Source organism: Eumetopias jubatus, unplaced genomic scaffold, assembly GCF_037043125.1.
Source record: "Eumetopias jubatus isolate StellerSeaLion01/CBP00866 unplaced genomic scaffold, mEumJub1_p1.0 scaffold_10, whole genome shotgun sequence".
NCBI lineage: Eukaryota > Metazoa > Chordata > Mammalia > Carnivora > Otariidae > Eumetopias > Eumetopias jubatus.
In genome coordinates this window covers 115813880-115958058 of record NW_028274816.1, presented here as the reverse complement: position 1 = coordinate 115958058, position 144179 = coordinate 115813880, and the positions used below count along the sequence as shown (strand labels likewise).

General features: G+C 43.7%; 1 protein-coding gene, 1 non-coding gene and 1 pseudogene across 4 annotated transcripts; 1 reads left to right on the top strand and 2 right to left on the bottom strand.

Moving 5' to 3' along the window:
- LOC114213882 (homeobox protein NANOG pseudogene) overlaps positions 1 to 2746 on the bottom strand; it is a 16428-nt pseudogene extending 13682 nt beyond the window's left edge.
- A 34380-nt stretch (positions 2747 to 37126) lies between these two features.
- Positions 37127 to 37233, top strand: LOC114214038 (U6 spliceosomal RNA). The gene has a single exon (XR_003610313.1). It is a non-coding gene; the product is annotated as a U6 spliceosomal RNA (small nuclear RNA).
- Positions 37234 to 79193: 41960 nt separating this feature from the next.
- On the bottom strand, positions 79194 to 140667 carry YPEL2 (yippee like 2). Of its 3 annotated transcripts, none has more exons than XM_028109108.2 (4): positions 120718 to 120941; positions 88695 to 88738; positions 87584 to 87692; positions 79194 to 83920 (listed from the first exon to the last, which is right to left on the bottom strand). In XM_028109108.2, exons 1-4 carry the CDS (start codon positions 120832 to 120834, stop codon positions 83831 to 83833), a joined length of 360 nt encoding a protein of 119 aa, XP_027964909.1. In that variant the 5' UTR covers positions 120835 to 120941; the 3' UTR covers positions 79194 to 83830. The 3 variants fall into 3 exon arrangements, 2 of the variants coding, with proteins under 2 accessions (XP_027964909.1, XP_027964908.1); XR_015769357.1 differs by lacking the exon at positions 79194 to 83920 and adding an exon at positions 140470 to 140667 and having other exon boundaries at positions 87652 to 87692; positions 120718 to 121031; XM_028109107.2 differs by lacking the exon at positions 79194 to 83920 and having other exon boundaries at positions 86375 to 87692.
- Positions 140668 to 144179: the final 3512 nt, after the last annotated feature.

Genomic DNA, 144179 nt, shown 5'->3' with positions numbered 1-144179 from the left:
ACCCTCTACTTCTAAAAAAAAAACACGGGAATTATAGGAAGGAGTATTCAATTCGCCTAGGTTGGCCCAGCTTGGATCAGGGCTACTTGCTATCTGAGGAGACTGTATCCAGTGGAGAAGAGGTTATTGCTATTAGAGCCAGATTTCTGGAGTTTCTTATTAGCTTTACCACATATTTAGCTGGGCAACATTGGTAATTTATTAATCTGTCTGTGGTTCAGTTTGCACATTTTTAAAATAGGGATAAGAATAGTATTAATCTCTTAGGGTTGTCTACTGAATTAGCAAATTAATACACATGAAACTCTGAAAATAGGGCATCACACATAGAAAGCTTATGATAAATGTTTACTTTGGTTATATACAAAGTTAAGTATAAATGGATATATTAATTATCAATGTAATAAAAAGAAAAGGCAAAACTGGTTTATTTGCTTCTTTCTTTTTCTGTACCTCTCAAAAACTTTTAGGCTTTTTGATCAGAATAAAAATATGCCTCAGGAATGCAACAATACAGAGGGAACATTGATCTTATTAATACTTTTCCATTTGTATCAGTGGTTTTTATTTATAATAATTTTGCTTTCTCTGACCTTGCAAAGATTTTCATCTGGGCCCCAACACTGAGAGAAGTGGTGAGCTTTTCAGTGATTAAAAAAAAAAAAATCTAATGCCAGTAGGAACAGGAAGATATGAAAAATGGAACTGTCTCTAGTGGTCATATTGTAAGGGGCTCTGTGCTAAAAACTAAAATGGTTCCTATGCATTCCTTTAAGCTAGTCTGGGAAATGTATTTTCCAGGACTGAAGCTTTGACAAGTTACAAAAGCTTCAACTTCGATTTATTTAGGAAAACATTAAAAAGGATATGCATGACTCTGTTACATTAAATGTAGTTGTAGGTCCTAGCTCTAAAAATCTCATTGGTTGAAATTAATTGGGGGTACTCAATAAGTAAAATTTACTCATTAAAAATTTAGGAATTAAAAGATTTAATAAAGGAAAACAGTTTATTATATAAAAGTCTCATTATAGTAGATAAGATAGATCTATTCATAATTAGCAGCATTTCTTACATGCTCCTAACTACAATGAGTTATTTAGAGAACCAGAAAAATGAACATATTTGTTCTTCTAATCTAAGTAGTTTATTTTTTTTAAGATTTATTTATTTATTTGAGGGGGGAGGGACAGAGGGAGGGGGACAGAGAGTGTCCAACATGGGCTGATATCACGACCTGAGCTAAAACCAAGAGTCTGACGCTTAACCAACTGTGCCACCCAGGCATCCCTAATCTAAGTAGTATAAATATCGTCCTTCCAACATCATTTTCTTTAAGGACTGTTGAAGAGTATTATCCCAGCCTAGGCGAAGTGATCATAAATTATGAAAAGGGGGGGGGATTTAGTTTTCAAGATTGTTACCTACGTCAGGAGACGACAAACCATTTTCATCTAGAAGGTCAGCCCCTGGATGTCAGTTGTAGCTACCTGGAGTGCCGCGTAAAGCAGCATTTTGAAGTCCCGCGCAAAGCAGCATTTTGAAGTCCCGCGCATAGTCAAAGGGAAAGAAGCCATAATCTAGTAGTGATTTTCCAAGCGAGGCAGGAGGAAGCGGCGCCATTTCTGAGAAGCTGCTATCCATTTGAGAGCACAGACCCTCACATTACAACTTACAGAGGGAAAAATGGAATAAAAGAAGTGAAAATATGTGCGTGAACCAAGAAAAACGAAAAGAGTACAAAGTGAAGAGAAATGGAGAGAAAACTGACACAAAGAGAAAGAGTACAATACTTCATTTTGATGTGTAAGCCAAGGAGAAAATTATAGGGGTTTTCGAAGTTTCCCTACCAATGGAGTAGTGGGCAAATGAGTTCTATTATTTTAAAGGTATAATTCTTTCCTTTATTATAAAAAGTATTCCATGTTCGTTGCAAAGTTTTCAGAAAATACAAAAAAAATTTTTTCTTCACCTAAAACCCAGTCATTCTGCAGGCATCAATTTCTATGAGAATGTTTTTAAGAGGAAGGGGGATGAAGGCAATGCGAAGCAGAGCGGTCACCATGGCCTGCCAGCCAAAAGCCACAGGCAATACAACTGTTGTCAAATCAACTTGGGTTTATGAGTTTGCTGTAGCAAGGGAGAATGCAACCTTAAACACCTGGGGGTGTCTACATTAAGAACCAGTGGGGAGGGTCTTGTTAGGATTTGGGTTTGTGCTGGTCGATTTGGGGGGAAGCAAGGGTTTGTTCCAGATTGCGTTCTGTCAAGAAGCAGGGACAATTCCATGATTGGGTATCTAAATTTTACCTGCAAGGCTGGCATCACTCATTGCTAGAACAGGGGAGTATTTGCTTCTATTCATGGTTGCTTAATGTCCTCACTCCGTCCATGTTCAGATAGGATTATGGTGTGGTCATGTTATTGTCTTTTTCCACCATAGTCACAGAGTGACCTTGTCTAATTACTGTTACTCTGTGAAAACTGTTTATCTTTAGTAGGGGAACACTCTGGCCAGCTACAGGCTACAGGCTGTCACGGACTTTTGTTTTTACTTTCTCAATCAGTTATTAATCTTGGATTCAGACTTGTGCTCACGTTCCCACACAGGACTCTGTGAAACCCGGGTGACAAAGTTTGACCAAAAGCCTGGAAGAGGAATACTGCCTGTTTCTGTATAGTTGCCTTGCAGCGCTTGGAGAGTTTTCTGGTTTTTTTCCAAATGCTGTGGACCTGATGGCCGCATCCTCGCCAGGGCTCGGGTCAAGGGTGAGAGGGAGCTGCTGCCCTCCAGTGGCTTTCTTAGTAATTACACCAGTGACTATACCCAAGCTCAGAGGGTGACTTCCTGAGGATTTCCAGGAATACCTCAGGCAGGGCAGAAGAGGAGGGCAGATTTGCCTGGGAGCAAAAGGCAGGGAAATTTCAGATATTACTGCTAGTGTGACCCTATCAGTATTCTCAGCTTGGTGAAACCTGGAGAAATATGGACTACATGAATTGCAGGTTTTCAATGAGAACATATTTTATAATCAGAGCAGGCATATGTTTAAGATAGAAGAATAAGAATTTATTTTATTTTATTTTTTAAATATTTTTTTATTATGTTCAGTTGGCCACCATATACATTATATTGGACTGAGAAGAGACCAATGCAGAATAACTACAGATGAGAGAGTTAAAAACATTTTGATATCAAGAATTATATAATAAAGTTTATATAAATAAGATTGAAATTTTACTAAAAGTGGTAAGAATATTGAGAAGATGGAACCCTAGTGTATTGCTGGCAGGAATATAAGATGGTGCAGCTTCTTTGGAAAACAGTATGGCAGTGCCTCAAAAAATTAAACAGAATTACCATATGATCTAGCAATTTCACTTGGGTATATACACAAAAGAATCAAAAGCAGGGACTGGAACAGACATTTGTACATCCACATTCATAGCAGCATTATTTGTAATAGCCCCAAAGAGGAAACAACCCAAATATCCATCCGAAAATGAGTGGATATGGTATATACATATCATGGAATATTAGAAAGGAAGGAAATCCTGACACACACCACAACATGGATGAACTTTGAGGGCATTATGCTAAATGCAATAAACCAGACACAAAGACAAATGCTGTATGATTCCATTTATAGGAGGGATCTAGAACAGACAAATTCATAGATAGAAAGTATAAAGTGGGTTACCAGGGATTAGGGGAGAGTGGAGAATGGAGAGTTATAATTTACTGGGTACAGAATTTGGTTTGGGATGATGAAAAAGTTCTGAAAATAGATAGTGGTGCTGGTTACAGTACGCTGCGATGTACGTATTGCCCCTGAATGATACACTTAAAAATAGTTAAAATGGTAAATTTTATGTCATGTATATTTTATCACTACATAAAATGTATATAAGTAAAATGAATTCATGATTTTATCTTTAGAGAAATATGAAACGTTCCTTTTGTGTGCTTTTTAAAATTGTTTTTTGGACGTTATTGATTGATTTTTATTATACAAAGAATACATTTTAAGGGTATTGCTATTATATGCTTTAGAATAAGGTTATAATTTCATGGCCTTAAGCATACATGCTTTGGATGTGTCCCATGGCCAGATGAAATTAAATTGAAGGCTAGAGGTTTCCCACCCATCTTTTAGAGAAATAGCATTTTAAGGATTTTCTGCTATGTTTTTATTTACCAGGTAGTTCTTGGCATAGAGGGTAAACTTAAAGATACTGTAAGTGAGCTGTTCCTAACTAAATTAATAGTTTGGCTTGACTCATGATTACTATATTTAACTTTGATTATAATTAGAGAAAATAAAGTGATCCTAAATAGAAGCCTACAGAAAAGCATATTAAAAATCAGTTCCCAAAATAGCCCCAGAGTGGAAAATAATATATCTTACTGCTATTGAAATTTGCAGTTGTTTAAACATAAGGGAAAGGGTGTCTTATAGCAGGAGAACTGTGAAGCTGTCCAAAGTGTTCAAATTAGGAGATCTGAGTTCAAGTTTACTCAGCCTTGTGTGAGCCTGACTGTATCCAGCACAGTGTCTGGAACATGGTAGCTGGGCAGTAAATATGTAATGAATAAGTGGATGGTAAGTGAATATCACTTCCTCTCTCTGAACCTCAGTTTTCTCATCTGAATAAGGAGGGAGTTAAACAAGATGAGTAGGTCTCAGCTCTGGACATTAAAATCACCTGTGGAGCTTTGAAAACTTCTGATGCTGGGGCGCCTGGGTGGCTCCTGCTCGGTGGGAGCCTGCTTCCCCCTCTCCCACTCCCCCTGCTTGTGTTCCCTCTCTCACTGTGTCTCTGTCAAATATATAAAATCTTTAAAAATAAATGAAACAAACAAACAAACAAACAAACAAACCTCTGATGCTGGCAGCCTTAAAGAAGAATGCATTCTGACACAAGCTACAACGTGGATGAACCTTGAAGACGTTATGCTAAGTGAAATAAGCCAGTCACACAAAAAAAACCCACAAATACTGTATGATTCCACTTACATGAGGTACCTAGCATAGTCAAATCAATAAAGACAGAAAGTAAGATGGTGATTACCAAGAGCTGGGAGAAGGAGGGAATGGGGAGTTATTTTTTAATAGGTACAATTTCTGTTTGGGAAGATGAAAACTTTCTGCAGGTAGATGGCGGTGATGGCTGCATGACATTATGAATGTACTTAATGCTACTGAACTGTACACTTAAAAATGGTTAAGATGGTGAATTTTGTGTTTTGTATTTTAACACACATGCACAGAAGTACTGACGCTGGGCCCTCACCAGACCCAATTGAGTCAGTGGGAGGGGGTGGGGCAAAGGGATGGACCTGAGGAAGGGCATTTTTTGAAAGCTTCTCAGGTAATTCCAATGCAGAATGAGAGTGGAGAGCTCTTCACCCAGATGATGTTTGAGATTCTTCTGTTTTACTTCAACCACCCATCATTCTAAGTAAGATGACCCAACAGGAGAAAATGAAGCCTGCTCACATTCTGCCCCAATTTCACACGTACAACTAACTGCTTCCTTGGATAAATTGCCTGAATCCAAATTGCTAATGGAGTTACACTATTTTTTTTTCTAAATTATTCTTTTTTCTGTTTAATAATTTTACTTCTTTTCCTAAAATGAATTAATCTTTTCACAAAACTTCACTGGACAGACATACAGTTCTCCACTAAATTAAAATTTGTATAAATAACAATAGATTCTAATATAAATTGTTCTTTTTTTTGAACAGTTTTTTTTTTAAAGATTTTATTTATTTATTTGACAGAGACAGAGACAGCGAGAGCAGGAACACAAGCAGTGGGAGTGGGAGAGGGAGGAGCAGGCTTCCCGCTGAGCAGGGAGCCCGATGTGGGGCTTGATCGGAGGACCCTGGGGTCATGACCTGAGCCCAAGGCAGATGCTTAACAACTGAGCCACCCAGGCACCCCTAATATAAATTGTTCTTATAAAGAACACATATGTCCACATTCAGCAAGATACTGCTTTTCCAAAGCCATTTTTTTCTAAAGCCTCACATTTTCTGTTTTAGTTGCCACAAATATCCAAATAAGTTTTTAATCCAAGGCTTTATCTTAAAGTAATAATTGTAGAATGTTTTTTAGATAAAATTATTTTAAAATAGTACTTTTTTTAAAAGATTTTATTTGTTTATTTGACAGAGAGAAAGAGATAGTGAGAGCAGGAACACAAGCGGGGGAGTGGGAGAGGGAGAAAGCAGGCTTCCTGCGGAGCAAGGAGCCCGATGCGGGGCTCGATCCCAGGATTCTGGGATCATGACCTGAGCCGAAGGCAGACGCTTAACGACTGAGCCACCCAGGCGCCCCTAAAATAGTACATTTTTAAACATTAAAAACAATTAGAAAGTTTTCAACAATGAAAACTTGAAGTGACAGGACAAAAGGAAAACATGGGTTATTTTTCTAGAAACTTAATTGTTTTATAAAAGAAGGATTGTTTTGCAACATTTCATTGTCTTGATGCAATAATCACAGGATATTGGGCCAGACGACAAAATTAGAGCTAAACTAGATGAAAGATGAAGTAGAGAATATTTTTAAATGCTTCCTATTTAAAATAAGAGAATTGCGGTGCCTGGGTGCCTCAGTTGTTGAGTGTTGTACTCTTGATTTCAGCTCAGGTCATGATCTCTGGGTCTTGAGATTGAGCCGTGGTGGGCTCTGCGCTCAGCAGGGAGTCTACTTGAGATTCTCTCTCCCTTTCCCTCCCCCTCCATCTCTTCCTCCTCTAAATAAATAAATAAATAAATAAAATCTTTAAATATATATAGAAAGTTCCTTATACTTTGTGATTAAATACACATTTTTTTCTTCCCTAGAGATTTATTTGTTTTTTTAGAAGGAGAGGAGAAAGGGTATGCGCACATGAGCAGGAGGAGTGGTAGAAGGAAAGGGAGAGAAGCAGACTCCCCCCGGAGCCCAGTGTGAGGCTCAATCTCACGACCTGAGCCGAAATCAAGAGTCAGATACCTAATCGACTGAGCCACCCAAGTACCCCCAAATACACAGTTTTAAAAGCATTTAAAATCTCCTAACATCTAAATTTCTTCACATGGCATTCCAGAATCTTCATAATCTGACCACCAACTTTCTCTCTAGCCTTAGCCTTTGCTACATCCTTTTGCATCTTTTGTGTCCCAGTGGTGTCTAATTGTTATCCTAAATAGGTCAGTGTTGGCTCACACTTTCACACTTTGGAATACGAGGGTCCCCTTGCTGGAGAATGGAATGGCTCCTGTCCCTACACCTCTTATTTAGCTATCCCATCCTCTGTGAAGCCATCCTTAACTCTCCAGCCTGGGTAAACACTCCACCTTTGATCACTAAGAGCATTCGTGCATACACCCAAACTTTTCTGAATATAAGACTCAGCTACGGTGTTTGTTAAAAAGCATATTCCAGGACCGCAGAATTTCCATGGAAGAAGCCTGGTAATCTGTATATTTAGCAAGTCACCCAAGGAATTCTCGTTTTCAGAAAAGTTTTGGGAACATTGCTCTATATTATAGCACTTCCCATATTACCATTGTTTGAATGATCTTTTAATAGCCTGTGAACTCCATTTGTTCATTATTATATTCCCAGTCCCAACATAGTGCCCAACTCATGGAAGGGAGTAAAATATGAATAAATGAAAATTCTAATTTTAAAAGTCTAATCTAATCTATTTCTTTCAAGAGTCCTAAAAACATTAGGAAAGCACTTTTCTGAGTTCTACATCCTCTTATTCCATGATAATGATGCTTTAGCCTTTCTTAAGTTACTCTTAACAGTGTTTGTTCTTCTGAGTCCCTCGCTAGTCACTTATTTCCCACAATCCAGACGCTACACACCACCAAGGTCTTACTGATGCTGGCATTATGCCTCAAGTTTCTCGGAAAGAAGTGAGAATGTTAGTAGTGCCTATATCATAGGTATTTCCATGAGAAGTAAATGGAATAATATATGTAACACTTAGCGTGATATCTAATATGAGGGAAGTGCTAAATAAAAGAGGTAATAAGAATAAAGACCAGTTAGATTTAGTAACTTAGGAGATGTTATTGTCCCTGTGAAATCCAAGTACAGAAGGGGAATCTGCAATGTGATGCTTTGAGCCATTTCCTTGAAGCGTATGCTTCAAAATCCTTTCTGATTCAGCCTCTCTTCCCCTATCACTATAATAATAACCCACATTTCATGGCAAAAGATAATATCATCAAGAGAGCTTGAAGAGTGGCATACTAATACAAAATTTGTCCCTATTTGGAAGTCTGTCCTTGGAGGTTTTCTCTAAATATATGGCTTTCAAGTTCTTAGCATCTTGTACTGTTTGGTACCTAGACATGAGCACTGATTTCCAAAGGATCAGAGCCTCATTCACCATCATGGCATCCCCTCATCCCAAGATGTCCAGTATTAATATATCAATACCAAAATGACATTGATTTTTGGTATCACTAAGGGTAAGGGGATGGCCAAATATTCTGGGTCCAAAAAGACAGCAGGTTATTACCTGTTGCCTGTTTAATGGACAAAGAAAGCAAAATGACAGAAGGCTATGCTGTTACCGAATCCTGGAAAGAAAAGGAGAAGAAATATTAACCCAAGAGATTTGGCTTCATGCCCAGGGTGCTTAAGTGATAATCCAGAATAATTCTCCACTCCAACTAGTTATCCCATCCCCTTTTAAACCTTCTCACTCAGCACATTTTTCCACCACTAAAGATCAATCTCCTTTAAAATATGCAGTCTTACAAGATCCTTGAGGAACTTCCTAGTTAACCTTCTGAGGTTAACACTTTGATCCCAACAAATCTGCAGTTTTTCCAAGCCTTGGTATTTGCTCCACTGAACTCTGGTGCCTTCTTTAAGATTCAGATCAGGGTGATCTAGGGGAAGGTGTAGGTCTAGGGAAAGTGGTCTCACCAAAGTCTACCCATCTTAGACCTAGAAGGTATTATGTTAAGTGAAATAAGTCAGACTGAAAAAGACAAATATAATATGATTTCATTTATATGTGGAATCTAAAAAATAAAATTAATAACCAAACAAGAAGCAGAATCAGACCTATAAATACAGAGAACAAACTGATGGTTGCCAGAGGGGAGGGAGGTGGGGGAATTGTCAAAATGAAGGGGAGTAGAAAATATGTGCTTGAGTTACAGGATGAATAAGTCACAGGAATAGAAGGTACCACATAGGGGATTCAGTCACTGGTTTGTTAATAGTGTTGCATGATGACAAGCTAGATTTGTGGTGAGCACAGCATAATGTATAGAGGTTTGTTGTTGTCGTTTTTTTTTTAATTCCGGTATAGTTAACATACAGTGTCATATTAGTTTCGGGTGTACAATATGAAGATTCAACAATTCCATACATCACCCAGTGCTCATCATGACAAGTGTACTCCTTAATCTCCCTCACCTCGTTCATCCATCCCCTACCCACCTTCCCTCTCATAACCATCAGTTTGTTCTCTAGAGTTAACAATCTGTTTCTTGGTTTGTCTCTGTCTCTTTTTTCTTTTGCTCATTTGTTTCGTTTCTTAAATTCCACATATAAGTGAAATCATATGGTATTTGTCTTTCTCTGACTTAGAATTATACTCACTAGCTCCATCCATGTCATTACAAATGGCAAGATTTCATTTTTTATGGTTGAATAATATTCCATTACCTATATATGTGATATATTTACATCACATCTTTATCTGTTCAATAAATGGGCACTTGGGCTGCTTCCATAAGTTGGCCATTGTCAACAATGTATAAAGTTGTTGAATCACTATGTTGCACACCTGAAACTAATATAACATTGTATGTCAACTATACTCAAATGAAAAAAAAAACAACTACTTTTTTTTTTTTTTTTTTTTACTAGAGAGGGAGGAGGGAAGGGCATAGGGAGAGGGAGAGATAATCTTGAGCAGGCTGCAGGCTCAGCACAAAGCCTGACACGGGGCTCAATCTCATGATCCTGAGATCATGATGTGAGTCCCACATCAGGCTCCTTGCTCCTGCTTCTACCTCTCCCTCTGCCTGCAGACATGTTGGAATAGATATTTTATGGGAGGCCAGGCGACCGACCAAAGAATTATATTACATATGTGTATATAACATACATCCAGACTATGCTTCATGTGTCAGAGCTATCAGAAATACGCTAGTGAGAGAAGCACCAGCATCAGTAAGAATTTCAGTGGTGGCTAGGGCTGCCAGTAGGAGAGACTGTGGCAGGGCTTAGCTCACTGACAGAAATGGGCCTGCTGGGGCCCTGAAGCAATAGAGACCAGGGGGCAGCACTTAACTACCATAAGCTGAGGCTGGGGGTGGGTGGGAATTCCACAATTATTGTAATGACCAGCAAAGTAAAATGGCAGCCAAGGGGGCTTGACTCAAAGAGAGTTGTGGAGATGGTTAATAAAATATGGCATACCAAGAAGCAAAATAGATAGGCAGCCAATGTGGGTATGGCTTAACATACATCATCCAAAGAAAGCAAGGATGGAGAGCAAGGAGGCTGAGAGCAGTTGCCCTAATAAAAATTCAGGATTAGGGAACAAGCAAGAGCTCCACTTGAACTACAAGCTATGGCTACTGCCTGGGCACTTTCAATCCCTATGTCCATGGATGAGCAAGCAAGAAGACTCACCATCTTGGCAGAAGTGATTGACTGTTGTTACAAAATGGGAGCAAGGAGGAGTATGTATGGAAACCGGGCATTCCACTTGGGTGCTTTTATGGTATCCCCTTGCCCAACTAAGAAGGTAGATGGACAAGTGCAGCAACCAAAGCCAAGAAAGGTATGGTCACCAGTGGCTCAGACCCCTCAGAAATGAAGGTTGTGTTCCACCACCAGGTAAGTCACTGAGACCAGTAGAGATGATAGCTAAGGGCCAGTTAAATTTAGAATGGACAGTGGGGAAGGGAGAGGGTGAGTACCACTGTGGCCCCAAGACCAACTGCAGTGACGAGGACTATAGTTCATCTTACTAAGCTCCTTCTTCTAAGTTTCTCTGCAAGAAGAAAGATCCACTGGAATCGTAGAGGAGCTGATCCCCAAATGTGAATGAAATAGTGGATCTGGATCGTGAAAACGTGGACTTGTGACAGTTAGGAAGATGCATTACTTGGATCTCTCTTCAAGAAAGAACTTCCACCCAGCTGCAAGGAAAGCAATTAGCTGATGATCTCCAGCGGCAACATCTTCAGACTCTACCTCAATTTCTGAGCTGAAGCCATGCTCTTCCTGAATAGCCCCTAGACAATAACTGAACATGGTGGGAGAATAGGGCCTCTTTCTGCCCAACACAGATCTCCTCTAATTGTCAACCTTTGCTCCAGCACTTCCAAATGAGTTGGCCAAAACTTGTGTTCCAATCCTTGTTCCATCCTGTTTCCTCCCTATTTTTCTTTCACAACTGGCAGATCCACATCGGCGTTCAGAGGCTTTCCCCACCCATTCCTACCTCCTCCCCCTTTTTTCTATCACAGGCATTTCACCAAAATCAACTCCTTACACTCTTAACTCCATCTCAGTGTCTGCTTCCTGAAAGACACAAGGGACACAGAGGGTTACAAGAGATGGCTTCCTCCCCGTGTGACTTTGGGCAAGCCACTCAATCTCCCTAAGCTTCAGTTTTCTCAGTATAAATGAGGATATTATTACCTATCTCATTGGGTTGTTGGGGGGCTTACATATAATATTTAAGATTTTTATGAGAATTAATGTAAATTTTATGAGAATGCATGTAAAATGTTTAGCAGACAGCCTTGCACATTTGATAAGTGTTAGCTGTAATGCTAATGCAAGAGAGAGAGAAGGCAGACTATGAAGAGAATTCTTCAGCTTTCTTCCATCCTAGCGGATATGTTCATTTGCCTAGAGGTGGAGAATTGTTATTTTCCAAGTATGATGAACACCTTCACCTGCAGTGAGAAAAGAAGTATTGGTTATGCCAAACCAAGAAGGTAAAAATAGACCCCCAAGGACAAGTAATTATAATTGTTTCTAGAGATGTGATTTTTTTATTGATATAATAATGACAATCGAGATTGAGATGGAAATAGAATTGTGATTTTGTAACAATGTAAATCTACATGTTAAAACATGAAGAACAATATACATTTTCCATATCTAAAAACCCTATTACAAGGGTGAGTAATTTATCCTCCTGCAATGAATTTTGATGTAGTTGCACAGGTCTATTACCATGATACATTTCAGTTTTCAATAATATGTGGTGTCCTTTTTAAATCAAAACTTTTCATTTAATCTCATTCTCATGTATAAACATGTACACATCTATTTTGGCTAAAGTTTTCACAAAGGTAGGAAGAGGAATACCAATAGGAACTTTATCCAAAAGGTTAGAAGAGTCTAACTCAGCAAAAAAAAAAAAAAAAAAATTATCAGTCCAGTGGCTAAAAGTGCCTACGATGAGGTTTGAGCTGACTTTAAGTCACATCTGAACTAAATTTATGGTGGAAGGCATTTATTAAAGTACTTATCACTTCCTCTGGTGAGTCCTTCAGCTAGTGGAATTTTAAAAGACAACCTGAAGGATTTACTTAATGATATTCTGCATTTGATTTTAATGGGGAAACAATCATTACAGTGCACTAAGCCATGAGGTAGAAATAGTCATCCTTTAGAAGAGAAGCTGACACTCTTTTATGTTTAATTTGGTAATTTTTGACCACCATGCCATTTTTAGCATCTGTTGCTGTTTAAATAAATTTTGAAGCAATTTCCTTACTGTAGATGGACAGTGTGAGGATGAAAAATTCTCACCCCATGGAAGCATACTGAGTACTTATTCGACCTTTTCACCAAAAACCCACCTTGTAACTTAGATTAATAAATTCACAAGTCTGAATGTACATGCTCTTTCTGAAAAAATATTTTTTTAAAAAACTCTGCAGGTCCAGTCAATTAGAACAAGAATGATTGCCTTTTCTCTTTCTCATACTATCATCCTAAATTTCTGTTTCAGCCAATGTCCTAACAATCTCCTTGAAGATCAGTTGACTATAAAATCATAAAGATACACCTGGTCCAAAATAACAATTAAACACACTGACCCCTTCTACTTTAAAAAGATATTAAAATGTAACAGTATATAGCCTACATATCCCATACCTAGTCATTAGTTGCTGTTTTGCAAAAATAAAGCCACTGGCATATCATGCAATGTTTCTTCCTGTTTCACTGCTCCTCCCTGCAACTGTTTAGAAGCTCTTTCTATCCCTATATTTGCTTCCAGCATTGCACACATTTCCTTCTCATGCTTAAAAAGAAATGTCAAGTTCCTGATCTTTTGTTAAAGATTCATTGCCAAAGATGGTTTCACAGCAGGAGCCTTCCTCGGGAGAGAGTTGGCTCACATTCCTGCTAAGAACTTAACCTGGGAATGACGGAAAAATAATTATAATCAATGTCAGAGAGCATATGGGTTTCTACCCAGAAGCCCGCCAAATAAGATCCACACTGATCCTTTCCATCTACTATCAGTCAGTTAACTCTAGCAGACAAAATCCTCATATTTGGATAAACGAAAGCCCAAATCTCACACATATTTCTCCCACATCTGAGAGGTTTCTGAAAGAAACCAGTAAATGTCTTGCATTTCTTAAGCTTAGTTTCCATAAATCTCCAGTTATTGTATTTTCGTGTCAATAAATGTGGAAATGCCTTATTTCTACTTCATCCTTTATCCTGGGTGACCCATTAAGGTCAGTCCACAGATAGTGAAAGAAATGAGGCCATTTTAATATACACACTGAAAAAAAGACCCACGTTTGAATAGCATTGCACGTTATGTTGATGTGTGTTTCAGCTGGATACACCCCAACAGTATGTGTCATTTCCAAAAGGGGAATGGTGCTGAGCATCAAAATGGAGGCAGAAACACCTGGTGCATAGCATTATGGAATAAGGTCCTTGGTGATTTAATTAAGATATTTATTGTTAAAGAGTGGCTCTCCATGTATTTTTCCCCTGAGTTTATATTTCTCTTTGCCATCCACCCTGCTTTACTTCCCTCGGGATCTGTGCCATGTAGTATATAGTTTTTTTAGGAGAATTTTCTGTCTGTGGAATCTCAGAAGAGAGGGAAATCACAGGGAGATTTGAATTTTCCTTACAAGCCTCTGTGTTTCAAACATTTAAAAGCCTAGAATAATTTGCCTCTTTTCTACACCGTGGAAAGATACAATCAAGCCTCTCTTAAACTGGCATTCTATTATTTTGTAAATGTAAATAAATCAATAAACACAATAAATATGTTGCATGCTCTCTTGCTACACAGTGCAGAGAGTAACGAAGGGGGGGAAACTCTTATTAAATATTGGTAGTTCTTGTTTCCAATATTTAGAACATTTTAAGCAAAGAGAGAAATGAATTGGAAATGAGGTTTCTGTTTGCTGCTATGGAGCTCCATTCACAGATCTGGCATTTAATTAACAAAGATACAATATATTGGGCAGCTGCTTCTTTGTCCTAAGGCCCCTCCGCTCCTATTGAGATATTCAATACAGCTGTCTGAGCATTCAAGTCATATTCTAAAATAGAGATTCTTAAAAAGGAATTGTATTTTGACATTATGATTCCCGCAGCTATGCAACCCAGCCCCAACTTCCAGGGCTGAAGTTACAAAGATGAAATGACATTTACCCCAAAGCTGCATTGTCAGCTTTTAGGAAGACTTGTATTTCACTTCTTATTTTCTCCCCAACATGGTCTGTAAGACCTTGTGAAAACTCCAAGATAACCAATATCCCTAAAATCAACAGGGTGCAATTCCTATTGTAGACCAAAATGAGCCAGAAATGGACATTCTAACACAGCAACTGTTCAGAGCAGGATGAAAACTGGAACTCAAAGACCTTAAGAATTTCTGACTCAGAAAAAAAAAAAATCTAGCTATATTTTCTCAGTAACTGGTTTGACAGGACCTAGAAATCTAGTTTATGAGGATACTATGTATATCATCAAAATGCCCCATAATTTGACTTATGAGGTGGCCAAGTAAGATTAAAAGAGTTTTCTTTTCTTTTCTTTTCTTTTTTTTGAGCTGGCTGTTTTATGCTTATTAATAATAAAAACACCTCGCCCACTCATTCACTATAAAGGCAGGTGCCATCGCCCTAGTGAATTATGTTCCCAAGTTTATTAGTAAGTTGGTTGTTTAGAAATCCACGTGGTTTTTCCTTAGGCATAATGTTATAAATGGTAGTTAAATTCCAAGCATAAACTCCAAATTCAATTGACCTCTAAGTCATAGGAGCAACACCAGCCTGAGTTCCGGTTGCTAGGAGTCAACGTCTCTGCTGATTATTCTCCATTTATCACCTGCTCTGTGCTTTGAAAGGCTGGGCTACAAATGGATTCATTCACCTGCGTTCCCTTGCCAGCTATTTTTCAGTTGACTTCAGCCAAGGAAGGGCATGGATCACTGAGAAGAGACTAAGAGCAGAGGGACGATGGGTATTTCTTTGGGTATTTCTTCTATTACTGTCCTGCTTAGCTGCTGCCCCTCTGGCAGTCTCTCCAGACTACATCTCTAGCTGGGTGACCCCTCCTCCATAGCTCCAGGTCTTACTGGGCCCTGGGAGCACCATTCATTCGCTCCCCCTTCCTCTCCCCCACCCCCGCCATTTGGGGTATAATGGCTCAATGCTCTTGCTAGTCTTCAGTATCTCCACATCCTGTGTTGGCTCTCATAACCCTGCCCATGTCTCAGTTAATAATTCCTTAATTTCTTCATCTAGGGGCACCTGGGTGGCTCAGGCAGTTAAGCGTCTGCCTTCAGCTCAGGTCATGATCTCAGGGTCCTGGGATTAAGCCCCACATCAGGTTCCCTGCTCAGCAGGGAGCCTGCTTCTCCCTCTCCCTCTGCCTGCCGCTCCCCCTGCTTATGCTCGCTCTTTCTCTCTGTCAAATAAATAAATAAAATCTTTAAACAAAATTCTTCATTTGTATGATCCATCAAGACCCTGACTGAGAGAGCAAAGGAAGAATGGGAAAAAGGTTTCTTATTCCTTTTCTGGCTGCAGAAGTTGCTACTAGAATTTAGGCAGGATCATTCATGTATCTAACTAATTATGCTCTACCTAGGTGCCATTCATTGTGAATAAAACAGATCTAGTCCCTGCCTTCAAGGAGCTGACATTCCTAGTTGGGAAGACAAACTTAGTAAATACACAAACAAGTAAACAAAATGGTTATATGTTCTGGGAAGTATTATGTAGGAAATAAAGAGGATGCACTAACAGAGGATCATTGGTGGGGGAGGGCAATCTTGGATAGGGTGGCCAGGGAAGGGCTTGTGGAGAAGGGGAAATTGAACTGAGACCTCAAGTTTGAGAAGGAAGCAGCCACTGAGAAAAGAACTGGCAAAGGGTGGGGTAGATGCGTTCTAGGCAAAAGGAGCTGAAAGCATAAAGGCTTAGAGTGGGTGAAAGGAGCATGGTGGGAAAACCAGGACCTATGGCAGCTATTTTACTTCAAAGGAAGTCAAAGACAGATATTGCAAGACATATGAGGAGTCGAAGGAAGAAAGGTGTGACTGGAGTAGAGGCCAGGTGGAAAGTGGTACAAGATGAGGCTTGACAGGTTGCTCAGAGAGCTCAGGGCAGGGCCCTATAGGTCAAGGTGAAGAATATGGATTTTATTCCAAGTATCATGGGAAGCCATGAAGAGTTTCAAAGCGCAAAGTGATACAATCCAGTTTATCTTTTTTGAAGCTCACTCCAGCTGCTCTGTGGAAGGAAAGAGCTTCAGAAAAAAACAAGTAGAATCAAGGAGAAGAGTCAGAGTGCTATTACAATCCAAGCAGAAGATGACTACGTTTTGTTCTAAAGAGGTGAGAGTGGAGATGTAGAGAAGTAGATCTCTTCGAGTTTTGTGTTGGAGATAGAGCTGACAGGACCTGATAGGGATCAGGGATGGGGCAAGGCCAGGAAAAGGAAAGACTCAAGGATGATGCCCAGGTTTCTGGCTTGGGCCACTGGCTGAATGGTGGAGCTGTTTATTGAGAGGAGGAAGACTAGGGGAAGAATAGGGATGGAAAGATTGATAAGGTGGAGATGTCTATGAGTCATCCAAAGGGAAATGTCAAGCAGGCAGATGGCTATCAGAGCCGGGGGCTCAGAGGACAGATCTGAGTTGTTTCTTCGTCAAGCAGGTTGCTCAGACCAACCTGGCTTAGGGCAAAAGCCATCTCCACCAAGCCTGGATGCACACACCAGAAAGCAAACTGGGGTTTAGACATAAAGCCACAGTTAATAAGAAGCATGCTATACCTTGCTTTGTCATTAGTGCACATATTTTCTTTGAAGACCTCAAAGAAAGAGATGGCTAGTTGAAAACAAGACTTGAGAGTTCCTAGGTCCCTGATTAAATACCATCATAATCTTGCCTCTAGAGTTCCAATTTCAACATGACTTAATGGTATATTTAAAGAAGAGCCCCCAGAGTCCAGTTTGGCTGATGTACAATAATGTCCTTATGGGGAGGCATGCACCCATAGTAAAAGATAAAGTTCCAAGGTTTTTCATTCTGGTTGTCATGGCAACAGCAGCAAGAGCTCTGGAGGTAGGAAAGAGGAACAGAGAGGAGAGAGGAGAAAGCAGGAGCTGTGGTGGCTGTTAGTCTTGGGACGTTAAAGACATATTGGTAAGGTACATGGAGAACACACCATGTAAATCCAGGAAGTTATAAGTGGACAGTTTGTTCATTTTAAGGACCAGAGATACACATAAAAGATTTATCAGCCCCGGAGGCTAGGAGTACATCATGCATCTGTTCTATCCCTTGCACCCACTGCACTGCCTGGGGCTCCGTGTACTGAATGAATGAGCAGATGAGTTCCCAAAAGAAGAATCACTACTCTACTTATCTTATATGGGTTTTAAGGTGGACAAATCCTTTGGGTAAAGATTCTATTTTACATCAAAACATATTCATACTGGGGCACCTGGGTGGCTCAGTCGTTAAGCGTCTGCCTTCAGCTCAGGTCATGATCCCGGAGTCCTGGGATCAAGCCCCGCATTGGGCTCCCTGCTCAGCGGGAGGCCTGCTTCTCCCTCTCCCGCTCCCCCTGCTTGTGTTCCCTCTCTTGCTGTGTCTCTCTCTGTCAAATAAATAAATAAAATCTTTTAAAAAACACATATTCATATTAACTACAAGTGTTGGCAAGGATGTGGAGAAAAAGGAACCCTTGTGCACTGTTGGTGGGAATGCAAAGTGGTGCAGCCACTGTGGAAAACAGTATGGAGGTTCCTCAAAAAAGTTAAAAGTAGAACTACCATATGATCTAGTAGTTCCACTACTGGGGATTTACCCAAAGGAACTAAAAACACCAATTTGAAAAGACATATGCACCCCTCTATTTATTGCAGCATTATTTACAATAGCCAAGATATGGAAGCAATCCAATTGTCCATGGATAGATGAATGGATAAACCATATGGGGTATACAAGAAGAAGGAGGAAGAGGAGGAAGAAGGAGAAGAAGTGTTATACATATACAATGGAATAGTACTCAGCCATAAAAAAGAATGAGAGCTTGCCATTGGGAACAACATAATGGGACCTAGAGGTTATCATGCTAAGTAAAATAAGTCAGTCAGAGAAAGACAAATAACATGATTTCATTTATATGTGGAATTTAAAAAATAAAATAAACAAAGCAAAAAGGGACAAACCCCCCAAAATTGACTCTTGACTCTAGAGAACAAACTGATGGCTACCAGAGGGGTGGTGGACCAGAGGTTGGGTAAAGTAGGTGAAGGGGATTAAGAGCACACTTATCGTGATGAACATTGAGTAATGCATAGATTGTTGAATCACTATATCGTACACCTGAAACTAACATAGCACTGTATATTATCTATACTGGAACTAAATCTTTTTTAAAAATTTTAAAAAGCCTATTCATAGTATGGTCAGTAATTATAGGGTAACAAGCCTGAAAGGAATACTCACCCCTAAACCAAAAGACCAAGTCAGGAAGTCTCATTCTCTAGGATTGATTCTAACAATCATTCACTGACCATGGATGGGATATTATATAACTATATATTTTCCATGAGGATCCATTATATAGTAGGCTTTGGATTAGATTCTAGAGGTGATTAAATGTTATTTATAAACCAAGGATCCTCAAGATATTGAAAGTTGTGAAAAAAAAGGTGACAGTGTGATAAATAAATAAATAAATAAGCAAACACAAAAATGGACAGGGATTCCTATCAACCCTAGGAAACAAAGAAACTTGGGGAATGAAAACCTGTTCAGGGGAATGTAGTATCTGGGGCTCACAAATGTCCAGACATTCAAAAGGGGAAATCCCCAATGGTATGGACCCATCGCGAGCCTGTGTAAAATGTCTCTCAAGACTTTTCGTTTACCTTTGCTTTAATTCTGCGCTCACCAAACAGCCAATAATGTAATTACTAATTCTGTTTCCTTTAGATGCTGAAGAGAGTGCCCTGGATGAGACACACATATACCTAATAACTGGAAAAGTATAACCCCTTCTTCAAATTGCACTGAAGATAAAATTCAAATACCCCACCAAGATCTCCCAGACCTCACAATCTGGCTGCTACTGATTTCTCTGACCTCAACCCCATCACTGGCCCCATCACTCTAGGCTCTAGTCACACTGGCCTCCTTCTATTTCTGAAACACTCCAAACTTTTTCTTGCCTACCGTCTTTGCCCTTCCGGTTTTAACTGAGAGCAAGACTTGTCCTCAGATCTCCCTATGTGCTGATTACTTCTTACCAATCATGTCTAGCTAAATGTCACCTCCCCACATGGGCCTTCTGTGATCTCTTTGCCTATGGTTGCAAACTTTCCCCTTTTATGTGCCCCCTCCCTAGTCCCTATCTATCCCTTAACCTATATAATATCTTGTTTATTTTTTTTATTATCTTATTCCCAAACTGGAATAAAAGTCCAACACAGCTGCAGCCCCCAGCAATGAGCACAGAGTCAATACTCCATATTTGTTAAATGAGTTGAATGTGGGAGAGAAACAATGTATGAGCTGCTCTAGACTAGAGAGAGGAGATTCAAATAGGGAGCATCATCTGAGGTAAATGGAACCTTCCCTTGTGCCCACAACGTAACTTTTACAAAGCACCATTAAAGTACCAGTCATTGCATGTATCTTATTTTTGTTTTTGTGTGTCCCTTTATCCCCACTCCAGTTTAGACCATGGACAACTTGAGAAGAACCATCTTGTTCATGTTGGTACCCCCAATGTCCAAATAAATGTTCATAGGATCCCTCAATGCCCTGCTGATGGAAATTGGCAGTTCAGAGGAAGAAATAGAGATTTTCTGTTAGATGAACTTTACTTAATTGGCTGGATAAGTGCCTGCCAGAATGAGCAGTTTCCACACACACACACAAACCCCCCCCAACACACACACAAAGATGCATATGGGTCATGGCAGCACAAAAAGATAGCTTTGGGTGAGTCCTTCAGCCCTCCATTTGTAGTCTCCATCAGCACCCTCCAAGTAACCTCCAAAAAGATTCCAGGCAACTCCCCAACCACATGGCTGCCCTGAGCTCTTCCTGCCTAGAAATGCTAGCACCATTTCTATCCACAGCAGTCAGACAGAAACAGCGACCACTTGACAGAAGTCCAGAAACAGACATAACAACAGCCTAGCTGAAAGTAAGGGTGCACAAATGGTGCACAAAGGAAAGTAAGGGTACACAAAGGTGCACCAGTAAGGACCAGCATTCAACAAGGAGTGACTGGAAAGAACTGTTTCATGTTTTAAACATTGCCAAGCTGAGTAACATGAGACCAAACTTGTTATTTAGCTCAACTATATATAGTTTGCATCCTGAAATTCACTCGTACTATATATAGTAGAGTTTTATTCATGCACTCGAACTGATTATGTGTGCTGGACTGGAGTGTTACAGTGGTGCCAGAAATGAAGAGAAAATGGAAATCTTCCACAGATCTATGGGCATGTTCTTTACGCCCATTGCCATTTTCACTAATGCGTGGTGGCGGCAGAAAGCTAATTGAGACCAGCCACGGAATAACAGGGTAGAACCTCCCCTGGAAAGAAAGCCTCCTTTCAGGCTTTTCCTTGAGGAGTATTTATTTATTTAAAGCCTGGCTCTGGTCGTCATTCAGAAATACAAAGAGGGTTTAAAGGCCCAAGTAATTATCCAGCTTTTATAACAAAAGAATAACACAAAAATAATTTATTGTCTTGTCTCTCTCAAGAAAGACAGTTCTACAAACTGCTCATCATTAACTGTTTCATAAAGTTCAGTCTTTGGGATTTAGGTGATTTTTATTTAACTTCTGCTCCTTCTTGACTAAAATGGTCATTTTTCTGACCTGCTTTCAAAAGTAGAATGTTCTCTGGATAGCCTGGTTTAGGGGGGAGAAACTCATTTTAGTTCAGGGAGTCTCAAATCTCTTTGAAAAAGCTACTTTTGGTTGTCTCCCCAAAACTTGAGGTGTCTGGTAGGGGTGAGCACAATGAGTAAAGTCCCTAAAGGATAAGGGAGTCTTTCTGAGAGGGTGGGGTGGTAAACATTTAGTGTTTTTACCGTCCAGCATCTAACATCCCTTCCTGAAATATACCCCAGTTTCACGTTGGAGGATAATATTTCTCCTCTCCACCAACACAATTCACAGGAAGCTGATTTCCCTCCTGCTCTCACAGTGCAGTATGTGACCTCGGCTAAGCTAATGGTAGCATGCTAACTCTCTGGTTACAGTGACCCATTGGGAGATGAGCACATGAATCAAAATAGGCCAATCAAAACCCGTAAGACTCAAGTCTGAGACTTTTTCTGGAGCTCTTGGAGGAAAAGGTGGTCTTTCTTCTGTAATTCATCATCGTGGAATTGATTGTCCGTGGCTGCCAGAGACAACTGGCAGCTACAGAACAGAACTAAGTCAGGAAGTAGAGCTGAGGACTGGATCCCTAAACTAAATTTGTAGTTTAATGCCTGAATTAAGCTGTGCCTGGACTTTTTGGCTTAGCTCACTCAGTAATTTTTTTTTTTTAATTTTTGCTTAGATTAGCATGAATCGGGTTTTCTGACATCTGCATCAAATACAAACAAATAGAGGCTGCAGAAAATCGAGTACTTGAGCAAGATTGGGGGTTCGGTTGGAGATTCCTGGGACTGGTGGAAGCAACTGGCCTGAGGATCCCCCTGGAAAATCCTAAAGATAACTTTATAGATCCTGATCTAGACTGAGGATCCCCATCTTCCAAGAGTGTTTTTTACTTCAACTTAATTTTGTATTTCATGATTTAAAAGTCATAACTCAATAAAATGGTATACACAAATAGATTCCACTCCTTCCCTTGCCCCACTCCAGCTCTTCTACTTAATGGATAACAATTTTTATTGTTTTGGGTTTATTCTTCCATGTGTTTCTTCATGCACATATAATCAAATATGAATATATTTTTTATTCCCCCTTCGTTTCACAAAAGATAATATGCCTGACTCTGTTCTACATGCATTTTATTTCTTCAGTATATGTTCATTCAAGGAGTGCCCTCCTTTGAAATTCTGTCATACCTTTGATTATTCCTGGTTGCTTGCTTTCCACATAATATTTGAAATGGCTCACAGCCTTATTTAGCATATCCTACCACTTGTCTGCTGTTACCCTGGAGACATCTTGATTTAATACTGGAGAATCCTATTTCACCAGAATTAGAGAATTCAAATCAAGGAGCTAAAATGAGGGTCCAACTCTAAACTAAAAAAAAACAAAAAACAAAAAAAACAAATCTAAAAAGTCTTATCTGAATACTAACAGACTGTTGCAGGCAGTGGGGGAAGGATTGAGGGGGATGCCAAGAAGTCTAATTTTTTTAGGCCAAAAAAAAAAAGGATTAGCAGTGACAGGTATATAAGCAGATAACCCAGAAAGAAGAGAATATATTGCCACCAACTGATCCATTATTTTGAATAGATGTCAAATTCAGTCCTCTTGGTTGGGCAAAAATCTCTGATCAAAGTAATAACACTAACCCATGTGATCTTAACATTCACAGCTATTTCACTAACCTTTCAACAGACAGTGGCTTAAACAAGGCTTTGATAGAGGACTGACAGCCTCAGAACACAGACCTTAAAACATGGGATAATTCACTTGGGACAATGTGAAAGACAACATATTCAGACTGAGTCTATAAAGTGGAAGATCCAAAATTAACCTTTCTTTAAAAAATTATATTTAGCCTTCAATATGAGAGAAAATGTCTAAAAGAATATGAATTTCAATGAAACGATGAGTTGAAAATGAAAGGCAATCTACAGATACACTTATCATTTCACCGCAGAGAGTCTCGAAAATTTACCCTATCCCATTAGGCATTTGGCACTTGAATAAACTGAGCACAGTGCTTGGCACACACTAGCTCTGAATGATTTTGTGGGTGAATGAACAAATGAATGTCTTCGTGCAATGTGTTCACCATTGTTTTCCCCTAATACCAAGAGGCAAACCATCATCTGTGGATATTAACTTAATTCATTTGGGTATATAAGCAAAGGTTTCTGAGCTGTATGTCGTAGAGAAAAACTATTTTAAGAAAAGGAAATTACCATTGGATCTTACTATTTTGGTCCCTTTTTCTTTTCTTATATTGCAAAACTCTGTATTGATATATCCAGTGAGAGCCGATATTTTCTCTGGATTGGTTAGATTTCAAATGGGTTACATAAACACATTTCCATTTTTATGGTTTCATGCAGGTCTTATTTAGAAGTAAATGAGCCAGGCATTCTGTTCTTTTATCCTTTAAAAAATTAGCATTTATCATTTACTTTCCTTTTGATCTTCTAAAATTCCAATTGGGGAGTTAGAACTGAGTCATGAATTTTTTTTTTTTTTACTTTTTAGATAAATATATTTGCCATTTGTGTTTTACCAAGCTACAAACCCCAAGGAATGAATAACAATTCGAAGCAGATGCTCACAAAGAAAATAGGCCTTATAACAATATACGGCAGTAGTCTCCTCTCCAACCCCCTAACCCGTGGGGCTATGTTCCAAGACCCCCCAGTGGATGCCTGAAACCGCAGATAGTACTGAACCCTATGTATATTTACCATGTTTTTCCCTGTACCTCGGAGATATTGTGGGTTCAGTTCCAGACCACCACAATAAAGGGAATATCACAATAAAGCAAGTCAAATGAATTTTTTGGTTTCCTAGTGCATATAAAATTTATGTTTACACTATACTGTAGTCTATTAACTGTGCAATAGCATTATGTCTAAAAAAAACCCAATGTATATACTTTACTTTTTTTAAATATTTTATTTATTTGAGAGAGAGAGCAGAAGCCAGGGAGAGAGGCAGAGGGAGAGGGATAAGCAGATTCCCCGCTAAGCAGGGAGCCTGATGCGGGGCTTAGTCCCAGGATCCTGGGATCATGATTCAAGTCGAAGAGCAGATATTTAACCGACTGAACCACCCAGGTGCCCCCCAACATATATACTTTAATTTTAAAATATTGCTTAAAAAATGCTAGCCATCATCTGAGCTTTCAGTGAGGTAATCACAGATCACTGTAACAAATACAATAATTAAAAAGCTTGAAATATTGTGAGAATTAATAAAATGTGACACAGAGACAAAAAAGTGAGCAAATGCTACTGGAAAAATGGAGCCAACAGACTTGCTCCCCACAGGGTTGCTACAAACCTTCAATTTGTAAAAAAACACCGTCTTTCTGAAGTGCAATAAAGTGAAGTGGAATAAAATGAGGAATGCCTATACACACATACCTATGATACAGTTTAATTTACAAATGAGGCACAGTAAGATTAACAACAGACTAATTATAAAATAGAATAATTATAACACTATGCTGTAATAAAAGTTATGTGAATGTGGTTTCTCTCTCTCTCTCTCTCAAAATATTGTACTATATGATGTAGTAAAGATGTTAGGATTTGAAGCCAACTGCCAAGAAAGAATTCTTGACATGTCTTTGGTGCAAAAAGGTGATTTTATTAAAGAATGGGGACAGGCCCCATGGGCAGAAAGAGGTGCACTGAGGTCATGAGGAGTGGCCCACTATATACTTAAAAGTTGGGAGGGGCTTAGGGATAGCGTAAGTCTCAGGAATTTGGAAGCAAGGTTTCCAGGACCTTGAGGGGGCTAGTTACTGTTGGGAAAAGGTCATTTATTACCGTCTAATAAAACCTCAGTCATGAGACCCTTCAGATGTATATCGGTGGGTCATATGCTTGGGGGATGATTGCCAACACGTATCTTGGGGGGGTGGGTAGAGATAAAGGAAGTTTCCAAAGGAATTTTTATATGTTAAAGTAGACTTACAGGATCCTGCGGCGGGGGGGGGGGGGGGGGGGGGGGGGGGCGGGGGTCAAGCTAAGATTGCCTTTTGCCTTTAGAAAAGTGTTAACTTCGAGGCAGTTTATTCCCTAGAGAAATGTCACTCTGCTTGTTTCAAGGACTTGTCAGTGGGCTGTGGGTAGCAAGGAAATTTAATAATTTTTCTTCTGCCTTTGTTTCCCACATCACTATACTTATCCTTCTTCTCCTGATAATGTGAGATAAGATGCCTACGTGATGAGACAAAGCGAGGTGAGCGACGGAGGCGTTGTGTCATAGCGTTAGGCTGCTGTGGACTCTCTGAGAATCCATCAGAAGGACCATTTGCTTCCTGACTGCAGCTGACTGAGGGGAAACTGAAATGGCAGAAAGCAAAACTGCGGATAAAGGGGGACTACTGAATAGTTTCAGTAAAACATAGCCTTCATAATTAAGGGATAAAGTTTCATCTTCTGTGTCCTAAAAATGAAATAGTTGGGGGCGCCTGGGTGGCTCAGTTGTTAAACATCTGCCTTCGGCTCAGGTTGTGATCTCAGGGTCCTGGGATCGAGTCCTGCATGGGGCTCCCTGCTCAGCGGGAAGCCTGCTTCTCACTCTCCCTCTGCTGCTCCCCCTGCTCGTGCTCTCTCTGTGTCTCTCTCTCTGTCAAATAAATAAATAAAATCTTAAAAAAAATAATGAAATAGTTGTTTGCTGGTCAGGTGATGTGAATCCAGATGCCGGGATCTTAGAAAACAATTATTAAACATACTTTACCCTCAAAAATGTGCTATTATTAATTAAGGTATATGTTTTATGCTGTTGTCAAATTTCAGTAATTTTGTTTTGGGTGCAATAAAGTGACCAAAGAACATATATTTTGGAGCTAATGCTGTTTTTCTAAGAAAGCGAATTTTATAAAAGCTAATTCAGCATAAACTTACTCCAGTAATAAATCCATAGACTCAAAATGTGATTTAGCTCCCAGATTTGCACTTGTAAAATAAGCCAGGTTTCAATTAAAAATCACTAGGTTATGCCTAAACATCAATTAATTTTTGCCCCAGGGCACCCACCATTTCTATATTAAGTAGCCTAATAGAAAACACTTTACTTTCAAGGTTTTATTTCTTCACTAACACACCATGTGTGAAAAATACATTCTTGGCATAATATATTATACAATGGAGTTTGGTTACTTACTTACGTATGTTTCTGACATTTACAATACCTGCATTGTCCTCAGAAGGTAATGCAGGGTATATGAGGCTATAGACTGCAAACAACAGAAAAACAAGTTGGTTCACAGTTTGAATAGATTGGAATGTGTAACCAAAGAACAATAGAGACACTCTTTGTGTGTGGCTTTTTTAGAAAAAAAGCCACATTTTGGTTGTTTTAGTAAACAACTGTCTCTCAAGAATGGGTCACCAACCAAAACTTGTAACAGAACAAAATCTTAAGGAAGTTTTGCAGAAGAGAAACTAGCACATGAGATGAGTAATCCAAAGAGAAAAATAAAGGCGAATATGAAATCCACAAGAAGATTTGGCCATAAGAAACCTGGATTTATAGGAGCACCTGGGTGGCTCAGTCATTAAGCGTCTGCCTTCTGCCTTCGGCTCAGGTCATGATCTCAGGGTCCTGGGATAGAGCCCCGCATCAGGCTCTCTGCTCAGCGGGAAGCCAGCTTCTCCCTCTCCCACTCCCCCTGCTTGTGTTCCCTCTCTCGCTGTGTCTCTCTCTATCAAATAAATAAATAAAATCTTAAAAAAAAGAAACCTGGATTTATATACATTTATATAATCCTAAGTGCTTTGATTCTGCTACAATGCTGCGGAGTCCGGAGTCCACCTAAACATCAGTAGAATTAAAAACAAAAAACTGCAACAATTAGTACAACCTTCCTGTTGTTTTTCTGTTCTGTTTTTCTTCTTCTCTTCTAACCGCTAACCACCCCATTATAGAGCTTCCACTTTATCTTTCTTGCTCACCAAGGACCTTTGATTCACTTTTACTCTTTACAAAATTTAATTGACAATGATGCTGTTATAAATATCAAATTACTCTTCATGAAATTATTTCCTTTACAATGACTAAATGTCACCGTTATATTCTAAATCCACTTGCCTTATAAAAATGCCTTTATGGAATGAGTCATTTTTCTTTCAAGGCTTCTCAGAGCTGAGCATGTCTTATCAGTCATAATTTTTAAAAATAGTATCAGGGCACATATCTTCTAGGTTTCAAATCATTTTATTGGGCAGTTGAGGCTAATACATTTGTGACTCTCTTGTATTTGTGTGAGGGCTGGTGTTGGCATTGGACCTGAGGCTTTAAGAAGTAGTCAGTGACGGATTAAATTTAATGTAGGTCAGGCTTTTAGCCATTGGCGATCATAATGATACATTTTCTACTATTTGCATGTTTCTATATATTTCTAGAACATCATGGTTTTGTCATTTACTTTTTAGAAATTTGCAACTCCTTCAATTACCTCAGAGAAGTGTTCTTTGAATCCTTAAAACAAGATTAAATTGCTTACCTTTAAAAAAGAGAATACACATATTTAAAAATAAATATATACATTATGCCACCTTTAGAAAAAGAAGGAACTCCGAACTAAACGCAGGAGATGTGGAAATTTCTTTGCCCTAGATTAATTTACTGAGAACAGAGGGCTCTTTGTCCATGTCTGGTGACAAAAGAGAAGTTCTAAGGATCAATATTCCACAGGATTCTATCCAACAAGCCTGAATTGAGTTTCTTTTCTTTTCTTTTTTTCCTGAATGTTGTTTGCATAGTTTAGGCAAAAAAGGAAATGTCTAGAGAGGAGGGATGGGGGGAAAATCCTATTTCTGCGATGTTAAATTCCTGTATGTGCACTCTAACGATTTAAACATTACTCAACACACGTGCTAGGCAGCTCAAGTTGCTGACTGAAATAGGTCCCAAGAGATTAATAAATGTACCTACCACCTTTGGAGAACTCTAGTTATAGGTCAGCCATTTCCTTTTCCTGTCCCTGCCTCTCAATAAGTAACTTCTGTTTCACATTATCCAAGTGGCATAGTCCAACTTAAGTAAAACATCATGGTTCTTAATGAGAAGTCTCAAATGCATCTTGCCTTCATAGTTAGCTTTCAGTGAACAGCCAGGGCAAAAGAGGTGCTATTAAAAGAACTGTATTTTCTTTATAGCTGGCTCTTGCCCTGAGACTAAAGCATGTTTGGTTAAGGATACTAAGTTGAGACAGGCTCCTTCATAAAAGAAAAACAAAAAAGAAAGAAAGAAAGAAAAGAAAAGAAGAAAGATTAAGAACAGGTCCTGCTATGTTTTTATAATAGTTCAAACTGAAAGCAAATGAATGTTTAACTTTTTAGGCAAAAAAAAAAAAAAAAAAGAGTATATATTTCATTCTATTTATTTTTCAAGTTATTGCCAAGAAAAGTTAGTTCTTTATACAACCCCTTGTGGACTGAGCCTTAGGGGTAAAAAAAATGGATTAAGTATTAGCCTTAAGAAGTTCAATGCTACAGATTCAAGAAGGAAGGATCCAGAGGGATCGACAAAACTCTATTGCTCAGACTTGTGGGGACTGTCCTCGAGTTGAGAGAAGTGATTTTTAGGATATGCAGTTTTTTAAAAATGGTTGTTTTGGTGGTGTTTCTCTTTCATACTTTTCTTCTCTGAAACCCTGTATGACCAAATTCAATTATTATTTTTATTCTCACACTTGAATAGGTATAAGTGCCCACCCCCACCACTTTGCCTTCTCCCCACTTCCCCGAAAACATGACTCCTCTCTTTTGTTCTCCTTATACTACCCACTCTTTGCTGTCTCCCTCCCTTCCTCCTGAAGATTGTATTTACCAAGCCATGTTTATAGGTTGCCTGCCATGTACCAAGCACGTCTCTCACCATAGTGTCAGGCCTTTTCCTTCCATCGACTTGTCATGGGCCAGCCCATGTCAGAACTGCCCAGGCCTGTTATTCTGGAGTCCCTCTTGCCCCATTCATTCTTTCCCTAAAGATAAAGCAAGGAACTCTAATGCTGAGAACATGTCTAACCAGAATGAAAATGAAAACCAGCCAAAGAAAATGTCCCCATTTCCCCTTCCCATGTTTATGAGGAAATATATGATGTGGGTCTACATCTGTGTTATCTCACTTAGTTTATACAGTTCACGAGACAAAGAGATTTGATTCCTGGCTCTACCACTTATTGTCTGGGTGATCTTGGACAAGTTTCTTAACCAGATGCCTAAAATCCTTTCTGGGACAAGGCAATGGTATAAACAAATAAATGATCTTGCTCAAATTTAATTTCCTAATTTAGAGGAAAGATAGTTTAAAGGTTAAAAGCACAGGATCTGCACTTAAATATCCTTGGGTGGGAGTCCGGGACTTTCCACTGACTTGAAATAAGGCCTTAGTTTCCTCATTTATGAAATAGAGCCAATAATAATATCAACCTCATAAGGTTGTGGTGAGCACTGAATGAGATAATGCATAGAAAGCTTTTAACACAGTGCCTGGGACTCCATTAATGTTAACTATTGGGATCACTTATGCTGTTATTTTTAATAAGGTATCATCATGACAAAATCTTGGAGGCTGTATCACAATGTTAAAAGTGAGATACCATTTTATGGAAATAATCTACTGTGAAATAATAAGAAATATATATATTAGTCTCTGCCCTCGGTTCCTGGCACAGAACTCCTAAAACTTTTGTAAATACAGGGTAGGAGAGGAATTTTTTGTTCTAACATGTAGTCTTTGACCCTGGTTCCTGACATAGAGCTCCAAAGATCTTTGTCATTTCCTCGGTGATAAGAATATCTTTTGTTCTAATGAGGTGACTCTTGGTGGGTTTCTGGACGGTCACCAGAAAGACCAAGCCATGACTAGAGGCTTGGAAATTTTAGCCCCTTCTCTCCCCCCGAGTCCCATTCTCCAATCCAGAGAAGATCCATCATGCCTATGTGATGATGCCTCCACAAAAATCCCCAATAATATACGGTTCAGAGAGCTTCTAGGTAATTATTTTCATATATATGTCAAAAAGATAAGATTTTTCTTTTATTTGAGAGACAATGCATGAGTGCTTGTGAGCAGGGGGAGGGGCAAAGGGAGAGGCAGAGAAAAAATCCCAAGCAGACTCTCCACTGAGCGCAGAGCCCAGCTCCAGACAATACCACGACCCTGAGACCAGGACCCAAGCGGAAACCAAGTCTGATGCTTAACCGACTGAGCCACCCAGGCACGCCAAAGATAACAATTTTTTTTAACAATCTGATCAAACCAAATTATTAAGCTTGATCTCTTAATATAATCAAATATTTAGCATTTAAATTTCCAATGTCTCATAAATGTCATAATTTTATTTAATGTGTTTGAATCAGGATCAAAATAAGAACCACAGGGCGCCTGGGTGGCTCAGTTGGTTAAGCGACTGCCTTCGGCTCAGGTCATGATCCTGGAGTCCCGGGATCGAGTCCCACGTCGGGCTCCCTGCTCAGCAGGGAGTCTGCTTCTCCCTCTGACCCTCTTCCCTCTCGTGCTCTCTATCTCTCATTCTCTTCCTGTCAAATAAATAAATAAAATCTTAAAAAAAATCTTTAAAAAAAACAAAAACAAAATAAGGACCACATACTGCAATGTGCCATAATGTCTTTTAAATCTCTTTTAAATTTTAAATTCCCTCACCATCCCATTTTTATATTCTTTGCAATTTATTAGTTGGGTTACTTGGTTGATATTTTATTTCAAAGATGCTTGTATCATTTGTTATCTGGAAGTTTGATAAAGAGAAATTTTCTTTTATCTACCATGTGGTTACCCAAGGTACGGCTAGAATAGAAAAAGCAGAATGGCATAAGAAATGCCTCATTCCTTTCCTTTATTTTCCAGTTTTCAAAACAGTGAGTTATTAGATTACTATTTAAAATTCAAATAGGGATTTATTATGAAAAAGACACTTTAGAATGTATAGTGTATAAGCATCATTGGTTTTTTGTTTGTTTTTTTACACTTCAACGACACGTAAAAATAAAAGGCTAGGAATTTGGAAGATTCTGGGAGAGCTCTGGGAAAACTGTGGAAGTGGCATATGCGAATATTTGGGGCACATTCTTGGTATGTAGATGACAGCGTATTGAAATGTTTGGGAAAAATTGGATGGGTTCATGGACAAATAAGCAAAGAAAAACACATGGCAATTTTTAATATAGGATAAATGAAGATTGTTTAAGAAAGGAGGTGTGGTTGGGAAGGCAACTTGGCTTGTCGGTCAACAGCATTTGCTTGGCCATAATAATGTAAACACTGCCTTTGGTATAACAAAAAGTGTTGATGTGCTTATGCAGGGAACATAGGAAAAAGGGAAATGGGAAAGGTGGTATGGAGAAACAAAATCATCTACCATAGTGGGGAGTCAGTAGATTATATCTAAAATCAGTCAGTCAAGAAGTTAAATATTCTATTTAGAAAGAGGAATAAATATTAGGAAAAAAAACAGCTAAAAGAGTTGAAGTGATTGCCTCTGGGGAGTAGAACTGAGAGGTATAGAGGGATGTGGCAGGGGACTGATTTTTTATAGAAATCTTTAGGCAGGGGAGCATGGGTGGCTCAGTCGTTAAACGGCTGCCTTCAGCTCAGGTCACTGGGATGGAGCCCCGCGTTGGGCTCCCTGCTCAGCGGGGAACCTGCTTCTCCCTCTCCCTGCCGCTCTGCCTATCTGTGCTCGCTCTCTATGTTTCTGTCAAATAAATAAATAAAATCTTTTAAAAAAAAACTTTAGGCAACTTTCATACTATTATATACGTGCATTGCATGTATAAAAATAGAAATGAACCTAAAAATAAAGGGTTAAGTTTTCCGTGCGATAGGCACAATATAGAAAAAAGAGAGCTGCCGGGTGAAGTTTACTCTCAGGTCAGGAAAAGCAACACACAGAAATGTCTCAGCTTGCATTTAATCTGTGGACTTAACAAAGATCTCTTTCACCCACTTGCAGTGATCTTCTACTGCCCAAAAAGACCAAGATCAATGTTTTTTTCCTCTACTTCCAGTACATTTTTAATCATAACCACGAGCTTGTACTTCAGTCCTTCCCATGTTATCCAAAGTCACTTTTATCTTATGATCTTCTGCCTAACCCTAACCTTGATTTCAAGCTAAACCCTCTTCAGGAAACGGCCTATCAACTGCATTGATCTTATAGGCAGTATATGATCAAGCCCCATTAAATAGTCTAAAGTCTTGGGTAAGCTTCCCTTGTTGGCAATGTCATGAGCATTGTTATACATCAAACCAAGAGTCATACTGTCATACATACATGAGTGGTCAGGATTCCATGAACCAAGGCGAAGAGGACCAGAAGCTCTGTTTGGACTCTGCCCTTATGTCTCTTCCTTGACTGATTTTAATTTGTATTCTTTTGTTGTAATAAAACAGTAATCGTAAGTGGGACACCTGGGTGGCTCAGTCGGTTAAGCGACTGCCTTCGGCTCAGGTCATGATCCCAGGGTCCTGGGATCGAGTCCCGCGTCTGGCTTCCTGCTCTGCGGGAAGCCTGCTTCTCCCTCTGCCGGCCGCTCCCCCTACTTGTGCTGTCACTCAAATAAATTAAAAAATCTAAAAAACCAAAAAACAAACCCCAGTAGTCATAAGTATAGTGCTTCCTGAGTTCTGTGTGTCATTCCAGCAAATTATAGAATTGAGGGTGGTCATAGGAATCTCTGAATGTATAGCCAGCTAGTCTGAAATGAGGATGGTCCTGGGAAGCCACAAACGGGTAGCTGGTGTCTGAAGTGAGAGCAGTCTTGTTCACTCCGAATGTAGAGTTAGCTAAACTCATTGTCGTAACTCAACACTAGGGAGCTGCCGGGACAGGAAAGGCCACGCAGGAAGTGAAAGTCCTTGGAGGTGAGTATCAGACCCTGCTTAATTCTCTAGTCTGGGCTGTGGCCCTCTCCCCACACTTCAAACCACCGGACAGCCACCTCAGGTTCAGCACGTCTTCCCACAGCCCCAGATCTCAGAGACCAGTCCTGTCCGTAGGCTGCCGGGGTTTATTATTATTATTTTTTTTTTATTTATTCATGAGAGACAGAGACAGAGAGAGAGAGAGACAGAGGGAGAAGCAGACTCCCTGCTGAGCAGGGAGCCCGATGCGGGACTCGATCCCAGGACCCTGGGACCACGACCCAAGCCGAAGGCAGACGCCCAACCATCTGAGCCACCCAGGCGCCCCGGCTGCCGGGGTTTAAGGAGCACTGGCCCCGCACTCTGGGACTCGACGCTAGCACCTGTCAGACCTGCTGTCGCAGTCAGGGTCTCATCAGGAAGAAGATGATTAGAAAGGAGTTTCCTACAAAAGAGTGGTCCCGGGCAACCACAAGGGATAGAGCAGTAACTGCCAAGAATAGCAGCCCAAGACTCACACACACACAAGGAGAGAGAATGGAAGAGGATTCTAGAAAGGTGGCTGTCCCGGGGCACAGCCAGCCGGAAGCAGCCTCTCCTTTCCTCCCCCTTTACCTGCAGGGCTTTCCAGACTCAGCCGGAGCTAGGGGTGAGGGAGGCTGTGGATGCAGCCCATGCACGTCAGCCTATGGGGTGGAGAAGACCAGAAAGCAGATCTGCAGGGATAGATGGAAGATATTCCGCACCTGGGTTCAAATCCTTTCTCTGACCTACCAGCTGCGTGATCTTTAATACGTCATGTAAACTCAGTTCCTTCTTTGTTAAAACAGAGGGCTTTAGTAACCAAGGACCAAAAGGAAATAATGTACATGAAGTAGGGGGTGTAGCACCTGGGTCATAGCAAGGGCTCTGCATCCGGCAGCCGGCAGTACTTACTGGAGGATTGCTGTTCTGCCTCTGCCTTCATGCCCAGCTCTCATTCCTGGGCTTCTGACTTGCTTCTGAGACGCAGTTGCCCCCAGGACCCCATTTTGATCATTGGATCCAGGTCCTTTTTATTGTGCCAGAGACCCTGTTATTTGCTTTATCCTGCGGCCTCTAAGGAATGACACCTGGCTGCATGCTTGTAGGTAACCATGGAAACCTGCTGCCTTCATCAGGTGACTAAAGGCAAATTGGTAACAGCCTGATGACAGTGAAGGGGAGAGAGGCTGAGAGCAAAGATTATTAGGAGCCAGGTTAAGCAAAAACTGTGCTCCAGACTTGGGGTTGAATATTTCGATCCCCCAGAGAGTTAGCACCTAGCTCCACACTGGGGACCCCCTCCCATTAGCCCCAGTGCATAGAGGACACAATGTCCTCACAGTGCAGAGGCACCCATGGCCTGCTGACTTCCAGTGAGCTCTGCGTACATTGCAAACTCTGCAGGAGCCATTTTGTTGAAAAGCTCTCGGCTTGCATCAGCTTCCTCTGAGGACTTGGTTCAGGAAACCAGGACTAGATTGGCCAGAAGCAGAATGGAACAGATCTACAATTTTAGAGAAAGGGAGTGTGTTCGTTTTTTACGGTTGCTCTTACAAAGTACCGCAACCTGGGTGGCCTCAAGAGCAGACATTTATTGTCTCGCAGTTCCTGCCGCTAGAGGTCCAAGACCCATGTGTCAGCAGCATTGATGCTTTTTAAGGACTGTAAGGAAGATTCTGTTTTGTGCCTCTCTCCTTGTTTCTGGGGTTTGCTGGCCTTCTTTGGCATTCCTTGGCTTGTAGAAGCATCACCCTGATCTCTGCCTTTACTCTCACATGACATTCTGTGTGTGTGTCTGTGTGTCTGTGTCAAATTACCCATTTTTTTTAAGGACACCAGTCATATTGGATTAGGAACACCCCCCCCCCCGCCATAATGGCCTCATGTTAACTAATGACATCTGTAAGGACCCTATTTCCAAATAAGATCACATTCTAAGGTCCTGGAACTTAGGACCTCAATATATGAATTTTGAAGAGACACAATTCAACCCATAACAGGGGGTACAGGGGGGAAAGTCCATCCCATGACACCTGTCTTGGTTCTTAAATATTGATCCTTCTGGAATTTCTCACCACTGGGCTACCTGCCTATCAGCAAGCCTCTGATATTCTGGGTTGTGCTTTTTGCCCTACAACACCTGGTCTTGCCCATCTAGATGCTCCCCTTCAGAGATCTCGCTCCCTCTCACCCCTGGGTGTACATCTCCGTATCTCTAATCTGCCAGTATTTTTTCTGTCTGCCTGCAAAAGTTGAGTGTTTTCTTAGGACTGGCCTCACTTCAGGGGGTGTGTTGAATCCAGGTCCCTGTTTCTTTAGTGGTGCCCCCAACTTCTGTAGGTAGTGGGGCCCAACCTCACTAAGGGAAACCAGCAATGTTTGAAGTTCACACGGAAGTGAGAACATTTAGATCCAGACAGGCAAAGTTCAGAGCCAGGGAGAAGGATGCCTAGGTAAGCAGAGTTCACGTGTACCTTGGAAGATCTAAGGGTGTTTACGACTGCCCGCTTGACTGGATGGCCCAGGCCCAAAGGCTAGATTGCAGCCGTGTGAAGGTCTGCAGATGGGTCATGCCCCAGAGGAAAGCAGGAATAATCTGGCAGTGGTTAGGAACATGAATTTGTTCACTAGGCCTCAATTTCTGCATCCATAAAATCAGACCCATACACAAAAGTTATCTTACGGGATTTTTGTGGTGATTACATGAATAATGAATATATGGCCTTAACCCAGTGTCTGGTTAGCTATGGTGACCATGACGGCCATTTACAGACATTTTACTGCTTCTACAAAGTTCCATGATGTTGACAACTAAGTAGTTTCTGGGTGTGACAGATCAGAACTGCTGCTCCTTTCTTCTTGAAATCACATACCCACACAAAATTCCACAAACTCTTGGGAAAATGCTGACTATTCTTTGAGGTATTTCCACACAGTAGTAAAGCTGGGTGGGGACCATTGATTGGGGAAGAAGCTATCAATTTGTATCAACTTAAATATTTTAAGTAGCTTTCCTGGCATGAGCAGGGAAAGAGTAACAGGTATCTTTTTCTTCTTCTCCAGGGAAAGGAGAAATTCTGTGGGTTCCTGAGATTCCAACACTGGGCTAGAAGTAGATCCTGAGTGATAACAATGATCCTACACACTTCCTAACTTAGCTCAAAAATACCCACACGCCTTTCTAACAGGGTCAGGTGCACCTGATCATTTTGAAAAGATAATTTCCTCAGATGAGAAGTGAACCGCATAAGTAGTCATTATGTGCACCCCTCCTGCCCTTCCACAGTGTGATTGAATGTATTTTAGGAACTAAAGTTCAAAATGTGAGTTTCCTGGGTAGAGAAAAATAATGTCAGAAAGCACTTAGGAAGAAGCACTGCAGATTCAATATATTCAAAGATCTGTCCTTGGCCTTTTTTTCTGTTCTCCTTGAAAATGTCATTAAAATTCCAGCTTGTGATGGAGGTCAGGTTCCTGCCTGCAGCGGCAGCATATGGTCTCTGGAGGGCTGGGTTCTCCATCTCTAGTGCCGGCTGGAAGATCCACCTACAGCGTCCTCGTCAAAGCAGTAGATCACAGAGGGACGTGATCATGTCTACTCTTGCAGCCAACCCCACCTTTCCTTCTTTCCCTGGGACCCCTTTTTCCTTCAATGCTACTATTATGCTGCTGCTCATCTAGGCTTGAAATTGCTAAGTCAGTGATTCGTAGCATTGTTTGAAGTCTCAGACACCTTTAAGATTGGTTGGAAGTAATCGGCTCTCCCCAGAAAAAGGAATATATGACTGTGCTCACTTCGGCAGCACAGATACCAAAATTGGAACGGCACAGAGACAATGAGCATGGCCCCTACTCAAGGATGACATGCAAATTCATGAAGCGTTCCATATTTTTAATTCTGTGGAATGGATAATGGATAAAAGGAGTGTGCTAGGCTGAGAACATCTCCAACAAGCACATCAAAGAACAATACATGCAGCAGGATTCTAGTTATTAAAAGAAACAAGCCCAGGAAAAATAAAACAAGACGAAACCAGAGAGGGAGACAAACCATAAGAGACTCTTAATATTAGGAAACGAACTGAGGGTTGCTGGAGGGGAGGGGCGTGGGGGGGGTGGGGTAACTGGGTGTTGGGCATGAAGGAAGGCATGTGATGTAATGAGCATTGGGTATTATGTAAGACTGATGAATCACTGACCTCTACCTCTGAAACTAATAATACACTATATGTTAATTAATTGAATTTAAATTTTAAAAAGACCCCCCCAAAAAAGAAATATGTGGCTATTTACACAAATAGTGTGATTCACTATTACTCAAAATTTCAGGGGGTCTTCAGGCTCCCCTATCAAAGCAATTCTGATTCCTGTCTTTTACTTCATAACAACACCTGCTCAAAAATCTCCCCACTGTCAGTAAAATATGTCTGCATTCCTTAGCCTGGCACATCGAGCATCCCATGATCTGACTGCAGCCCCTCTTTCTAAAATAAATGGGTTAATGCATGCACAGCACAGTGCTTGGCCCATGGTGAGCACTCTGCAAGTATTAGCTATTATTAGTATTATATTAATTATTATTATTATTATCCTTTGTTTCAGCCCAACCACAGCTCCCTGTGTTTTTATTCTTCCTGCCAGTCATGTACTCCCCATCTCCCTAAGTCCTCCAGCCTTCACAGATCACAGTTCCCTGAACTTGAGCCCCCTCCTATAGGAAATTCAACCCCTTCCTCAATATTTCTGAATTTACCCAGAGCTTTTTTACCTTCTCCGGGTTGGGGATTTTCACCTCCTGCCCTGAACCCCTGTCCTAGCTTTTGAAGAATGATGTGACCATGCTGAAGTTTATGGGATAGTGGAGGTATTTAATAGGCGTGGCCAATACTGAAGTTGGTTGGCCCTTCCGGGCATGGGGAATTTAGTTATTGGCCATTTTTCATGACCCACAACCTGCTGCCCTATTGCCAACTGAGTTCTTTTCATAGAATCTTGTTGCCTCCTTACTTCTTCGAGTTCTAAGCCCCCCAAAAACTCCTGCCCTGAGCCTCTCAAAAGGAAGTCAATATCATTTCTCTCTGGAACACCCTCTTTATCCCAAGGGAGACACTAGTTTATTGGATTCTTCAGGGCAATTCAGCTGCCTCTTGACTTCTACTTTTCCTCTTCGCCCTAGACCTTGCTTTTTGTAACTAAAAGGTCCATCAATTGTTTTTCCTAAAACGAAGAGGAAATCGTAGCATTTCCCATGATGCGGAAACTGCCACCATCACTTTTTTTTTTAAGATTTTATTTATTTGAGAGAGAGCGAGTGTGTGCACACAAGTGGGAAGGGGCAGAGGGAGAGGGAGAAAGAATCTCAAGCAGACTCTGCATTGAGCACAGAGCCCAATTTGGGGCTCGATCCCATGACCACAAGATCATGACCTGAGCCAAAACCAAGGGTTGGACACTTAACCAACTGAGCCACCCACGCGCCTCACCATCACTTTTTTTTTTTTTAATACTGGTAGTAATTTTCTCTTTCCACGACACTCTTATTCCTGCATGTCCAATTTATTCCCATCTCTCCAGGCCCAAGCATGAGGGTCAGTATGCTGTTTCCCTTTTCCACAAGGCCTTTCCCAACTTTCTCAATCAGAAATAAACCTTTTCCTGAACTTGTGGGTTTTTTTCTGTATTTGTCTTATGACATTGTCTTAGTCCATTCAGGCTGGTATAGCAAAAATACTATAGACGGGGTGGCTTAAACAACAGAATTTTATTTCTCATGGTTCTGGAGACTGGGCAGTTCAAGACCAAGCTGCCAATATAATTAACAAGTCAGGAAACGACAGATGTTGGCGAGGATGCGGAGAAAGGGGAACCCTCCTACACTGTGGGTGGGAATGCAAGCTGGTGCAACCCCGCTGGAAAACAGTATGGAGGTTCCTCAAACAGTTGAAAATAGAGCTACCATTACGATCCAGCAATTGCACTCCTGGGTACTTACCCCAAAGATACAAATGTAGGGATCCGAAGGGGTACGTGCACCCCAATGTTTATAGCAGCAATGTCCACAATAGCCAAACTGTGGAAAGAGCCAAGATGTCCATCAACAGATGAATGGATAAAGATGTGGAATACACACACACACACACACACACACACACACACAGGCACACGCGCGTGCGCGTACAATGGAATATTATGCAGCCATCAAAAAACACTAAATTTTGCCATTTGCAACGACGTGGATGGAACTGGAGGGTGTTATGCTAAGCGAAATAAGTCAACCAGAGAAAGACATGTATCATATGATCTCACTGATATGAGGAATTCTTAATCTCAGGAAACAAACAGGGTTGCTGGAATGGTGAGGGTGGGAGGGATGGGGTGGCTGGGTGATAGACATTGGGGAGGGTATGTGCTATGGTGAGCGCTGTGAATTGTGTAAGATTGATGAATCACAGACCTGTACCTCTGAAACAAATAATACATTATATGTTAAAAAAAAAAATAGTAGGAAGGGAAAAATGAAGGGGGGACATTGGAGGGGGAGACAAACCATGAGAGATATGGACTCCAGGAAACAAACTGAGGGTTTTAGAGGGGAGGGCAGTGGGGGGATGGGTTAGCCTGGTGATGGGTATTAAAGAGGTCACATATTGCATGGTCACTGGGTGTTATACGCAAACAATGAATCATGGAACACTATATCAAAAACTAATGATGTAATGAATGGTGATTAACATAACATAATAAAATAAAATAAAATAAAAAAGATCAAGCTGCCAAAAGATTCAGGGTCTGATGAAGCCACTTCCTGGTTCATAGATGGCCTCTTTCTTGTGTCCTCTAACAGCAGAAGTGGGAGAGCTCTTTGGGGAACTAATATAAAAGGAACTAATTTTATAGGAACTAATCCCCATCGTGGGGGCTGAATCACTTCCCAAAGACCCACCTCCTAATATCATCATATTGGGGGTTAAGATTTCAACATACGAATTTTGGGGCAACACATTCACTCCATAATAGAAATTTACTGCTTTCTATGTTGTATTAATTTCTTTCTTCTTTTTCTTTTTTTAAGGAAGGAGCAGGCTCTCCACTGAGCAGGGAGCCCGATGCGGGACTCGATTCCAGGACCCTGGGATCATGACCTGAGCCAAAGGCAGACACTTAACCAACTGAGCCACCCAGGCATCCTGTATTAATTTCTTTATATACATGTCGTATCTCTATAAATTCCAACTTCTTGAAGATAAGATCTGTGTTTGATTCATTTATATGGCACAAGGCCTCTCAAACAGTGAGTGTTGCCTTTAGGGTTCATCCTGGCCATATATAAGATCTCAAGGACATTCCCAAATAGGGCTATGATCTTCTCAGCCGAAATAGTTTTTACTTACTGCGGAAATGAAATGGAGATGATCTTTGAAAACAGTTTCACTGGTGAGTGGGCCAAGTGATTTAAATCTCCCATTGTTTACTCAGTGTTAAGAGATACAACAGCCCACAGAATTGAGGTCAGTTAAAGAGATTTCCTAGTAAACATATTTTTCAAATGACACTAAAATTTGTTAAGAAAGAGGCCTCATGCATTGTCAAATTAGGGCCAGAGGTGGGAACATCATAAAGTGGATATAGGATGGGAATTTCATTAAATACTAAAAAAAAAAAAAAAAAAAAATTCAATGTGCTAGAAAATAGACTATACGTGTGGATTATTGGAACAGTAACTAGAGAGTAAGAACCCAGTATTTTTTCCTGTGCTCACACAGGGAAATTCAGACTAAATAATAATAATGACAAAGAGGAGGAAAAGAAGAAGAAGAAACATTTATTAAGAAATTGCAGGGTGCCTGGGTGGCTCAGATGGTTAAGCGTCTGCCTTCAGCTCGGGTCATGATCCCGGGGTCCTGGGATCAAGTCCTGCATTGGCTCTCTGCTCCTTGGGAGCCCGTTTCTCCCTCTCCCTCGGCCTCTCTCTCTCTCTCTCTGTCATGAATAAATAAATAAAATCTTTAAAAAAAAAAGAGAAAAATTTGAATGTGCTGGGTACTCCAGGTACATTTTCTCATTAATCCGGTGTGTTAGGTAATATTATTTTCGCTACACAGGTCACTATATAGAAGTCACTCAGAATAAGTTACAGAGCTGGGATCAAACCCAGTCCTGTCAATTTCCAGAAACCAAGTCCTTTTTGTTGCTGTTTTTTGATTATGTGAACATTACACCTATACAACAATGAAGATTTTAAAAGAAAGTAAACACAATCTTGTAATGGGTAGATATTTTATGGTAAAGACTTCTTTGTACTTTTTGTAGATCTGTTTAGAGATTTTTTGCTTGGATCAACTCTAAGATTGGTTAAGAACACATAACTGTACTATATGCAGTTTTCAGTGAACTTTCCCAGATAACCAGCTATGAAATTTGATGACATATCTCATGATTCTCTATCCTCCCCCCAGTTCATCCTTGTTTCAGAAGTCCTAGAAATGACCGGGATATAGGACAGAAATTCCTACCATTTGATGTTGTCGTGGGTGCTGTGATGTGCTGCCTCCCTAGATTCCCTGCTTCAGGATGGAGGCAGTCATTCTCTCACCTGCTGGGAGAGTCAACTGATAGCTCTCAGATCAACATTTCTCCAAGAATTGACCTTCCTCAGCTGAAGAAAGCTGCCTTGCAGCCATTTCTGATGACTGACCAATGATGGGTGGTGGTGGGAGAGAACCCAAGTGTTTAGGTGTTCAGTGAGCAGACTGTGCTAGGGAGGTGTGGGCTCCACGTTCCAAAGAAGCTAAAGATGCCAGGATAGGTCCAACTCTGTCCCCTCGGTGGTCCCACCAGCCGTTGCAGGCATTCCAGCCCCCCTCGCTTAGCCTTCCTCCAGACAGACACTGCACCCAGGAGTGTGGGAACCAGGTGTGGGGTCCCCACCAAGGCTGAGAGGGAGGAAGAGGACCTCACTGACTTTAAAGAGTTAGGTAGATACTGGTCAGAACTGTTTGCCTTCACCTCTAGCTAGTGGAACAGCAGCTGCAGGCCGAAGTATTTTATGATGTGTGGCTGTATGCCAGGAACAGTCCTATTTAGCCATTAAGATGTAAAACAACACAGTTTTACAGAATGTTTTAGCCTTTGTTTTTATTGTGGCTTTCTTACTAAGTGCCAGACACCGTGCCAAAAGTTAGGCGTGCACTATCTCTTTTAATCTTTACAATAGCCCTTTGACACCAGCCTTGTATGAACTGATTAGAAAACTGAAGTTCAGAGAGATTAAGGAATTGCCTCTGGACTTCACCATAATAAAGAACATCTAGCAAGTGGAAGGCAGGTCTATCAGGAATTTCAGGGTCTTGACTCAAGGGGCTCTCTGCTGACTTGCCATGACGTTGTAGCCCACCAGAATCACTATCTAAAGAGCTCGTGTGACAAGCTTAAAAAGATCCAGCTGCAATCTTCCCAGCAGCAGCAGTGCCTAGTCTAGTGTTTTGTACATAGGAACTAAATGGCATTAAAAGGTCCTGACAGATCTCTTTAACGATAGATGTCAATGGGACAGACCAAAAAAGGCAGAGTCGACTTTTTATTCACACCATGGAAAAGAACTGAAGTCCCATCCTCATTCATCAGAGTCTTCTAGTTCCTGTGATAAGCAGAACTTGCAAAATCGGATCCCAAGGTGATGTGTTTTTCTTGAACTGAAAGTACAAATGAGTCAAACGTTGTCATTGCTGTCTGGGACAAGTGGTTAGGTGAGCACATTTACCTGCGGGAACAGCCTCCTTTCTGAGCCGGGCCCTTGCCGCAGCCTGCTGCCTGCTTTGACTCCCCACGGTGTCCCCAGCTGCTGACACGCTTCCTGGCACATAATAGACTCTGGATAAATCTGTGTTGAAAGTCAATGAGCTGTTCTGAGCAAAGTCTCAGGGTACTGGGATTGGGATAGAGAACACCCACTGAGCATCAGTACTGTGCTACATGCTGGGGGTACAAAGGTGGATTCAGTAAGCTACAAAATTTGCCGGACCCAGTGCAAAATGGAAATGAGGGGCGCCTGCACCTCGTTCAGATATTAAGAATTTTCAAGACAGTGACAGCAGAGCGTTAAACCAAATGTGGCGCTCTTCTGAGTATAGGGTCTTGTGGGACTGAGTAGTTTCCATGCCCAGGAAACTGGCCCTCCGTGAATTAGAAAGTTTCTGTTATCAAAGGGTTCTCAGCTCAGTGGGCAAGGAAAAAAGCCTACACAATGATGATTTGGTGTGATAGTGTGTTTTGGGAGGGGGTGTGAGCATTATGAGAGCAAAGACTCATTTAGACCTCACACAGGTATTATAATCTCCTTTGTTTAACCTAAAATACTTTTACCATATTACCTGTTTAATGGCTTTATTGAGGTATAATTCACATACCATGCAAATCGATTCACCCATTTAAAGTATACCATTCAAATGGGGCCCCTGAGTGGCTCAGTTGGTTAAACATCTGCCTTCTGCTCAGTTCATGATCCCAGGGTCCTGGGATGGAGTCTGACGTCGGGCTCCCTGCTCAGGGGGGAGCCTGCTTCTCCCTCTGCCTCTGCCCCTCACCCGACTCATGCTCTCTCTCTCTCTCTCTCCCCCCCACCCCTGCCCTGCTCCTGATCTCTCTCTCTCTCTCTCAAATAAATAAATAAAATCTTAAAGTGTACCATTCAATAGTTTTTAGCATACTGACAGAGATATGTAACCATTCCCACAGTCAATTTTAGAACATTTTCATCCCACCAAAAAGACACCCCATTCTCAGGAGCAGTCACTCCCCATTCTCCTCCATTCCTCCCAGCCCAGGTCACCGCTAATTTTGTTTGTTTCTTTTTTTTTTTTTAAGATTTTATTTATTTATTTGACAGAGAGACAGATAGTGAGAGCAGGAACACAAGCAGGGGGAGTGGGGGAGGGAGAAGCAGGCTTCCTGCTGAGCAGGGAGCCTGATGCGGGGCTCGATCCCAGGAATCTGGGATCGTGACCTGAGCTGAAGGCAGATGCTTAATGACTGAGCACCCAGGTGCCCCACTAATTTTGTTTCTGTCTCTATAGATTTACCTATTCCTAAGAGTGGAATTGCTGGTGATATTGTGTTACTCAATTATTTAAATAACAGCTTTATTGAGATATCGTCATATACCATAAAATTTGCCCTCTTAAAATGTACAATTCAGTGTTTTTTTTAGTATATGCACAGGGCTGTACAACTGCTACTATCTAATTCTAGAACATTTTCATCATCCCAAAAAGAAATCTCATAACCCTTAACAGTCAAACCCTCCAGGCCCTGGCAGGCACTAATCTGCTGTCTGTTTCTATGGATTTGCCTATTCTGGAAATTTCATATAAATGGAATCATCCTATAATATATGATGTTTGTGTCTGACTTCTTTCACTTAGCACAATATTTTCAAGGTTCATCCATTTTGTAGCACATATATATTCTCCTTCTTATAGATGAGGAAACCAAGACTCTGAGAAGCTAAATGATTTGCTCAAGGTCACATAGGTGGTAAGTAGAAATATTAGGGTGACCTTAGAGCCAGTTTGCCCAGGACTGTCCCAATTTTAGCACTGAATGTCCCATTCTTGGGAAATCCCTTGGTCCTGGTCAAACCAGGACAGGTGATCACCCTGGCTGGGATTCAGCCTAGTCTGCCTGAGATACAACTTTGTGTGATAAAGAGGTGCAGGATTCTCCAGGTGAAACCAAACCAGCATATCCTAGAATAGTGTAGAAAACTTGGACATTATCTCAATACCCCTTAAACCAATCTTTGTGCTCCTTTCATTTATGTATCTAAGTCTCCACTTTAATATTCCCCAACTTTTGATCTCAGGGTTGTAAGTTCGAGTTCCATGATGAGTGTAGAGATTACTTAAAGATAAATTTTTTCTTGAAAGAGTTTATTTGTTCATTTGAGAGAGAGAGAGACACACACACACACACAGACCACAAGGAGGGGGAGAGGCAGAGGAAGAGGGAGAAGCAGAATCCCCGCTGATCTGGGAGTCCGACATGGGGCTCGATCCCAGGACCTGGAGATCGTGACCTTAGCCGAAGGCAGGTATTTAACCATCTGAGCCACCCAGGTGCCCCTAAAAATAAAATCTTAAAAAAAAAAAAGTAGGATGCAGTCATCATGACACTTTACCCTTAAATGCCTAAAATATGGATCTTCTAGAAAAAAACATTCTAATAAATAACCACAATACCACTACTAACACACCTAAGAAAATTAACATTAATTCAATAATACAATTGAATATATTCTCTATATTCAAATTTCTCCAATGGTCTTAAAATTGTCTTTTTAAAAAAAAATATTTTATTTATTTATTTGTCAGAGAGAGGGAGAGAGAGAGAGAGCACAAGCAGGGGGAGCGGCAGGCAGGAGAGGCAGGCTCCCTGCTGAGCAAGGAGCCAGGTGTGGGATTTGATCCCAGGACCCTGGGATCATGACCTGAGCCAAAGTCAGATGCTTAATGGACTAAGCCACCCAGGGGTCCCTCTTTTTTTTTTTTTTTTTTAAGATCTTAAAAATGTCTTTCATAAGCAGACTTTTTTCTCCTCTAAGTGGAGTCTAATGAAGATTTACACATTGCATTTGGTTGTTATCTGCTTACTCCCTCTTAGCCAAGAAAAATCTCTGCCTTTTGGTGGTTTCCATGACACTTTAAGCTAGTTGTCTTACAGGTTTTTTCTAAATTCTGGATTTGCTTGACTATTTCCTTGTTTAGATTCAGGAAAGAATTCTGCATAGGGGGTGTTGTGTACCCCTTAGTGTGTAAGATCAGAAGGCTGCCCATTGTCTTACCATTGGTGATGCCAAAGTTTGATTGCTTGGTTAAAGAGTATGTCTACCAGGTCTCACCATGGTAAAGATACATTTTCCTTTTGGAATTATTAACTGATCTCTGAGATGCTACTTTGAAGCCATGTGATTATCTTGTTCCCTAACAACCTTTCACTCAATAGCTTTAGCATCTGTTAATGATGGTACACTGAAGCAATTACTATATTGGCAGTTGCAAACTCCCCTATTCATCTACATTTACTAGCTGGCATGCTTTTGAATCACTGTGAACTCATAGATTTTTTTTTTACATTTCATTTAATGTGTTGTAATCCCTTACCATCATTAATTTTTTGATGCCCAAATTGCCCAAATTTTGGCAACTGGGTGCTCCTAAAATCCAAGATTTGAAAGGTCTTTAAAAGCTAATGTATATGTCACAAAATATGATGGTTTGGGGGCCATGAAACTCTAAAAAGTAGGCCACATTCATATATTATTAAATACTTTTTGAATAGTTCGTTGGCATAAAGTGTTTGCTACCTAAAACAAATTCAGAAACAATCTGTTGACAATACCTTTGATACTCTTAGAAGCTATGTTGTAAAACATTTTCTTTGAACTTGATGTATTGTAATAGGACTTCTTCCTAAGAATACGAATGAATTTTGATCATCATATATTATTTGAGTTTATAACAAGATTTTAAATGTCTTTAACCCAACTTTTCAAAGTGGCACAGGAAGAGTCAGAAAATTAATACAGCTGCATTAGATGCTGGAAATTTCATCTCCTGAGCAATGTTGATGGAGTATAAGAATGAAGGAAATTTAGGGCGCCTGGGTGGCTCTGTCGTTAAGTGTCTGCCTTCGGCTCAGGTCACGATCCCAGGGTCCTGGGATCGAGCCCCACATCGGGCTCCCTGCTTCGTGGGAAGCCTGCTTCTCTCTCTCCCACTCCCCCTGCTTGTGTTCCTACTCTTGCTATCTCTCTCTGTCAAATAAATAAATAAAATCTTAAAAAAAAAAAAAAAGAATAGAAGGAAACTCTAAGTAGCCCCCAAATAGATAGAATTGGGTTGGGTTGCAAGTCATAGAAGGCCAAACAATGGCTTTACCCCACGGGGACTAAATCTCTTCTCATGTAATAAAGCCAAATGTGGTCAGTTCAGGGCTAATGAAGCTGCTCAATGATGTCATCAAGGCTTCTTCTTTCTTTCTACTCCACCATCCTTAGTCTGTCGCTTTTGTCCCATTCTAAGATGGCTACTGAAATTCTAAGGTACTGTATCTGTGTCGGGAAGAAGAGGGAAGGGATAAGAGGTCAAACTGAATCAGTCCCTATCAGGAAATGTTCTCAGAAGTCCCAAGCAGATCCTTATGTTTCTATCTTGTTGGCCAGAATTGGAACATCATGGTCCCTTTCCCTGCAAGGCAGTCTACAGTAGAAGAAAGTGAAGAAGAAGGGAGCTACAAATAGCTTTTGGGTGCCAAAACACAGTATCTACAGGCATGTAAATAGCTAGGTATCTTTAGTGAATATTTCACAAAAGTGACATCTAAAGAAGTTACCATGGCCAACCAAAGTCTGTTGCCTTCCATTCATAAAGCAAAAATTTTTTGAGCATCTTCTATGTACTATTACTTCACTGAGAATATAAAGATAAAAGTGATATATTCTGGGCACGTGGGTGGCTCAGTCGGTTAAGTGACTGCCTTCAGCTCGGGTCATGATCCCGGGGTCCTGGGATCGAGCCCCACATCGGGCTCCCTGCTCCGCGGGAAGCCTGCCTCTCCCTCTCCCACTCCCCTGCTTGTGTTCCTTCTCTCGCTTTGTCTCTCTCTGTCAAATAAATAAATAAAATCTTTTTTTTTAAAGTGATATATTTTTCATTTCTTCTCTTTATAACATCTTTTTGCAAGTTCCAAGTAGTAAGTCCCAAAGGACTCAGGGGAGAAGCAGGTGTGCTCAGCTTTATGTTTCTATTCACAACAGTTTCACATGCAATCAAAACAGGAATTGAATCACACCATTAAGATAACTAGCTCAGCCAACTATTCAATATTCTTTCATGTAAATGGTTCCCCTTCTGAAAAATTATCCTAAATTAAATTCATATTCAGATAGTTTTGCCAAACTAACTTCAGTAGCTTAGTTGGATCAGCATTATTTCCAATGTTTATGGTAACTTGTTTATGTTTATAGAGTAATTATGATAGCCTGTATTATACTAAGTGATAACAGAGAAATATTTGGGGTAAACTACTTATAAATATAACTTAAAATCATAGTGATATCACCCTAATTCCTTGTCTGAATAGGCAAAGCATAAACATGTAGATTTCCTTAAAGAAAACTGTTGCATTAGGCTTCAAATTCCCTAAGATTTTCTAGATCAGAGATAGGCATACTATAGCCAAGGGACCAAATCTGGACTGCTGTCTGTTGTAAATGAAGTTTTATTGGAACAGAGCCACACCACTTGTTTATGTATTGTCTTAGGCTGCTTTGTAACTACAACTGGCAGAGCTGAGGAGTTGTGATAGAGACGATCTGGCCCTCAAAGCCTAAAATATTTGCTATCTGGCCCTTTACAGAAAAAGTTTTACTTACCATTACTTCGCATATATTAGGTGCTCAATCAATGCTTCTTGATTTATTGAATGAATGTATTCAAGGCTTTCACCTGGATATGATAAATCAACAAACCAACAAATCTAAACGCAAAGCATTTAATACTTCCCCAATTTACCTGATATTTGCTTGTTTGATTGTAGTTTGCTATTGTTGACAGACCATATGCCTCAGAAGGAGCCTCTTAATGCTTTGAGATTCCAGAATGCAAACTGCTTTAGGTCCAGTTTTCAAAAAGTTGGCCTTTGGGCTAAATATGTCTCATTGACATGTTTTATTTGGCCCACACAATGTTGCTGTTGTTTGTTTTAAAAGTAGCATTAGCTGCCAACATTTAAAAATAAGGAGACTTCACATAATAATCTAAATTTCCAGCTTCTCTTGAAGATTTGAAAGATCAGGCAATGTGAGCATACAATTTGGTTAGGGCCATAACCACCTAGGGCTGAGCATCTGTTGCCTCCCGAGATGGGGTAAGTGCTCCCCAGTTCCCCACGGTCCCCCACTCGTGACAGTCTTACCCATGGCAGACCCCAGCCAGGTACCTTATCTGCCTGGCCCTTCTGTAGACTTCTGTATTTGGGATCTTCACTCTAGGAGTATCATTTCCTACAAAGGCCCCTGAACTAGAACACTAGTCTACAGCTATCCATTTGCTTCATCTTCTTGGATTGAAAATAGACTGGTTCATCTGAAGACAAAACAGGAAAGAATGACAATGCTATTAAGACCGTTACCTTCATTCCCACTAGAACACAACTTTATTCCACCCCCTCTTTCCTTTTTCAAATGAGCCTGAGGACTCAACCTGCTTTCCTTCCAGCTATTCAGCTCCTTCCACCCACTCCATCCCCTGGAGTTGTTTACCCCAACCCCTGGAGTGCTGTCTCCCCCAGTTCCTTGCTTCCTTGCTGCCCTTGAAAACAAACACCTTGGCCCTTTTTGTTTTTAGAGTTTTACTGTTAATCATTACGGGGAAACAGGAAATAACAAGGAGGAAATCACCAAGTTAAAAAAAAAAAAGTTATGGTTCTTACAGTCATAGTCCCTGACTCCCGTGATGAGGTGGCCCTTGGAGGTACCCTATGTTTGTTCTCTCACCTTAGGTTCTCATCGCTGGTGGACTGTGTTTTATAGAGGGCCTAGAGATTCTGTAACATCCAAATGGTGCTGAAGAATCGCTTTGAGAGAATTGGAGCCATTAGGTGGCAGCACAGGGTACATCTTTTCAAGTCTTTCTACACCAGGCTGGCGGATGTGTGGCACCCAATAGTCTAGGAAAGGGTAACTTAGCGCCTGGTTAGGACAAGCACTGGGGCTGAGACCAGCAAGAGAAGAGCCCACCAAGAGGCTCCCGGTCACACTGTGCTGTTACGGAGCCAAGTGTGGAATTCTTGTCTCCCGTGCCTTTCCCTGATATGGTGATCAGAACCACAGACTCTTAGCGCTGATAAGAAGCCTCCAGTCCAACACCTTGATTTTGCTGATAAGCAAACCGAGGTCCTGAGAGGCTGGACTGGCCTTCTATCGGTGCCAGGCCATGAGACCAGTCAGACATTTCTGTAGCTTCATTCATGCCCACCAATCCTTCTGGTCTGAACCTCCTGGTTCAAAAGCATTTATTTAAGTCTGCTTAGTATAGTCAAAGACTGATTTTCCTAGTTTTGAAGGTGAAACTAAGGTGGGGCTTTTGGCCTCTGAGCAGGACTTCTTACAGGGAACAGAGACTTAACTCGACACAGGTCAACAAAAGTAAGCTTGGTTTCTGCCTCCACCTACTTAACCCATCTGGGAGAAAAGTGAGGGCCCCTTATCCAGAAGGCGAGTTATGACTCTCCACACTCTATGCAGGCTAGTGTGGGCTCCCGTTTATGGGATCAGCTAGTATTAACTGTGGCTTTTACCAAGAGTGGCCTAGCGTATCAGGGCTGGGCCATGCACACCCAAATAATTCACCAGTCCTCTCAAATGACATTAGTAAAACCACTCAGACTGCTCCAATTTAAACACAAATTCAAACAATTGCATTATAACAGAATCATGTCCTCAGGCTTCAATTAGTTTAGAGGGCAGTGTCATGACCCAAGGGGAGAGGACTTACCTTTGATCGTGAGATAGGATTTACTTGAAGGGGTCAGGTTCTCACAGGAGAAATTTGGTTGGAACTACTACCAATATAAAGTTTTACTTGTTTATGTTGAGGCACCATCCTGGGTGTTTTAGGGTCTTGCTACTCAAATGGTGGTCCTCCAACCAGCAGCAATACCTGGGAGCTGCTTAGAAATGCAAAATCTCGGGCGGCTCGGTGGGTCAGTTGTTTGGGCGACTGCCTTCGGCTCAGGTCATGGTCCCGGAGTCCTGGGATCAAGTCCCACATTGGGCTCCCCCATCTCTGTGGGGAGCCTGCTTCTCCCTCTGCCTCTGTCTGCCACTCCCCCTGCTTGTGCTCACTCTGTCTCTGTCTCTCTCTCTCTATGTCAAATAAATAAATAAAATATTGAAAAAAAAAGAAATGCAGAATCTCAGCCCCATCCCATTCCTGCTGAATCAGCATTTTCATTTTAGCAAGATCCTCTATTGAGGCCCATGCATATTAAAGTTTGAGCTTTAGGACACCCTAGAGAAATACACCCTCAAATAGTCCCTACCTCAAAGAACTTAGGGACTGGTTTAGGAGCACAAACCACACATGTGAAAAATGTCTTAAAAGTGACCACTAAGAAATGTCTCATTAATGCCAGGTAGGCTGCCCTAGGACATATAAAATATACACATTGTGGTGTTTTTATTTTGTTTTTTGTTTTTTGTTTTAAGATTTTATTTATTTACCTGCCAGAGAGAATGAGAGAGCATGAGCAGGGGGAGTGGCAGGCAGGGGGAGAAGCAAGACACCCCAGGGACCAGGGAGCCCGACGCAGGACTCGATCCCAGGACCCTGGGATCATGACCTGAGCCGAAGGCAGACGCTTAACTGACTGAGCCGCCCAGGCGTCCAAAACACATTTTGAAAGGGTGCAAAGAACGATCATGGCTAAGAGGTGTCAGTCTGTGAGGTGTTGGGTGGAGAGACTTTGATAAGCATGTATTAATGGAGAGGAAAAAGGACAGGGGAAGGCATTTCAAGTGGAGAGATCAGGATAAAACCCAGGAGGAGGCAGAGCGTAAATTCTAAGCAGTGGCCTACCGATATTTTAGGATCTTATGCAGGTCCCCAGACTTCCCTCAGATCCTTACAACCCATCGCATGCTCTGTGACTCCACATGCCTGTAACCTCATCATTGTTATGTCTTTTGGTTTCAACAGGGGTTCTCATGGGAAGTCTTCAAATGTGCTCACCAACATGCAAACTTTTTTCCTTGGATCAAATAGGCCGGTCCTTACCCTTTCCTTTCTTGCGATTTCCAGCTCTTCTTTTTATAATCGGGTAAAAGGACATTCCTTACATGTGCATTCTCCTAAATTGCTTGAGCCTTTCTAATGTGGTGCAAATCTTCGCTGTAAAGCTCTTAATCAGATCTCATAAAAGATTAGTCCAAACCGTGTTTTCGGTTTCTAGATAAAGTTAATCATCCTCGAGGGCCAGGAATTAACATGAAAATTGGAAACTTGTGTTGGTCCCAACTTTACGTCCAGATTTAGTTTCAAAGCAAAAGTGACTGCACAGAAAGTGAAATCCAGAGTTTCATTGTTTATTTTCCAAATGAGCTGGTGTGATTGTAACCCTCTCTTCTTCACACACATATCTGATAACCCAAAGAGTTGACCCAGGGGTGAAACACAGTGGGCATGAAATGAGAGTGTAAGAGCGCCCCCACTGGATGCCCGAGGGAAAGCTCTCCCACCTGCTTCCTGGAGCCGCACAGGTCAACTGGAGATTCCAGAAAAGAAATGTGATTAATTTGAGGAGATAACGCCCTTTATATAATTCTTTAGAATAATTCCACCACAAGTTCAGGGGCTCTTCCCCTTCTCTGAGCGCTGTTGGGGGTCACTGAAATCAGGCTGGAGGCCCGAGTCTGTCCAAGTGTTTGTGGGTCTGCCCCTTGGCTTCAGGGCTGCAAATTCCTTTGACCAGCAACACTCTGGCGGGGAGGACCTCGACTGCCCAGGAGCAGCTGACTGCTCATCTCTGTCACAGCCCATCAGCAAGCAGCTTGTCACCAGCTGCCCAGTGCACCCAGAAAAAAAATGGTTCTTATATTCACAGAGATAATTTGAGTTGATAGGAATAGCATCAGGGGAAGAGAATGGCGTCACCAAATCAATACTTGAGCTTCACAGATTAATGTCTTGGCTCTGGCTCTGAGTTTATATTCAGGAGGCCCTTGCTCCCAGACAGAGACACTAAATTGAACAGACATTTCATTCCCAACAACAGCAAATTCCCTTTTCTTAATGAGGAGTCAACTAGAGAATTGATACATTAAAGAAAATTCATTGAGAACATCCATTAGCTGTGAATTTTATGTTTATTGTGGCACACCTCTGGGAAATAATGTGGAGATGCTGGGAGAGGGGAGCTGCGTGCCTGGTATGAATGCTGATTATAGGAATGAATTTTTCTACATCCATGTTCACAGAAGCATTATGCACAATAGCTAAAAGAGAAGTAACCCAAGTGGTCGTTGATGGATGAATGGTAAAAAAGAAAATGTGGTAGACACATACAATGGAATGTCATTCAGCCTTTTTTAAGGAAGGAAACGCTGATACAAGCCACAACATGGATGAACCTTGAAGACATTATGCAAGCGCTCATCCACAACATGGATGAACCTTGAAAACATTATGCTAAGATATGAAAAGGACCAATACTGTACGATTCCATTTATATGAAGCACCTAGAGTAGAGTTCATAGAGACCGAAAGTAGAATGGTGGTTTCCAGGGCCTGGGGAGAGGGGGCAATGGGATTTATTATTTAATGGGCACAGAGTTTCAGTTTAAGAAGATGAGAAAGTTGAGGCACCTGGGTGGCTCAGTCGGTTAAGCGTCTGCCTTCGGCTCAGGTCATGATCCTGGAGTCCTGGGATCGAGCCCCGCATCAGGCTCCCTGCTCAACAGGGAGTCTGCTTCACCCTCTCCCTCTGCTCCTCCCCCACTTGTGCTCTCTCTCCTTCATTCTCTCTCTCAAATAAATAAATAATAAAAATCTTTAAAAAAAAAGATGAGAAAGTTCTGGAGATGGATGATGGTGATGGTTGCACAACAATGTGAATGTACTTACTGCTATCGAACTGCACACTTAAAAATGGTTAAAATGGTAAATCTGTGTTATGTATATTTTGTCACAATAAGGGAAAAATGAATCTTTTATCCAACAGTCAGAGAGCAAATCTTTTATTTAAAAGAATCTCAACATCATTGGCTCCAAGGAGATTTCTTGGAAATGTTCAGTGGAGTACAAGTGGCTTAACCCCTGATTTGAGTTTACTGTGGGACATAAATTTATAATCATAGAGGTTGACAAACTGATTACATATCAATCAGCCATGCAAAACAACACAGATTGCAACATGGTGACATAAGATTTACCAGCTAAGCAGTTTTCCTATATTGTAGATCAGGGCTTTTCAAACTTGAATGTGTATGGGAATCACCTAGGCATCTTGTTAAAAATGCAGATTCTGATTTAGTAAGTTTGGGTTGAAGCTTGAAATTCCACTTATCTAAAGGGACCCCATTTTAAGTAGCAAGAGTGTCGATCTCTCTCCAGTTAAGATTCCTGTCCACACCTTGGAGGTAACGCCCCCCTCCTCAAAACTGAACATAAGCATCTCCAGGTTTGAGTAAAGGAGAGCCTCTGGGTGGTATTAATTATTTCTGGGATTCTCTCACTTTGCTTATTACTACCACCAAAATTCAGGTCTCTGGGATCTACAACCCCTTCTTTTTCTTCAGCCCAAGCATGGACAAAACATAAATAAATCACTTGCCCTTTAGGTATAGGCCAGATCAGCTGCAATTTCCAAAATCATGCTCACAGGAAAGAAGGAGAAAGGAAGAAGAAAGGAAGGAAAGGAGGGAGGGAGGGAGAGAGGGAGAGAGGAAGGAAGGAAGGAAGGAAGGAAGGAAGGAAGGAAGGAAGGAAGGAAGGAAGGAAGACAAACTGTCAAAACAGAGAGACAGAAGGAGGGAGAATGGAAAATAAGACAAAAACTAAAAGCACAAAAATTCTGAAGTCCTCTATAAGAATCCTTCAGCGACTATCCATTGTTTTCAGGCTAAAAGTTCAGACTCCATAGGAAGGGCTTATCAGGGCCTGATGAGGTCCCTCTCCACCTGTCCTAGCTCCTCTCTTGCCATTTCCCCTCCATGTCCAGCCACAATGAATTCTATTCTTCCTTGCCTTTACAGTTGCTCTCTTCTTGATCTGGAACCTCATCCCCTCCTTGTATCACCTGGCTCAGGCATTGTCTCTTCTGAAAAGACTTCTCTAACCATGTTGCCACCCTCATTTCCTCCCCTCTGTGCTGGGTTGTCTTTCTCTGCCTTCAACGGCACACAGTGCTTACCTCTATCATAATACTTCACAGTATGTTTTAATTGTATTGGACTGTGAGCTCTTTGAGGGGTGGGAAGATGTCCTTTGTCCCTAGCACAGTGTCTAGAACATACGAAGTGCTCAAACGATGTTTGCTGGAAGAATGAGCAAATGCAAAAGAATTGTAACATTGTGTGACATTTGAAGAAGACATTGCTTAGTTCCTAAAACACCATGAAGCTGCCCTCAGAATGACTTTCCGAAAGGTCAAACACACTGACACCAATTTCTGTGTTCCAGCAACTGCAACTAAACTCCCCTAATTCTGATAAGCTGTATTACCCCAGCTTCCTCATTTTATAGTATCCTCTGGAAGACCAAATGCAAAGAAATACACATGGTGATAACAGTAGTTTTTTAAATGGAATTTAGTGGAAGGCTAGAATCTCTTTGAATATTAGTATGCTGCTTGCATTCTTCTTATTGCCAGTTCGGCCCTCAAGTAAGTCTGTAAAATTGCAAAGACTCCAAATTGGAGGTCTCTGGGCATCTAGGTGTTACTAGCAACTTCCAAATTGGTATATTTATGCATGTATCTGAGCATTTTTCATAGTTTCTGCATGCATTATGCAAAGTACTATACCAGGGGCTGTAGGGATGATCAAACTCCTCCTGCCCTCAAAATCTTTGCCCTTTAGTGGCCTGGTCTGTGCTATTTAATTTCATGGTCTCAGCACCCACCTATCCCCTGGTCAACCTCTAGCCTCCGTTTCTCCTGTCAACTCTAGACAGATGTTTCTAACAGCCACGGAGCTTGCCCACGTGAATGTCATGCACACATCTTAAAGGCAGTATGTCCTTATCTTTCCTCACAAACCTGTTCTTCTTCTACTAGCTACTCTGGTTAATGGAACCCTCATTTCCTTATCTACCCAGGCTATTGATTCCTAAGTCATTCTTAATTTTTTCCTTTCTGACGTCATCCCATCAATCATCAAGTCTTACTGATTCAATCTCTCAAGTCTTCCTGAACCCATTCTGTTCCATCTTTTTCAACTATCACGGCTTATCACTTCTCATCTAGATTATTGAAATAAGCTTCTTGCTGCTTTCTTTGCCTCCAATCCTTCCCCAGGATAACCCTTCCTGCAGACTGCTGCTAGAATGTCTTTCTAAAGTCCAAATCTAATATTGTCCTTCCTTTACTTAGTCCTTCAACAAATCCCTTTTATCTATAAAATAAAGTCCAAAGCCCACATCAAGAGCTACAAAGCTCTACGTGACTTACCTTTTACCCCACTCCTCTTCTGACACTCTCCCTACATACCTTAAGATCCTTCCAGACCAAACTCCTTAGCATTTCCTCAGCACACCATGCTGGCTCCTCCTGCAGGGACTTTCCAGATGCTCTAAAATTTCAGCCTAGAAAACTCCTGTTATCTTTAGATCAAATCAAATATCATCTCCTTTGTGAAGACTTCACCTCAGAGCACTCAGTGCATGCTTCTGTGAGCACCTCCCATGTTGTATTATAATTATTTTTTTCTATGCCTCCTCCCCTCTTGGGTTGAGCTCCTAGAATACAACGACCATGTCTCACTCTGTTTTGTATCTTGGCCTTTGACACAGTACTTGGTGCATATCAAGCCTGCCATAAATGTTCAATGAGGGACTGATTGAATAATTGAATAAATAAACAACTGACTGTGATAGAAGTCAGAATAAGAGCAGTGAGAAAGATGCAAATAAACTGCTGCCATAGGGTGTTTAGGTGACTGGGTCGTATTTATTTGGGAGACCAAAAAATACCGCTGTGTAATTATAATCTTTCAATTTATTCCTATGTATTTGTTTATGCCTTAAAGCAGGATTCACTCGTGGCCCACTCTTTCTCCAACTTCCACCCCCAAATGACACTAATTTTACCTTCTGGCTCTGGTGTGATAGACCTTTAGTTCATATAACATATATGATATTACATATAATAATCTGGACTCAGGATAATTTACCTATTTATAAATGGAGATCCTTTCTTTTTCTAAGAAGGATATAAGGGGCAACCTCATTGCTGTGTATGTGTTCCTACTGTACCTCTTGTAAAGAAGGTACCCAAATGTTTGCTGAATGAAGATCGAAAGGATTGCCCAGGCCCCACTGGTACTTTTGAGTTGCTTGGCAAACACGCATACCTCTTGAGAACTAGCTCTGGTACTGAGCCGAAGCACCCTCCCTACCCTGCATGTCTGACTGCATTTCTGTCCATTTTCAGTTCACTTGGATTATATCTTGTTTCACATAGATCTTTTGAACTTAGAACACTGAAGGCCTGTGTATCTTCACGGCTCATAGCTCCCGTAGTGCTGATCTACCCTAGTGTGGTTAATGTTTAGCCCCTAAACCACTGGTTGAATGTCCTTAAGACTAAAAGAGTAACAAGCACATGACAACAGATAGCTTGGGTTTATGTAGTGACAGCTACTTTGTGGACAGCACCTCAGTGATCCGTTTAGCATTCCTCTCAGACATATGTCACCCTCCATGCCAAAAAGAGAAAAGGAATCACAGAGCCAACCCAAGGGCTGTTCCTGACGGGCCTGATCAAAAAGGAAAGTCTACTAACCTCCAGAACTTTCCTACAGGTCTGTTGTATATAGGGATCCTGCACAGAATCTGGAACCCAAATCTCTGGATTCCCAGACCTGTGCTTGACCTGTGCTTGACTCACCAGGTAGTAATGAATGTCTATGTTTTCTGCAGGTTAAATTGTTCCCTCAGAGCAGAATTATCATTTTATTTGCTGTCTTTTCCTTCTGCCACGGACAATTATTGGTGGCTGCCCCTTCTCTCTTCCTAATAGGTCTCCAGATTTCCGAGCCACGTGGGAAGGGCCCAACTGTCTTTCATCTAGGGATGAGTTCCACTGGCTATCAGCTCATCCATGTATCCTCTCACACTGAACCCAGTCGTGGCTTTAGGGACGGCCCGTGACCTAAAATGGTGTAATCTGAGTGGACCTTGGGAGTCTGCAAGGAATGTTGGGACTTGGACTCTTCTCGGCCTGGTAAATTGTGCACCTTACTTCTGCTGTGGCCATAGTGAAAAGCCTGAAGCTGGCAGGAGAGAGGACGGGTTGCATCATGTGGTGTCAAAAGAATGAATCCACCCAGAAGAAGCAGAACCAAGAAATGGATCCCTGTTGTTTGAGTACTGGATTAAATTGTGTCTGGAGCCCCAGTGAGCCAATAAATTCTCTTTGTGGGTTAAGCCTGTTTGAGGTTGTTTTACTTCACTTGGAACATTAAACTTTCTCACTGATATGCCCTAGTTAGACGACAAGCTGTGACAACAGAGACCATATCTATCTTGATCGTTGTACCCCCTGGCACACAGTAGGCATGCAATAAATAAGTGTTGAATGGATACGTGCCAGCTGGGAGGGACACGTTCTATAAACTCCCTTTACTCCTTTGACTACTGAAGAACCTGGTGTTCCTTTTTTTTTTTTTTTTTTTAAGATTTTTATTTACTTATTTGAGAGAGCGAGTGAGCACAAGCAGGGGGTGGGGAGCAGAGGGAGAGGGAGAGGGAGAAGCAGCCTCCCCGCTGAGCAAGAAGCCCAAGGTGGGACTTGATCCCAGGACCCTGGGATCATGATCTGGGATCATGACCCAGTGTTCTACAGGAAAGTAGTGACATGGACCTAGAAGCCAGGGTCTCACCTCAACCCAAGGCTTTTTCTAGCCACCAGGAAGTCTCCCAGTAAATATGTTGGGGTCTTTGTAGAGACCCCGACATAGCAGTCCCCCCACTTCTCTCCGAGTTTTGAACTGAAATAGAGGACTGTTGTAAGCTAGATGAGGGGCAAAAATAACCTTTATTACTAATAAAGCTGATATTAGAGAATGTGGCTGATACTGTCAAACAAATGATCTTCCCAATACTCAGGCTCAGAATTAGACAGACGTGGTCACTCAGTGACAGGCAGGTGGGCCAGAAGGGCCTTCCCTTCTCACCCTAGAGGAGCAGTGTTGACTCCCAAGAAGAAAGGAAGAGAAGATAGTGTAAGACACAGTTTCTCCTTGCAGACTCACCAGTCATAGGAAACCACTCCTCCTTCCCAGGGAAGAATGAGGGGGTGGAGAGAAGCCAAGAGTGTTATGCTAATTGGGCTCCTTTCACAAGGATGAAAACAGCTAGAGTAGGAAGACCAAATCTCCGTAACCCTTGTCAGCTATGATTTGGTTAGGTCATTTGATTCTGCCTTGTTTTCAATCAAAATGGGTTATTTTTCAAAGTAGAGGAATTAGCTGTCTAAAAGTATCATTCTCCACGGAATAACTCTCACACTATGGTAATATCAAGCTCCAAAGGAAGTCGGAGATCTTCATTTAAAATCATGCAAAATTCACAGGAAGAAACAAGAATTCACGTTAAAATCACACAATCAGGGGCACTAGGTGGCAAACATCCTTGTGCTTGTTCACCATGCCCATGAAAGGCATTTCAAGAGCACTGACACCTCACACTTCCCACACCGACTGTCAGTTTCTCGCTGATCTCAGAGCCACACGGTACCTATTAGTCATCAGGAGAGCCCAGCCAAAGTTTAACTCCTCAGTGACACAGGGGAAACGGTACTTCAAATTGGATTCCAGGAAATCTAGGGAAATACTAGACAGGAAGTCTGTTATGGTGTTCCAAACTTCCCAATGTCAAGGCTGGGGTTGGGAGCATTTTTCAAAACAAACGGTCAGTCTAGCAAATGATTGTCTGCCACTTGCTTTTGGTTTCACTCACCAGGGCACTTTTTCCTGCTTTCGTTTTTGTGTTTGTTTGTTTGTTTGTTTTAAGGTAAACATTTACCATCAAGGCTCCAAAAACCATTGTTTGTAAATTTGAAGTTTGGGGACAAATGAATTACCAGATCAACTGACATTTGCTACATATAGTAGATTTGGTACATAATGGTACATTTAAAATTCAACAAGTTTTATTGAAAACTGTGGTGTCGGCTGTTCAATGTGACTCTGAGCGCAGTGAGAACCAGGATACCCTAAACCTAGCACGGATCTCCTCCTGCTGCTAACACAAAACTTTGATCTCATCCTGCCCAGCTCCCTGGTGGACTTTTTGCTGGAGGTCACACCAAGTAGGTTTTGCTGGCCAGTTCTGGGAGAGAAAGAACCCAAGCTAACAGTGGAAACCCACAACACAGCAGAGTGAGACAATATGTTCCCATCTTCTCTCCTCAAATGCAAAGCTATTTTCTCATCTGTTACCTGCTCCTATTTTTACCATCAGAAGCTCTCCGATGCCACTTTAGCTATTGATAACTGGCAGTGAGTTTTGCAATTTAACAGCTGCCCAGAATCAATTCCAAAGAACTGCACAGAAACTGCTTCCCAAAAAGCAAATTTGGGGGTTACTCAGCTGCTTACCTGCCCTCCAATCCCTTTCTTAGCCCACACGTCATCTGCTGGAAGAACCTGAAACTTAAACCATGTGTCTAAATGCCCAGTTCTGAATATGCAGTAGATATTTGAGAAATTCTCTTATTGATTGATGATTGACTAGTATGTGCCTAGAGGAAGGGAATGGGCAGGTCCATGAAGAATTGCTGTGTAATTCAGAATGAAGGGCATTCCTGCTGACTTATAGCTCCTTTCTAATTTCAGTCCAAAGGCCCCAGGGAAAGATTTGGGTAAGAAAATTGGCCTCAGAAAAAAGCCAGTGAAGTATGTTTGTTCTCCAGAAGAGAAACAATAGGGAATTGCCAAATGTGATGAGCTCACCTCTGTCTTTGCCAGTTACCATGCTCATCAACAGTACCAATGAGGGAATGAGGGGTCCTCTGTGAAACTGAACTTCCCAACCCACCCAAGCCAGTTGGAGATAAAACCCAAGGCTCTGGTTAGCTTCTCACGGCTCCTGCTCATATGCAGCATGGAGGGAGCCAGTCCTCTTAGCATGACCTCTAAATGATACTTCCTAATACTCAAGATGGTGGGGTCTCCAGTCACTTGAGAAATGGGAGGCATCTATTTTTAGAGACATTCTGTCATCTGGACAGCCTTGGGTAGGTGTTTTTTCTGTCTTTCCTCAGCTCCTAATCTGGTGGGTTTGGGGCAACCTTAGAAGAAATGCTTGCTAATGCAAGACGGAGGGTGAGGGGAATAGTCGGCTGGAGCCTAGAGCTGCTCAAGCTCCCGGAACTCTCAGCGTGCTCAGGCAGAGATTTATGGGCCTGTCTTTCCCTCGTGATTCCACATTGCACCTCTTTAAACCAGCCTCAGCTGAGGAGCTATCATGGGGCCTGTTGTTTACAGCAGTGACTGAGACAGCACAACCATGGAGATGCCGGCCCCGTTCGTATACTGACCTAATTGGTCAAGGATCATTCCCTGGGCCCGAGAGCAACCTTTATTCTGTTTCCTTTGTGCAAAATGCCAGGATGCCCCTGCCTTGAAGAGGTTGACTCTGTTGTCAGCTATGGGAAAAAACAGCCAGAGTTGCTATTTACACCCTGAATTGCAAGCTGGGTAAAAATAGCATTAGCAGCTTGGTCCAGCTTCAAACCCCACTGCAGAAAGAGATTATTTTTGGAAGAGAAGATTTTCCTCCCCACCCACAGATCTGAAAATGGTCACCTCCAGGGAGGAGAAGAGGAGAGACAATCCCACGCAAAGGTGAAAAATACCCCCTTCTCCACCCGCCTGCCCAAGATAGCACAGCAAGAGCCAGACGAGAAATGCCTTCCCCCGACAGCCAGATCAGGCCTCAGCACAGACCTGCAGGTGACCTAGTTCAAGGTACAGTGGGAATTAACTTTGACTACAGTGAGAGGAGGCGGCCGCCTGAACCTGGATGCAGCCACCACCCTGCTGACCATTATGATTGTTAGGCTGTCTGCCTTTCAAAAAAGGAAAAAAGAATTGACCAGGGGCGCCTGGGTGGCTCAGTGGTTAAGTGTCTGCCTTTGGCTCAGGTCGTGATCCCAGGGTCCTGAGATCGAGCCCCGCATCGGGCTCCCTTCCCTCATGAACTTGCTAGAGCTTAAGAGCCAGGGTCTGGGGTCCCGGGGATCTTTCTCAGGGTCAGGAAGTGACCCAAATGACAATCAGTGGAAGAAAAGTCCACTTTTTCCGTGAAGAAGTACTTGATAGATACATCTGAGTGTCTAAGGTGTCTATTATGACACATGTGTAATTGAAGAGATCTACCCCTGCGGATAGTCCTCAGGATATGTGAAAAATAGTAGAGAAAGAGACCAGATCAATAGTGTCTTTAAATTGTTCTGTAGTCTGAAAGTGCCCAAGCCATCCAGAGCTGAGCCTAATAGGTGCTTAGTAAATATTTTTAGGAGGGACAGGAAGAGATCTTCCATATCCGTTCTCCACCTGACCCTGTTTCTTCAGAGATCCAGGAACCAAAACCAATCTTCCACCTTGAGGCAACATACCCAGGCATGCCTAACCAACTAAAAGAATGAAGAGAAGATTCCAGCACCTCCCAGCAACACACACACGGACTACCATCACCCCAACTCAGTGCGGGCACCAGAGTGGCGGCAGAGGGAGGCACGGCCGGAAAGATGGGGGCGAGCCTCAGGCACAAAGGCAGCTTGCTGCAGTTGGCTTTTCCTCAGGCTGCCCACAGCCCTAGGTTTTAGTCCTGTATCTTTGTCACCTTCTAGCCCTGCCACTGTCACTTCATCTTTTTGAATCTCACTTTTTCCCTCTGAGAAGAGGGGTGATGATACCCCCCTGTTGGGGTGGGTGAGGACTAAATGAAGCAGCATATGGAGCGTGTGTTCCGTGCCTGGTACGGAGCAAGGGATACTCTGAACGCAGCGTCCGGGAGCAGTTGTTTTTCCTGTGGTGCAGCATGGGCCAGATGTGGGAATCTATCCTGCTTCCAGCTGCTAGGTGATGGTGCATCTACCGAATGGCTGAAGTCTGAACTCCCTGGGCAAGGGCACTGCATTAACAGAAATGACCGAAAACTTTCTGCCACACGATCAGGCCTCTCAGCACCATGCCCTTCATTCGCTGTGGACCTTCACCTCTTTGCTTCCACCTGTCTGTAACACCCACTTCCCCAAGCCTTATCAGGAAGCCCGAAATAGGTTCTCCCTCCTTTGACATCTGCCAGGCGGGAGCTCTGGCCGGCACAGGGCTGGGTCACCACTGGCTTCTCGGTTGAGGGAGGCTGCAGAAGGTAGCCTCCACAGCCCATTCCAAGTCACCCTGGCAGGGGAGAGTTACAGCTCTGCTGCATCAGAGCTATTTAAGCTATTTGTGTTCAGGGCTCTGAGACTCCCCAAGGCCCTGGGAAGGTCGGCTGCACATCCCTTTGATCAGGACCGCCTCAGGTTTCTATTTCCAAAGTTGAGAAATCCAGCTCGTGCTGACTCCGGCCCAGGAGCGAAATGAGCTCAGGTCTGTCTGTCTCGCTGACCTCTCACTGAGGATTGTAGGCCAAGGTGGCCAGGCTCTTCCCTCCAGCCTAAGTCAGCCTCCTCCTGAGTCAGCTTTCTTCACCTCCCTATTAATAGCCACTGCTTTGGCTGGCTCCACTCACAGTATGATTACAGTTTAGTAATACATCTCAAATAAGGAAGCAGCAAACTTCCTGGAGCTGGGTTGCTGAGGGCCAGTAGAGCTCACACTTGGTCCCAGAAGGCAGAGCTGGGGGCTTGTTTTCTGCAGAAGGAGCAGCTGGATACAGGTTGGGGTGACTACGCCATTGGCCTCCAGGACAAGTTGCTGCTTTGGGATTTCTATCTTGTTGAGCTGCCCCTGGTTTAGGGTAGGAGACAAGCATGCAGGATAACTTTTCTTTTATTGGAGCCTTTATTCCCACAGATATTCCTGGACAGGGCTGCAAAAATGTGGCGGTTATGCAATAAAAGAGAGTCAGCTACCCTGGACGGAAGTTCTGGTCCAAGCTGGGGTTTGGTCCAAGCTACCAAGGTCACACTTTTCTCTGACACTGTAATAACACGGTGGCTTTTTTAGAGAGGCTCCGACTGTCTGGATGGGACTAGGAGCTGAGAGCAGGCTGAACCCCAGCAAACGAACTGTTTTCAGGCCAGCCCTCTCTCCCTCATCTGGCTCTCCCCAGTAAAAGCAGATGCACTAAACAATGTTTAGTGTTAAATTCATACATTAAGCAACGTAGTCAGGTTACCCTGTAATGTATTCCAGCATTTTTGTTCTTTGTGAACCCTGGACAAGTTTAGGAGTGAGATGCCCCGGGTTCAAATTATGACCCAGCCTCTTGGCTGAGAGGGCTTAGTAAATTTATTCTACTTTTCTGAACCTCCATCTTCTCACGCATATAAAGGGGATAATAATCTCTCCTGAAATGGTTTTAATACAAATGAAATGAGACAACTTTGGGAAAGATGCATAGTTCAGTACCTGGGATATAGTAGGTGATTAATAAAACTCTTAATTTTCTTTCCAGAAAAATGAAAGGCAGGAAACGTGAGGGCAAACCAAGGCCATCCAAGCCTCTCACACTAGTGGACAAAAATGACCAGCATCTCTAACTGTGCAGACCCATGACATAAACATCTCTGATATGAAGGCTCACAGGAACAAGTTGAACTTTGTTTCCCTTCTCTAGATTCATACCACTTAGGAGTCCCCACACTGAGGCCCAATCTGGCCTGCAGTGCATCTTGCTGAGGCTGCAGTGAGGAGTCTCCTGGCTGCATTTTTCTTCCCTAGGAACAATGATCACAGTTCATAAACGAAGGATGGCATCAGGAAGAACGGGCAGATGAAGGGGAAGGGAGTGGCACATATCTGTTCCACTATAGTGTGCTTATCTCTATTTCAAGGTCTCCCTGAAAAGAATCAGGTCAACCAAAACTCAAGAGTAAACTCTGCTATCAGCAAGGCCAAAGGAGAAACAAAATATCATGTATGCCCCGTTTTCCAAGCTGCTGAGAAATAATCTGCCCCCCACTCCCCAAACACTTGCTTATTAGGTGGCAAATAATGGTCTCTTTAACCTGGTACCAGCTGGCTTCCCTCAGCCGATGGCTTCAAGTCTGGGGGGAGGGGGTGGACGTCATTCCTGCTACAGCTTGCTTTCTTCCTTCTAGCCAACAGCCGGCATATATCTGATGGGAGCCAGAGCTCCTGGCAGCACGAAGTGGGGCAAGCCTTAGCATGACCTGCTCCACCATGATCTGCCCCCAACCAGGCACTGACCGGGGACTGGTGTGTGGGAGGAGAGAGCTGGGGCTAAATGGACTTAGGCTCATTTCCATAAAAGCAGCCCAGAATTCCCTTCACCTCAGTAGGCCAAGGAGTAGGACTTCCCCTGACACCTCTTGGAGAGCGACCCTTCATTCCTCTTTGAACCTATCCTTGGTGTTAACGCTAACCTGATTTTACCTATATGCACCTATTGAGGGGGATGAGTACACCGTAATTTATTCACATGCCACAAAGACCACCTGATTTAAGGATCAGCCACCTGGACAACATTCACCCCTTCAGCTGTTCAACAAATAGTTCTTGAACATTTCCCTCACACCATTCTAGGTTCCAAATACACATTGGTGAATAAAACAAAGATGGTCTCGGCCCAAGGGGAAGAGCCTGACAGTGACTATGAAAATTAATAAATATGTGATTACAAATTGTGAGAAATGCTATTGAGAAAGTGTCAGGTCCAGTAATAGAGAGTCATGGAGGGAAGGGAGGTCTCATTTAGATGAAGGAAGGTCTCTCTGACGTGGTGACATTTAAGGACTTGGGATTTCAGTGGCAGTTGCCCATGAAGGTCTTCCCTCACTGCTCAGCAGAGTCTCCTTATGTCTTAGTGAAAGGCTCTAACAAGAACAAAAGTGTATCTCAGCCAGGGATGCAGTGAAGAACATCCTGGGAGAAGGGCATGGGTTACAAAACCCTTCTTCCAAGTCTCTTGCTATGGATTCATTTACTTCTCTTCCCTTTCTGCCCCACCCCCACATCCATCTGTCTTCTGTCCAGAGCCTTTCTGGTAACACCTTTTGCTTCCCTACAATCTCTTCCTTGTTCCTGTCCCCCAGCATGTGCTCATCACTGTGAGCACACTACCCTCCCTGACGCAGCCCAGGGAAGCCCTTCCTGTCTTTGAAAACAGTTTTCTCCATGATCCCCACAATCCTACCCTTGAATGCCCAGACACCAAATTGCTCTGACCCACAGGAGATAAAACTCGCCATTCCTACTGGGCCAGCAGGCTCATTACAGAGACTTCTATCTAGAACTCTTTATCTCGGGATTGTTCTCCTAAATTAGCATTAGCTAGGTCATATCCACACCATCCACCCCCCACTTGAAGGAGCTGACCCTCTGGAGTGTTGTGGAACCAGCCTAGACATCAGAGCCAGACAGACCTGGGTTTGAATCCCAGCCCTCCCTTTTACCACCTTTGTGACCGCAGACAAATAAGGATCCCTCTCTGGGCCTCAGGTTCTGCATATACAAGATGAGGAGGATAATACCTACGCTGCAGAGTCGGTGTAAGAAGTAGTCAAGAGGTACACAAGATGAATGGAATGTACTAGGTGCACTACCAGCAGGCGTGTTTGTTATTATATCGGCTATAAAATAACCTTTGTAGAATTTTGGCAGTGCCCCTTTTAGGGAGGGAATTGATTGCTCTGTTAAGAATGGTGGCCAGGTCTTCCTTTCACCAACCACTTGGCCACAGTAGCTTTTTCATCTGTGTATTGCTAAGAACCAGGTGAAAGGACACTTCAGGACATGGTTGGTAGAGCTTATGACTCTTGTTATCAGGCAGCACTGCATTTAACTCAGACAGATGGGAATGTTTTCCAAAGCATCCTTGAGCAGCTGTCACCATGCTGCCCCAGCAGGATTGTTCTTGTGGTCACACACATTTTACTGGGATTCCTTCACTCATTCAATCGTTAATTTAAAAAATATTTACAGAGCACCTTCTATGTGCTGAGTACCATTCAAGGCACATGGATATGGAGGTGAGAAGACAAAATCCTGCCCCTCGTGAGACCAGCTATACGTAGAGACCGAAGAAGAAAGAAAAATAGTGAGAAGGGGGAGGGAGGAAGGGAGGACAGAGAGAGAAATGATATGAAGAAAATAAAACAAGGTTAGAGAATAGAGTGCGGCAGGGTGGGGGCAGGAGTAATGAGGTGGGGTTGCCAGAGGAGGAGGCCTCTGAGTAGGTATCTGACCAGAGACTGATGGGCAAGAAGCATGGGAGGACTTACACAAGAGCATCCTAAGCAGTGGAGACCTCAGTGCAAAGTCCCTGAGCAGAAACAAGCTTGATGCATTCAAGGTAAAGAAAGAATTTCCACATGGTTGTGGGCAGTGAAGCTGCAGGTACCAGAGTACACGCAGGGCCTTGAAGGTTGAATTTTATTCTAACTGCAGCATTTAGGCAGAGGACCAGCAAAGTCTTATTTATGCTTTGAAAGGATCCTTGTGGCTATTCTGGGAAATACGCTGTAAGGGGCATGAGTGCAAGTAAGGAGACCAGCTAAGGAAGTTGTTGCAGGTGTCCAGGGAAAGGTAGATGAATGCTTGGACCAGGTCGTAGCATTGGAGATGGTGAAAACTGGCCAAATTTGAGATATATTTTAGGGGTAGAGCTAAAAAGACTTCCCTCTGGGTTAGATATGGGGGTGGGAGTTGATAGAAAAGAAAGGAATCAAAGACAAGTCCTCAATTATGAACCTAATAAATTGGGAGGAGAGCAGTGCTGTATAATGAGATGAAATTGTTTGGGAGAAATTACTTATTCACATCTTTCTCCTCCTCTAGACTGGAAGTTTCCTTGGGGAAGGGCCCCTAACTCTTGTTCACTGCTCTATGCTCAGTGTCCAGCATGGTGCATGGCTTGCAGAACAATAAAAGCAGCTACCAGTAATCGAGTGTTAGTACATGCACAGTGTTGTGCTCCATACTTTATAGTCATTGTCTCATTTAATCCTCACAGAACTGTGAGGAGATACTGGGTGGGGTTTTTTGTTTGTTTGTTTTGAAAGTAGGCTCCACGCGCAACATGGGGCCTGAACTCAGGACCCTGAGAGGAACAGTCATATAAGCTCTACCAACTGAGCCAGCCAGGGGCTCCCAGAGATACTTGTTTGAATCCTCATTTTACAAACAAGGAACTGGGTTCAGAGAGGTGACAGGACAGCCTCAAGGTCTCACTGCTACTAGGTATAGTAAAGCTTAATAGTGGTGTGTCTGGCTCCAAATTCTATGTTCTTCATCACTATGCCACACAGCGTGGATGGGTAGATGGATGGGTGGGTGGATGGAGGGCTGGGTGGGCGGATACATGAATTAATGGACGGGGATGGATGAACGGATGGATGGATGGAAGGAAGGAAACATACTTCTTGAAAATCTTTTATACTAAAGTATCTAAGGGAAAAACACATAGTTATCTGAAGAAACTACCTTTTCAGGGAGCATTTCCTAGCACTTTCTTTCAGTGATCTGGGATGACTTTCAGAACCTTAGGATCACATGAAATATTTTTGATGTTTGAAAAATATCTTTGGGGAAACATGATCAGAATAAAGGCAGAAAATATTGCTTTGAGTCAGGCAGCCCAGAATCTGGAGCTACTCAGCAATGTCAGTTTTTACTTCCACGGCTAAATGAGCACAGCAAATCTTAGTTGTGGCCCTATTAGGATCAGTTCCACAGGGCTTCTAGTCGGTGTTCTATTACACTATAGCTTTCTCAAGGAGAGTATCCTGCACTTAGTTCATGTTGGCACGGTGACCCAAGTCAGGAACCTGGGACGCACCCAGAACGCTCCCTTTCTATCACTAAAATAATGAAAAGAGAAAATTTGTTGAGCACTTACTATGCCAGACACTGTTCTAGGCATTTGGATCTCATTTGATCTTTACCATAACCCTATGCTATAAATACTATTATTATCCTCATTTTATAGATGAGGAGGCTGAGGCAGATGGCTTAAGTAACTTGGCCAAGTCACACTGCTAAGAAGTGCATGAAATCAATGCAGTCTGAAACCACGCAGCCTGTGCGCTTAACCCCTATGCCACCTCACTGGATAATCCTCAAATCCTGTGGAGTCTGCCTTCTTAGTCACACTCTCATTCATCTCTTCCTCTCTATCTCCACGGTTACTGCCCTTGGCTAGGCATTGCATCTTTTCTCATCGGCAATATTACTATGTCCTCCTAAATTATCTCCCAGTTCCCATCTAGCCTCTCTGTCTTTCTCTCATCCTTCCTGCCATAACTGACCAAGCTGGAATTTGATGCCCATCTGGTTATGTCATGTGTCCATTCAAAATCCTTGAATGGCTTCTTGCTGCCCATGAGTTAAAACCCAAACTCCTTACAAGTCCCTTCAAGACCTGGCCTCACCCACTTTACACAGCTTCTTTCTCCTCTTCTGCTGTTTACCTTGAACCCTGTGTGCTGGCATCACCAAACATGCGCTCCCTCAGGTTGGTAGTGGGGCTGGGCTGCCCTCTCTACCACAATGCTTCCTCCTTTTCTCCTGGGTACAACACCACGCCCTCCCTTACATACTTGCATGCATCCGCACATACCTTGTCTATTTGTGATTCCTCTTTAGTCTTTGAGACCCAGCTCCTAAGATGCCTCCTCTATGAAGCATTTTCTCACTCTCACAGTCAGATTCAGGTACCTCTTCCTCTTCTTTGGCACTGCCCCTTCATACCTCTGATGAAACCCATCATTTTTTTTTTATTGCAATTTTCTCTTTACAAGCTTTCTCTTTATGATGGTAAGGTCCGTGAGGGCAGGAACCATAGTTATCTTGTTACTGTTGTATCCCCAGCATCTATACATATTCAAAAATAATTGTTAAATGAATAAATGAATGACTGTTGAAATGAACTGATTTTCAAAGTAGATTTCGAAATCTAGAAAACATTTTGTTCTCACACTTTCCCATTGTCAGACTGATCTACCTGGGGATTTTTACTGCATTGGGGCTGTAGTGGTAATTATACTGTAGGGTAGTTAAGAATGAAGACTCTGGAGTCCCATTACCTAGGTTTAAAACTTGGGCCTATCATCTGCTAGCTGGGGGCCCTTAGGAAGTCACCATCTCACCAAGCCTCAGGGTATTTTTAATTTTATTTCTTATTATTTATTTTTTCTAGATTTTTAAGTTTTTTTTAAAGATTTTATTTTTTTCATTTGAGACAGAGAGATACAGAGAGAGAGAGCATGAGCAGGAGCAGAGGCAGAGGGAGAGGGAGAAGCAGGCTCCCCACCAAGCCAGGAGCTAGACGTGCAGCTCAATCCCAGGACCCTGGGATCCTGACCTGAGCCGAAGGCAGATGCTTAACCATCTGAGCTACTCCAGCGCCCCTTTTTAAAAAGATTTTTATTTATTTATTTGACAGAGAGACAGCGACAGAGGGAACACAAGCAGGGGGAGTGGGAGAGGGAAGCAGGCTTCCCGCGGAGCAGGGAGCCCGATGCGGGGCTCGATCCCAGGACCCTGGGATCATGACCTGAGCCGAAGGCAGATGCTTAATGACTGAGCCACCCAGGTGCCCTAGATTTTTTTTTTTAAATAATCTCTATACCCAGTGTGGAGCTCAAACTCACAACCCTGAGATCAAGAGTCACATGCCCCACGGACTGAGCGAGCGAGGCATCCCAGTTTTTTGTTTTGTTTTTTACTTCAAAACTGAGTTAATAATAGGACCTCCATTATAGGGTTAATGTTGAGGGCTAATGAAAAAAAGAACATGAGGAGCATTTGATGATTGGCACAGAGCTAGTGCTCAATACATATGAGCTATTATTAGTAGCTATTTTCCTGACAGCTTCACTTGACCCCATTGTGTCACCATCACTCTTTGAACCAAATGTCTAGAGTCTGGTTCTCAAACATGGACACTCAATCTCAGCAGGTTTTGCATTTACCATAGTATTGGGTCACCCTGGAGGCAGGGCCTTGGGGAATATGGATCTAGATGGTAGCTGAAAGCAGGAGTGGTCTTTTGCTTGTAGGTTATGATTTATTGCCTAGAAACCAAAAGTAAGCACTGCCAACTAGTCAGCATATTACCTCAATTCTTCAAAATTCCCACCCTTCTCCCTTCTTGCTCTCTCTTGCATTTGGAAAAGGAGAGGTGATTGATATAGGCAGTTCTGGATACGAACAGCAAAAGAAGGAAAGGAAGCAGGATGTAGAGACTCTCAGGTAGACTACTCAGGGTATTCTGTTCCTCTTGTTGGCCACACAGGGGAGTACAAGAAGCAACTTCTGGGTAAACAGATCCCCCAGTGTGTATTCCATACACCCCTGGAAGAAATGCCTTCTTTCAATTGTCATGCAGAAGGAAAGGGTTGTAGTCTTCATTTTAGATCCGAGTTTTCTAGATGTTGATTCTAGCAGCCTCTTTAAGAGGTCATAGGAGTTTCACTGGGGCCTTGAACTAAAGTAAATGGCCAAGATTATAAATTGCAAGATTATCTTGAAAATGTGTGTGCCAATGAAGTGAATGGGGAGTAACAAGGAAAAGAACAAGATGATTCCTCAAAAGGTTTCAAAGGTTTCATGGCAAATCCCTTTCCAAAGAACTAAGAAATAATATAATTTGGGATCAAGGGTGAGGTTTTCCTTTGAATGTGCAATCCTTCATAATTATTTTGCACATGGCTGTTTTAGCAATGCTGTCACCCCAGCCATCTTTCTGTAAAAGCTCCCATTTCTGGTTTAAAGGAGACTAGATTAGAACACAAGAGTTAACAGAAGGGGTTGGTTTTATAATATATGCCCAGAGCAGAAGTGGAGTTTTCTAAATGGATTAACCAGAGTATTTGACCAAACTGCTTCCTACCTAGATGGATGACAAAGAGGAGTCACTTTGGAGAGCTTATGATATCCTATACCTGGGTCCCCCTTTCCAACACCTGTTTTCTTACTTCTTCATTTTTTTATTCTTGTCTTTATGTTTCCTTATGAAGCAAAAGATATTTTTGCTTCTTATGTAAAGCCACCTTTAAATTTCTTCCTCGCTCTTTTCCTTCTTTGGTCAGATAGGAATTTCTGTACATTTATTCCATGGGAGGAATGTGGCAGTAGAGATCAGGAAAAAAAGAGAGAGAGAGAGTATCCACATCTATCAGAATGACTAAATTGAAATATAAACAAATAGAATTTTCACATTCTGCTGGTAGAAATGCAAAACGACACAACCTTTTTGGAAAAAGTTTGTTAGTTAATTCTAAATTTAAACAACCACTTGCCATATAACTTGGCAATCTGATTTTCCCAAAAGAAGTAAAAATATATACACAATATGCACAAAAACCTGTCCATACGTGTTCGCAGCCACTTTTTCCTAACAGCCAGAAACTGGAAACAATAGAAACGTCCATCACTGGTAAACATACTGTGGTATATCCATTCAATTGAATACTAGTCAGCAATAAAAAGGAATGACCTACTGATTCATACAATAATATGGATGAATCTCTAAGTATTATGTTAAAGCATTATGAAAGAAGACAGATTGGGGCACCTGGGTGGCTTTGTCAGTTAAGTAGCTATCTCTGGCTTAGGTCATGATCCCAGAGTCCTGGGATCGAGCCCCACATCAGGCTCTCTGCTCAGCAAGGTGTCTGCTTCTCTTTCTTCCTTTGCCCCTCCCCCTTGCTCCCGCTCTCTCTCTCTCTCTCTCAAATAAATAAATAAAATCTTAAAAAAAAAAAGACATTGACTGGGTTACATATTATATGGCATTCTGGGAAAGGCAAAACAACATTAACAGAAAATAGATCCGTGGTTGTTGGGGGCTGGAGATAGGAGGGAGGGAGCTCATTATAAAAGGGACATGAAGGACCTTTTGGAGGTGATGTAATTATTCTGTATCTTAACCATGATTTGTATTTCTTTGGCTTTGAGTTTCAAAATTCTAGGCCATCAAAGGTAAGAATAAAAGATTCTAGGCAAGAACAAAGCATTTGGGAGAAAATACTGTAAGTGAAATCAAGATGTCCCCACCTCTATCCCTCACTTGAAAGACATTCCCTAGACTAAAGACATAGGGATGAGAGAGGCAAAGAAAATGATCAGAGAGATTAGTGGGGTCTGGAGACAAAAAGGTTAAACCTAAAGAGACCCCATGGAAAGAATTAGAGTCCATGTTCACTGACTGCCCAACCTATGACTGAGTGAGCCCATACATGGCCTCACCAGGCCATACTGCTAAGATCTTTCCTTGGGCAGCAGACAACACATCACCCTCTGACCAGCCGGCCGAAACGACTCACGTTTGTGCCCCCAAAACCCTGCTCAGCTCTCTGTCCAACATACCCCACATGGAGAGACCCTTTTCCTTACTATCACGTGAATGACTGCCGACCATCCCATGCTGCCCACTCCTTGTACTTAGGTTGGACCAAATGAAACCATTTGAGAACCTTTACTCCCGCCATGAGATATGAAACAGATGCCTGCTTTAGTGACCTTTCCTATCTTCTAAACTTCTCTCATTTGCCTTATTATTTCCAATGGAATGAAGGTAAAACAATCTTTAAATAAATAAATCTTTCTCCCCCCTCCCCAACAGTCAATAAATATCATTAGTCTCCTCTTGGGTTGGGGTGGAAAGGACTAATTCTTTTGTTCGATGACCATCCCTATACCCACATGAATATTGGCTCATCAAACATTCACTGAGCTGCTAGTGCAGTCAACTGTGAAGAGTCTGGGTTCCTGCCCCGGAAGGAGTCAGACAATACAATCTGGTAAGGATCACAGTACAGGCCTGGGTCAAGAGCTGGAGGGGCCCAGTGGAAGACAAGCAGCAAGGGGCCTCTGGGAAGCCTTTCTATCACTGTACTTTTCAGTCCAAACCAGTAATTGCAGTGGTGGCTCTGGCGTTTCCTTCATTGGGCAACTACCCACTACCCCTGGTTAAACAAGTACTCCCTGAAGGGACTGAGAAGACTCCCTGAGGGTAGGGATCTTGTCTATCTCTAGCACAAAGTCTGGCTCATAAAGATTTGTTGAAAGAAATGTGTAAGTTATTGTCTCTGGGGATATCTACTATTTGCCAAGTATGAAGAAATATAAACTAAAATATGCTGAGAAAATACATGCAGAGAAAAAGGATAGTTATAAACCATCCTACGAGGATTCTTCTTCTCATTTGCCCAGTGATTCACATGCATTTTTCCACTTTGTAGAACACACAGCCCCGCCTTGCTTCACCACTACTATCACAACAATAACCAACATCTCTTCAGCTCTAGGGTGCCGGGCTCCACCTCAGCACTTGATGTACGTTGTCACGCTTGGTTCTCACCACAACTTTCTTTTACAGGTCGGTTAGCGGAGCCTCAAAAGGTAACCAACCCAGCCAAGGTCACAGAGCTAAAAGGAGCCCAGAAGCCTGCATTTTAGTCCCCACCTGCCAGTTAGTGTCCTGCCCACAGGCAGAAAGGATCTTTACAGGCATTCTCAGGTTGAGTTCTGCCTGCCTCATGGCCTAGCTTTTTCAGGCAATCTCCCTCGGGTTAAACCTGGGTCTACCCCAGGCAAGATGAATTATCCGATGCACTGGCCGCAACAGGTCCAAACCAGTTATCTCTGCGGTAACTCCCACTTCTCCTTTGCAAGAGGACGACCCATACCCCCTTGTTAACCAGAAGCTCCCACAGGAGTTCTTCTGATTGGTAGGGTCCCAGAAGGCCCATGACTCCTCTCCTCAGTCCTCCTCCCTCAGATGGCTGGCATTCTTGCCGGTGCGATTCCTTTATCATATCACTGAGATCGAAAATGAAATGAAACCTGAGTCTTGGGTCGTCCCATCACCATGGAAACAACGTCAAGCCTGAGCGCCTCCAGGAGTGGGTGCTGTTCTTCCAATGGCAGTGGAAAATCAGGGACAGGGAACTGGACGAAGCAAAAAACAAGCTCCTGCTGGGTTGGCGGCAGTTTGGGTCATAAATACAGCATGTTCAACATAGGATTATGTCTTTGGCAACGGCATGATCAACCTATATTCTTCATTTTGGACACTGTGCTGGTTTGGTACAGAACATACCAGGCAAATGAACGACAACTCAAATTATCCCACTTTTGTGAAGGGACATTTTAAAGTCTATTAAGGTGGCTCAAAGAATGTGGTCGGGGAAAAAAAATATAATCGGTAATAAATTTTAAGAACATTCTGTGGATGAATTTTTGCTTCTGGGAATGGGAAACCAAAATTTTCCCAAGAGACTCCATTATTAAAGCCATAAATAAAACATCCCTGCTTGCTTGCTGTGCTGGCAGGGCCTTGCTCTGGAGAATTAGAATTAGAAGCAGGCAGTCCAGGGGAGCCTGGGGAGGTAAGTGAGATTTGAGAACATTCTGCTCCTTCTGCATGTTGCCTGCATATCAAGACCAGGGTGCAAGAACAAAGGGCAAATTATGCCTGACTGAAGACCACCAAAGATGGTTACTATCAAAATTCTCAAACAAGATTCTAAAATTCAAGGATGTTTTTCTAGCTGATGCCCTTTTTTTCTTTCCATAAATGTTCACCCCCTAGAGCTAAAAGCAAGTAGCGTGGTGCAGGGACCACTAGCCTGATCACCTGGGTGCTGGGTTCTAATGTCAGTCCGCTACTTCCCAGGCCCATGAGCAGGTGTTGATGACTTACCCTCCTCTCCTCTTTTGTAGAGGTGGGTTAGAGGAATGAATTTTGGATCCTCACTATCCTAGTGCTAACAGTGCTGGGGGGGTGGGGCGGGGGGCGGGGAGTGACACTTGCAAAATCCTATTTGATCTAGGCAATGTACTGGGCATTTTATGGCTATTATTTGACCCTGACAATAACTTGAGTGTGGTTGTTGGTATCCCTGATTAACAGATGACAGAAACTAGTCCCGATAATTGCAGGGACTTCCTCAAAGTGATCAATATATAATCATGCAGTCAGGCTTCAAATCCCCATCTATCCGACTCCAAAGCCAACATTCTTTCTACTTGACCCTGCTAATTTCTGAGCTTGGAATAAACCATTAGCATGATTTTAATTCAAAATAAATACAACTCACTAGTTCTGTCATAGTTTTTAAATGATTTGCTAAGGCCTCGAAAAATTCAGCTTTCCCAGCTATCCTGTCTCTCATTAAAGTGATCCCATTATCACCTGGGTGGAGGAGGAGGGAGAACAGAAGTATCTTCCTGCCACATGAACTCTTTTTAATGTTTGGCTTGTTCCAAGCTGGCCTGGAGAGTTACCCCCAAACGTCCGCACAGAGATGGTATTGAATGTTAGTATATTGAGTCACTTCTGCATGGGCATGGTTTTCATTTCCATCTTTCCTATCAGTCTGAACAACTGAAAGCAACACTTTTACCTCTTAACAATCATAATCCTGCAATTAACAGGCCTGAAATCCTATAAAATCAAGGTATGGTACAACTCAACTCTTCCTAGTTCTGAGCTCCTGGCTTCCAATGGAAAAGCCAGAATTTCTATTTCGTGATAAAAAGAATAAAACGGGAGACAACTAGACAGCCATGAGTTTGGGTGTGTGTGTGTGATCTAATCTGCCAAAAAGTTTCCTAGTTGGTGGTTATTCCTGCTTCCTGAATGGCAGGCTGGGGCCACAGAATGGAGGGGGCGTGCCAGCTCATCCACGAGCATGTTATTTATGCCCTGAACCTCAGGTTTGTCTTCTGTAAAATGGAGTATTTGCTTCATAGGCATGTTGCAAAATTAAGCAAATAATGTACGTAAAGATCAAATATAATAGTCCACGTCATCCCACTCCCAACTCAAAATAGCACTGTGTAATCATGACAACCATTTCATTACTGACTCCTTGCGAGGTGCCCGGCACTGGGCTGAGCCCTTTCCGTAGATAATCTTTTCACTAAGTGAAACCAGTATTTGAAATCAGGTGCCCTAACTCCAGAGATTGCCCTGTGCCCTGCTCTAGGTTCAGATGAAAGGATTTATGAGCAATTGCTTCTGCAGGAAACAGGTGCCGGAGAGGGTAGTGAGGGTGGTGGCTGATGATGATTTGACCAACAGGGAGGGCCAGGCATAACTCTTTGTTCTCCCACTCTGCACAATTAGTACCACTGATTTTCTGCTCCCTGGGGTTAGTTTCCTGACTAGACTGGGCACGTAACAGACGTCCAAAAAAAAATGCTTGTTGAATAAGTAAATGCAAATAGTAAACTGACTGTTCCTGATATAACCATTTACCTTATGCAGGAAACATTCAGTGCTAACCTCCTCTCTTGTCCTCTTAGGGATACAAATATATTAAACAGATTTTGAATCCACATTAGTTCAATGTTCACCAAGCAGTTGTTAAGTACCTACTATTAATCAAGGGGCCAAGGATTACACATGTGATCTACTGCAGAGTATTAAGAACCAACAAAGCCGAGCTTACGTTCAGCTATGGAATACACAATCCTTTTCAGGTAGCAGCCACCTAATTTGCTGATTCACATTCCCTGACCCCTTACACATTAAGCAGTCATGATGGGCAGACTGAGAAAGTGTCCTATGAGGCCACACAAGAATTAAGCAGGCTGGAGGAAGACAGAGACTGACATTTGGAACACAGTGCAAGGAAAGAACCTAGGGCGGTGAAGCCAGGCTAGGATTCCTGACCCTATCATTCCCGTGAAACCCTCCTGACCTCAATTTCATCATCAATCAAATGGGAATAATCGGCATTTGTCATTGCTTTTCCCACAGAGTGGAGAGGACTCCTGGGATGATGTGAGGAAGAGCCTCACGGCAGGGATCTTAAGTGAGGTCACTTGGGCAAAGCACTCTAGCCGTGGTCCGGCCTGGTCCCCTGGATGGCCACTGGGGTGTGAGAGCTTGGAAAGGGGAGGACCCAAGGATTGCTGGTTCGGAAAGGGTTGTCTCCCGCACGTGTTATCTTTTCTCTCCTCCCGGTCGGCCAAAGGCAAACAAGAATGAAATGATAACAGACACATCCACTGAAGCAAAACAGGTCACGGGATAAGATAATACGCTCAAGGACAAATAAAGTCAACTGCAGCCGGGCCCCGAATGGGTAGGCGAAAATTCATGGGAAGACAAGGTTATTTCTTCTTTTATAGAGAATAGGCTTTTAAAATACTTTCACCAGTGTGAAAACACACAAATACACACATTCGGGCAGTTTTAATATCCTCTTTCTTCACTATTTAGGTTGCCTATATAAGGTGAGAACGCTGTAAGTTGTGGAGGCAAGGTTTTGAAAAAGTTGATGTCTAGGCAAAAATACTTCATCTGTTAAATGAAGGCACCAAAATACAAAACTGTGTACGCTGACTGGCTATGCAAGGCTGTGCATATGGAAGATACTGGAGGAAAAGAAAAGCAGCTGATTTACTAGAATGGTCCAACTGCCTCACCCAGTGTCTAGAACCTAACAGATGTTTAATAAATATTTGTTCAGTGAGTGAGAAGACTTGATTTTCCATATACTGTAACTGTGAATACTTCTTTCCTCCTTTGTTAGCCAGTTATTCGGAGATAATGCTGCCTCTGTGACCTAGTTGTTTTACAATTCTTTTATCTCCTCACTTAATGCAATACAATTTCCCCCCAAAGAAATTGGCATAAACAGAAAAGTTTGCTGAGTTTAAGAATATGGGGTTTAGTAGACAAAAATCCTAAAGGTCACTCAGGCATTTCTGATATCTAAAGATAAGAGCAGCATTTGCAGATAAGCAGGAGACCTGATTTTTATTCATTAATTGGCCAACTGTCCTTGGAACAAACAACCCTGCAGGGTCTCAGTTGAGAGCTCTGTGACTGGGGTTAGATGACCTCCTACAGGCTTTTCAGTTACTTTCAATGTTAAAATCAAGTTAAAAACATGCTGGGTCAATTAAGACAGATGAGCCCTCCAAAGAATATTTGAAAACTTTATTTTCTCAAATGAGCACCAACACAGATTGGAAATAGGACAGAAACAATGCACTTTTCTCTAATACTGAATCACTATGTACAAATACAGGAAAAGGTGAAGACAAATTATTTGAAAATAATTATCTTTGTTATTGAAGCAAAGTGACCTGAAAAATGCCACCAAAAAAAAAAAAGGGAAAGTAACAAAACCCAAACCCAACAAATACAGTTTGTAAACACAAGCATAAATAGAGATTCCGTACTGAAAGATCGTCTCTGCAGGTTGGAAAAGGGAACCGACTCTCACTTTCACCAAAATGTTATATAAAAATATACAGGCAGATCGAATTTGGTGATGGGAATAGCTTGTTTCTTCTTGGCTTTACCTTTCACTGCTGGCAGATTTCATGACTGTATTTTGCTTAAGAAAATGAGACATTTCTTTCCTCTACCTTGACCACTAGCTTGTTTTCTCATTTGAGGCAGACTCTTCGTTAAAATATGTAAGTTGATTGTGTTCAAGATTTGATTTCCCAGCCTCTTCCTGAACCTGAGGCAATCTGACCTTAAAATAAAATAAACTGTTTACCTACAAGGTATGTGTATTATTTTACCGATGTTCTTTCAACCCAAACCAGTTAACAATGTGGCTTCTACAACCACTGGAACCCTGGGGTACATAAGGAGTACACTCACATCTCAGTTAGAAACACACAGACCTGACTCTGCTTGATCTTCACAAACAACAGATTTCCTTTACAATCTGGGAAAGTTGAGCACACAAAGAAAAAGGAGCAAAGTGGCAATAGCTCCATGCTCAGAAAAACAAAATCCTCATGGTTTGTGCTGTTGGTCCACTCAGAAACAAAACAAGCAGAGAGAAAGAGAAGAAAGCCTTATGTGCCCAAGGTGTAAACTGTAGGTATAGTGTCCCCAATAAAAGAAAACAGGAGGCACAGTCCAAAGTGCTTTTTACACACACACACACACACACACACACGCACGCATTAAAAACAAGATTCCGATTTGTTGGAAATTCTTCCAACAAGAGGAATCACTAAGCTGTTACTAAATCTGATTTTATTTATTTTCTTTTCTAGCAAATATTGGTGCAAGAAAATATTTCAATTCTCAACCTGGTAATGTACTGCAGAGTTTGCTCCATCTGGAAAAAAAATGCAGAGAGGCATTGCCTCTGTCCAGACTAAAGTGATACAGATCTTTTTTTTTAAAAGAGTATATTGGTGATCACTGTTTCCCTTAAAATATACTTCAAGAAATGCAGAGGAAACCATAGAATTTAAAAATGAAAATAAAAAGTGCTCTCAGGGGATCTGAGAAAACAGCACCAAATATATTATTTAAAAAATTAAATATTATTTACAAAAGTATATTTCACAAGCAACTTTTTTCATATATATATCCATTTGAAAATCTTTTTATAAAGGGGACACCTCTTTTTCACACACTGACCCACCAGTCAAGATTTACTCTATCCTATCTCCATGATCTTGCTGTCTCGGAGTCGGGGCAGCACTCAGTCAGGCCCAGTTGACAATCTGTGGGCATCAAGTCTGGCTGTATTTGATTCATGTCAAATCAACCCGTCAGCAGCCTGAGACTAACATCCTGGGGTCTGGGTGTAATCCAGGGCCACCGAGGCCACATGACCTAGGATGGCACAGGGGAGATGGACCTAGAGAGTCTGCCAGCTGGACTTCAGTTGCAAATGAAGGCAGCTGCTGGCTGAGGTACAGAACTTCACTGTATTTGCCTTTCTCACTTCACCCTTTCCCCTGCCCTACTCCCTGCGCCCTGCCTAGGCTTTACAGTCAAACTCCAATTCCCTGAACCCGCCAGGGGTGAATGGATGAGGTCTTTGGTTATGCTCTGAGTCAATAATTTGGTGAGGAAATTAAAGAATGAACTGACTGAGGCCACGAGTTGATGCGTCTCCATCACTCAGCTGCGGTCTCTCCAATACTGCTAGATGTTAGGTAGACAAGCCATGAATGGAGCTAAGGTTATAAGAAGCACTTTTGGTTTCATTGACACAGAGGGAAAGCCTAATGAGTTGTTTTTTTTTTCCCCTGTAGTTACGGAAAACCAACATTCTACTCAGATCTTTCGCACCAAGTACGGTGCCACACACCCATTGGATGCTCAATGGGTAAGAACTGGGGGGAAAAAAAAAGAAGAAGAAAAAAAAAACCAGAACCTGGGTCTAACTGGAGCCTACTCTGATCCATGCAACAGTCAGAGGCCTTATCCCCAAGGAAGAACAGTGGCACATCAGTCTCCTCTGCCCCTTGAAAATTCTAGGGCACCCCATGTCTGGTTTCTATGTCACCACACTCCATTTTCAGTCTCAAAGACAAAACACCTACCCGTGCTTAACCCCCATTTTCTTTCTATGGAAAGGAGCATCAACAGCCAGGACATTCCCTGAGCAAAGGGGCTAATCAAAATCTCTAAGTGAAGGCCACTACCTTCAGGGCAGACAGAAAGGGGGATCTACGATTTTTGTGCTGGCAAGCCATCTTAGGAATGTGAAAGTTGAAAATGCTTTTTATTGAGATCTTGGCCCTGGGAGCCAGAAGAGCTCTTTCTCTGGGAGCATAAATGAAATACTTCTTCTGAACTTCAGTCTGCTTTTTAGTAATGTGGGGAGCACTTAATCTCCCAGGGTTGCTAAAGTACCAAAAAATGTGAGTAAAAAGCCTCTGAGAACAAGATTCAATTTCTAAGAATCCTTCTGTGTCACAGAAGCAGTCTACCTGGAGCCACCCAGCTTCCTGTCAGTCCTGCCATCCGTCACCCTCCAGGGAAGGGCCACGCCTACCTCAGGTCCCCCCTTCTGCAATCAGCCCACAGAAACATGAAAAGGCATTTCCACCATGGACTCACTCCCTACGGGAATTTGTCTGAATTCTGGAAATGTCCCTGGTTGGCTGCTTGAATCCTGATCAATCAATTTTACAGATTCTTGCCTCTATGAACTCACTCTTCTGTGACTTTTAAGGTTAATTTTCCTATAGGATCAGCCTACTTAGAGAAATGAGATGCTGAGAATTACCTAACATAACCTGCACATATCTTAACATTAATTACATTTTCGGTCTAAGCAATAAAATTAACTCGGTTAAACGAGTTTCATCGTGCACCGTGTACTGGCTTACCTGTTGGTAGAATACACGTCACAGTGTTGGTTAACTAACAAACTCCTTTCTCTCATAAGCCTTATTAAGGATCTTTTCTCTGTTTCCCTAATATAATGAACTTTGGTTTGGTTTGTGAGATGGATGGGAGGCAGGGGCTAATATTGGAATTTGTAACTTGACGTTGGATATCATACCTAGGCCCTCCCCACTGCTGGACCGCTCTGACAATTTCTCTCCACACAAAGCATTCCAGTCCAAGGAGAACAGCTAGGGGCGTGACGAATCTACTGGCCAGGTTATCACTAAGCTCAAAGCCTTGGGACTTCGATAGAACTGGAGAAAAACACCCAAAACTCTTATGTACAAAGAATTGCTGATCTCACTGAAGCCTTTGCATACCAAAGGGGAAAGATGCACTAACCTGTAATGGTTCAAATCTAAGCTATTCCCAGCATTGCCCCACCCCACCCCTCTCCTTGCCACAAGGCTCTTCTCTTACTAAGGGTCAGGAAAAAAGGTTAGACAGTCAGAATTCCTAACTGGTTCTACTTTTTATTTTTTCTGGCCCGGTATCTGAGCCATTTCTGCAGGAGCTCCCAAACTACTGCCCCCCTTTGGTCCCTGTCCTCCTCAATTACTGATTTTAGTTGGTTGGTGGCCACAGCCTTTGGGATGTTTGGATCTTGCACCCATTGCAAACGGCAGTCCCCCTCTTCTCACCTACGGTGGCTGAAGAGGCAAAGATAACCCGAAGGAGCAGTGAGGCACCAGAGTTACTAAAACCACCTGGGCTTTTCACTCTCTGCCTCCACAACACCCCCAACTCAACCCAGGAGAACCAGGCCCCTGCGCCCCTAGAGTTAGGGCCAGTTCTTGCGCTCGCAAGCTAACCTGGCACAGTCGGTGTCAGGAACAGAAGCTTCTGATCAGAGAGAATGTAGTCATGAGGTATTTTTTTTTTCCTCTTTGTCCTTTTCGACAAGTCGATTATTTCAAGCCTAAGTTACCGGGACCCCGGGAGCAGCACAATTTTGTTCCTACCTCTAACGGCCCATCCCCTGCCCACCCCTGGGACCCTCAAGGCTCCCCCTTCCTCTCTACCTCACACCCCCATGCTGTGCCACTGCTCTCCTGACAAGAGGCCATCAGGCAGCTCTTACATGGGCCCTAGGGCCCTTATCAAGGTGGGTTGCCGCCATGTGGTCAGGCATCTGTTCCTTTCGTTGTTTTGTTTTCAGCCAACACTAGAACAGAGAGAGAAGCCAGGATCAACTCACAAACAGATACAAAGCAAAGAGACAGAGAGACAGCGATTTAGAGGCCGGTCACCAGAAAGACGGCGTCAGGGTGGGAGAATGCCCCAGATGGCAAGGCCCCTAAATGGATGGAACCAAGTGTTCAGTCACTCTCTCACGCTTGGGTAGAATGTTCGGTTGGATGGTGTTCACGTGGACACTGGGTTAGGTGGATACCCTCCGATCAGTCCCAGCCATTGTCCTTGATCATGTGTGCTAGCTCAATGATGTATTTGCCTTCTTTATATTTCTGGCTGCTTTCAAAGGCATGTTCCTAGGAGACACAAAGGAAGAGAAAAGACACCGAATGACCAAAGACAAGTAGGTGACTTGTAGCACAGAAGTGATCAGGCCCAGCCTGGCCCAGACTGAGAGAATTCCCGCCACTCAGACACGCCACATCCCCTTCACTGAGCTCCAGCTCCGAGACAGCACCAGGACTCTCAATATTTACAACCGAGTTTCGATATTTTGCAATTTAAATATTCTAAACATTTTTTCTCAATATTTACAGTAGAATTTCTTCAGGATTTCTGCTCATTTAAGGCTTTGCCCAAATGTCACCACCTTAGTAAGGTCTTTCCCAACGATTCTACTTTAAAAGCACAACTTCCACCCCAGAACGCCCTCCCCGCCCCTCTCCCTTCTTCATTCTTCTCCACGGCACTTATCATTTTCAAACACACAGTACAACCCGCACATCTACTATACCTATTGTCTTTCACCAGGACGACACAAATTTCATGGCAGGCAGAGGTTTTCATCTATTTTGTTCACTGCAGTATCCCTCGTGCCTAGAAGACTGCTTGCCAGATAATAGGTCTTCAATAAATAACTGCTGAGTGAACGTGTGAATGTGTGTGTGTGCGTGCATGTGTGAGAGAGCGTGCGTGTGTAAAATCTGAGAGGAACCTGGTTTCAGATGCTAACCAGAAATGTGCTCTATAGATGTATCCATGAAGTTTCTATGTCATAATCCTCAATTGTACTGTTACACTTAGAGAAAAGACTCTCAGGGAGAGAACAAAGTATTGGGAGGCCAAATAGGTCTCTCTCTTATTTATCTTGCTGTTTCTATGTCAGGTGTGTTAAGTCTGTTTTTTCTTCACCACCTTTCTCCAGGGAGTAAGGAGCTACATGAACTCTAGGCTGAAGAACCTGGCAGCCCTCACGCCCCACCCAGCTGCCAGGCCTCCAGAGAGAAAATGCAACAGAAACCACCTGGCAATTTACCATCCTAAATTTACAACACTGTGGGTGGGCTTGCAGGCTAATAAGCCCCATAGGAAAGAAAAAAGAAAAAAAAAAAAAAAAGCCCCGCATAGGTATAGGCTCAAAGGGATATTTTCTTCCTAGGCATAGATGTATAAAAACATCTTGGTGTACTATATGGAAAGCATTGGTCATCACAGTCATTAGATGGCTGAGCTCGATGTGCACAAGCTGTGGACATCAGCTCTTTTCCCAAGTCTTCCAACTTAGTAAGTAACTCAACCCTCCTGCCTGTAGGTTCTGGGCAGCATTTGTATGAACTGCATCTTCTGTTCCTAGAGCTCTGGGGAATTGAGTCTCCTAATAAGAGCTCACACTTGAGCCTCTTGTTGAGAGAGGAATCATTCCACAAAGTGGAGAGGGGAGGGGCGCTGAGAGGGAATGTGCAAACACATCACACACACGCAAGAGCTGTGGACTCAGCAGTCATTTCCCTGACACTTCATTATTCCTCAGCTCCGTGTATGTGTGTGTGTATGTACACAACAAAGGAATGTGTTTCGAGACTAAGACCTATTGTTCCATGCAGTGTGTTTAGGATAGGGAGGAGGTAAAAAGAAAACTAGGAAAGTAAGAATATATCCCTATTAAACAAACAAAAGTCAAAAGAAAAAAAAAATTCAACAGCCCCCACGTGCCCCACAGGGCACTTCCAAAATGTCCTAACTGGACAGAACACTAGATCTGGAGTCTGCAGAAACACCCCAGACTGAATCCTGGCCCCAGAAGCATCACTTAACCAATTGCATTTACAGCCGCAAACTTTCCATTTACAAAACTGGGATAATTAAAAGTACTTCACAGGATTAACTATGAGGGTCAGAAGAAATAATGGAATGAAGGATTGGAGCATGGGCCTGGGACATGAGGGGTAATGTATTTGGGAGATGGAGGTTTCTCTACTGTCCTATCATTATGCCTGTCCAGCTGTTTTATCCATTTACCTGTAAGCTTTACTCCTTGATACCATGACTGTAAACACTCCCAAGGGCAAGCATTAGATCACACTTACTTTTGTATCCAACACAAAGGCTTTTAATAAACCTCTGTCAAAGAAGTGAATCATTTTACCTAAAGTAAGGAGCAAAACCAATGAACTCAGATTTATCGTCTGTCTGTAATCCTGTACATCTTCAATGGAATAAGATGACCAAGAGGTTGGGGAAACAGAAGGGCAGAACATTTCTGAATAATCAAAACCAGAACTGTGGCCCCCAGATTGGCCAGAGGGGGCCACCGGCCATACAGGTGGGAACAGAATAGCCAAGGCCAGTTTTTCCCACAGGAAGCAATCAGGGCAACCATAGGGATCTGTGACCATCTTGGCATCGTGAAACATGCCATCTAGGGTGTTTCTTGCTAATTCTGAACATTTCAAGGGAAATGTGAAAGATGGCATCTAAAGGCAATGCAGCCCCACTGCGGCAGTTAAGATTCACACATTTTTGAACTTCGGTTAAATGGAATCATACTTTGCTCAACATCTTTTTTATTTAAATAGATTTCTTCATGTTTTTAGAGCAGTTTTAGGCTCACAGCAAAAAGGAGCAGAAGGCAAGGAGGTTTCCCCTGTACTCCCCACTCCCACATAACACGCAGCCTCCCCCATTCCTGGAGTCCCACAGAGTGGTGTGTTTTTCACAATCAACAAACCTACACTGACACATCATCATCACTCTGCGGGCAGTTCTGACAACTCCTCCGGGCTCTCCCAAGCTAACAAACAAGCTAACTAACCACAGGTCATATAAGCCAGCCCCACACTGACCCTGGGCAACTGACAGGACAGGGAATTTATGGCATTTTACATGGAATAAGTTGTCCTCCCAGAGCCAGGAAGACTCAACATCCCCACCATGACTGGGCAGAAAAAAGCATGTGAAAATATCTGCCAATAAGAAATATATCTACCAGCAATAACAACAAAAGTTTATTTTCACGGATCATCTATACCTCCTCTCACCGTGGCGAAGGACTGCTCACTCTAGGTATCAAGACATTAAAAATATTTGTTGCGTTAAACAGCGAAGGAACGAATGTCCACTAGCGAGAGTCCAGCCATGACTCTATCTAACAGAGGACATTAATTAACATGTTTGATGATGCCTAGCACAGGGCCTAGGACCTGAGGAATGTTTTGGGGACATTTACTGGAGCAAAGAGCATGGGCTCTGCAGTGAGATTCCTGGATGCCTATATCCTGGTTTGGCCATGTAATGGCTGGATAACATCAGATATACTATTAACCTCCCTAAATCTCCGTTTCCTCATCCCTATTTTATGGATGGGTAAGGAAGCTTTACCCACCAAGGAAGCTGTGAAGAGTGAATAAAATAATATAGGCTTGGAAAGAGTCAGTTGTCAGGAAATGTTATGTGCTGCTATTATTATTAATTAAACTGTAAAGCAGATGTGTATCTGTCTGTCTCAGGGGCAGGTGCAAAGGAATGAGCAGGAGAAGGGGACTGTCAGAGAAAAGGGAAGAATGAGTGTGGTAGACAGGAGTGTGCCAGGAACAGCTCTTCGGGTTCCACTGCCTGTTCCTGGATGAAGATAATCCCACAAGGTCACAGGAAGCCAGGAGAAGAAAGCAATCTTCCAGCACGAGGCTCTCGGTTACTCCCTCACAGTCCTCTCGCCACCGACCAGACTCCTCAGTACTCACATATTTCCAGCCCAGAGTGGTTTTGCAGTTTTCACAGTAAATGTCTGCGACTGCATGGAGTCCTGTTAGCAACACTCGCTCTTCTGCAGGCCCGCAGCCCACATTAACTCTGTGCCAAGGGACAGAGAGAGAGAAAGGGTGGTTAGTCACACATTCATCCTTGGTCGTTCAAGCAGAGCTTGCAGCGAGAAAGTAACTGAGCACGGATGCCTCAAGGGAAGCTGGCACTGAGAAGGGCGTTGTTTATGACCAAAAGTGATAACAGTCCCCAAAAGGTAGCCACGTGGAAACATCTCCATTGAAATGCATTTGAGATCTGCAAGTTCTGATTCAGTGAGTCTATGAAAAATAGTCTGTATGGTTGAGACTTTGCTTGGAAGGTTTCTAACTAATGCTTCTAATCTTGTGACCTAAGGGGACCAACGGATGGCCACACTGTGAAGACCACAGCCATGAGCACGGGTCCTCAGCTCAGAGCTTACTGAGGACTGAATGCAGCTGAAGATGTCAAACGGGACATCTGCACAGTCTTTTCCTGATTACAAGGATGAATGAGCCCCGTAGTATCTCCAGCTGAACATGTGAGATTGTCATTCTCACAGTGCATCACACTTCTGTGAGTGTCCCCCCTTCCTTTCCCAGGTAAGAGGCTACAAAGGATGTGCCCAGCAGTGACAGAGAGCCCTATAGGCCGCGACTGCAGTGGGGGAGGCTCTTCACTACCCGGGCTTCTTCCTCCAGCCCCAGCTCCTGCAGTGGATCCCCATGTCTTTTGTTCGACCTCCTCTCCTCCCGGATGACTCATCTTAGACCTGGCTATGAAGCCTCCATGATGAGGCTCTCGGAAGCACTTCAACGTCTTCCCTATGAGCCTACAGCCCTCTGATGTGCCTACTGTGGGTAGTAAATATATTATTTTTAGCCAAAGATGCTGCCCCCCCAAAAAAAATTCCCCAAAGATAACTGGCTACCTAATGTGGATAGTAATGTTCTGCAGGGTTTCTATTGTCGCAGAGGGGGCAGGGGCCATTGTTTAATTATGACTGAGTGCGGCTTCCCCCCCCACCCGACAAAATTTGCACCAAACCATGGATGTACCAGAGACACTCACACTGAGTTAAAGAGGTATGCTCGTCCTTGACTTCCTTGGAACGACTGAAATGCAAGGAAACAAATTGATAGTTAGATATCCATTTCATCCACCCATTCGGGAAACCAGCCCTAAATCACAACAATGACAACCTTCCAGGATTGACACAGCAAAAAAAAAAAAAAAAAAAATGGCCCTGAGCCATTTAGTAGTCGAGCTGGCAGCTAGCATGAGGGAGGACAAGAGGAGAGCATAAACACAGCCACAGAGCTTGGGCCGGCCCACACTTGGACTGTTTTCACCAGCCCAGGTGAGAAGACAGAAAAACCAAACTCCACAATGTCACTGAAAACTTCTTCCCTCCTGACACCGTCTGTTCTATTAATCCACCCAAGATAATCCACACTGGCCTTTGCTGGACCTACTTATTTCAGGCATCTGTGCTGGCCACAGCTTTCCTCGAGGTGGTTAGGGAAATCAAGGGATTTGCTTGCCCTCTTGGCGCAACCCCGAGAAGATGCCAAAGGATCCCCAAGGCAAGAAAGAATACACCACCAAACCTACATTTCTCACGTCTTGTGATCCTAACTGCCGTTAAGAGTAACAGTCCTCCTGCCTGGGAGCACGGGCACTCTCCTTTTGAGGTGTAAGCAACTTGATCTCTAGATCACAGCAACACTCATTAAGCAGCAATCCCATTTTAAATCCCAGCTTCAATATGAGCTGTTCTCTTCCGGCTCAAGGGCAGCAGAAGCTGGAGAAACGTGAGCCAGGGCTTGCCATGCAGTTTGGCATCCACTTCCATTAAGACAGGCCCTTGCCGTGTTTCCCTCCTCTGGTGACATCGACAGGTCCGGCTGACATGAGCCATCCGCGTACCGCTGCTGCCTGCATTTTTAATGTGGTCTGACAGTCGTACTCTGGATCCAACGTCCTAGTCTTCTCCAAAAACCACTCTAAAAACAAATAAAATAAGGGACTCTCCCATGACCTCTATTACTCCGTGGCTGGAGAAATCCAGTGGTGACTAGTTAACAGAGGACCAGAGGGTAGGAGAGAACCAGACAGGACACAGATCACTGCACACCAGACAGCCACTGTCAGAAATACCGGACTTCAGGGATCAATGCCGCCAGCCAGAAAGAAAGGCAAGATTTCGGACTTGTGGAAAAAGCTGACTTTGGGGCAGCTGGATTGTTGGTTGCCTCCAACAGGCAAACGCACCAAAGGCCTGTGCTCCCAGGTGTAGCTCCAAGAAGCAAGCAGATGTTCCCCAGCTGCTGCTCAGGCCTAAACCAGCTCTTCCCTTGGGTTTTGAAACATTCCTGGGGAACAGAAGAAACTCCCAGGCTGAATGAAGCAGGAATAGGTGTGTCCCAGCCTTGAAAACCTGGAGGTCTATGCCAAGTGTTTGGAAGAGACAATGTCCCTGTGACACAGACTATGGATTTAGACAACCTGTTAGTTCAACCCTGGAGCACAAAGACACCCAAGCACTGGCAGGGAAGCCAAAGCTTCACCGTCTGGCCCCACCAACCTCTGCGGTCCCTTCTCTCGCTATAGCGTCCTCTGCTCTAGTCAGGCCAAACCACACGCAGTTCCCTGGAACTTGCCATCTCACCAATTTGCCCATGACGTTCCCTCAGATGGGAAGGCTCTTCCACCCTCAGCTCAGCTTGCTCTCTTCCGTAAGGCTTTCCCTGACCTCCCCCCAGAAGAGGTACCCGTTGGCCCCCATGTTCTGGACTCCTCCTGTGCCCTGTCTGTGCCTCTTTCTTAGCACTTAACATACTGGATCTAATTGATATGTTTATTTTCTAACAACCTCACTAGATGGGGAGCTCCCTGGAAGGTATGGGCCAAGGCTTCACTCTCTCTGAAACCCTAGCACAGAGCACATGAGTCTGGTATACTGTAGGCCTTTAATATTTATTCCACAGGTGAACTGCCTCTAACTTCCTTTATTTCTTTAAGTGGCTTTACTGATGTATAAGTGATGTCGTAAACTGTACCTATGTAAAGTGCACTATTTGTATCTACCTGTGAAACCATCACCGCAATCACGACTGTCATACCCAGAAGTTTCCTCGCGTCCCTCTTCACCTTATTGCCTTCCCTCCCCTCCTCACTCCTTTCCCACTCATCCACAGGCACCCACTGCCATCACTGTTGCTTGCATTTTCCAGTTTTTTATAAGTGAAATCACACAGTATGTAGTGCTTTTTGTCTGGCTTCTCTCACACAGCATCATTCTTCCAAGATTCATCCACGCTGTTGCATTTTATCAAAAGCTCATTCCCTGGGGCACCTGGGTGGTCCCATCAGTTAAGCTTCCGACTCTTGGTTTCAACTCAGGTCATGATCTCAGGGTCGTGAGACTGAGCCCCGCGTCCGGCTCCCTGCTCACTCAGCATGGCGTGTGCTTATCCCTCTCTCCCCCTCATCTCTCTCGCTCAAATAAATATACATAATCTTTAAAAAAAAAAAAAGCTCATTCCCTTTTTATTGCTGAATCGTATTCCATTCTATGGATTTAACCACAATTCCTTTGTATTTTTTTATTTTCATAAGGGATTTGGACTAGTCAACCTCCCAAGTCCCCTTACAGCTCCAAAATTATATTCTTTTATGATTCCTGGTTCTACATTATGGATAATCAGGAGCGTCATCTTCTAAGAAACATTTGTTATAAACTTCAAGTTTGGAGCTTAGAAGAATGAGGCTATGGGAAAATAAATTCTAGAAGAAAGCAGACAGGAAGATAACACAAAGCAACACAGCTCTACCATTTATAACAGGACGAGGTATTTATTTCCCAAACAAACACAGATCTGCTATACCTAGAGATAACTGGGAATATAGGGAGAGAAGCAGCATTTAAGACTTTCCAGGGTAGAGGCATCCCCAGAAGGTATATAAGACAATCAGGGTAGGGGAAAAAAAAAAAACACCAAATTTTTAATCTACTTTTATCTTTCTTTCCTTCCTTTTTATATTTTTCTCTTAAAAAAAAAAATGGTTTCACTAAACAGTCAGAGATTTGCCACTGGGATCTTCCCTGGGTTAGTGTCATGTGCGCACAGGTTATCTAGAAGGAAGTGTGGGGCTCTCGTTGTACACGTGTGTGGTGTGACAGCGGTGCCCTTCAGTCTTCGCTTTCAGCTTATCGTGAACACTGTTGTTTTCTGTGCAACAGGATGTCAAGAATGAGACTAACCTTAAGTTAAGACAAAACAAAATGAAACGAAACAGGATATTTGGGGCTCCTGGGTGGCTCAGTCGGTTGGTCATTTCGGCTCCGGTCATGATTCCAGGGTCCTGAGATTGAGCCCCACGTTGGGCTCTGTGCTCAGCAGGGAGTCTGAGGATTCTCTCTCTCCCTTTGCCTCTGCCCCTTCCCCCTGCTCATTCTCTCTCTTCCCCCCCCAAAATAAATAAAATCTAAAAAACAGGATATTTAAACAGTAGGATCCTTGCAATTTTTTGTATATATAGGATAGCTCACCACGAAGAGGTTCATTTACATCAAAGTACTTAAAAATGTAAAGAAGTTATACATTTTCCTTTTGTAAAAAGATGAGCATTCCAAACTCTCTGGCCTTTGCTGTAAAAAGGAGCTTGACATTCATATGGTACTCTTATTCTGCAATATTTTCCAAAAGAATAAACCCACAAAAATTTGTCCCTTTAAAGAATAGGTGACATTTCAACAGGGAATGAGAATGTAACTTCTTTTCAAAAGGAACTTATGCTATGGAGAGAACTGGTATCTGGCAATGTATTCGTTTTATATGATGTTTGTAGTTTAGAATTGACATGACTATACAAAAAATTGATTCAAAACGAATGATATTTGGAAGAAAATGCAGGTGGAAATCTTCGTGTTAGAAAAAGATTTCTTAGATCCTGCCCCAGAAACAATTTATAAAAGAAAAAGACTGCTAAACTGAACTTCATCAAAATCTCAAACTTACTCTGAAAAACCGATAAAAAGAAAAGTTAAGCCATAGACTGGGAAAAAAATATCTGGAAATCACATATATGACAAAGCACTTGTACCTGAAATATATAAAGAACTCTCAAAATTCAACAATAAGGAACAAATGCCCCAATTTTAAAATGAGCAAAAGAGGCTCTCGGCTCCTAGCCCATTCGTCAGACATCAGAATCTTCTGGTGCAGGGCCAGCCACATCCCCGAGACACAATGGTAATGTCAGAGTAAATGGATTTGGTCATATTGGGCACCTGGTCACCAGGGCTGCTTTCAACTCTGGCAAAGTGGATACTGTCACCATCAGTGACACCTTCACTGATCTCAACTATGTGGTCTACATGTTCCAGTATGTCAAGCTCATTTCTTGGTATGACAATGAATTTGGCCAGAGCAACCAGGTGGGGGACCTTATGGTCTATATGGCCTCCAAGGAGTAAAAGCCCCCTGGACAACCAGCCCCAGGGAGAGCAAGAGGAAGAGAGAGGCCCTCAGCTGCTGGGGAGTCCTTGCCCCAACTCATCCCCTGACACACTGAGAATCTCACGACCTCTAGACAGTTTACATCCCAGACCCCCGAAGAAAGGGAGGGACTCGGGGAGCCCTACCTTATCATGTATCATCAATAAAGTGTAGTACACCCAGCCAAAAAAAAAACCTCAAAAAATAACCTCAAAAATAGTTTTAAATAAAAAATAAAATGAGCCAAAGATTTGAACAGACTTCACCAAAGATAAACAGATGGTAAGCAGTCACATGAAAAGATGCTCAGCATCACTAGTCACTGGGATAAGTGCAAATTAAAAACACAATGAGATCAAAACCACAATGAGATACCACCTCACACCAGTCAGAATGGCTAAAACTAACAAGTCAGGAAACCACAGATGTTGGTGGGGATGCGGACAAAGGGGAACCCTCTTTTTTTTTTTTTAAAGATTTTATTTATTTATTTGACAGAGAGAGACACAGCAAGAGAGGGAACATAGCAGGGGGAGTGTGAGAGGGAGAAGCAGGCTTCCCACTGAGCAGGGAACCCGATGTGGGCCTCGATCCCAGGACCCTGGGATCATGACCTGAGCCGAAGGCAGACGCTTAACGACTGAGCCACCCAGGCGCCCCCAAAGGGGAACCCTCTTACACTGTTGGTGGGAATGCAAGCTGGTGCAGCCACTCTGGAAAACAGTATGGAGGTTCCTCAAAAAGTTGAAAATAGAGTTACCCTATGACCCAACAATTGCATTACTAGGGATTTACCCCAAAGATACAAATGTAGTGTTCCAAAGGGGCACCTGCACCCCAATGTTTATAGCAGCAATGTCCACAATAGACAAACTATGGAAAGAGCCCAGATGTCCAACGAAAGATGAATGAATGGATAAAGAAGATGTGTATATATACAATGGAATATTATGCAGCCATCAAAAGGAATGAAATCTTGTCATTTGCAACGACATGGATGGAACTATAGAGGGTATTGTGCTAAGCGAAATAAGTCAGAGAAAGACAATTATCATATGATCTCGCTCACATATGGAATTTAGGAAACAAAACAGAGGATCATAGGGGAAGGGAGGGAAAAATAAAACAAGACAAAATCCGAAAGGGAGACAAACCGCAAGAGACTCTTAATAATAGGAAATAAACTGAGGGTTGCTGGAGGGGAGGGGGGTGGAGGGATGGGGTAACTGGATGATGGACATTAAGGAGGTCACGTGACGTAATGAGTACTGGGTATCATACAAGACTGATCAATCACTGACCTCTACCTCTGAAACTACTAATACACCAAATGTTAATTTAAATAAAAAATTAAAAACAAAAACAAAAACAAAACAACTCTGGAACAATGAGATTCTGAGAACTTCCAGGTTGGTGAACACATCAAAGTGCTCAGTGAGTGATGTGCCCTGAAAGGGCATGAAAGCTCCACCCTCCACTCTACTCTCATCTTTTGGCTCTATGTATCTCTACCATTTGGCTGTTCCTGAGTTGTATCCTTTATAATAAAATGGTAGTCATAAGATAAAAAAAGAAAAAAAAGTGAGATATCACCATGCACCTATTAGAATGGTTAAGTTTTTGTAGGCTGACAAAACCAAGTTAAGAATATGTAGCAACCAGAACTCTCTCATACATTGCAAAACAGCATAACCACTTTGGACAAGAGCTCGGTGGTTTCATTTACCCAAGTTAAATGAAAACCTATGCTCACGCAAAAACCTACAGGAGAATGTTTTCAGAGCGGCTTTATTATTAATTGTCCAAAACTAGAAACAACCTAAATGTCTCTCAGTTGGTGATTGGATAAAATGATACCTCCCATATAATGGTGGTCTGCAATAAAAAGGAACCACCTGTTGATACACATACCAACATGGATGAATCTGAAATGCATCAGGCTAAGGTAAGTGATTGCCAAAGGTTATGGGTAGGAGAAGAATTTGACTACAAAGAGTAACAGGGAAGACAGAATTGTTATCTTCATTATGGGGGTTGCTACAAGACCAAGTATTTATCAACTCATAGGACCGTATACCAAAAAGTGAATTTTACTTTGTAAAATTAAAGAAAATTTAAATCCAATAAAAATTTAAAAATAAGCCATCTCTACAATCTCTCATCTGTACACTGTATTTCTGTATTTACACAATTAGGACCAATTTCCTAATGTACTCAAAAGTATTCCAAAGAGCAATTGCAAGTTCTGCAAAAACCTTTGTGTAATTGGGTAAATGGGTTGGAGCATGGGGATCATGATTTTCCTAGGCACAAACATGCTAACGTTGCATTTGAATCTACCTTTCTTGTAAGAACTTTTCAGCAAGGGAAATTGTTAAGATAAAGTACTGAAAAATATCATTAGGACATACCTTAGAATTACTGTATCAGAAAGTGATAAACCAATAATTTTTTTAAAAGAGCGTATTAAATCACATAGCTTCAATAAGATCTGAAAAACAATTTAAATTGTTTTTCTTTCTAAATTATAATTATTAACATTTCTTTGAACATAGGCTTATAATGTACATATTCCATAGTAGTATATGTATACCACTTATAAGTGTCCATATATTAGGAGTATATACTCAAACATTTTACTAGTAGGGATAGGTGATTTTAAAAGTCTGGGGGCCATTCTGGGCGTTTCTGTCTGCTTCAGGGCAGGGTCTATGAGTAATTTCCTCCAGCCTGGCATAGCCTAGAATTCCTAGACAGTAGGGGATGGGGAGGACACATGGCAGAGAAGAGAAATGCCAGCCAGGCCCAGAGGTGCCGCCCAGGGCCACTATGGTCCCTCCAGGCCTGTTCCACAAAAAGTGCGCCGGCTGAGGCCCACACACTGCAAAGGGCTGTCTTGGAGGCACGACCTCCTAGGGCAGGTACCCTCCTGGGTAACAGTGAACCTGCTGGCTCAGCCTGGCACTCAGGAGCAGCTGAATTCCCTAGGATAGAACTCTGGAAGCTCTTCCACCACGGCTTCCACACTGGGCCTCTGCCAAGGCGACATTTATGATGGGAAAAACAGCCACTGGAACAACAGGCATCTTGCAAATAGACACAGACAAGAATAGCCCCGGCCGGGTCACTGTATCCTGTGAGGCCCGGCCCAGCCTGGCACACCCAGGCACGGCCTGGCACTCCCTTGAGTGAGGGTGGTACCAAAGGTGGGGAGACTGAAAGGAAGTTAAGGAAGCAATTAGAATGAAGCAAACAGAATTTCAGACCAGGAGATCCCAAACAGACTGTCAGACACATTTGTTTGCTGTCATTACTGCCAGGCAACAAGGCAGCTCTTTTTCATGTTGTGTATCAACCGAGGCTGGTGTTCAGGACTCCAGGAAAGCGTTTTTTTTGTTTTGTTTTGTTTTTTTAAAAAATTACACAACACTTTTCTTCTGTCCTTTAAAGGAAAGTAATAGTCCAGGCCCAGCCCTTCCAGCCAGCTCAAAGGAACGGAAAGGGCTTTGAGTTTCCTGTTTAGTATCCAAAACCACTGATTTCTGGCCCCTTTTGAAAGTCTGAAGGCAGCAATTCCGTTTAAAAGTAGGAGGACCATTGCAAATGAATATTTTTCAGGGGGAGGTGGAAAAAGAGCAAACATACGGGTCCCTTCCCCTCGGTAACAGGCACAGGTCCTCACCCTTGAGCAGACTTGGGCATGACGTCCTCCTAGCATGAAGCAGAGCCTCTCCAACTTAGGCCCACTCCTCTCACTGGGAAGGTCAATCATTTTCTTTTTCTTTTTTGGGGGGAGTGGGGGAGATAGAGAGAGAGAAAGAGAAAGAGAGAGAGAGAGAGAGAGAGAGAGAGGCAGAGCCAAGCAGGCTCCACACTCAGCCCGGAACCCGAAGTGGGGATCCATCTCATGACCCTGAGATCATGACCTGAGCTGAAACCCAGAGTCTAATGCTTCACTGACTGCACCCCCCCAGGCGCCCCAAGGTCAACCATTTTTAATGTAGCATGTGCCTCAGGAGGTGTAGAAAGATGAGGAAGCAGATGTCTACCTGCCCACCCAGCCACACTATCTGGGAGCTAGGTGCCTATCTGTGTATGATGAGATGATCTAGCCTTGGCATCAGAAGATCAGGATCAAATCCTAGTTTTACAACGACAACTTACTAGCTACTTGACGTGGGGAGAAATACTCAAACTCTCTCAGCTTTGCCATCTTTTACATCTGTAGATGGAAACATGCCTATCTCACAGGGTTTCTGAGGATAAGGAGTAAAACAAGGTCAATGAAGTCCACAGTAGAAGGAAGGTCAGTTCCCTCTCTTTCCTCTTTGGCCTTTTCAGGAGCCTGGAAAAGAGAGATGAAAAGGCTGATTCTAGGGGCGCCTGGGTGGCTCAGTTGGTTAAGCGACTGCCTTCGGCTCAGGTCATGATCCGGGAGTCCCGGGATCGAGTCCCACATCGGGCTCCCTGCTTGGCAGGGAGTCTGCTTCTCCCTCTGACCCTCCCCTCTCTCATGTGCTCTCTCTCTCTCTCTTTCTCTCAAATAAATAAATAAAATCTTTAAAGAAAAAATAAAAAATTAAAAAAAAAGAAAAGGCTGATTCTAATCTACTTGGGTTTTCAAAATCCTTTTCTTTGGTGACTTTGATTTCTCTACTATTATGACAAAGGACAAGTGTTCCACTCTTTGCAACTCAATGTCTCCATAAAAATGGAGGGATGAGACTGAAGCTCCCCATGATCCTTTCCTGTCATATTCTGTGACTCCTTTAAAGCCTTTAGTGCTTGCTTCTCCAACCTACCATCCACAGGCAGTGTGAATTACATGGGCTTCAAAGAGGCATGAGTCCTGGCTTTGCCACATACCAGCTATGCTACTAACTTGAGCAAGCCAATTAACTGCTCTGAGACTTGATTTCCTAATCTGTAAAATGGGCACAGTAAAACAGTCCTCACACCAGCTTTCTTTAAGAAATAAAGGAGATACTGTGATGAAAGAAAGTGCTTCATAAACTCTAAGGCTTTATATATATATTGTGTTGTTACAATTTCTTTTTATTATACAGTTATAAAAGAACTTATTAGTGCAAAGTTGAGTTCTTTTTAACTGAAATGTAATTCATATTACCATAAAAGTCATCCTCTTAAAGTATACAATTCAGTGGCTCTTGGTATATTCATAAGGTTGTGCAATCGTCACCACTATAATTCCGGAACATTTCCACTCTCCAAAAAGAAATCTCATGTCATTACCAGTCATCTCCCACATCCCCTGCCCCAGCCCCTGGCACCCACAAATCTACTCTCTGTCTCCATGTATTTGCTGAAGGCACCATATATTATACAATACACCATCTCAGCAAGAAGACAGTAGAAGTGTTAGGTAGAGATACAAAGGAGGGTTAACAAAACCCCTGCCCTTGGGATGCTGGCTAAACATCCCGCCTCAGGAGATCTGACATTCTGTTGGGGAGGGCCCGGTCAGTCCTTTTTCCTTTCTCATTCTTTTCTCCATCCATGGTCAGGCCCAGTGGAGTTTCCCATTTAGGGTCAGGTAAGCCACAGGCTCCACTCCAAAGAACTGAAACCCATGCAAAATAATACTAGATCCTGTTTGGATTTCACCCTTGAGGAAGCATATGGAGAAAGTGGGAAGGGTAATAATAAAGAACAATGAAAATGATGAAAACTTCCATAATTAGAACCCAAGTGCTACTTAGAGCCAGTAAGCCTTTAGCTAAGAGGAAAAGAAGAATAAAAGGGATTCCTTCCATTTTCTCTGCAATAAGAGGAGGAGGAGGAAATGGACATAAATGGAAATAAGAGAGACTTGGGTTAACTCTAAGGGAAGAATTTCCTAACTGTGTAGGACTTCCACACAAGGACGCGGGTCACTAGGAAAGATGAGGAAAGAACAAAGCCATCTCTATGTGTTTATGGATTACAAAAAGCTTCTAGCCCATCTGTCTACAAACACTGAGATGGGCTAGGAAGCCACGTGTGCTGCCTAAGGACAGAAGTATGGCCTCCTACAGCCCTCATGCCCTGGCTTTGAGCTTTGGTAGGTCTCAGTTCACCCTCACATTCCCTAAACAGATGGAGGGAGGGGCTGGGAAGGGACTGGCTCTCAAGGAGGAAATATCTGCTGTGTGGAGTCATAAAATTCCAAGGGCATGGGAGCATACATGATACAAATGATGCAAGGAACAAACGGCAAAAACAAAAGGTGCTGAGCAGTCTGGGTGCCACGTTTTATTGCTTACAGGGGGATATTCTGGGATCTAAGTTACTGAACGATCAGACCATTCAAATTCACCTTCCTGTTGACCTGCATGAAACAGGCTGCTTTTTGGGATGGACCTAGACTAGAGAAATGGAAGGGAAACTGAGAACAGAATAGAGAAAAGAGCCTGGAAAGTCTGCTCCCTCTTGCTGTCATGTCTGCTGGATGTTCAGTAGAAAGGATTCAGGCTTTAGAGCAAGCTGTGTAACCCTGAGCAAGTCACTGCATCTTTCTGAGCCTCAGGGCCCCATCTACCAAAGGGAGAAACGTAACGCCTATTCCATTAACCCCCTGTTCTAAAGGGATGTTGTGTTCAACGAATGCCTGTACATAAAGCACAGTGCCGGGCTCCTGAAACAGCACTTAATAAATGTTTGTTTCCTTTCGGCCACGCGGGCCTTCCGGATTTAAGATGAGAGATGTGGGACTACTCTGGAAGGGCTGGGCTGTCTTAGCAGAGCTTCCCCAGACTCTCTTCCAAACCCCCGACAGCCACAGACCCCCATAGCTCCTCTCCCACACCTCTCCCAGCTGTTCTAAGGGCCTCAGATGTGGTTTGGGGCCGTGGGGTTGTTCTCTGTTGAACCAAGAGCAGACAAGACTCCCTACCACTAGTTTGTGACAAAGGGTTAGGACAGTAAGTAGATGCCAATGGAAACGTGAAGCCAGTGGGAAAACAGATGCTGCCAGCTCAACATCCTGCATTCGCTCCTTGCTCTTCACAGAAAAGGCCCAGAAAACATGCATTCTTCAGAAAGATAAAGAGCAGGGGATTCCCATAATCAGACAAGCCTCATCCTCTGCAGAAGAAAGCTGGACATGTCACCCTCATGAGGTCTGTTCAGGGAGACTGGCTTCTGAGTTAAGAGAGTGGAGGTAGTGGCAGGCAAGTGATTGTAATGATGAATGTAATGGCAGGCAAGTGATTAATACTGGGGCCCTTTGCGGTTCAGTTCGAATATAAAACTAAAACTTCAAGGGGGCTGAAATAATGGAACTCAAATTTCCCCCAAACCATCAGCCTCTTGAAAATAATTCACTACAAGCTGCTAAAATTAAAAAGATAATGCAAGTTCATATACCTAGGAAGGACAATACCAATTTCTTGGATTTGTTTCAATCTACCACTTGTTTCCAAAGCCAGCTGGACACTGGCAGATGGAATGTCCTTACACCACAAAAGATATCTGATGTCAGTTGGCAAAACCTACAGACTAGTCTAGGGGAGAATGAAGATGGGACACCAAGGCTGTTGTCCAAGGGACTCCCTAAAAGAAAGGAGCCTAACACAATTAGACTAATGCTAACATGTATACAGGACACCAGAGTATACAAAGCCCTTTCCCATACGTTAACTGATTCAATCCCTAAAACAGCAGAGGAAACTGAAACCCAGAGCTGTTTGAGTGACTTTCCCAGTTTCACACAGCTTATAATTCAAGGTCAGAACATAAATCTATGGCTTTTGACTCCAAGTCCCAAGATTTTACTAGAGCATGTTCACCTGGAAAATCTGTCTCTTTGATGAAGAAGGATGGAGGAAGCTGTCAGAATTAATAAAAATCTCTTAGGCTATTCTACTTCCTCTGCTCTGATTCCATATTTACTTAGCAACTGCCTAAATTTAATTCTCTCACTCAAGTGGATTTACCTTCAAGGAAGACAACACACAGTCCGAGCTTTTGGGATTATCCGTTCCACTGTAAATTAGTGAATTAGAATTCTGGTCCACCAATTAAATTCCTGCGAGTTGTGCTAGGTGAACTGCTTCACCAGAGCTTGGCCACTCTTGAGTGGAGAGGTAAAATTAAATTTGTAAACCTACAATGCTTAAGGCTGATTGAAGACCACCAAAGGAATGGTCTCTGCAACCCAGCCTGAAAACAGGCTTCCCAGCTCACTCCTGAATGATGATTCTCATTTCACAACCTGTGGGGAAAAAAAATAATTAAAAGCAAAGAAGCCCCTTAAAATCCCTTCTTTGGCACCTGGACATCATGGCAAAGAATGAGCAGAGAACCCAGAAAAATGCTTGGGGAGTTAGCTGAAAAAGAAAGACTTAACTAATGGCAGTCCGTAGGAATCTCATGCAGTGGATTGCAGTTTGGGTATAGCAGAGGATCTCAAAACAAAACAAAACACACATATGACTTTGTCCAGCTTTAATTTCATAGACCACTGGAACTTGAAGGATCTTCAAAGATCAGCCACTCATCTGATACATGGCTCTAATCTTCATTTCTACCAAACCTCTTCCAGGGATAGGGAACTTGCTACCTCCCCAGGAGGCCCATTTTACGTCCAGCCGCTCTGACTCTCCCAAAATTCCTTGTATGAGCTGAACTGTCTCCTGAGAGCTCCCTGAATGCCCCATCTTTATATCCTCTGGTGCCAAGTAACACTTTGAGTGATAGCTTTAAAGCTCACAAGGTTTCCTTGTACCGGCTGAACTTCTCCCAGGTTAGGAGCTTGATATAATGGAAGAATGATATAGTTGTATGAACTAGATACAATTCCCAATTGTGACACTTTCTCTACCATGTGCTCTTGGGTATATTCACTTCTCTGGCCTCAAGTTCCTCATCTGCCAAATGGGATCACAATACCCACCTCAAAGAAAGTAAAGTGGCTGGCATAGAACAGGCTTTCATAAATGGTGCCATTCTTCTACCACTTCCTTCAAATTTCTGTATGTGGTGCGGCTGTACCCTTACCAAGTTTACCACTATCTTTTTTTTTTTAATTTTATTTTATTATGTTATGTCACCATACATTACATCATTAGTTTTTGATGTCGTGTTCCATGATTCATTGTCTGCGTATAACACCCAGCGCTCCATGCAGAACGTGCCCTCCTTAATACCACTATCTTCTAAACCTCATTTTTCATTTCCTACTATGTGTTCTCTAAACACCTTCAACACTTTGCTTTCCTGGAAATGTTAATCATAGCACAGGGCCTTAAACAATTGGACTTCGGGTTGCACACACTAAAGTAGGTTAACTAATGTGTTGCTCCCCACTGTGGCAGCTATCCAGCATCAGGCTTTCCTCCAGTGAGTGTAGGAGTATACATCTACACTTAACCCCTATATTCATACACCACTGCCCCCACCCAACAGACTGCGCTTAGGAGTCTAGTGATAACAAATAGCAATGAAGGAAGAGACAATGTTATTTAAAAGGGCCATGGTGGGGCTTGAAGAAATCACAGCCAAAAGGCTCTTTTGAAAGAGACAGGAGCGTATAAATGAGGATAAGGTGCTTGCCAAAGTGCAAAAGCTGGGCACTGGTGATTCAAGGTACTCCTTCTAGAAACAGAACATGACTGGGTCAGAATAACCAGCTCCCTCACTCCCACCCCTGCCAGACAAGGCTAGATCGTCCGCCTCCAACAGCATGATGTCCTTGGGCAGATCCCCGATCCTCTGAACTGGCAGTTGCATCATCTGTGAAATGAGGGGGTTGAGTAAGGACTCTTCCGAGGGTGAACATTCTGTGAGTCCACGTTCTCAAGAGAGTAAACGCCTCACACTTTAAACGAGCGTTTCTGACTCAGAGTTAGACCTCTTCTCTTATGTTTTTAAACTTCCTGTTTATCTGCATAAAAAGTCTTTTCTGTTCATCAGCTGGCCTATCTTATCTGACAATTCCTATTTTAGGACTCTCACCCTCAAGACATAGAGACTTAAATCCTTTTCATATATTCTGGTGCTCAACCTTCTTCCCTGGCCAACACTAAAGCCCCAGGCACATTGTGAAATATCAGGCACTGGAAAATCATTTCCCAGACAAAACAGTTTTGTGTCACATGAATGTAGTCTACAATTTAAAAACTGGGGAGAAATCTAAATGTCCAATAATAAGGGTGTAGCTTAGAATCTTGTGATATATCATAATGAGGAATACTGTGCCTCCATAATTATAAGTCAACAACTATCTAATGAGCAGCTATGTCTCAGACCTTGCCGGGCACCAAGGAGAACATAGCAAGCCAGCTCTGTCCTGAAGTTGCTTATAATCTAACTAGAAAACAGGACTAAAACACACAAAGTATGTATCAAACAATATATATCATTGTGACACATTATGGATGTGAAAGGAGTTTTTGAGAACGTAGGTGGAACTGAAGAGGATGAGAACATTCTAGGATTGCTGATAGAGCAGGAGGACTTTCCCACTGAAGAAATAAGAGCACTTAGCATAGTCAGTCTCAGCAAGACCCATCTACATCCCCATCTCCTTCCTATGAGAGGCTAATAACTCCATGAGAACGCAGCAGTGGTCCCTAGATGTTTGCAACCGTATCTTCTGTCCTCCATAGTTTGATACCACCTCAGGGCATTGTCTCAAGTATTATCTGTGTTTTATTAAGTGAGGAAAGACAACAGCTGATGGGGACAGAACCACCCCTGGAAGCCAAGTCTCAAGAAATCCCTGCCTCTCTTTTGGCTGAGTGTAAGCATTGTCTATTGTGCACACATCTAACACAGGGCATTCTTACCACTCCCCTTTCCACTAATTTTTCCTTATTGATGGGGGTGGAGAGGGTGTGGGATCATTAACAGCACCAGGCAGCAAATTTAAAAGCAGAACTTGTTAGTTTTTAAACAAGGACCAGCCAGTTGGACCACAGAGTGGGTGTTTCCATGCAAATTCCAGCACTTTCAAGTTGCTCCATGAACTGAGCCCAGCCAGGACAGCAAACCTTGTTTTTTTTGCAGCCAGCTCTTTGATTAGGTCTAGAGAGGGGCTCAATTAGCATCATGGAAACACGGAGCAGATTTCAGAAAGGAAAGGTCAGCTGCAAGCCCTAGCATTTGCTATCAGCCATCTGCCAAGCAGGAAGTGCTACTCAGATCTATTTTTAATCATCTTCCCTAGGCAAAAGCTCCTGGGAGAATGCAGAGGCCAGGCTTATTCCAAGACAAACATTTAATTGCTACCTTTCTGTACACATTTTAAAATAGTCTCTGGATACTCAAGACCAACTTATCCATCCATGCCCAGTTCTTGGGTTCTAGCATGCTGGCACCTACCTGCAAGGTTGTGTTTGGAGGCCATGGTTGAAGACCTCGTCTTGAGGAAATTTCCTGACTGTCTGAAATATCAACTAACTCCACATAACATAATAATCCCTATAACTGGGTTCCAGGGATTTGTTCTGGTTGCAGATAACAGGGAAGAGAGAAGATGTGTAAGTCTAGGAGTACATGTTCATTCCCCACAGCAGTGAGCCAGGCAAAGCTAACTGTGCAAACTTCCTGCTCATTTTTATTTCAAGTGCATCTATCTCTTCAAAAAGGTAAATTAAAACCAGCAAATCTGGCAGTAACTCATCTGTTACTCAAGATATGGGTTGGCTAAAGAAAGAGGAAAGGTTTCATCTCAGTTCCCAGCGACTCAGCCTGTGCTGTGGCTAGTCATCCAGACCCAGGAACATTTTGTCCACTGGCCTCTTCCCCCTCCTGACTAGTAGCAGCACTCATGTCTCAATTCCAGCCAGTCCAAGGAATGAAACATCTCTGCAAGGTCTGGACAGACAGGGAGTCAGGCACGGCCATGGCAGATTATGCAGAAACCGAGCCTGGCTCAGGAGCCCCTGCATTCTCCCAGCCCACACATCGAACACAGAGTTTCCTTGTCTCTTGACACTTAAAAAATTTCAGCCTCCAATTTCCACCCTAAGGTAAAGTCTAAGCATATGTACAATTATGCCTCAGCCAAGTGAAGTCCCATCTACCAATAAAAGACGGGCTGATGGCTAGCCACCACCCAGGGCCTGCCCCATCAAACACAATACTGGGGAGCTCCAGGACCCATTATGCAGAATGACAAAGGGACAAAGGGGTCTGCTCCAGGTTTTACCCACCTCTCCACCCTCCCTCTTCCCTCCTTTAGGAGCTTATCTGTCAGAGAGCAGCCAATGGGAAAGCTAAGCCGAAAGGGCACCTTGGCTGTGGGATATTTGCCTGACTGTGTGAAATAAGAGACTGAGTATTTGGGGCAACTTAACACCAGCAGGAGCCCCGCCAGAGGGTCAGGGAGGAAGGGACTGAATAGGCAGACATGTGTTTCACAGGAGATCTAACTCCCAGGGTGGAATCCCTCCCCCCAGTGCTGTGGAACTCTGCTCTAGTGAGCTGGAGCACACAAGTCCCGGGGGCGGGGGGGGGGGGGGGGGGGGGCACTGCATAGGGTCACTCTCCCTGACCCAGTTGGACCACAAATTAATTAGGGCTTCTGAGCCCTGCTGACTCTTGAGTTCCTCTTCTTTCTGGTTTCAGGAGCAAAAGGAGCTAATTAGTAAACAGCTTAAGAAAGAGTAACTCTTCTGCCCCTGCTGAGAATCACCTACGCTTTCTCCATCCCTTCCCGTTTGCCATGGCTCTATGGGTCAAAAACCCTATTTTAAAAAAAGAAACAGGGGCGCCTGGTTGGCTCAGTCGGTTAAGCATCTGCCTTCCACTCAGGTCATGATCTCAGGGTCCTGGGATTGAACCCCATAGGGGGCTCCCTGCTCAGCGGGGAGCCTGCTTCTCCTCTGCCTCTGCCCCTCCCCCTGCTTGTGCTCTCTCTCTGGGCAAATAAATAAATAAAATCTTAAACAACAACAACAACGGGAGCCTGGGTGGCTCAGTTGGTTAAGCGACTGCCTTCGGCTCAGATCATGATCCTGGAGTCCCGGGATCGAGTCCCACATCGGGCTCCCTGCTCGGCGGGGAGTCTCCTTCTCCCTCTGACCCTCCCCCCTCTCATGCTCTCTCTCTCTCATTCTCTCTAATAAATAAATAAAATCTTTAAAAACAACAACAACAACAACAACAGAGACCACAGGGTGCCATGTCTGGTGCAAGTTCAAGACCCCAGGAACAGGGGGTTACCTGGAGATTTCAGAGCCAGGCATATAGCCTGAGAAGTACCAAGAGAATAGGCTTGGCTGGGTTTCCCTACAAATTTAGAGCAAGAAATAGTGTGGTAGAGCACTTAGGGGTATGATCTGGGGGTCATGCCTGAATTCCAATTCTGGTTCTACCATTTCCTAACTGGGTTCCCTTGATCAATTCAATTTGGCTAAGCCTTGCTTTCTTCATCCCAAATTGGTCACGATGGTAGTACATTTCTCCCTGGGTCAGTATGAGACAAAAGTTGTGAGTCACATAAACAGTGCCCAGTACTGTGCTGGTATTTAGTTAGCATTCAGTAAAATGATGACTATTATCATTATTAGAAGGTCTCCAAAGAACTCTTACCTTTTTCAAACAAATGTTAGTCAAAACCACCCTTTGTGGGGTGCCTGGGTGGCTCAGTGACCTGCTTAGGGGGACTGGTTCAGTGTTTGGCAGGGAGTCTGCTTGAGATTCTCTCCTTCTAACCCTACCCCCCTGCCCCGCCTTGTGCTCTCTAATAAAAAAATAAATCTTATTAAAACAAAACAAAACAAAACGCATATACACCCTTTGTGCCTTCAGGGAGTGCAAAGGGCTAGAAGGCAGACAGCAAGCGCTGGCTACTTTCGAAGTGCTAAGGAGGCTGGAAGGCTGGGACTAAGGTGACGCAAGCCAGGAAGTTAACACAGCGTTTTTAAGGAGGCCCTTGCTCTGAGGTGCTGCCCCCCTGCACTTGGACAGCCCTGAGAGTGGGTGCCTCCTTGAATCTTGTGTCCAAAGTAGGCAGGGCCTTCATTCCCAGTCACACTCAGACCTACAGAATAGGAATTTCTGGAGGTAGGTCCTGAAGATAGGCCTTTTTTATCCCAGGTTATTCTGATGTGCTGTCAGATTTGGGAATCTCTGCCCGTGTATCCCCATTTTCTCAGGCCGGTTTCCACCACATTCAGATGTATGCTAACACACAGCAGGAGTGCAGAAGCCATCTATTTCTCCCCTTCACTTTGCCCTGTTCCCAAACCCCATGACTACACCAAAAGCCGTGTGAGTTCTGCAACTCAGTTCTCACTTCAACGTAATAGAAAAACTAACTCATAAATGTGGGGTTGCAACTGCCACCTCATGAAGACTCAGTGAGCTTCAAGAAGCCAGCCAAGAGCGTCACACAAAAGGGAATACCTGGCCCAGCAAACCAGAGAAGTCTGAAAGGCCGTCTTCTCAGAGTTATGGGTGCTTGGTGTTTGCCAGTGATTTATTTGGCTGCTCTTTAACTGAAGGCATCACCAGGGAGGAAATGAGCCTGCTTACAAATTACAGCACTGGTTTAATTATCGGTGTTTATTAACTTTATACAATATCAACATGCCTGTCCACACAAAGCTCATGGACATAGTTTCTAGAAGCTAGAGAAGGTGACTTTACGAAATAGGCCGTGTTATAATATTCTAGTCCAATCTCAATCAAATGCTATCACTCCCTTGCCTAAAAGTGCTTTTCATGGCTCCCCACAGCATACAAAACTGAATCTAAATTCCTTAGCTGGGCCTTCTGGGCCTTGTACAAGGCACCCCTGCTGACCTCCTGCTGCCCCCTCTCACCCTCTCCATCTCTTCCTGTGATTCCTTAAGCTTGATCTCCTCTAGGCTGTTTCTCTGCCTCTGCTCAGAATGAACCCCCCTTTTTGTTGTTCACTTAGAAAAAACTCATCCTGCTCTTTGCCCTATAGCATCCTGAATGAACAATCACCTCCTCAAAAAGCCTGTGTTTCACTACATCTTATAATCATTTATCTGTTTGTCTTCCCCACTAGATCATAAGCTACTTAAGGGCAAACATTTTCATGTGTCCATTGCTGTTTCCTCAATGCCTCATACAGTAGTGTTCAATATGTGCTGAATGGGCAGGAGCTTACATAACTCACTCAATGCCACACTGAAGAGTTAGTGGCAGAGCCAGGCCTCAAGCACAGGTGGCTTAACCCTTCATTCAGGGCTTTTAAAATGATTCCAAGGACTGCTGTATGCAGGGCCCCACACGGTTTCCCCATGAGATGTTTCACACAGATGAGACTGTGTGAAACTATGTGCATCATCTGGCTTAGTCACCTCGTAACCTTTGGTGGGAACCTGGGGTGCTTGATGGTTGAGGCTGAAGTTTGGCCTGAGAGCTAACTGACACCAGAGTGTCAAGTGGGGCTAGTCGATGAACACAGTACATCAGTTTCTACACCATCCATACCAACTGTAACCACCGTGTTGGTTTTAGAATCCTCCTGAAATCACATAAACCCATTTCTCCAACATTCACTTCACGTTTTGTAGCCTAGGAATCAGCAAATAATGCACAAGGGCCTAACTGAGCCTCTCACCTGTTTCATACGTGTTTCACTGGAACACAGCCATGCTCGTTTATGTATTCTCTATGGCTGCTGAGTTGGGGGTTTAAGACCATATGGCCAGCAAAGCCTAAAATACTTACTATCAGGCCTTCACAGAAAAGTTTGCCGACCCCTGATTTAGCTGAAGGCAGAGGGAACGAAGACGCCAAAGTGCCCCTCCCTTCTACCATGAGACTGGTTGCCCCCATCCTAGAAGTTAGTGGACCAACTGGCTTTTGCATGATGTCATTTCTTTTTTTAGCACTGGTTACAGGCCTGGGATCCAGGAGGAGATTTTTGCCTGACAGACACACACAGGGGCCTGAAACACCTAGCCCGTAGCCTGGGATATAGTGGCGCTCAACAAGTGTTTATTAAATAAAGACATAAAACAAAGGCCTGGGAAGTGAGCCTGTCTGTGCCCCGGAACGGAAGTCCATCCTCCCTCCTGTCAGTTTCAAGGTGACCAGTCACACAGGTGCCTGGCAGCAGCCTGGTGACCTAGATTTGTCAGACCTTATCTTATCGGCTTTCCTTCCTTGTGTATTTACCCAGCACCTGCCCCCACAGTGCCCAGGGCAGACTGGCCTGTTGTTTTTACAGAGAAGGAGACAGACAGGGAGGAGCTTTCCTCCCCCACAGATGTATACTTTGCCTTTTCTTTCTCCTGCTGAAGAGGGGATCAAGAAATATGGGGACCTGGAGCTTAAGGAGCTCCAGTAAGTCGGGTTTCTCCTGCTTCTTTTCTCCTTCAGTTGTCTGGGGGCAACCTGAAAGGGCTCTCCAGAGCCCCACCTGTCATTTGGAACATTCTGCATTTAGAGGGGAGGGGCTGAGGGCAAAACCGTGCAGCTTTCAGAAGTAAACAAAGCAACCACCACCCAAGGGTTAGAGGCCTGTTCCTGAGAACAGACGTTCCTCCAAACCCACATCAGAGAACAGCGGGTCTAATTCACTGGTCACCTTGAACTTCAAGAGCCTCGCTGGTACTTTCACTCGGCTGGGATAGCCCAGGTTGACACTGCAGTGAAGGACTGGGACATTCAGGGGAAAAGCTGTGCACAGGTGGGAAGCTCATGAAAATCAGGCCAATTGGATGGAAAGCACTGTGGAAATGTTGGTTTCTCAGCTGCCGCGGAGGGCCCTGGGGACCAGGTTCAGGATGGGGATCCCCACTTCTAGTGCCACCAGCTGCTTCTTCAGATAATGGGCTTTCCAGTGACCGAAGTACCAGGCACAAACTGGGCGAGGGCAGAGCATACACCTGTCTGCCACTGTGTTCCCCAATATCTAACACATAAGAGGAGTTCACAAAATGTGGAACAATGGTAGGGTCTAATGCAGGAGGTTTCACTCTGGGATCTTTCATTTCGGCAAGGAAAAACTTTTCTGTCCACTCATGTATCTGTTGGAGAGTTCAAGTTACAGCAAATGCTATTGGTGGGACCAGCCCAAACAGGGAGGAAAAGGAGTTTCCTGGTCCCCCAAAGTTAGATCATGTTCCCTTTGACAACATAGGCTGTCCCTTCAAAGTCCCAAAGGTGTTGGAGGGCAGGGGGGAGGGGAGAGCCAGTGCCACCTGCTCTGCCTCTTAACATCACTGTGGTCTGGAGGGGAGGGAGTTCATGGACTGATTAGATGTTGTTGTTTTTAGCAGCAGCTGGTGGAGCCATCTCCTCCTCTCTTCCTCTCCTCCCCCCTCTGCCCCTGAGTCACAGTCCAGCCACTAGCAATAGGCAAGGGAGGGGAGGGAAACCCAGAGCTAAAGCTCTCCTTGGCTTGGCAGCCCTGACCCCAAAGACAATACTCTGGGTCACAAGGTCAAACCCTTCCTGCTTTGGGAGCTAGCTGAGTGCTTTGGAATCAAAAGTATCAGAGATTCTTTTTGGGCTTTGTTTTTTTAAAAATAATGAAAATGGCTTCCTTCTAAAGAACCTCCCTCCATCCATCCCCACCAGGAAGCATCACGGGGTGAACCAAACTGACAAGCAATTCTCTGGCTATGGCGCCAACACCCAAGGCTGCCTGGGCTACTATTAGAGCAGTTTGAAGTCTCTTGTGCCTGGTGGCTGTGTAGGGTAGAGGAAAAATCACCACCTGACAGACTAGAAGGGAAGGGCTCAGGGGCAGATTTTTCCATTTAAATTCGAAAGCGGCCTCAGGGCTGCTTGCAGGGAAGCCCAACCCCACCACTGTCGGGAGAGCGGAGGCTATTGCTCTTATTTCATTATCACCAGAGACCTGCTGGTCCCTTCCGAATGACAAGGAACAAGAGATTCAATGATTCTAGAGGTCTCAGAGGACCACTAACAAGAGTATAGCTAACAGGTAATAGCTGAGACTCAGAAAGAAGGAAGGAGCCAATAAGCCAGGACAGTTGGGGAGCCAGCATCTGATTATGTTTGCTACTTTGGTTTTGCTTAATGAATAGTCAGAGGTAACAACTACCGACCTTTATGGAGCATTTCCTATTATGTCAGGCACTGTGAGAAGTACTATATATTGATGACCTCAGCTAATTTCCTCAAAAATCTTATAGGTATCTAGTATTATTATTCCCATTTTCCCAATGAGGGCATTAAGACACAGAGATGACTCAGCTTGCCTAACTACTAAGTGAGGAAGTCAGGATTTGAACCCAGGTAGTCTTGCTCTGAGATTACATTGTAATCCCGCTGAGTTATGTTGCCTTGTATCATCTGCTGCTGCTATATTAGAACGGAAGATGGGAGAGGTGGAAGGACACTTACTTTAATGACAGTCTGATCTAATGCCTCATCTGGTGGCTGAAGAAAAAGGAAAGCCAAAAAGAACAGTCTTGCCCAAGATCATATAGCTTGATACTTTCGTTCTACCCCTGTCAGCCCTCTCCTCCAGTCCTGCCTCCAGCATTTACAAGCACCAGTTATGTGTGAGGCAGTAGGTGGTGTGGCAGAGAGGAGGTGGCAAAGTACAAAGTCAAGAGGCACTCAGTTTCTCTGGGCGTTGGTTTCCTAATCTGTAAAATGAGGAGCTGAAGTAGAAAAATCCAGGTTCAAAGGCCCCTCTAGCTCTAACGTTCTGAAAGAGTCTTTAACTCCAGGTCATTCAGAATCGTATTAGGAGGCAAGACAATTATGTGTAAAAAGTGCAGGTAACCACAATAACACAGACCATGTTATTATAAGACAGTCATTATTAATTGCCAAGTGAACAACCAGGCAGTGAACTTCCATAGGAGTTCAACGGAGGGAGAGAATCCTAGAAAATACTTAAACTAGTCTTCAGGAATGGGTAGAAAGTAAATAGAAAGAAAGCAAGAAGGACTCTTCAGGCAAGGGAAATGATAGGAGGGCAGACAGGGTAGGATTTACCACCAACACTGAGAGACCAGAAAACAGTTGATGCTGGGGTGCCTGGGGGGCGCGGGCGGCTAAGCGTCTGACTCTTGGTTTCTGCTTGGGTCATGATCTCATGCTCCTGAAATCAAGTCTCACATCAGGCTATTTGGGATTCTCTCTCCCTCTCCCTCTGTCCCTCCCCACCGCCATGCATGTGCTCGCTCACTCTCTCTATAAAAAAAAATGGGGCGCCTGGGTGGCTCAGTTGGTTGAGCATCTGCCTTCGGCTCAGGTCATGGGGGATCGAGTCCCGGAAAAGAAAAAAAATAAATCTAAAAAAAAAAGGGGGGGGAAGAAAATAGTTGATGCCAAAAGGAGCCACCTAGGTATGACTGTCAAGCTATGGTAAAGAAGGCATAGAACTAACTAGATCTGTATTCCACACAGCTTCTTGGTAACCTATGACCTTAGGCAAGTCACTTAATTCCCACCTTAAAGGGATGTTGTAAAATTAAGTGATGGAGTAAAAGGAATCCCTAGCACATAGTAGACGTTCGATAAATAGTAGTTAAGCAGCGATGTACATTTTTCATCCTGTGTTTTTTAGGGCACCAACACAACCACATCTGTAAACATTCTTCTGTCCTCCACAGTGAGCATTACATTCCCATGCACCCCAAAGATAACAGGCTAAGTACAGGAATCATGGTAACTTCGTCTCTCTAACCCTAGCACTCGGCATAGAGCCTGGCATGTTGTTTGAAATAAAAAAATACTATCGGGCGCCTGGGTGGCTCAGTCGGTTGGGCAACTGCCTTCGGCTCAGGTCATGATCCTGGAGTCCCAGGATCAAGTCCCACATCGGGCTCCCTGCTCAGCAGGGAGTCTGCTTCTTCCTCTGACCCTCTTCCCTCTCGTGCTCTCTCTCTCTCACTCTCTCTCTCTCAAATAAATAAAATCTTTAAAAAAATATTATTGAACTGAACAATCTGAATATGATGGTGGATTCTGTTCGGCCCTAAAAAAACAAAACAGCTGAACCAGCAATGGTACAGCTTTACCATTCCAGAGACAGACCAAGTGCCAGTGCTCAAAAACACAGGGGGAAGGTCCTGCGGAGGGTCCTGCACCTACTGCTTGTTTCTGGGGAAGACACCCTGTTGAAAAGAGTTTCTTTGGATTTTGAGTAAGTGCACAAGCTTGGCAATCATCAGCATCCTTACTGAATGCCAAGACACTAATGTACAAACCAATCTTATGATTGGAACCTTATAGGCATTTGCAAACCACGGAGTTAATTTTCAGGGTACGCCTCATAGCTCAAGTCAACATTTCCTTTTGGTATTTAAAGCAACCACATAGAAAGGATCACATTTGAGCAGATTCATGTTCCAGCTGCCTGTAGTCTGCAGCAAAAAACACAGATGATTCACCAGACTTGGTCCCTAGCAGCTCCTCTGATAAGAAATGGGTGAGCGATTCTACTTGTGCCTACCATCAGTAATTTTCACAGGGAGCAGGCATGACTATGGGACAGGTCTGCCTCCCATCCAAAGAGTGTGACCTTCTGAACTCAATTCCTCTTATTTGTAACTACATATTACAGAATTTTTTCAACCCTTAGAATGCTTGTATTTCTTCCTCAAGCAATGCTCAACAAATCTTCACTGAACAACCATCATGTGCCCCAAATATCCACAGGCCACCGCAACGCTTACACCCTGGTTCTTCCATCTCCAGTCTCCCTTCAACAGTTCTGCCAACCACACCACGACAACATTTGCCATCTCAAAGCAAAGCTCTGGTCGTGTCACTACTTGCTCAGAAGTTTCAGAAGCACCCAACTGCCAGCAATATAACGTCAGGACTTGGATTCTTCCAACAATCTGGCTTCAACCTACTCCTTCGATCTGTTTTCACACAGCTCCTCAGTATCAACCCTAAAAGAATGGGCTGCTCCCCACATGCTTCCTGCCTCCACTTTGTTGTTCATACTGTTCTTTTGACGGGCCCCTCCCCATCCATTTCTACATGTCTCAGTTTTGGCTTCAAGGCACATCTCAAAAACACTCTACCAAGTCTTCCCAGGTGGATCTTAAGGTTTTGATCAACCTTTTGAGAACCTGAAGGCGGCTATGGTACCCTCCCTTGAAAAACAGACTATACATAGAATAAAACATAGAATTTCAAGGATCCCTTGAAGCCAGTCCATGGACCCCAAGTTAAGAGCCTCTGTATCTATCTCCCCAGTTTACAGTACTAATAGTCATTCACTCGTACATTCGCTGAAAATCTACAGCAGTCTTTAGGAGCTGTGTGGAGTGCTAGAGAAACAAAGATGGTATCATAATTATCTCCTCAAGCAGTTCACAAGCTAATGGAGACATGTTACACCGTGATAACTGCTCTAAGATAAACAGGAGGTGAAATACAAACTTCAAGAAGGGATGACTTAGGAAGCTGCTATCTCCCAGCTAGAGTCCAAGTTCCTTGAGGATAAAATCCTTGAGGGTAACATTCTAATACTTACTAGAGTGCTACACACACACACACACACACACACACACACACACACACACACAGAGTACATATTTAGTAATATGGGCAATGACAGGACAGAGCCAATGAGACAAAACAGCACATATAGGCACAGTGCCCACTGCCATTACCCACATATGCCAGAGGCCTCTGAGATCCAGATAAGGTGGTCCCATGTTCGAACAATCATGCTATACAAACAAATTATCCCAGCCTAATTTATGGTTTATCTCACCCTGAAGTAATTCAATCTCTGTCCCCATGGAGAGAAGATAGCATAAGATATTACATCTTACAAGCTCCAAATGGTTCCTTTTCATCAAGGAACACTGTCATCTAACCATATCCCTTTGTTTGCAGATTTTCTGTATAGACTTGGTTCACCTATCACCCCTTCCCGAGGGACCAACAGATAACCCTTTTACCCTCCTCCAGAAATAACACTTCATTAGAAGATTAGGACTTTCAAAGGTCAGATAGTTGGGGAAAAGAAGTCAGTAATTTTAGGTTAGATATGTAATTTTCTTTATAAAAGCTAAATTGATTGAATGTGGGGGAGCCTGGGTGGGCCCGTTGGTTAAGTGTCCGGACTCTTGATCTCAGCTCAGGTCTTGATCTCAGGGTCCTGAGTTCAAGCCCCACGTGGGGCTCCACGCTGGGTGTGGAGCCTACTTAAAAAACAAAAAACAAAAAACAAAAAAAGAACACTGATTGAATGTGTTTTTAAATGGGGCTTATTGGCTTACTTTGGAACTCTTCCATAATTTATCACTTCTGCCTTTGCTGTATCTCAGAAATGCTCTTTAGTAAACCAACAAACATTCAACAATGTTTTACAAACATAGAAGCAAAGACACACACTATGATGTGGGTCCTACCAGCATGGTTGTTCTCAACCTCATTTTTCTTAAAACCCATCAGTCACTCTGGTACAATCATAGGTCCTACTATTTCAGAAACAAAATTTTCACTTTTTATGATATAGACATTTACAGGTCTATATACAATCTAGTTTTTTTCCTCCTAGTAATTCAATAGAAATAATTTTATTGAATTACAGTTTCTGTAAAAAGTCATTGTCACATATCCATTGGCTACCAGAAATCTCTCAGTTCATAAAATTAGAATTCAACATACAGTTTGCAAGTTAGAAAAGCTCAGGATGATCTTCAAGAGCCACACTTCCTTGTCCATATTCTTCATGAATTATGCTACTTGATGTGACACACCAGTCATCAGTACTACTACATACAATCCAAACATCACTGTAACATTTTCAAGATGCTTAAAGAAAAAGGAATGACTGGCTTTTTAAGTATTCTATTCTTGTATTTATTTTTTACATCAATTTTCCAGGATATTTATTATACTTTAAAAATAAGCTGGTGAGTGATATAAATTAAGAGAAACAGATGAGTAGAGTGAAAAGGACAGATCTCTGTACCTCCATACCAGCACCCCTCCACGTCCACTACCTCCAAGCCTCTGTGTTAGGGGTACAAGTCTTTCTGAGAATCACTGGTGTGGAACACTAGTGCTCAAAGCACAGATGGAGGGCCTGGGTGGTTCAGTCAGTTAAGCAGCTGCCTTGGGTGTAGGGTTCTGGGATCGAGCCCTGCCACGAGTCCTGCCACGAGCCCTGCCACGAGCTCTCCACTAGGCAGGGAGCCTGCTTCTCCCTCTCCCTCTGCCCTTCCTCCAGCTTGTGAGCGCGCTCTCTCTCTCTCTCATTTACGCACTGTCTCTCAAATAAATAAATAAAATCTTAAAAAAAAAAAAAAGCAGAGGTGGAAAATGGCAGGCAGAGTGGGCCCCTCGGTAGCCATGAGACCAATACACGGCTTCAGAACATCTTCCTCCCTGCCACTTCTCTCACAGCAATGCTACATCTTACATCTAAGGCAGGCAGGGAAAACCAAAATGCTACTACTGTTAAGCCCAATGGAGCCCGATAGGGAACCAAAAGAACCGTCCTCCTAAAAGCTCCCAGCCTCAGAAGGAGGCCTGGTGCTTGAAAACGGCCAGAGCTCCTCCCACAGAGCACAGTTGAGGGGGAATGCGATGGAGAGGTCTGGCTCTGAGGCTGTGGAACCTCAGGCCAGTCACTGAGCTGCCCGTGGCCTGTTTCCTCACAAAGAGAGGCTGGGCTAGATGACCAGCAATTCTGGGAATTTTTTATTTGTCACCAGGAGATAATCTGACCCGAAGATCTGACACATAGCAATAACTTCTATAGCTCTAGATGGTGAGGGAAAGATTTCTGCCTTCCCCCTGGACTGGACACTGACTCTACAGCCTCCCACAACATCTTCCCTCCAAGGTCCCAGAATACTACAGCAAACTGTCTTGGAATGAGGCTACCATCCCCAAAGAGAGTTCGTGAGAGATTAATCCTGTTCACCATTCCCAAATAGCCTATTCCACAATGCCATTAAAGGGTGATGGGTCCACAGGAGGGAGGTGAAGGAAGTGAAATGAACATTAGATTGTCCTCACTTGGGGCAACTAGCTGTACCAACTGAAACTATTATTATTTTATAACCAAAGTATATTTTTATAATAGGGCTTGCACCATTAAGTGAGAAACAACAATGTGAGCAATTCCTCGTGCCAACTTAAAATACCTCCACATGCAAACACTCCAGCATTTAGACCAAACACCCCCTAAGAAAGAAAATGTAGGATGTGTCAGCACATTCCCTAGATAGTTCCGTCATCAATTCAGAGAGGACCCCTACTGCCATCCTACAGAGAAAATACTCTGTTACCTTTGTGCAGACACACACAACTTTGCTTCTATGGCCTTTTGAGAAATCCAACTCCTGGACTCCAGGTTCTAAAATGAAACCATCTTGGCTAGACTAAATTTGCTTGGTATCAGGCCAGCACAATCCCCTTCACCACCCCCCAGACCCCCTTTGGACAGCAAAACCAAAAGAAGCAAAGGGGCTACTTTATATTTGCAGAGGAGCTTTGTGATTTGCCAACCACCCACACACACCCATGATCTCATCCAGTCTCATAACAACCCAGTGAGGTAAACCTCCTCACTCTACCTTCAAATAAGGTATGCCTATCTCATAGGACTGTAATGGGGATGGCACATAGTGAGCACACAGTAAGTGCTAGCTACTAGGCATTACACACAGCAGCAAATATTACTTCACTCGTTTTATTAGTGAGAAACTGAGACTCAGAGGTTGGACAGTTGATTCCAAGCAATGAGGCCTCTGGGGGTTTACAGCAAGCTGGGAAGGCAGAAAGGCTAGTGCCGGATTCTTTCCACCACATCAGTAGAGACCCTAATTGTTCAAAACATTACAACTACACATTTCCATGGGAGCCCAAAGTCCTGATTCTGTTCCCAGTTCTCTACCCCAGCCATAGACTCAGAGCTTTAGTTCTCTGGACCTTTGTGTTGCCTTCTCCATAATGAAGTCAGACTCACATTTTTTTTTTTTTAAACCAAACAACAGAATGTCAGGCTTCCAGATGAAAGGCTCTATTACAAGTACAAAGTATCATTTAATTACACTGCTGCTCTAGTTATCTGCTTCCCAGCTCCTAACTCCCACTGGGCAGATTCTGAAACCACATAGGAGATTATGTCAAGAGGGGAGAACAGGAGAAACATTCTCTCCCTGAACTTTCTTAAATGGAAGAGAGAAACAGAATGAAAAGAAAGGCCCATTTTCCAAGGAGGGGGCTGGGGCAATGATCTTTCCGTTAAGCGGACCTGCCTAAGAATCTATAGATTATTTAACGCCGGGGGTGGCTGTGGAGTGAAATAAAGGAATCTTTGTGCAGTGCCAGCCACAGTTCCCTCATTCCCTCCCCACAGCCAGGCATTTAACCCAACTCTTTAAATCACCAAGCTCTAATGTACGCCATCTGTGCACCGGTTGTAGCCAATGAAACTGAAGCTTGTGCTGACTTTGGCCTGGACTTGTGAATGAGCCTTTCTGCCCCAGAAGGGGCAGGAAGGAGGACAGGAGGCCAACAAAGACTTTTTTTGCTCATCACTTGTCTTCTCCCAAGGCTCACGCTCCACCCATCTATTTAATCATTTAGTGAGCTCTTGGCCATGTTGGGTCCTGACCGGGGAGATCCAAAACTAGGAGATGTGGTCCCAGGTAAAAGAGGATGTAGAAAAGCTCCTGGGAGAGAGGAAAGAGGTGAAGGAAAAGAACTGCTGTTGGCTGACGCACAGACGCCTGAAATACCCCCATCTGCATATTCAGGGATGTTGCTTAGTTCCAAGTGGTTGGAACATAAAGCAAGGAACTGGCAAGAAACCTCACTCAAAAAGGCCCGACTGTCCAAGGCCCTGAATACCAGGCTTCAAACATCAACACTGAAGGCCACTACCATCTCCACATGGTCCCTCTGTCCATCTTACAAGGCCCAGCTCAAATACCACCTCTTCCAGAAACCCATCTTGAACATGCTCAAAGAAATTGCTCTCTCTTCTTTGAGCCTCCAATTTGCATTCTTGGACAGCCTGTTTGAGTCTCAACTTCTCCATCCAGAAAATATGATTAACATCACCTACCTTAAAGTCTTCTTATGAGGGTTAAATGAGATAACATTTATAAAGTGTCAGGTAGCAGTTTTCAGTACACAGAAGTTGCTAGAACACATTTTATTGTTACCTCAATTTCTTACGATACGTAACACTTCCTCCTGCTATTAAAAAGATGTTTTGGCTTCCATTTTCTCTGGAGATTTCCAGAAATAGGACAGCTCACATTTTCCCTCCAAGCTTATAGGCCCCCTTCCAAAGCAAAGGGGACCGACTCCTCTCTTCCCTCACTGACACAGCCTCCCCACATCCAAAATTCCAGACTTGAGGGGTTCCCAAAAGATTCAAGAGGAATCTGAGACAAGATGCTGGCTGGAACATAAATGGCATAAAGGAGAGTAATTAGCAGAAGCCTAGAGAAGTGAAAGTAGGCCAGAGGCCAAGACTCTGAGGGCTCCAGGGTTCAAGCTCTGCGGTAACACTAGATCTTGGGATTGGCCTAGAAGGAGGACTTCTGTCCTCAGTCGTGATTTGAAAAGCCCCACAACCACAGACATGGTTGTTCAAGCACCCTCCTTCACTTCCTGTCAAATCAGCCAGCTGGATTGTTCTAGAACTACTGATCCTTCATCCCTTTCTGGCTGGGACTACCAAACCAGAGCAAAGAAAAGTGATGCCACCTTTTCTAACAGTTCTTGTAAACAAATCAAGAACACTAAATTTTTTGTTTGTTTGTTTGTTTGGGTATGTATAAAGGTTTTTTTTTTTTTATTTTAATGGCATGAAGTCTAGGTTCTGAGAAAGGATTCTTTTTAAAGGCAAAAGGTCCCCATGATCTCTTTCTCCTTTTCATGTAGCCTAGTAAATCCCGTTTCTCCTCGCCTGGGAATTGAGGGCCAGGAGGGAGGGAGCTCCCCTAAAAATGCTGCCTGAAGGAGCCAGTTCCTGGACTGCACAACTGGGATGTTGGGTTTATTGGTTAACAATCCCCCCAACCCAACTTTAGGAAGCAGTTGCTAAAGCTTTTCAGGGAAAATAGGGTTCCACTCTTTCTTCTGATTATGATCAAGTGTCACACCATATTTTACCTCATGCAGAAGCCCTAAAGGTCCTGAGGCCAGTGGGTCATCTCTTTGCCAAGCCACTTTTGGTTCCCGCCAAAAGCCACCCATTTTCGTAGCTCAACAGTCTGATAATCTTCCCAGGGAGCTTGCAAGGCAACATCCTCTCATCTCAGCTAAGAAGGCCCTCCTACAAGATATCCTGCCCCTACCACCTTTCCTAGAGTTCTCTTTCCAGGCAGGCAGCACTCTCCATGGCGTTCACCCACCAACTTGAGCTAAGCCTGCCAAGTGAGAGGTTCCAGTCACTCCTCAGCCCCTCTCCCCTCTGGCCTGCGAGCCACCAGCCCTCCAGCCTCCAACAGGGATGACATCTAATTTCCAAAATTACAAATTAAAACTAGTACACCCTCCCTCCAATTCAAGAGTTATCCCTCAATTGAGTGAAACAGCCACACAAGTTAGCCCTCCCTGGACAAAAAAATAAAGTACAAATATCTCGGTTTCTTCGGAAGAGCTAATAAGCCCGTGCAACCTTATGAGCCAGAAGTGTCCCCCAACCCCAGAGGAGGGCAAGGAAGGCCTACAGGGAAATGTACCTTGGAAATGAGTTCATCATGATTGGCCAAGTGGGCTCTGCAGTGAATGCAGCTGTAGGTTCTGTGGCAGGAGGGCAGATATGCCTGGAAAGTCTTGGATCTTGTCATCTTCACCATTGGCGCCGCTGAGCGTGGGGTGAACTCTGGAGCGGCCCACGAGGCACTCCCACAGGATGGGTCGCACGGGAAACACCGGAAGACACAGGTAAAGGCCGTGGTTTGGCAGGGGGTGGGTGTGGGGCAGGCTCCACACACTGGTGATGTCTTCAGAGGAAGGACCCTCAAGCAGAGGTCGAGGGCTGGTTCTCAGCAGCCTGCAGTGCCAAGATAAGGGGAATATCATTAGCTGATGGAACAGGGCTTCCTGCAAAGCAAGTCAAGTCCAACAGCCACCCAAGAGAGAGGGCAGTATTTACAGGAAGAAATGACCCCTTCTCTGTTTCTTACCATCATTGCCAAGACGCCCAATTATGAGAAAGAAACTACTGGAGATCCCAGTGTTGATGCTTTTCCAGAGCTGGAGGTTCAGTATCCACCCAGGGTTCTCAGCAGTTACCTTAGGCACCCTCCACCAACATTCAGAAACTGGCATGATCACCATTCTCAGGGAACCCTAGAAGAGGCCAGGATTAAGGATGCACCACCTGTAGCCCCAGGGAGAAGGCTCCTAAGGGGCCTCTTCTTCTGAGCCAACCAAGATAAAGGGCTAAATGAGGAGGAAACATTCAGCCTCCACAAAGTCACTATAGCAACAGTCATGTATGTATTTCTCATCCATCTCCGGCTGCCAGGAGTCTTCCAACACTTAAACCCACCACCTAGAGGGGCGCCTAGGTGGCTCAGTCGGTTAAGCAGCTGCCTTCGGCTCAGGTCACGATCCCAGGGTCCTGGGATGGAGCCCCACATCAGGCTCTCTGCTCCGCGGGGAGTTGGCTTCTCCCTCTGCCCCACCCCTGCTCTCTCTCTTGCGCACCCCCTAACAAATATAATCTGAAACAAAAAACAAAAAACAACCCACCACCTACAGAGGCAACAAACCCCACACCACCCTTTGCTTGGGGCTAAGCATGATACAAAGGATCAAGTTCCCAACCAGCAGGGTCCCTCAAAGCTAGCCAGCTCTTTTGAGAGAAATGATTTCCTTTGCCATACCTTGCCCAGAAATAGATGCTCAGTACTTTTCTGTTTGAAAAGCAAGCAAGCAAATGAATGAAACAAATGGCATAATCAGACTGCTGCATCTAAAATTCACAATGACAGTAAATTTTACCAGAATTTCTCCTCAACCCTCAAAGTTTCCATTAGTCATCCCACAGCACCAAACATCTCTCCTACCATTGCCTCAGCAATTTTATTCTACTGGGAACCAAGGACACTGAGAAAGTGGGTGGTTTCCGGGTTATGTCCAAGTAAAGGTCTGAGGGCAAAGCCCCAAGGTCCAATGCACACTCTGCTTCTCTGGCTCCCCTGACTGAAGCTTCTGGACCTACCTATGCCCTGCGCTTCACTAATAGGGGTGGTGTTCCCACTTGCCTACCTCCCAGGAGAGTCACAGTGTTAATTAATGCCTGCATCATGCCTTTTTTTTTTTTTTAAGATTTTATTTATTTGACAGAGAGAGACACAGCAAGAGAGGGAAACACAAACAGAGGGAGTGGGAGAGGGAGAAGCAGGCTTCCCGCTGAGCAGGGGGCCTGATACGGGGCTCTATCCCAGGACCCTGGGATCATGACCTGAGCCGAAGGCAGATGCTTAACCGACTGAGCCACCCAGGTGCCCCCCCCTGCATTATGCTTTGAAGATAAAATTATTTAGAGAGATGTGGGAGGAAGACAAATAAAATCAGATCTTTGCGGGATTATGTCTGGGATCCATCTGGATGTTTAGAGAAAGCTGTAAGTCATAGTTCTCTTTTTCCTCTAAACCTTACTAACCAAATCTTTCCAAAGGGATGCTGTCCTCCTCCCTGACATCCTTCCCACCACAGCAGTCACTGAAAGTCACTATACCCCTGGCACTCTGTACATCCTCCTGAGTGGCCAACCGCATTGCCCAGCACTAGGCGGAAGTACAACGGTGGTCACTACTTTCACCCGGCATGTCCCTTGTGCGGTCCTGAACCATGCAGGGCTCCACGTACAGGGTGACCAATTACACATGAGACGTCCAACTGTAGAAGGAATTCAGATCTACAAGGGCCCAAGCATAGAGTCTTCTCTGCTTGGTCCACCCACCACTATTTTTGAAAATGTGGAATCAGGTGACACTGAACATTACAGAAATACTTGGAAGAATATGGAAGTGAGAACTGGTTTCCCCAGCTTTGCCTCGGAGTTAGGCTTGGCCATAACAGGGGATGAACAAGCAAGACACATGACCCCTTGGATCCAGAGCCCCTCCTTCTCACCCAGGACATCCTCTGACAGAAGGTAAGGTGAGTGTGGTCAAAACAAAAGCCCATGGTAGATCAATGGTGTCGGGTGTTGAGCTGTTAGAGGTGGTAGAAAGAGCCAAGAACCCTGCCTGAGGTTTCCTGAAACACCCTTGAACTTTCCAATACCCCTGTTTTGCTCTCAGGAAGGGCAGTATCTCCAGGAAAGGAAGGGGTGGTCAGGGTAAGGAATAGGAAAGACAGGCAGGGAAACGAGCTAGAGGCTTGCCCCAGGCCAGCTTCTGAAGTCCACAGCCTTCACTGCCCAGTGGGGAGCACTCGGAGTACGGGTCCCATCAGTGTTATACAAACACTGAAGGAAGAAAAGGAAACAACGAGCCCTGGCTGCCAGTCTGGGTTTACAGAGCAGCCAGAGTCTGTTTTCTTATACATGCAGACAGCTTCTAAATTATGCATTTCCCCAGAGTAGAATTATTTCTTCTCTCACTTCTCTTCTGTAGGAAACCAAAAAAAAAAAAAAAAAAAGTTTGCAGGCAGGGGTTTCTGGTTATGCTCAGCTTCAAATCTGAATTCCAAAACTTGTTCAAAGCTACCTTCTGAGGAATAAGCATTTATGGTCTGTACTAAATGTGAACATGTCACACACAAACACATACCCATGCACACATTCATCACACATCACAGCTCTGAACTTAAAAGATAAGAGAAGAATCGACCCCATAAGCAACATCCCAGGCTGCTCGGTGCTAGAGAAACCCCAGAGAGCCTAGCCCGCCGGCATGAGACTCTGCTGTAACAGGGTCACTCTGCTCCTCTCCCTCTCTCACAGGAATTCACAGGCAACCAAAACGGGACTCCTTCCCCGAGAAGCAAGGAAAGAAAAAGTGGCTTGTTGAAATATGTATCTTGTCCAACCACAACAGGGCAAGCTGGGAGAGAGGAGTCAGTTGAAAGCAAGCTGAAGCAGAATCAAGAGAGGATCGTTGTGCCTGAGAACAAAGAGAGTAGGCTGTCACAGAAAAGAGGTGACAGCTAGGTCCGAAAAATAATCACCTGTTGCTGTCTTCTTCCCTCCTAAGGGAAAATTTTAAAAGCTGCTTCTTTGAGTCAGTTCTTAGGAAGGTAAAATAGATGGATTTAGTCTTTATTTTTTAAGATTTTATTTTTATTTTTAAAGATTTTATTTATTTGTCAGAAAGAGAAAGAGAGAGCACATGCAGGGGAAGGGGCAGAGGGAAAGGCAGGCTTCCTGCTGAGCAAGGAGCTCAGGGATAGTCCAGGGATGTGGGATAGTCCTGGGATCATGACCCGAGGTGAAGGCAGACACTTAACCGACTGAGCCACCCAGGCATCCCTTTTTATTTAATTTATTTATTTATTTGAGAGCGAGAAAGAGAGCAAGAGAGCATGAGCATGGGGAGGGGCAGAGGGTGAGGGACAAGCAGGCTCCCTGCTGAGCAGGCCCTGAGAGCATGACCTGAGCCGGAAGAAGTCAGATGCTTGACCAACTGAACCACCCAGGTAACCCTGAGTTTTTTTTCTTTAAAGAAGGAATGAAGGATATGGGGCTGCAGAAGTCACCACATTTTGATTTTTGGACTTCGGTACTTGTAATGGGGCCACATAGGCTCCATGGGGCTTCATGAGTCCAACTCGTGGAGTCCAACATACTGTGGAGTCCAAATTGATTTCCAACAATAATCAAAGGAGCCCGATATTTAAAAGCCTCAGGGAACATGTACAAGTTAAACACCATTTTAAGTGAAGCAATAATCCATCACAGTGGAAATTAAAGGAAGATTTGCTACCACCCCCAGCTGGCTCCTGCTGATCAGCATGGAAAGAAAAGATGTGAACTATTATGATTAAAAACAAACGCCTCAGATACTGCACTTCAAGAACCAAAAGCACAGGGAGCACACAGCGAACCTGGCTGTCTCACCTGACAGGCCTTTTCCACAATGAGCCACAATGGCAGCCCGAACCCAGAGGAGAAACTTCTGTGTGTCCCCAGGATGGAGGGGTAGGAGGTATGGATGTTCCAGGTAAGCCATGAAGGAACTGGACGAATGAAGTGGGAGACAAGGGGCCACAGAAACTGACAAGGTGGGTGGGTGGGGTGCCTGGGTGGCTCAGTCGTTAAGTATCTGCCTTCGGCTCAGGTCATGATCCGAGAGTCCTGGGATTGAGCCCCGCATCGGGCTCCCTGCTCCGTGGGGAGTCTGCTTCTCCCTCTCCCATTCCCCCTGCTTGTGTTCCTTCTCTCGCTGTATCTCTGTCGAATAAATAAATAAAATCTTAAAAAAAAATAAAATAAAAGGAGATGGGTTCTAGAACCTTACTCATGGGTTTCAAATCTCAGTTTTATCCTATACAAGCTGTGTGACCTTGGGCAAGTTTATTTAACTTCTCCGAACCATGATTTCCTCATTAGAAAATACAAATAATAATATCAACCACATAAGGCTCTGTGAGGATTAACTAACACTCACCATGTGCACCTGGCATGTAGTTAAGTGCACAAACAAGTTCCAAGTGTGTATTACCACTGACATCCATCTACCATCAACACCCACGAACTGTTTCAGACTCTTCTCTATCACTTCATACTCTATACTCCCATTTTTTTAAACTGACATTTAAGGGTTTACCATGTGTCAGGGACTCTGCTAAGTGCTCGCATTTGGCAACCAAATTCTTCTAGTTCCCCCTAACACACCACACTTTATACACCCTTGCACGGTTTTGCTGATGCCATTCCCTCAGCCTGAGGCATCCTTCCTATTCCTCCTCACCAGACCCTTTATTTTTTAAGATTTTTATTTTATTTTATTTGACAGAGAGAGAGCACAAGTGGGGGAATAGCAGAGGGAGACAGCACCCCTCACTAGGCCCTTTAACTTGTCCATTAAGACTCAGCTCAGGGTGAGTCTGGGTAGCTCAGTCAGTTAAGCGTCTGCCTTCGGCTCAGGTCATGATCCCAGGGTCCTGGGATCGCACCCTGCATCGGGCTCCCCGCCTGGCGGGGAGTCTGCTTCTCCCTCGCTCTCTCTCCCCCTCCCCCTCCCCCTCAAATAAATTTTTTAAAAATCTTAAAAAAAAAATTCAGCTCAAATGCCCCCTCCACATGGGCCTTATTGGTCCTTCCTCTGGGCTCACTTCTGTCTTAACGCTTATCCTACCAAAACGAAAATTATCCTTTTCTGCCTCTGCTAGAGGTAAGCTCCAAGAGTAGGGACCACATTCTCGTACTCCCTGGAGTCAGCCGCACACAGCACACAGCAGCAGCTATTACTGAACTAAACTCCCTCTGCGTCCCATTGGACTGCTGACTAGACCGGCCCACCCACCCGCGTGGGTAGCAGACATAACTGAGGCCCCTCCTTTCCCCCCTCCAAGTAATGAGGTAGGAGGCAAAATTACTCTGGGTCCCCATGGCCCATGAAATACCATTCTCCCCTGACTGCCCCCACTCAGACCCTGTGCTGAGATGCCCAGAACTATGGTTCTTCTGGGCTAGAGATGTTCTAAGTCCTGGGTGTTAACCAAAGGCCTGTCATCGACATCCAGGTCCATTCTTTGCCTTTGTAGGGCCTAGGTTACATATATACATGTATCAGGAAAGGGAGAAGTCCTGATTAGAGGCAATAAAAGGCGGCAGTGGAAAAAGACCAGGTGAGCCATTTCTAGAACTGGGAGGCAGAAAAAAGAGACAATGTCTGTGGAAGGCCTCTATCTGAGGAGGAAGGTCCTCCCTCCCCATTCCTAATCTCACCAGAATCCTGAACCCAGACCAGGGAGCGGAGAGACCCAGTCTCCCTGGACCATCAATCAGGTAAGTGGCTGGAGGTGTAGTCCACCATAAGGACTTTACAGGATGAAGAGGCCGACGGACCTGGGTCCAGTCTCAGTTTTTCTCAAGCACTAGCTGCCATCACCACTGGGCAAGTTGCCTGAAAACGAGTAACAACACTGCCTACCTCGTGGAGGAGACAAAAGAATCAAACGAGATATTGCCGAGTGGAGCATTCAGCACAGCACCTCGCACCTGAGTTAGCATTCAATAACCCTGATTAGCTATAATCGTCCTCACCAGCAAGGGAGAAAAAATGCGGGAACTGTTCCTATACATAAGACCCCAACGAGCAGTGTTCCTGTCCCCCACGTTGACTCATGGTGGTCAGAGAGTTAGGACCTCAATTAATCCACTTAAAGGCACACTGTGGTTTAAAAGCAGGTTCTTGTGGCTTAGCCGGGGATCTGACATTATTGCTGTTATCATTCCGAACAGACCACCCTCCCTCACTTAGCACGGTGGAAAAGTTACCTCTGCGGCAGCCCACACCGACTCCACTACTCCCAGGATGGGGCCACTCCTGAAAACTTTACTGAAATGCCCCTATTATGACTACCGTAGAGCTGATGAGCAAGACCCATAGGAAAATCACTGTCATCACTTCACAGTTACCCACTGTATAGCACCGGACCCAGGTGGCGCTTCAGTTTCATCCAGATGATAATAAAAGCCAGCTTTCATAGTCAAGGATCCACTCTTTCATAAACAAGCCAACCATTCATCTCTACCCTAGACACAGGGCCTAGTCTTGATTTCACAGGGATTATCTGTCAGATGATAATCCTACATGAGCTCTAGGATTCCTTCGGCTCTTAAAGTCCTGATTGCATGTTGTAATGATGTCTCTGCCAGCCGAATCCCACCCGAGAGCACAGTATCCATCCACCATCCTTCATCGTGGTAAGACCTGGATTTCAGCGAGGTCACAGAACATGTCAGTCGTGCAGAGTCCACTCAGAAATGGCTGCTGGACAGTGCCTTTGCAACATCTGTTAGCAGACCAATATATTACGACATGGCCCTTAGTCCAGCATGAGGCCTGCATCTGTTAGAACATCTGCATAGAGAAGAGGTGGTTCCCCTTGAACATCCTGACACTTGCACGTAATTCACTAGATATTAGAAGTAGCTGTTACTAGCTGGCTATGAAGAGATCAGATATTACTTTGGGTTGTTTCTACAATTTCAATAAAAAATAATGTAAAAAAGCCCAACCGACCTGTCTGAAGATTCATTTCCAAGGACACTTGACTGAAGTTCATCAATGGCTTCCTTCTTTTTCTTATACATCTCCCAACTCCAAAAATGATTTAAGGTAACTTACAAAAACAAACAATGCTTTTTTTGTCTTCCTCAAAATCTTTCATAGTGTCTCTATTTTTTTAAATTTTATTTTATTATGTTATGTTAGTCACCATACAATACATCATTAGTTTTTGATGTAGTGATCCAAGCTTTTTTTAAAATAGATGAAGAAATTAGGGTAAGAAAAATAGAAGAACACAAGGAGAGTTACGACAGAGAAATGCACGCTATTAAGTTGCTAAATATTTACCGAATTTCAGTTGCATATTTGGCTTTGAACTCCACAGTAAGCAAGGCAGAAAAGAAAATGAGTACTTATAAGGTTTACAGTTTCTGTAAATTTTCGTTGTTCAAGCTACAGATTTTCTAAGAGACATTTCTTCTGTGGGTGGTTGCAGAGGAGATGATGAGCAGTGAACTCAGTGGACAAGATCCTCAGCACACACCAATAGTTCCTACCATAAAACTCTTGCAAAACTGTTTCTTAGAGGTCCCTCCATGAAAATGCACAGCATAACAGTTAACAGCAAAGGGCAATTCAGTAAAAGGGATTCTACATAGGGGTCAAATCAGGGCAGCCCAAGAACATGGCTTTCTGATGATCTGGCTGGATCCAGTGATAACAAACTCTCCAGAGGAATGGAAGAGCTACAGAGCCTTCTGGCAAAGCTCCATGAATATATCATTTATCACAACCAGGCTTTTGAGTTACAAAAACATGGGCAGCCTCCAAAATGCCAAGTCCAAACACTAATACATTTGAATGCTAACACTATTTGGCCCTGGTCTTGCATTCAAGTTAGTTCTCTTGTGGTTGGTTCAGCCTACTTGTCCCTTAAACTCTCCCCTTGAGCACCTCATCATGCCTCTCCTGCTTCTCGCTCTCTGGGCCTCCATCTCCCTGGCTGCTCTTCCTTCCTCCTCCTCCTCCTTGGAGGTGCTTCTACCATGTGCCTGACCGCCTGCTCCCCATGGACATCCCCATCCACACCCAAGTCTTCTAAACCTCTGCCTCCTGCCCCTGAAGCCTGGATCCTTTTCTAAAAGAGGCCTCTCTAATTGGCTCCTAGGAAGGCACTTCAAACCAAACGCATCCAAAACCAGCACCATCTTTCCCCTTCCCCTGGCTCCTACCACCTTCACCCTGATTCTTAAGGCCCGGTTGCCAAAGCAGTCCAGGCTCCCTGCTCTCTCTTGCCCTTCTATGTCATACTCCATCGGTCCCCTAGACAGTTGGTTCGGGCTCTGTTATCCAGTCTCCCCTAGCCATCTTCACAGCCACTGGGAGCAGCACTGGGTGGGCCCTACCCTCCCTCATCCTGAGCTCACGTGACAGCCTCCTAAACTGGTCTCCCTGACTCAGCTCTTACCTCTCCAGCCCATTCTAGAATTCTATTTATACAACGCAGTCTGATCACAACTCTCATGTTTCAAAACCTCCAGTGGTTTCCAAGCAGCCTATAGGACAAGGTCCAACCCCTCGGGTGGCACCAAGGAACTGGGCTGATTCTCCTTATCTTCACCATCACCTTCCCACCTCCCTCCAAACCTGTTTCCCCAGCAGACCAAGCTTGTTCACTACTTTTTCCCAAGTTGGTTCAGCCTCTTGCAAAGCCTTAACCTATCTTCACTGTCTGGTAAATGCCTGCTCATCCCTTAACACCCGAATAAGACCCTAAGCAGAGGCGGTGGCCCCCTTTGCCCAGCATGCAAAAGACTCTTTTCACCTGAATGATGCTCCATCACACTGTTCACGTATCTGTCTCCCAGACTGGGAGCTTCCTGCAGCTCAAGTCCAGTCTTTAACGCCCCTTGGTTTCCCCAAACTCCTAGTCTCAGGCACATCAGAGTCTCCCCCACCCCCTGGAGAGTCTTGATAAATAGTAATTAACTGAGTAAAATGAGTGACCATCAGTGAAACTGTGCTGCCCTGTAAAGCTGATATTTTTAATCTTACTTAAACACTATCCAGGGCATTTAAAATATCTAATTCTGGCCATTACATGGGACTTGCACACCATTAATGCTCCACAAAGTTAAAAAGCCAACAAACTCCTATGACGTCAACTTGCTTGGCCTGGCAGATGGAGCATGATGCTCAGGACTGTGGAGCCATGGCTCCAAGGTGACACACGACAAGACCCTCTGATGCCTTTACCTGGGTGCTGATGGCCAGAAACATTTCTTATTCCACCTCCCCTGGCCCTTCACACCACCTCTGTGCCACTGGGCAGCTTCCCAAGGGACCCTCCCCAGACTGGCATGGACTTCTGACCCCTGGAGAAACCCTCAGACTTCCAACACATGAAGCTTCTTTGTCCCAGGGTGGTCCCCACAAAACCCCCTGGGGCAGTGTGAGGAGAAAAATGAATTGTCAGATTTGGTTCGGGCAAGAAAAGGGGTCCCTCAACCCTGCCTCTTGATTCCATGTTCAAAACAAGGCCAGATCTGCCCTTTTCCTCCAGCCTCCCCCGAGACTGCCGCCCTCAGCATCGGTCCTTTGTTTTGTATTTGGCCAGGCTCAGAAAAGACAATGTTGGTGAAAACAAAATAAATACATTTTCCCCATGATCTGGAACCCAGAGAGGAACTGGGTCCATCACCCAGACAGGGCTACACTTGAACTACAGTGTAAAATAGTCATTTAGAAGACCTCAACATTGGGTGCCTGGGTGTGGCTCAGTCGTTAAGTACCTGCCTTTTGCTCAGGTCATGATCCCAGGATCCTGGGATCAAGCCCCGCATCGGGCTCCCTGCTCGACAGGAAGCCTGCTTCTCCCTCTCCCACTCCCCCTGCTTGCGTTCCTCCTCTTGCTATCTCTCTCTCTGTCAAATAAATAAATAAAATCTTTTAAAAAAAAAGATCTCAATATTTTGGGGGCACCTGGGTGGCTCAGATGGTTAAGCATCTGCCTTCAGCTCAGGTCAGGATCTCTAAGTCCTGGGATGGAGTCCCGCATCAGGCTCCTTGCTCAGCGGGGAGTCTGCTTCTCCCTCTCCCTCTGCCTGCAGCTCCCCCTGCTTGTGCTGTCAAATGAATAAATAAAATCTAAAAAAAAAAAAGAAAAGAAAAGAAAAGAACATTTTGGAAAGTAGGGTAAGAGATGGTGGCCGACCTTTGGCAGTGACTTCACCAGGGAACCCTCCCCTTAGCCTCCACCAAGGCCCACTACCCAGGTTCCTCTTCCATAGGCAGAGTACTCTTCACAGCTGCAGTTGTATTTTACTGGGGAGATCGTTTGATTGTTGTCTGTATCTCACACTCTCAAAGATCAAATATTATTTACTAAATAAATGAACATATTTGGACCCTGGGCACTGTGTGACCTTGATTTCTCTTTAACTGCTGCTCCCCCAGGGCACAGCTGGGGCCCCAATTAGTTACAAACCATCCATCCCCAATCTGCCAATACAATTCTGTTGTTCAGCTGTCAGCATGCCTTTGGCGTCCTCACTTTAATCTCCCAATTCAAATAAATCCAAAACTCTAGACTCTGACATCTGTGGCTGGGCTCCCTGTCTCTCCACAATTGGAATTTGGAAACTGAACTTTACTACTCGAGAGGGTAAAAAAAAAAAAAAAAAAAAAAAAGGGCAGAAGCACTTTCAAAAGGATGCCTGTGTGTCTAAAGTCCCAAGCATCACCAGCTCGAAGATGGATTATTTTGTCCTAAGAATTATTAAACTGCCATCTAGTATTCCCATCTATTGAAGAAGAAACGGAGGAGGGTGGGAGAAAGACTGATTCTAGAGCAGATTTCTGGATTTCTCCTGTTATGGGAATGGCAGATAGATTTTAGGAAGAATTATAACTTCTTTTCCTTTCAGGCCTGGCACATCAAGGGGCCCCATGCACATTGCCAGTGCAGCTTTTTCATATAACTTAAGAAACATCCACAAAGCTGTTTATGGGTCAGTCTTCCCCCTAGATTGTGAGCTATTCCTGGCTGAAGACCACATCTGGCTAATCATCCTTCATACCCAGGCCAAAGCCTGGCTTGCACTAAGAGCTCAGAAAGGTTGGTGGAAGGAATGTGGGAAGTGAGGGGAGGAGGTAAAGAGGAGTCATCTGAGGCCCTGCAGCAACTGTCAGTAAGCCTCCAGGACTCTACAGTTTATTAATTTCCTATCATGGGCCCATGAGGGGCCAAGTACTTGATATGCATTATCTCAATCCTCACAACAACCCAGAGAGGCAGGCATTATTATGATTACTCTTGTTTGAAAGATGAGGAAAAAAGCCAAGAAATTAAACATTTTGCCCAAGATCACTCCACTAGAAAGTACCAAAACCAGGATGTGAAGCCTCGGACAACCCCCACCCCTACCCCCCATGGATCCTTCAACCTAGACAAGCCAGAGAAGAGTCTGAAGATGGGCATCCTTGGTCCTTGAGCCCTTTAGAGCAACAAGCAGAATATCTTCAACTAATTATAATGCAAACAAAAATGTCAAGTTCTCTTAAAACATCTTCAAACTCTCAGGGTTGGCTCACTGCTTCAACTTTTAATTATAGAAATACGATAAAACAAAGGAGGGAAGGGAATAACCTCAACCAGAAGGTAGAACAACAGATTAGGCACAAGAAAAAGCCAGTTTTTGGTTCCTGTCATATCTTCCTGCTAAGGGGTTTTTAGCTTTAAGGCAGCAGTCATATATAGAGATAGTTTGTTTCCTTTAGGATCTGAGGGAAAAAGAATCATGTAAGCAAAACTAACCAAAAGCCCTATTTAATTTGCATTTATACATAGTACACGTTTATACCATTAATACAACAAATACCGAAAAAGAATTAATTTCTACTTTATGGTCTCTTTGGCCGTGGATCAATTTGGGGAGGGACCCCCAACAGACAAAAGACCAAAGCAGTAAAAGACGAGATAAACAGGAGGCAAATATAATGGATGACACATGCAGGAGCAATACCAACGATAAGAAAAGGAAGCGGCAAAAATACAGTGAGGGAAAGGAGGCCAAAGGTCAAAGATGCTTAGCAGCTGGTTTCTGCTAAGGAGATCAACTACCTCAGCAATTTCCAGACCTCAGACATGTACATTAGATAAACTTGGGAAAATTTTTTTTTGGCAGGGAGGGGGTATTATTTGCTTGCTTTTATTAGATTCCCTAGCTGAAAATTTTCATTTTGTAGGCCTTTGGTTGGACTAGAAATTCTTATGGCAGCCATAAGATTTGAGAATCTCTGGGGAATAGTCCCACCTTTTGAGAATGCCTATTATCGACGTCAACTAACCATCGTTCACAGACTTCTGTGAATGGAAGCAACAGTCCATTTCCATGGAGTTACTCTAAACTGTAGCAATAGTGGAGTGCCTGGCTGGCTCAGAAGAGCGTGGGACTCTTGATCTCGGGGTCCTGGGTTCGAGCCCCATGTTGGGTGTAGAGATTGCTAAAAATAAATAAATAAACAAACTTTGGGGGAAGAAAATAAGTAAACTGTAGCAACAGCAGCCCAAGCAAAATCCCAATGTTCTCTTTCCAACATCTCATGTGCCTACTGAACATTCCCCATACATTATCATACCTCTGTGCCTTTGCACAAACTGTTCCCCCTGGAGCCTTTCTGCACATTTAAGTCCTCATCATTCTTCACAGCTCCATCTCCAAAACGCCTACCCTTCTCCATAAGGACTTTAAACTCTTTGTACCTTGGGGCACCTGGGTGGCTCAGTCATTAAGCACCTGCCTTTGGCTCAAGTCATGATCCCAGGGTCCTGGGATTGAGTCCCTTGTCAGGCTCCCTGCTCGGTGGAAGCCTGCTTCTCCCTCTCCCACTCCGCCTGCTTGTGTTCCTGCTCTTGCTATCTGTCTCTGTCAAATAAAATCTTTAAAAACAATAACAACAACAACAACAACAAAAATCAACTCTTTGTACCTTACACTGTGGTTATTGACACATATGCCTTAACCACTCCTATTTGAGTACATGCTCTTAGGGGCAGGGGCCATATCTTAACCCATTTATCTCCCAAAGGTCTTATATTACCTGTTGAACTATTATTAGCCAGGAAAATAAAGCTAAACCAAGGTTCATTTTCAGGCCAGAAGTTCCTCTTCTGCAGCTCAATATTTTACTGACTCAGGCAGGATGTGCTCCAAGCTTATCCTCTCTTGCCCCAGGTACTCACAACCCAGAATAGCATGGGAAAACAAAACAAATCATTGGGAAGGTCAATTGATTAAATTTCTTATCAGATAATGCCACTTTTTTCAGTAGAAGCAAATTCAGCTCCCATTCATGACCAGAAGACCCCATTTGAGCCTAAGTGGCACCCATCTGCCATCTGGATATTGGGCCTTCCTTCCCTAATAAGAAATAGACAAGGGAACTCCAGACACTAGAGACTAAGCTCATTCTGAGCTGGCAATCTAGTTTCAGATCAAAACCACTAAATCTGGACATACCACATTCTCAAGACCACAGGGGAAGACTGTAGCTCAGGAAACAGGAGAGCACAGGGCTGCTGACCCAACCAGGAATGCGAGTGGTAGTGTTGTTACCTCACTGGCAGAATGTTCCTTTGCCTCGTCACAGAGAGGAGGTAGGCTTTGCCTAGGATCAAGACATTATGGGTTATATGGGGTTTTATTCAGGAGTTGACATTCTAGAATGTACAGGAGTAGAAAGAACCCTGGGTCTCTGTTTTGCCTTAATTAGCTCTGTCTTAAGCAAGTTCTTTTTGCCTACTCAGCCTCAATGTTTGTATCTCTAAAAAGTAAAATCTGAAATGATTTTAATACCCAAATCAGCATCTATCCAATTAAAAAGGAATTATAAATCATTAACCTGAAATTAGAGAAAATAGAAATTACAAGGAAAAAATTAGGATAAGGGGCCCTAAAGTTACTCAAGTCAGGCCACAGATTTGGCTCTTTGCTTCCTGGCACCCAAAGCAAAAAGTGAAACATGATCAGTTATACATTTCCAATTGTCCACAAAGAAATATCATGCCCGTTCCTCAGGAGAGGCAAAGCTTTTTCTGGCACTTGTCCCTGAAAGATATTTCTCCTATTAACTACTTACAGGGGATACTAAGTGAAATTGTAGCTTAAGGCTGCAGCAAACATCAACCCTTAATGAGAAATGTAGTAGCGTTATAAAGCTGTTTCGGACTGTGTCCCTCCGAGAAAGCAAAGGGCAGGACACCAAAGTTTATCTCAGTGAAAATAATTCTGGAGGGGCTGAGGTAATATGGCCCCAATATGCAGCTTTCAGTCAGCCCAGCTTAATCCAAGGATAAAACTAAGAATGGCCAGAGGAACAGGTGGACAACATGTCCTTCCAAAAACTTCCACAACTTCTTCCACATGGGTGTTGTGTTATCAAAAGTTGGGAGGCAATGTACGATTAGATGATTCCTAACTTCCACTCTAGTCCTGATAGATCTAAGTGACATGTTTGGTCTTCATTTACTGGTGCTAATTTAAGATCTGGTGGTTTTCTCCCTCTTACCGCACACTCCCAAATCAATGGGTTGGGAATTCCTGCCAAAGAGAGGAGGGAAATCTAACTATTAGTATGAGTGTTATTATGAGTGCCTGGTTTCCTATACAACCTCTCATTTTGTCTTCCCATCAATTCTGTGTGATAGTAACTATTATTAGTCCTATTTTACAACTAAAGAATAAAGATTTAGAGAATTTTAGCAAATTGCCCAAGGTCAGAGAGCTAATTATCCAGATCTTTCTGGTTCCAAAGCCCAGGTTCTTAGTCCTACTTATAGTGTCTCCTTGTATTAATGAAATGTGATTACTGGTAGAAATGACTTGTTTGTCAGAAGAACAGTGAAAACAAAATCAAGCTACTGGGGGAGGCAAGGTTGTTTATTAAGAACAAAATGGCAACGGAACTTTTAGAGACCTATCAAAAGGTATAAAAGGGTGAAAAATATTGTGAAAAGCGGAAATCCTGAAATAAATTCCAAGGGAACACTATCACACCCCAGGAAAAGGGAGAGAAAAATTCTTTTCCTCTTCTCTTGAAAATAAAAGTATTATTTTCTACTCTTAGAGACGCAAAACCTTGGCTCTCTTTAGTCATTCATTCATTCCACCAACGGGTAGATATTTATCCAGAGCTACTCACTCCAGGTACTGTCAGCCGGGAGCAAGACAGAAGCTCCAAAGCTTCCAATCTAGCCATCAAGTACAAAATCTATTTCCAGATGGTATTAAAGTGCCTTGAAGAAAAAAAAATAAAGTTAAGGGGATTAAGAGAAGCTGAGGGGCAGGGAAGGGAGGAGCTTCTAGATACCCGGTCTGAGAGGGGCTCACTGAGATGCAAGTGAGAGAGCCAATCATGTAAAAATTTGGAGAATGGCATTCTGGAAAGAGTAACTACCACTAGAAAGACCCAATGACAAAAACAAACCTTCAACGTTTCGGGAACCTGAGGAAAGCTGGCCCACTTGGGGCCGACTGAAGCAAAGTGGCCCAGGTAAGGACCTGTGGGGAGATGAGGGGAGAGAGACTCGGGGAAGGGGACAGGATGCCCATTGGATTATGTCTGAAGGGCAACAGGAAGCCACTGGAAAACTTTAAATAGGGAAATAGCATAATCCAATTTATTTTAAACCCTAGGGGGGCTATATTCCCAAATCTCAGGGAAATTCAGGTAGGTATGGTCCTTTAAGGATGCAAGTCTCATCTTTTGCTAAGGAAAAAAATCATTGAAAACTATCAACTCTAACAAAATACCTTTAGCCTGCAGGCCCTGGCTTTCCATAAATGGATGCTCAAGTTTAAAAAAAGAGGATTCCCTTTCCACAGCTTTAGACCCCCTTCCTGCTAAGGGAATTCAGTTGTCAAGAGCACCTAGTGGTTTGTCAATGGACCCTAGGGAAACGCTAAGATAATTTACAAAGGAAAACAGATCCTGATCCTCCATTAGAGTCCTACCTGGCCATCTCTTCCCTCTACTTTTCTATACTAGGATATCCTATCCTTTGCCATCCATTTGTTGCTTTCTTTTTATTACAGGCTCAAAACTAAACATCTTAAATATGAGTGGCTTGACCAAACTGAACATTATTCATTTCAACAATCCTACAGTTAGTATTCCCATATAAAGCATACCCTTGGCAGGAAGGACCATTGTTGAATTTGAATTTGGATAGAACTCTATTTGAAGCTAAAGGCAGCTTTGATTAACTCAAGGAAATTTCTTTTACCCATGTTTGGACTCAATAAGAGGGAAACATCTAACACGTGGATGCATCAGGTGTGTGTGTGCTTGAAGGTAGAGCTAGAGGTAACTAACAAGATTCACCTGCACATAGGAGCCAAGATGTCATCACAGGAGAAGAACCAGGGCTGAGGTAGGCAAGGAGGTCAGGGGAACTTGTGCCTTTTATTAACAACTGTTGACAGACAAACCCCTGACTGCCCCCATACTCCCAAACAAAATCACCAGCCTGCCTGCCCTTCCCCCAGGCCACATGGCCTGGAATACCCGGCTATTAAACAACATCAACATTTTCTGCTGGCCAATTGTTAATACCCCAGGCATAGTAACTATGTCACTGCCTCAAAACTATGTGAATTTTAATGATTTTTATAAGTTTTAATGATTTTAATAATCTATGAACAGTACAGCAGGCTCACCAGCACTACTCACAAACCCCAACCCCACGCACCTAGAAACATCCAGCCATACAGCACACCGAACAGCAGCCCTCAAATGGGCTGGGCAGGGTGGTGTGGGAGGGATGGGGGTCTTATGGCCAGGCTTCACAGCAGTTAAAAGCAAACAACACCATACCCTTGGATTTTTCAAAGCCTAGGCTAGTGTGACTAGCAGATGAGTGATCTTGGGTTTGCATAGAGTAGGTCACATACATGACTAAGGCTTCGCATGCCTCATATCCAGTTAATGCCTTTCATTGTTCATTACCCCCAATTCCCATTAGACCAGGGTTTCTTATTGACCACCTGCATCACAAGCTCATGGTCCACTTAATAAAAATGCACCCCACTGAGAATAAACATCTCCAGAGTGGACTGACAGACTGCATTTTTGAACACTATTCAGGTCATCTTTGTGCACATTCAAGTTTGAGAACCTCTGCCCTACAGCAATGTTTCTTAAACTGTGGGTCATCACCCAATCACCCATTTGCTCAAGAAATCAAATTAACAGCCCATGACCAGCAGTTGGGTTTTTTGTTTGTTTTAATTAAGAACAAAAAACTATGTAGAGAGCACACTGCAGGCAGCGACAGCAATTGTTTCCTGGAACTTATCACAGTTGTGGACCTCAGTGCACTGATGTAAAAGGTATTCCTTACTTTGGATCCCACTCAAAGTTTTGAAACCACTCTGCTAGAGGGAAGAAGGAAAACAGTACGCTTGTGCATGATGTTTTATTTTCCATTTTCCACCCCTAACTCCAAGCTTTTTTATTTTAGTTCAAGCACAAGATACCAAGACAGATCCCAGAAATTCTATTATCAAATCCTAAACCAATAAGGCAAATAAGTTAAGGAGAGGTATGAGCCCAAGGCCCCCACTCTTGCCTGAGACCCTTACGATGGAGCTGGGGATAAAGGATGGTGCCAAAGGGAAGTCTGCACAACTCTCCTCAGGCTGGATCTGTTTCTTGGTAAAGAGTTTATAGCCACTCTTATCACAGTTCAGAGGAATTAAAATGTTCCTCATCAGGGGCAAGACTCAGCCTTAGTGTAAGCGCTAAGAAAATGAGAGAAATAGAATTCAGATTCGGCCCACCTTCGCATCCTGTGGCAACGATGAAGTCAAAGGAAGGCTAGGGAGTGGTCATTCAAGCCCACTGATTACAAGGCCTGGAGTTCTCACAACCAGGAGAGTACTGAAGAGCATTAAGCATGTGACGTCAAGTCCCTCCCCAGAGCCAGCGACAGGAGTTACCTCCGGCAAGTCACTTAACTTCTAAACCCCCTAAGTTCCTTGCTCTGCCCGTGTTCTGTCACCAAAAGGGGTACAGGGAAGCAGACAACTTCCCTGCTTGCCCAACGCTGTAGGACAGGGAACCCCATCTTGCTGGACCAGAAGAGAACAAGAACAGAGGAAGAGCAAAGAAAAGATAAACTGCTAGATATCTTGTTAGCGTTTAGATTCACCAGAAGCAAGGACTCACTTAAAAGAGCCTCATGACTCCAAGACAGAAAATTGACAAGAAGACGGAAAAAGCAAAAACCCCAGCAAACCCAGAAGCAGTTTCGTGTGCCATTCATGGCAGTGGGACTGTGGGAGGGTCTGCAACTTGCGACAGAGACAAACGTAGGACACACTCACTTGGCTTTTTAAGTGCTTGTAAGCTGACAGTGAAGTCAGAGTGGCAGTCTCCTGGGTTTCGTCCAAAAGAACAGGTGGTTACCCCAACCCCCAACAGGAGAAAAGCCACCACTTGAGTCAAGACACCCAGAGGAGGTCAGCGGCCAAGGAGGGTGGACTTAAAGCAGTGAGAGGTCGGGGCTGCCCCTTAGCGCCAGTTTCTGGGAGGTACTAGCTGGAGAGGCCCCTACATTCCGTCGGGCAGGAGAGAACTCGGCGCCCACCCCCTTGGCAAGGACAGTGGGGAGGCTCCGGGAAGCGGCCAGGCAGGAACTCGGCTGCGGTTACCTCGGCCCAGGGCCTGCCAAGCGCTCCTGGGAGTTTCGAGGGCTGCCAGTCCCCCACAGGCAGGGGCTCCGAAGGCGGTGCCCCCGGACCCAGCGTCTCCAGCGGAGACCCAGCGTCACCCGGGACAGAAAGCGCCCGAAGCAACCCCCCCGACCCCAGGGAGCCCGAACCCGCAGAAACTATGCTGAGAAGCAGCAACGACCCGGTGTCCAAGTCCCATCCGCCAAACCATGCACCCTAGACTTGCCCGGCTCCTCGCACAACTCCCCGACCCCGATCCGGGCACCCGCGCCACCACAGGTCCCTCCGCAGGCAGCCGCCGGAGCCCGGCAGTGTTTGTAAACAAACCGGTCACGTGGCCCCGGCGGCCCGCTTCCCGCCCCCCTGCGCCCGCGGCCCCCACTGGGACCCCACGCCGGACCCCGCCTCGGCGGCGCGGCGCACAAGGCGCTGCGCGCTCCGCCGGAGCCGAAACGGAGGGGCTCCGGGACCGGTGCCCGGCGCCGGGTGCCAGGCGTCCGCGCTGACAGCGCGCCCCACGCCCACGCGCGCCCGGCCCGCGCCGCGCTCCAGGTTTGCTTACCCCGCAGCAGGCTGCCCCGTCCGGCCAGCGCTGGGCTCGGCTCCGCCGGGGTGCGCAGCAGCGAAGGACCGCCCGGCTGGCTCCCGGGCTCCGGGCGCGCTCTTAAAGCCACAGTCTCCGCGACTGCCGCCGCCGCCACTCCGCATCCCTCCCGGTCGGGGCCGGGGGCTGCCCTGTGACGGACGCGCACCCGCGCCTATCCCCTCGCCTCAGCACATAGCAACACGCCGCGGGTTGGCTCGGCACGGCCGCAGCCCATCCGCCCCAAGCCAATCAGCGAAGGACGGAACTCCGCCCCCCGCTTCCCCAACCTCCCACCCCCCACCCCTCTGCCCTGGCCGGGCTGGGGTGCGGGGAGTGCGCGAGTGCCGGGTCTGGCCCGCTACCGCTCAGCCGGCGGAGCTTGGCTAAGCAGGGCAACTGGCTGAAGGAATAGAGAGAAAGAGTGATGAGGTTGGTTCGCTTTCAGTGCCTGGGAGGAGACCGTTTATTTGCGTTTGGGGTTTGTCCCCAGGTCAAGGCTGGAATTCCTAGAACCAAGGGTTAGGAGTGGGGAGGCTGTATAGTACCTAGATTTGGAGGGCCAAAACAGTAACTCCCTCCTTACACCTTAGCCATTTGTAACTCAGAGCCTAAGTTACCTGAAGAGGGCCTCAGGACCCGGGCCAGCTGAATTTAATAAGATAATGCCAAACCAGCCCAGGCCCTACTCAGAAGCAAGGCATTTCTCCACTTCTCTCTGTTCTGCCAGTAATTTCAGCGAGTTAAAAGTAGGAAAGATGTGGTAGGGGAATTGGAAGGCGCCCAGCTTCCTACTGCTGCTGATTTTCCAAAGCTTTTGAAGGGAAATGCGGATGGTTAGCCTAGAAAAGTAAGACGGTCAGTGACCAGAGGGGAGGAGCCCACTTTCTGGATCACTGCTTTTCAAGGAAGAGAAGGTTAAAAAATAAGCCCAGGCAGGCAGGAAATTCAGGAAGGTACCAGGTGGGTGGAGTGGGGCAGTCTCCCTGCAGGAAGACAGGTCAGTTTGAGAAAGAATGCTGGCCGGGCTGAGGGGAAGAGAGCAGCCCAGCCTTTTCACTTCACCACTGAGGTTCTGCAGTTCCTCAGAGAGCAGTAGGAAACCCCATGTTTTTTATTGAGCAGCTCTCAGGATGTGAAATGCCCCTGGAGGTACAGCTGACTCCACCCCCTTTCCATATACTGGTTTGCACATAAACTGAGAATGTTACTGGGGTAGATCCCCAGGTGGCTCTAACTTCACCTGCAACTCTATCCAGCTGTCTTTAAAATATATCTGACTCAGATATACAGATGAATATACATTGCATTCATATTGCGTTCGGTTAATATACCTTGCACTGTTGGATATGAATACAGTCCTAATGTCAGTAAAATGTTTGTAGAAACAAAAATACCTCAAATTTTTTCATTAGATATTATCAGTCTCAAATTTGCTGTTTGGGTGTAAGCAGGAGCACCATGTCACTGTTAACTGTTCACTTTTGACAAACTTGGAAAGTCTAAAGCTGAAAAGAAAAAAAAAAGAGCTTTTCAGATGAGAATCATGAACAAGAAAGGTTTCACAACCCTTTATCTAAAATGTGATGGACTTTAGATTATCAAGAGGTTGATTTCTAGCCCTGATGTGCCTTCTGGGCAAATTTCTTCGTGTGTGTGTGTGTGTGTGTGTGTGTGTGTGTGTCTGTCTGTCTGTCTGTCTGTCTGTCTAGGCCTTCGTTTTCACAGTTGAAAACAAAGAAGATTGAGATAGCATGATCTCTAAAGTCCCTTCCCCTCCAAAATTGTAAGGAAGGCCAGGAAGTCAAACTTGTTACATTTCAGCAATATTCTCCTAGTGAATATTTGTGTTGCCAGATCAACACTCCCCAACAGTAGATGCTGCATTAGTCTAACACCCTCGGATACCCGGATGTTATGTAACAAGGTTGGTGGATACTGTTTTGTTTAAATAAAAGATAACAATGTTAGCTAAGGAGGACAAGCCTGGTGCAGTGGTTCAGAGGGAGATCTGAGGACCCCTGCAGGCCTGCGGTGTGTATGCAGGAGACAGGAGAGGCGAACAGGATGGTAAGACCAGGAGACAATAGAGCCAGCCAGCCAGCCAGCCAGCCAAGGACAACAAAAAAATATTTAATAAGCCTGATCATGCCTCCTCCTAGTCAAAAGGGCTAAGTATGGTGAGTTGCAAAGCATGAAGGCAGAAGTGGAACTTCTGTCTGAAAGCAAGCACCTCTAATTGCCCCTCAGTACATATATTCTCAGCGCCTATTATGTGCAGAACTTCCTACTTAACTTGGATGATAGTATTCTGAAGAATCTACCAAGAAGAGGAACTTCCTACTTAACTTGGATGATAGTATTCTGAAGATTCTACCAAGAAGAGAATCTGGGGCCAATGGAGAGAGTGTCAAAATAGACAGATATATATCCTGTAGGGCAAAAAAGGAGATGGAGAGAATGTAGGGAAAGACATAAATTTGCTCAAATGTAGCCAGAGAGTTATTTAAAACAAAACAAAACAAAAAACCCTTGGTAGTAAAGGTTTGAGAGGTTCCTGGCCTCACAGTTTATCAGCCTGGCTTTGTTTAGTGGCCCATTACATTTGTCTCCTCTGTGTGAGGCCAAAATCATTCATTCCCAAAGCCTTAATAGCCATTCTTTTCCAGGATCTTCTCTCCAATCCCATGTTCCACATCCACGTTGTAGCATTTGATATGTTTACATCTTCCTTTTCCTCACCCCCACACCAGTCCATCAGCAGGTCTTGTCAGCTCGACTTCAAAAATGTGTATTTGCTCTGAACATGTCTGTCTCTGCTGCTGTCACCTGGTTGGAGCCACCAACATCTCTTGCATAGAGTAAGCAATGACCTCCCAACTGATCTCTCTACTTCCAGTCCATTCTCTACACGACACGAAATGGTACTTTTTCAAAACAAACTTCTCATGATGACCCATAAGGCCCTACTAACCGGGTCTGCCAACCTCCCTGGTCTTCCCTATCGCTCCTTTGATCATGCTGCTCCAGTCAAGCTGGCTGCCTTTCTTTTCCTCAAATACACCAGGCCTAAGCCTGTTACAGTATTTTTATTTGCTCTCCCCTCCACCTGAAAAACTTTGCCCCAGAAGGCTGCCTCCTTGCCACTTGGTTCCCAGGTCAAAAGCCTTCTCCAGAGAGGGCCCCCTGACTACCCAATCTTCATGCCTCCCCCCCAGGGTACTCTCTATCACATCTTCTCCCACCTTATTTTCATCATAACACATATCACTCTCTGAAATTACCTTGTTCACCTATTTGTTTTCTGTTCCTGTCCCATCCAGCTCTAAAGTGTCAACTCCTTGAGAGCATTAGGGACCTTATCTATCTTGCTTCCTGTTGTTTTCCCCGTGCCAAGAAGAGTATATGACGTTCAACCAATATTTGTTTGTTCAATAAATAACTGAACAAATGAATGCATATGCCTACTGACTCACACCCTGGACCCCACAGTTTCCTTCATTTGGAATGTTATTCACTCCTTAACCCCCCACCTTCCCCCCTCTGCTGCTTCCTCTCATCATTCCATCTCAAAGCCTTTTGCTGAATGACTCAGGCCAAAAATCAGATCAAATGTCACTTTTTTTAAAATATTTTATTTATTCGTCAGAGAGCACGAGCAGGGAGAGGGGAGAAGCAGGTTCCACGTT

Bases quoted from the DNA above. Each gene is read 5' to 3' on its own strand.
- YPEL2 (XM_028109107.2), bottom strand. From the start codon at position 120,834: ATGGTGAAGATGACAAGATCCAAGACTTTCCAGGCATATCTGCCCTCC. The intron at 88,739-120,717 runs GTACATTTCCCT...CTTGCATTTCAG, and splicing joins ATGATGAACTCATTTCCAAG to TCGTTCCAAGGAAGTCAAGG. The intron at 87,693-88,694 runs GTGAGTGTCTCT...CCCTTGGCACAG, and splicing joins GCATACCTCTTTAACTCAGT to AGTTAATGTGGGCTGCGGGC.